The 113,728-nt window shown below is 40.7% G+C and overlaps 7 protein-coding genes and 1 long non-coding RNA gene across 37 annotated transcripts; 5 read left to right on the forward strand and 3 right to left on the reverse strand.

The window, feature by feature from the left end:
- Positions 1-590: 590 nt before the first annotated feature.
- On the reverse strand, positions 591-38,403 carry tfec (transcription factor EC). Of its 7 annotated transcripts, XM_078798963.1 has the most exons (9): positions 38,364-38,403; positions 30,714-30,922; positions 8,681-8,917; positions 8,382-8,483; positions 7,220-7,340; positions 5,012-5,068; positions 4,846-4,921; positions 3,085-3,232; positions 591-1,409 (listed from the first exon to the last, which is right to left on the reverse strand). In XM_078798963.1, the coding sequence occupies exons 2-9, from the start codon at positions 30,909-30,911 to the stop codon at positions 960-962; spliced, it is 1,389 nt and encodes a 462-aa protein (XP_078655089.1). In that variant the 5' UTR covers positions 30,912-30,922; positions 38,364-38,403; the 3' UTR covers positions 591-959. The 7 variants fall into 7 exon arrangements, with proteins under 7 accessions (XP_078655089.1, XP_078655084.1, XP_078655080.1 ...); XM_078798958.1 differs by lacking the exons at positions 30,714-30,922; positions 38,364-38,403 and adding an exon at positions 21,431-22,523 and having other exon boundaries at positions 7,295-7,340; XM_078798954.1 differs by lacking the exons at positions 30,714-30,922; positions 38,364-38,403 and adding an exon at positions 21,431-22,523.
- Positions 38,404-42,553: 4,150 nt separating this feature from the next.
- On the forward strand, positions 42,554-47,327 carry LOC131132078 (aldo-keto reductase family 1 member B1-like). 2 transcript variants are annotated; one of them, XM_058077319.2, is made up of 10 exons: positions 42,554-42,710; positions 43,602-43,769; positions 43,867-43,983; positions 44,058-44,135; positions 44,305-44,427; positions 44,738-44,844; positions 44,928-45,009; positions 45,070-45,153; positions 45,217-45,299; positions 46,648-47,310. In XM_058077319.2, the coding sequence occupies exons 1-10, from the start codon at positions 42,645-42,647 to the stop codon at positions 46,688-46,690; spliced, it is 951 nt and encodes a 316-aa protein (XP_057933302.2). In that variant the 5' UTR covers positions 42,554-42,644; the 3' UTR covers positions 46,691-47,310. The 2 variants fall into 2 exon arrangements, with proteins under 2 accessions (XP_057933302.2, XP_078655108.1); XM_078798982.1 differs by lacking the exon at positions 42,554-42,710 and adding an exon at positions 42,871-42,889 and having other exon boundaries at positions 46,648-47,327.
- Positions 47,172-51,658, reverse strand: LOC131132077 (aldo-keto reductase family 1 member B1-like). Its single transcript, XM_058077318.2, has 10 exons — positions 51,544-51,658; positions 50,935-51,102; positions 50,293-50,409; positions 50,140-50,217; positions 49,936-50,058; positions 49,756-49,862; positions 49,543-49,624; positions 48,091-48,174; positions 47,450-47,532; positions 47,172-47,351 (listed from the first exon to the last, which is right to left on the reverse strand). Exons 1-10 carry the CDS (start codon positions 51,616-51,618, stop codon positions 47,309-47,311), a joined length of 960 nt encoding a protein of 319 aa, XP_057933301.2. The 5' UTR covers positions 51,619-51,658; the 3' UTR covers positions 47,172-47,308.
- A 3,127-nt stretch (positions 51,659-54,785) lies between these two features.
- On the reverse strand, positions 54,786-56,390 carry LOC131132080 (dnaJ homolog subfamily B member 9-like). The gene is made up of 3 exons (XM_058077322.2): positions 56,306-56,390; positions 55,763-56,013; positions 54,786-55,628 (listed from the first exon to the last, which is right to left on the reverse strand). The coding sequence occupies exons 1-3, from the start codon at positions 56,386-56,388 to the stop codon at positions 55,198-55,200; spliced, it is 765 nt and encodes a 254-aa protein (XP_057933305.2). The 5' UTR covers positions 56,389-56,390; the 3' UTR covers positions 54,786-55,197.
- On the forward strand, positions 55,184-59,083 carry LOC144902092 (uncharacterized). The gene is made up of 3 exons (XR_013630348.1): positions 55,184-56,865; positions 57,016-57,166; positions 57,567-59,083. It is a non-coding gene; the product is annotated as an uncharacterized LOC144902092 (long non-coding RNA).
- Positions 59,084-59,085: 2 nt separating this feature from the next.
- pnpla8 (patatin-like phospholipase domain containing 8) lies at positions 59,086-65,651 on the forward strand. 2 transcript variants are annotated; one of them, XM_058077310.2, is made up of 10 exons: positions 59,086-59,173; positions 60,058-60,816; positions 60,887-61,036; positions 61,107-61,258; positions 61,486-61,580; positions 61,643-61,814; positions 61,886-61,943; positions 62,018-62,212; positions 63,160-63,355; positions 63,566-65,651. In XM_058077310.2, the coding sequence occupies exons 2-10, from the start codon at positions 60,073-60,075 to the stop codon at positions 63,838-63,840; spliced, it is 2,037 nt and encodes a 678-aa protein (XP_057933293.2). In that variant the 5' UTR covers positions 59,086-59,173; positions 60,058-60,072; the 3' UTR covers positions 63,841-65,651. The 2 variants fall into 2 exon arrangements, with proteins under 2 accessions (XP_057933293.2, XP_057933292.2); XM_058077309.2 differs by having other exon boundaries at positions 59,088-59,814.
- Positions 65,652-66,559: 908 nt separating this feature from the next.
- Positions 66,560-100,410, forward strand: nrcama (neuronal cell adhesion molecule a). 20 transcript variants are annotated; one of them, XM_058077267.2, is made up of 32 exons: positions 66,560-66,742; positions 81,375-81,473; positions 81,643-81,660; positions 81,916-82,021; positions 82,263-82,456; positions 82,694-82,816; positions 83,062-83,232; positions 83,342-83,395; positions 83,778-83,889; positions 83,951-84,135; positions 84,219-84,350; positions 84,902-85,045; positions 85,123-85,234; positions 85,322-85,488; positions 85,857-86,004; positions 86,074-86,198; positions 86,355-86,384; positions 87,162-87,263; positions 87,346-87,543; positions 87,617-87,687; positions 87,761-87,986; positions 88,064-88,179; positions 89,488-89,701; positions 89,765-89,884; positions 89,994-90,170; positions 90,319-90,351; positions 92,408-92,458; positions 92,728-92,850; positions 92,949-93,104; positions 93,289-93,420; positions 94,224-94,302; positions 96,535-100,410. In XM_058077267.2, exons 2-32 carry the CDS (start codon positions 81,392-81,394, stop codon positions 96,767-96,769), a joined length of 3,936 nt encoding a protein of 1,311 aa, XP_057933250.2. In that variant the 5' UTR covers positions 66,560-66,742; positions 81,375-81,391; the 3' UTR covers positions 96,770-100,410. The 20 variants fall into 20 exon arrangements, with proteins under 20 accessions (XP_057933250.2, XP_057933246.2, XP_057933252.2 ...); XM_058077263.2 differs by having other exon boundaries at positions 85,857-86,198; XM_058077269.2 differs by lacking the exon at positions 86,355-86,384.
- A 134-nt stretch (positions 100,411-100,544) lies between these two features.
- On the forward strand, positions 100,545-111,764 carry cntn1b (contactin 1b). Of its 3 annotated transcripts, none has more exons than XM_058077287.2 (24): positions 100,545-100,655; positions 101,298-101,362; positions 101,446-101,481; positions 102,040-102,166; positions 102,255-102,436; positions 102,513-102,608; positions 102,695-102,907; positions 102,970-103,069; positions 104,782-104,966; positions 105,800-105,924; positions 106,000-106,117; positions 106,180-106,330; positions 107,505-107,632; positions 107,708-107,880; positions 107,956-108,079; positions 108,154-108,321; positions 108,395-108,544; positions 108,932-109,002; positions 109,070-109,322; positions 109,394-109,515; positions 109,583-109,772; positions 109,846-109,967; positions 111,299-111,455; positions 111,533-111,764. In XM_058077287.2, the coding sequence occupies exons 2-24, from the start codon at positions 101,308-101,310 to the stop codon at positions 111,601-111,603; spliced, it is 3,117 nt and encodes a 1,038-aa protein (XP_057933270.2). In that variant the 5' UTR covers positions 100,545-100,655; positions 101,298-101,307; the 3' UTR covers positions 111,604-111,764. The 3 variants fall into 3 exon arrangements, with proteins under 3 accessions (XP_057933270.2, XP_057933268.2, XP_057933267.2); XM_058077285.2 differs by lacking the exon at positions 100,545-100,655 and adding an exon at positions 100,681-100,795; XM_058077284.2 differs by lacking the exon at positions 100,545-100,655 and adding an exon at positions 100,747-100,795 and having other exon boundaries at positions 101,277-101,362.
- The last annotated feature ends 1,964 nt before the right edge of the window (positions 111,765-113,728 follow it).

The following is a 113,728-nucleotide window of genomic DNA, read 5'->3' on the forward strand; positions in this document are numbered from 1 at the left end:
ATAATTATTAAATTATTAAATTATTAAATTATTAAATTATTAAATTATTAAATTATTAAATTATTAAATTATTAAATTATTAAATTATTAAATTATTAAATTATTAAATTATTAAATTAGTATAAATAAATAATTGTATCATTTTTAATATATTAAATATTTAAAATTTAAATTAATTTTATTTAGGTATAAAGTATATGTCATTTATTTAACATGTATTATTATTAATGGGAAAAAATAATAAAATAATACACTATTCTACTAGACTTTGCAATCAACCTTACGTCTTGTCCAGTAAACTTTTCCTTTCCTCAGCGCTCAAGCGTTCATTGTCTGGTCATTATGCACACTCAAGGGCTCATCAGCTCATAGTGGGCTCATCAGCATGACTACTCCTCCTCAATACTTGTCTCCATTGTCCACTTCCTTTTTCCTTTCTCTCACTCTCATCCCCAATCAGCCACCTTTGCTTTTGCTTCACGTTGCAGCCTTTTGTGCCTGAGATGTGTTGCATCATCATTATTATTATTGTGACATCCCATTAATACTGCATGACAAGAAGAGGGCATTCGTATAAAAAAGGGGTTTATTATAGTGTTCCCCACCCCTACAAGACATAAAAAGTAACATGTTAGATAATAATATATATATATTTATGATTACACTGATGTATAAATACAGAAACACAGCATGTTAGGCACTGCGGTGGAAGAGTAAGGCACAATGGATGCTTGCTAACGTCATTCAAAATAAAACTGTGGTTTTTTTTGGAGTAGTTTTCAGTGTACAGCGACTACAGTGTTACCAAAGGCCAGTAAATGTCTCCCTTTTTGGAATGAATGAAAGTCCTTTTATGGGAGGTCCATGATCTGATTCTGGATCAGTCAGAACTGTACAGTATATACAAGGCAGGTCTGTCAGTCTGATACCCTGTTTGACCTTTAACCTCCGTTTTTGCATTATAGCTCGTCGCCCTCCCCTGAGCTGAAGCTGCTCCGGCGGCTGCTGTCCTTGGACACCGCACCAGGCGACCTGGACGACAGGAGCGGATCAGTGGCAAAAGGCGACAGCGGGTCGTCCATGAGAAGCTCGTCCAGCCGGTGCTCCCCCTTGAGCGTGGCGCTGAAGATTTCCGTGAAGTGGGACAGCGGGTCGGAGAAGGTGTTGCAGCCGTCGGCGCCCGCCATGTGGTCCTGAGACGCGGTGGGACCTCCCCCCGGGATGGACGGGACGCCAGCAACCACGGCTATCCTCTGGAGGTAATCACTGTTTGGGTCTTCCTGATAGAGAGGCGGCTGCTGAGTTTGGGGAGACGATTGTTGTTTGAGGAGATGTGAGGGCAGCTCCGTCGTCCCCAAAGACGTCGCCATGTTTGGGAGGCCGTGTGCTCGAGCCTGGATCTCAAGTTCCTGGTCGAAACAAAAAAGGATGTAATTGATTGCAATTTTTTTAATCAACTTTATTGAAACATCCTTTCTAAGCTAAACAGTACCTTGGGAGGGATGAGAGCTATGTTTTGACTGAATGTATCAGCCCTCATAGTTTAAGAATAGTGTTTGGAAAAACTGTTTAGAAAGCCAAAAATGCACAGAAAATTATATTTTTAATGATGTTTAAACATACAGAAATTTATATTAAAAATGCATCTTTACAATAATTTTTAATAGATTTTTTTAAACAAAATGTATCATCTGAAGAAATATGCATTTGCCACAAGGCCGACTTTATAACCAGTCACAAATGAAAACATTTACGAAAACCTTGTTTTTTTTCCCCAAAAAGTCAGTATTATTAAAAACTGTTTGTTTTGTGAAAGAAAAGTCCAAAATACATTGGAAAAATTACTAATTATAATTATATTTTTTTATTATATATTATTATATATTTTATGATATATATTTTTTTTTTATTGATTTAATTTATTTATTCATTTTTATTAAATATTACCAAAAATATGTTTATTTGCGACAATTTATTTATTGATTTTTTTATCACTCCACAAAAAAGTAATAAGCTTTACTTAAGTGTTAATAAATGTTGCAAAGTAGTAGCATTCGCATTTTTTTTATATAATTTGTTGCTATTCATTTATAGTTATTTCAGGAAAATATCTTTGCAGACAGTCAAGTGTATGCCAAAGCAACAGGTGGTGCTACAAAAGAAAATTGTATGCGGAAAAGACACAAATACTGTAGAGTAAAATTTGTTAGTACTAATATCGGGAAATAACAACAATGACACGTCAGCAACTTTAAATTAGAAACAAATATTGTGTGTGAACAGGAGGTCACTCATTCGTTCATTCATTCATTTTCTACCGCTTTTTCCTCACGAGGGTCGCGGGGGTGCTGGAGCCTATCCCAGCTGCCTTCGGGCGAGAGGCGTGGTACACCCTGGACTGGTCGCCAGCCAATCACAGGGCACATATAGACAAACAACCATTCACACTCACATTCATACCTATGGACAATTTGGAGTGGCCAATTAACCTAGCATGTTTTTTGGAATGTGGGAGGAAACCGGAGTACCCGGAGAAAACCCACGCGTGCACGGGGAGAACATGCAAACTCCACACAGAGATGGCCGAGGGTGGGAATTGAACCCTGGTCTCCTAGCTGTGAGGTCTGCGCGCTAACCACTAGACACAGGAGGTCACGTGCAGTGAAAAATTACAGATAAATCATGTTTTTAAATTACGGGCGCCGACGGCTGCAACACCTTCTCCGACTTAGTATCATTTTTATATTATTTATTTGTGTTAATGCATTTTCTTCTGCATGAAAATGTATTTTCCGGCTGTCAAGTGCATGCCACAGCACCAGGGGGCGCTACAACTCCAGCCACTCAAAAAGCCATTTCCGGAAAAGACACAAGTGAAGGTATTGTGCCTTTATGAAGGACACAAAGACATCCAGAAGGTCTGTCTCCATGTGGTGAAAGAGGCCAAAATTATTATAAAATTATTCCTGTTATAAGAATTCCTTTCAGGTATAAGATGATGAGTCACACCCCTAAAGCGGCCATTGTTATTGTTAAAATCAACAGGAAGTACTGTCTATTTGTAAAAAGCCAGTACGTTATTACCTGAATCCGGAGCAGAAGCCTCCTGTTGGCCTGCTCCAGCTTCTTCTGCCGCCCCTCCAGCTCGCGAGCGTGCTGCTGCTCCTTCTGCAGCCACCTGATGTACTCCACCGAGGCCTTCAGGATGGTGCCTTTGTTCCAGCGCATGTCGCTGCACAGAACATGGTGGAGATAACCTCTTTTTAAAAAAAAAAAAGCAGGCGTGTTTTGCAGGTTTTTCCCCCCACCCGCTGTCTTTTTATGATGTGAATAAGAAATGACGACTTACACGGGGAATTATTCATCCTTAGACATTGCGTAGGGACTCTGAAAGGGGATTTTAATAGAATAATTAAGTAGCTATGTGAAAAGTCCATTCTTGTACTTCCTTGGTGTCTAAAATTAATCCTGGAGTACAAATAGGTGAAGGAAAATGAGCTAAGTTGGCTAAGGTGCGAGAGTGCAAGTCATTCTTCAGTGGAGATTACCGCCTTTTTTTTTATTTGATTATTTAAAAGGAAAGGAGGTGAAATTGTCCTTTTCCACAGGAGTGCTAGTTGGATCAGAGTTAATAATCTCCTTTATCCCGCGTTAATGGCACGGCGGTGACAAGACCCACCTTCCAATTTAAAATGTGTGGCAAAGTTCAATTGCAGGAGATGGCCACTGGATTTTAATTCAGCTCCGGCGCTCGCGTTTGCTCTTCAAACTTTGATTCATGCTCGCCCAGATGACACAAGTGAAAGTTCAAGTGCATTCGGATTCATTTAGCTTAGAATTTAATCCACTTCCTGCCTGCTCTTGCACGCCTTTGAGTGTCTAATGTGATCCGATGTGTTAAAAAGTGTCCAAAAGTACATCGAAATTCCCAATATTGAGGTATACAGTAACCACACATTATAATTGCAATGTTTATGTTAGAGTGTAATTGTTTCTTTGTAAGGCTAGAATTGTATGTATTTTAATATTTTTTTTATTACAGGAAATGAGATTTATATTTAAATTAGTAATCATTTTTAAGTTATATGTTTTTTAATCTTTGTGAAGTCAGCATTTAGTGTATTTTAGTGTATATCACAAAAATAATAAATTATGTGTTTTCAATTATCAGTAATTTTAAGTTATTATCAGTATGTTTAAAATGTTTGTAATGTAATGTTTTTTTCAATTAACAATGTTTAACTTATCATAATGTAAAAAAAAAGATTTTAATTATGAAAATTTAAGTACATTTTAAAGTAAATTTTAAGTAAAGAATTATTTTAAATTATTATTTTAAAGTTTTTATAACTACATTTTTAAGTCATAAATTATCTATATAATAATAATGATCAATATACATATCAATAATGTAATTATAGTATAATTAGTTATAAATATAGTACAATAATGATATAATATAATTATTATTAGATGTTTATCAAGGATTTAAAAATAATTTAAAAATAATTAAGAATAAGTAATTCTTTTAATAATTATTTTTAAATCCTTGATAAACATCTAATAATAATTATATTATATAAGATTATATTATATAATAATTGTACTATATTTAGGATTAAGGATTTTAAAATAATTATTAAAAGAATTACTTATTCTTAATTATTTTTAAATTATTTTTAAATCCATGTAAAGCCAGAAGTAATAATTTATTTGACTTATTATGATTAGAAATAACACTGTATGTAGTGTATAATATTATGATTATTCGCTCATTGTAAAGCCAATATATTGCTCGTACCTAACATTGTGGTCTGTAAACTCGAGTTTAAATGAGCAACTCACGGGTCGTTTGACTTGGGAATGAGCGTCCCCAGCTCCTTAATCCTGTAGTTGATGTTGTATCTTCGCCTTCTTTCGACTGAAAATCACCAAAATAAAGACGATTAGGTTTTTTTAAGCATTTTTTTAAAGCATTTTTTTAAGCGTGGAAAAGATGATAGACACTGACTTAAGTTATGGTTGTCTTTTTTCTGCCTCTCCTTGGCCATGACCCGGGTGTCGTGTTCTGTCAAGACATAAAAAAAGACAAAGATGAGTGATATCGCAGCTGTATAACCAATTGATTCACAACGCGGTCTGATTTAGACGGTCGAGAGAGAGAGAGCGAGAGAGAGACAGTGAGTTCAGAGCTGAGGTCAGCCAGAATGTGGCGTTTCCACGCATGAATTAGCTTGACCTCACGCACACACGCAGAGAATGAAAGAAAGCTCAGTGTGGCTCCTGCTGCATGTGGCAAAAAAAAAAAAGTGAGCACTTTTTTTAAACGACGTACTGCGTAATTAAGCGAATTTACTAAGCGGCCCTGAGAGGGGCTAAAAAATGCCACTGCATTTATATTTGTATTCACATTTTTCCAAATTACATCATTAGTGCGCTGAAATTGGATTTCCCAATTTGTCTCTGTTGATTCAATCAAGACAATTTGGAGTCTGTGTGGCAGCGCATTGTCCTCTCCCCACCACGCTGACAGTGAGAGGGGGAGTGGAGTGCTCTTCAGGCAATACTCTGGACTTCCGACATCATTTAAGGCCCCGTATTAATAAGACTGTGATGATTAGTTGTATATTTTCAACTAAAAAGTCTATGTAGAGTGGCTAAATTTGGAGAAATATCGCTAATATGTAGTACATATGCCTACTTATACACTGGCACCTTACATCCTATTCAAGTCCTGGCATTTTAAGGATAACAGCATATTGACCCAAATAGACTTTTTACATGTTTGGAACAATATTGTGTTGCGGCTGCATCTCTTCCGGTCGCTAGTTTGCACACTGCTAGTCAAGTCACGTTTGGACACACTACCTCATTCTGTTGGATGACAAAGTGTGTCCAAGCTTTTGATTAGTTATGTATGCGTGACAGGAAGAAGAGCTCGGATTTGCTAAAACGCAAAGAAGACCTCTCTCCTCTGTATTACTGCTACATTTCCCCAGGTCGCTGGTCTGTGTGAGTGACAGGAGGAAAAACTCAGAATCTCTATAAGCCTTGATTCGAGACCTCCAATATACGACGGCTCCTCTTTTTCAAGACGGAAAACTGTTGTGTTGTGAATGCATCTCAGTAGGTCGCTGGTGTGTGGGAGTGACAGGAGGAAAAGCTGTGACACACTCTCAGTCGTTATTCTTGACCTTGAATATAAGACAACCTCTTGATTTTTAAGACGGAAAAGTATTGTGTTGTGACTGCATTTCTCTAAGTTGCTGGTGTGTGCGTGAGTGACGGGAGGAAAAGCTGCGACACTCTCAGTGGTTATTCTTGACTTTGAATATAAGACAATTCCTTGTTTTTAATATAGAAAAGTATTGTGTTGGGACATCATTTCTTTAGATTGCTGTTGTGTGTAAGTGACAGGCAGAAATGCTCTGGTTCTTCTAGACCTCCAGTATAAGACAACCCTTCATTTTCAAGACAGAAAAATACTGTGTTGTATCTGTATCTATCTTGGTGGCAGGTGCGAGTGACAGAATAAAAAAATTCTGTGACTCTCCAAGTTGTTATTCTAGACCCCGGATATAAGACGACTCTTCTTTTCAAGAAAGATACATTTTGTGTTGCGGCTGTGTCTCTCGCCGTCGCTTGTGTATGTGAGTGAACGGAGGAAAAACTGACACGATTTACAAGATTATCCTAAACCCCAAATATAAGACGACCCTGCCTCTTTTGAGGCAGAAAGGTAATGTCTCAGGGCTGTATGTTGTGTAGGTTGCTGATGGGTGTGTGAGTGACAGGAGGAAAAGCTCTGACTCATTATAAGTGGTGACTCTACACTCCATATTTAAGACAAGCTGTATTTTTTTCAGGACAGAAAGCACTGTTGTGCATATGTATCTCTCTAGGTTGCTAGTGTACGTGAGTGACAAGAGGAAAAGCTCTGACTCAATATAAGTGGTGACTCTACACCCCATATTTAAGACAAGCTGTATTTTTTTCAGGACAGAAAGCACTGTTCTGCATATGCATCTCTCTAGGTTGCTAGTGTACGTGAGTGACAAGAGGAAAAGCTATGACTCAAGTGTTTTTTTCTAGAACCCAAATATAAGACGTCTCGTCTTTTTCAGCTGTTTTTGAGGGATAAAGCAGGTGTACCTAATGAATTGTCCATCTGCTGTGTAGCTGTTAACTTTCGCGCTATATGTACGGTATGAGTCCATACCTGTGTATTCCCTTTTTACTGTGAGCTTTGTGGGGTTAGATGTGGGACTCAGTCCACCATTACGGGGGTTCATACCTTGTTCACCCCCATACACGTCCAGCATGCTGCTACTGAGAGACACCTGAGGAGGAAAGAAGACACGTTTAAATAGCGGCTCATGGGAGCCTTGTAGGCATGGCGGACACCCAGACCCCCGCGCCCCCACCTTCCAGGAGGGGGTTAGTCATGCAAATTGCTTATCTTGCATCACAATGAGTAAAAACAACTGAAACGAGGCCAAACAGGCTCCCGTCTACCCATGACCTCTGCTCATGCCGCCATTGCACTCAACAGAGATATCCTCTGTTGAAAATAAAACTTTTTTTTTTTTTCAAAAAATTATGGAGCTGCTTGGAAACAGAGACCAAACTGTTTTCCTTGCTCCATCTCAACTATAATGATGCCTTTTCACAGGTCAGGGGTCAAGATGTAGCGTGCCGCCGCTCTTTAACCTCTCCATATTTGTTTCTTATTCCAATATACTTGCGTTACATTTACACTTGAACAATTGAACATGGCTGAAAAGGAGTAGGAAGAAGCAGAGTTTATTGATTCCTACCCCAGTTTCTGGTAGTCTGCTCACTTCCTGTGAACAGCATTGTTTTAATTCAGAGTATAGAAATGTGTATAATTGATTTTCAGTGATAAAAGAACGACCCCCCCCCTTTCACAACATGTAAGGACAGAGGAAACAAAACAGGAGCGCATTTTTCTGGTGCTATCTCACCAAAGAAGGAGTCGCTTATCAAAACCCCAACAATTCACAAGGACCCCTCCCATCTCAGATGCTAACGTGCCTGAACTGATACGTTCCGACATGGTATCATTCCAGAAAAATCCCATTAAAGTGTCTCACGTCACTGTCTTCTTTCGCTCCGTGTGCTTTAGTTTCTTTTTTCCGACACGCTTAACACGGGTACATTTAAGAACATTTGCACAATCCAACGTGTCCATAATGGCTAGTTCGTGTAAATAAAGCGTCTTGGGAACTGTCGCTAAGCCCTGCTGAACTTTGACTCATCTTGAGACTTAAGCTGACCTCAAAGATAGAACCAAACCAACCCCTCCACCACTCCTGAAAAGCCTTTGGAAAAAGCAAATAATGAAGACGATGCATACTTACATTGTTTTGCATGATGATGTTAGGCTCCATGCAATCCAGGCCTCCATCTTTGAAGCCCGATTCAAGACTGATAAGGTCATCGATAACTTCATCCATGGGGAACTACAAGAACACAGTCATGGAAGCCGTTACATCTTATTCAGATGTTATTGATGAGCACGTCAGAGATTCTTATATCATAATAAAAGAATGCGGGAGGGTTGAGACCAGTAACGGGAAGACGTGTCATCATTGTGAAAAAACACCCCCCACAAGACCGCGATGTGGTTTTCATCCCCCATACAATTTCACTTCCTTACCTCGCTGTCATGGCCGCCCATGCTCATGAGGGTGACGGGGCTGCCGGGGTTGCTGCCGGGGTCGTTGACGGACGCCATGTGTCCGTTCCTCATGATGGGGGCGTGGGGGTGCGGCGGCAGCGGCGGCTGGGGCACGGCCGAAGAGGCCAACTTGGAGCCCAGCGTCAGGTACTGCTTGACCTGCTGGTTCTGACTCTGGTGGAGGTGGAACTTGGAGGTCTCCAGTTGGTTCTGTACCTGCGGGGAGGGTGTGCACGGCTGCTGAGTGTTGCGAGAAATGCTCGTGAGTCACAGCCGTTTCTTCGAATTCTTTCTATTTCATATTTTATCTTTTTCCTTCGCTTCTGTTCATGTTTACAGCAGGATTACATAAGCTCTGCTTCTTCCTACTCCTATTCTGAAATTTGAATTGTGCAAATTGTGCACTTCATATAAATTTCTTAAAGAAATAAAGTAATCCATAACAATTTTGGACTGAGAAGTGACACAAAAACGTTCCCTGTCTTACATTTGAAGCTCTCGTGGCGTCCCGCATAGTGAAGTAGCTGCAGTCAGATAAGTGTGGCATTCTCAGCGAGGCGCAAAAAGTCTTCAAATTTGATTGTTTTTTGCTGTAATTTACAGATCCAGGTCCTCTGCTTGCTGTCTCCTCAGTGTGTCCCCTCGAAGTGTCCCTTATAAAGGGCCCTAAGTGAACTAATTAGGCCCAAAGCTGGGGGTAAGCCTTGATGTTGCATAGCATGACAATCACTTCAAACACACCACTGTCACATCACCCGGGGTTTGATCACTGCAGGACGTCTGCCTTTAGCGTCTATCACTAATTCACTGAGACCGCCCCTTTCTGACCCGCTGGCCAATCGGCGCTCTGCTCCCAAGGTCCTCTTTTGCCTGCTCCAGGGGTAACGGCAGCACAATTGACCCTTGTTCTCCAATAGGAGTTTTAAATAACTCCACTTATGCCATTTTTAACCAGGCGGCATTTAGAGCGATCGCTTTTGCAAAACAATAGCGTCAATAAAAGCTATTTTCAGGTCTTTGTATACAGCAGGCGTTATATTTCCCCTTAAAAATGACATCTTATGAACACTTGAAGCAGATCTAATAATAAACTGATGTCTTCATCCACCACAGGTAAAAGACAAAAGAAAAAAACACAATATGAACTTGCCTGAACTCGAAACAAATAGTCCTCCCTGACAAAGCCAAGCCAATCCATTCACAACGTGTGTCACTCAGTTTGCCACACAATGTCGCTTGACCTCATGTTTGACCGCTCAGAAGAATGACATTATTTTTGCTATCAGGATGTCTGCTTTTTGGATTAATATAAAAGCGCCTTTTGTTCCTAACATTACATAGTAAAGACGCCCAAACACTTCTTTGTCATCCTTTTAGTTGGAATTTGGACAAATAGTTTAGCACTATAAAAGGTTTGGGATGAACTTAATGGTATTTATACATGATGGCTAACCCGGGCTAGTTTTGGAAGCACATGCTGTATGAATGAATAGATAATATTATTAATTTAATATTAATTTAATATATTATTAATATATTATTAATTTAATATTAATATTATTAATTATTATTCTTAAATTATTATTATTATTACTGTAGTTGCTGTCATGATTATTATCAGTAGTAGTAGTTCTAGTGAATAAATATATGGTCAATAAAAATATGTAATAATTTAATTAATAAAAATAACAAACACAGTAATATTACATTATTATTGTTGCTTTTTTGTTGTCATTATTGTAATTTGTAGTGTAAATTAAAATTAATGGTAATTAATTGTAAACGAAAAATACAAAGTATATTAATTATTTATATAAAATATATTATTTATTAGTTAAAAACTAAAAAATGTAAAAAAAATTCAATTAAAAATATTGTTATATGTAGATAAGACAAATATTTTAGAAGAATGGTAGTAAATTAAAAATAAGCAATACATATTATAGTAAATTCAAATGAAAAACATAAACAAAAACATATCATGATTGTCATTATCATAATTATTAGAATAACTAATTAAAAAAAACTACGAGTGGTAAATAAAATCAAATATATAAATACAATATTATTTTATAGTATTAAATAAATTGTTAAACATTATACTATATATTTATACATAATGTAATTTATATACCTGTATATATTAAATTCATTATTATTTTTAACAATTATTATTATAATTATATATATATATATATAGTGCCTTTTGATATTCTAGCAATCAAAATATTGAAAATATTGATATTCTTGCATATAAAAATAAAAAACTTTTATTAATTCATTGGTAAGGTCATTATTAACAGTAGTATTTGTCATTAAATCAATATTAATATATAGAATATATATATAGTATTTTGGCATAAAAAAATATGTCTGCCATATTTGTGGAACATCATTGCGAGGGGTTAATGTTCATGTTGCTGGAAATAGTAACTTTTCCGAGTAAATTCTCACAAGAACACAAGAAATTGAAACCTTTCAGCCGATTTTTAAAGGCACACAATGCAGTATTTACTTCCTCAGCGTGCCCACAAGTAAGTTTCTGTTTCCAGAGCCCAAATAAAAGCGTCACTAGCACAAAAAAACAGCAAATTCCCCTCCACAACTGATTGGCCATGCAGGCATCCATCTAACTGAGAAGGACCTGTTCACAATACTCAACTTGTCAGTGCTGACTGAGAACTCCTATCTCCCCTCATTGGCTCCAAACAAGATGCCACTTGTGAGTCAATCCATATATATATTTTTTGCCAGGGACAGCGAAAGGGCACGGCATCACGGTCTTGTGTGTGTGATAGCACACTGTTCTGGTTTCACTTTGCCGTTTGCGCTACTGTAAATGCCGGAGATACGCTTGTTATCCACTTAAAGGAATCTGATTAGATTTGAGGGGTTATGGTGCTTCAGTCGCAGAAGCTCAGCTCCACAATGGTGTGTCTGTGCATGTGTGAAGAGGACATGCCGGAGCATTATCAATGCCCTACACACACACACGCAAACACGTAGCGACAGCAATGAGATAAGAATGCAATCAATCCAGGCCCCAAGTTTGGGATTTTTGTCTCAATAGTGTCGTTTGAGACACTTGAGTGTTTCTCTTTGGGGATGCTGAGCTGTGCAGACACCTGCTGCAACAACGAGGCAGTGTTCCACGCTGCTGAGGTCGCTGGTTCACGCCTATTTTTGCACACGTTTGCACTGTTTGCACTGACCTGCAGACAACAAACCTCCAAATGTACAACTCGGAAATAACAACAAAGAATGTCCATCCGCATATTGTCATAGTTCATGTCATATTTGTCAATTTGAAATACGTAAATATGTAAACAACTGCATGTTTGGTTGATTAAATCAAACTAAAAGTTAAAACAGGACAATTTTCCAGCAACATGTAAGTGGAAAAACAATTCCACAAAGATGGCGGAGAAGCTGATGAAAATTCAAATATGAGAAATGTACGGGAAACTGATTAAACAACAGAGTGAAACATAAAATAGGGTTACTCAAGGACAATAGGAGGGTTGATGATGCAATTTTACTTTATTTTAGTTTTATTATGTACTAGGTTTTTCAAGTAACTCCACAAGTATGATCAAATTCTCCCAATTTTGCTTCTATTTTGTATTTTTCATTCATTTTCTAGGGTCGTGGTGGTATGCTGGAGCCGATACCAGCTGAGAGAGGCTTGGTAGTAGTAGTAGTAGTATACATTTTATTATTATTATTAAATGATATATTTTTTTCAAGTAACTTCAAAATTTGTGCAAAATTCAAGTCTTTATGTATTAAATCTTTCTCATGAGTAATCAGAAGGTCTTTTTCCAGCTACAGCTACTACACATTTATACTACCACCCCCAGGTCAAAACTGAGGTGTGCTAGCAAGACGCTGACAAAGCATAAAAACATACCATATCCATTTGTCAGTAAATGTCCATACCATACCGTGCATTAGAAGTTGGCAATGTATTCCTCTTCTAATTTAAAAAAATATACATATTTTTTCAATCTTCAACATGCTGTATTGAAATATATTAAAGAAATACTACTTTCAACATCTTGAGTCCCATGGAAGTGCTTCTCTAAAGAGGACAACTCAATGGAGTCTCCTTAAAAGATTTTCAAAAGCTCTTGTGCAACAAAGTTTCAGTCTTACTCAAGTTCTCCTTTCACTTCAGAAAAGGCCAGCTGTTTATGAAACACGAGCTAACATGAACACATTGTGGACAAAACCCCGTAGGAGGGACGGATTTACTTTCTGTAAGATGATTTAGTTGAAAATGTCCACCTGTGATATTAAGCAAGGACACTAACCGCTACTTGCGCATGGACGACGTGTCACTGTCGGAATTTAGCATGTCAGTACTTCCGTGTCATCTTTGCCGCGGGGGTCTTCATTCATGAGATAATAAACAACATTTTGAAGAACATCATAAAAGTTTAGCTCTGAGCCTCCAAATCCACTCCCTTTGTGTTACACTTGTTCTCTTAAATTTAAATAAAATCTTATTTGATGTCATTTGGTTGCATTCTATGTATAAACTGTAGTCAATGGAGCGAGGTTCCCCCCAGCCGGCAAAATTTAGCTCTCTCATTGGAGCACATGTAGACTGATATCAGGCTACTTTTTTACAAGAACATTGCTCTGCACTACACTCCACTACTTTTCTGTTATACTTTTTCGTGATAACATTCCATTTCATTGCACAGTTTTTGCGAATTCTTTACACTATATTGAATGGAGTGAGGTTCCCACAGTGGTAACATTTAGCATGTCAGTACCTCTATCTTTGGTGCAGGTTTAGACGGTTGCTAGGCTACTTTTTACAAGAATCTGTTTTTCTTTTTTTTCATTATAAAAGTTTAGCTCTGAGCCACCGAATCCAATACTTTTCTATCAGTCACTCTGTCTCCTCTCCATTTTGTCAGTACCCAAGGCGTTATATGCACGGTGCAGACGCGTCCAAAAGCGGCCTACCTGCAGCAGCTGAATTTCTGTCAGAGTGAGCACTTTGACCAAGCAACATCGACTCATGGCGTCCGCGGCGTCTCCCATCACAGGAGAACCGCAAAATCTGTGCACCCCAAACCGCAAAATCGTCTCGCCGTTAGGAGAGAAAAGAAAGAAGCTTTGCAGAAATATCAGAGAGGAAAGGAAGGCATGACACATCAGCTTATTTGGGGACGTTTCCTGTGAGAAAGACCTGACTGAAGCAGAAATGCTCATGGCGGTTGGGGTGTGTGTGATGCTCAATAAGTCCACACTGCTTCTTCTGCATGCCACACTTTTTCCTTCCTGCAGGACATTCAGCACATTCTCCCAGGTTATCTCCATGAAAGCCACTTCCCTTGTGGGTCTTTGTTTTAGCCATCAGATGCCAACAAAAAGGTCCAGCAAGATCTTCAGTGACTTTCTCGATTTAACATACGTATAAAGTTTTTATATAAAGATTTTTATATAAAGTAGTGCTTAGTCCATATCCTGCGGTTGTTATACATTGTGCTATCCTGTTTATTCATACATATATATGTATGTATATTCAATATCTTTGAAGCAGATTTTTTAATCCATTCAGCTAACAAGAATCTACTGGCTTGTTCATCATAAAACATTAGCTCTGAGCCTCAGGATTCAGTACTTCTCTTTTAAGCGTTTCCTTTTAATGTAATTTCACATACTGTAGTAGTTAAGTTCATTCATTCATTTTCTACCGCTTTTCCTCACGAGGGTCTCGGGGGTTGCTGGAGCCTATCCCAGCTGTCTTCGGGCGAGAGGCGGGGTACACCCTGGACTGGTCGCCAGCCAATCACAGGGCACATATAGACAAACAACCATTCACACTCACATTCATACCTATCGACAATTTGGAGTCACCAATTAACCTAGCATGTTTTTGGAATGTGGGAGGAAACCGGAGTACCTGGAGAAAACCCACGCATACACAAGCACCTCTGTATACAGTTGTACTTCTCGTAGTACTTCTTGTAGTTCTTGTTAATTTGTTAAAAAAATGGCTGACAAAACCTGAAATGTTTGAAAACCGAGGCAATTTAATGCAGTTAATCCGGGTTACCGGTAAGCAAGTTCACCAAACTCCCGATCTCATTTGACATGTGGGTCATTTAGCAGTCACACCCCTTTAAAAAAAATGCATGGACACAAACGTGAGTCACAAGCATCGAAAACCAAGACAGTCATTGAAAAAAAACAAGTCATACGATTACACAGGAAAAAAGAAGTTTGACTGTAATTGATGTAATATTTTGTTTGTGTGTTTTGGTTCAAGTGTATTGAAGTTAGCTCTGAGCCTCTTCCACTACCTCTCTGTTACACCCTTCCAGTGCTTTTCTCTAACAAGACTAACTTTTTACGACAATCTACAAATTACAAACATGACTTTTTTCTTTCTTTTCTTCCTTAATCACTACATTAGTACCTTCTGTACTCTTTTCTCTCCCTGTTTGAAAATGCCAATGTCATTAAGTCCAGTCAGGACAATTGTTGGAGACGTTCCCCTTTAACACACAATAAGCTACGCTACGTCTTCATCATCAGTTGCTCCACACACGCGGATCATTTCATTAAGCTCAGCTTCATTCTAGCCGCCACGGCCAAAGAAATGTTCCTCCTTGTTCTGAGGCTCGTGTGCGTGCGCTTGTGTCTGATACCGTTGTAAATGAGTTTGACGATTATTGACGAGTCGTGTCGAAGGGATGGATGACTCATGGATTTTTACAATCAAAGTATTTCAATCCCAACTCTAATAGTTTTTCACAATAGTTGTTGTAAGGCTCAGTTTAGCTCTGACCCATAGCTCATGGAAAAATGATTAGACCACCTTGTTTTTTTTAGATTATTGTTTTGTTTTAATGCCTGGCACATCTAAAGATAAATAGACAAATAGAATGATGACAACAAAAATAGCTCAGACTGGTTCATTTTTTTGCCAGGACAATGCCATAGATATTCATGCAAGAACTTAAAGGTTACCTATTGTGCTCATTTTTCGACCCCTTGTATTGAGTTGTGGACTCCTATAGAGCAGCGACACACAATAGTAACTTGTCTACTCATTAGTTCCTCATTAGTATTAGTCACTACTCTAAATGTATGTGCCTTAGTGCTTCAGTAACTGCTCTACTTGTTAGTTCCTTAGTAACAACTTTAAATGTATGTGCCGTGGTCATTAGTTTGCCATTTCTTAATTAGTAACTACTCTAAATGTATGTTCATTGATCATTAGTTCCTTGTTAGTTTTTCATTAGTAACTATTCTAAATGTATGTTCATTGGTCATTAGTTCCTCGTTAGTTCTTCATTAGTAACTACTCTAATTGTATGTTCATTTGTCATTACTTCCTTGTTAGTTCTTCATCAGTAACTACTCAAAATGTATGTGCCTTAGTTCCTCAGTAACTACTTTACACTTCACAGTTCCCCATTAGTTTCTCTGTAAGTCCTCGAAATGTATGTGCCTTAGTCATTAGTTCATCATTAGTTATTTATTAGTAACTACTCTAAATGTATTTACTGTACCTTAGTTCCTGTGCAACTACTCTTCTCATTAGGTTTTCAGTAGCTACTCTAAATGTGTATAGCTTAGTTTCTAAGTAACAACTCTACTTATTAGTTCCTTGGCAACTACTCTAAAAGTATGTGTCTTAGTCATTATTTATTCGTTACTAAACCACTCAAAATACATGTGTTCCTCAGTAACTACTCATGAGTTCCTCATTAGTTTCCTTTAAGTACTCTAAATATATGCGCCTCAGTTCAGCGTTAGTTTTTTTATTAGTAACTACTCTAAACCTCTAAACTTCTACCTTAGTTCCTGTGTAACTACTCTACTCATTAGTTTCTCCGTAACTACTCTAAATGTCTTAGTCATTAGTTCCTCAGTAATTATTGATTAGTAACTACTCTAAATGTGTATAGCTTAGTTCCTAAGTAACAACTCTGCTTATTAATTCCCCAGCAACTACTCTAAATGTATGTGTCTTATTTGTTAGTAACCACTCAAAATGTATGTGCCATAGTTCCTCCTCAGTAACTTCTCTAAATGTATTTGCCTTTGTCATCAGTTCTTCATTAGTAAATACTCTAAATTGATGTGCCTTATTTCCTCAGTAACTACTCATTAGCTCCTCATTAGTAAGTACTCGGTAACTACTCACCCAGTGAGCCATTCCCCAGCTGGTATAATTTACGGTGTGAGTGCCCCTGTTGTTGGTAACTTTTTAATTTTCTAACCCTCGCCCTCTTGTGTATCGTGTGCCGCTCGTAAAACTCGTGCCGCGTGGAACCAAAATTCCTCAGCCCGAGCCACAAGTGCTCACCTTTGTTAGTGGCGCCGCGCCATGTTTTAAACATCAGGGACTTCCTGTAACAGCCGGCCCGGCTTCTGAGACCGCGCATCAAAGTGCGGCTCGCACATCTGAGGGCTGTTTTATCCTGCTAGAAAAGGAATGCATAATGGACATGGCACCACTGCACCTTTAATGACGATCATATGAATTAAAGATGGTGGCCATTTTAACCGTGTTCATGACGTAGTTGGTTTGGATTATGCTTACATTACAGCCCAAATACCTGTTTTGGTGTGCAGTTTCACTAATGAATTTAGTATGTACAAAAAATATTGCACAAATAATGATTTCTCAAGACAACCCATGAGTCATATTTGATAATGTACTGTAAAAATATTCATAATTATAATAATAATATTGTACTTAATGCATCTATGCTATGAAATCCCTGTCACTGCAAAAAAAAAGATAAATAATTCCATGCTAATGGTTGTATCTACATGATTATTAAGTAAAGCCTCATGGATTAAATACACTAATGGACAAAAAAAATATCTTCTCAAATTAGATTCCAACAAGGGATGGTGGAATATTATGGAATTTGCCAAAAGAACAATACCACTTTTGCACCAAGCAGTGCTCACGAGTGTGTAAGGGAACCTCAAACAAGTGGAAAGAAAGTATTTTCCACATGATTACACACTTTTGCACTTCCAACTTTTACAGATTCCAAAATAAAAGAGCGCGGGGAGAAAAAGGAGGTTTGAGTATGCGTGCTTATGTCAGATATCATTAGCCAAATAGAATAACAGGATTTTTGCAGCTAAATTGGTTAGATCGCTCACAAGAATTCTGTGTTTTAGAAGACTTGCACGTGCGTGAATATACGTACATCCTTGCTGTGCACGGGACATAATATTAGGCACATTACAGAGTCTCATCACTTCCATTACAAAAGCCATGACCAAGATCATCTTTTTTTAAGTAATCGGGTAGATGCAGGAGTACCTAATGCAGTGTCTGGTGAGTGAGTGGATGTTCTGTATGTTGCAGTTTATGCATATATGTTAATGGTGAAGGATGTATGGGAATGGAGTGAAGTTCCCCCAGTCTTTGTCTGACTGTAACATCTTGAGAACACATCATGGGATTGATTGGTTTTCATGGAATTGACGAATACCGGGCTACTTTTTACGAAAATCTACTGTCATGTTCATGTGAAAGAGGTTAGCTCTGAACCTCAGTATGCATTATTTGCATCACTGTAGTGAGTGAGGTTCCGTGCGAGTCCCTCTTCACAGTACATTTGGTGTCTTCGGATACATTCACATTTTTGTAAGAATCTATTGTCTTGCTCATAATATCATGAGGTTAACTCTGAGCCTCAGAATTTATTGGTCACTTGTGCCAATCCCAGTCCTGCCAAGCTTGAATAAATGTTATGTATGATGGAAGTAGGTGTTCGCCGTGGTGGGTTCATACGAGTAATATAAAATAGCAGTTGAAAAAAGTTATCCTCCCATTCCGTGTGGAAGTGGTAAGTTTTGGGCTTCTGAAGAATTTAGAAGAATTAAATTTTAGGGTAGCTTGTGAGCTCGCTGGCTAGCGGCCATCTCAAGTCTCTGCAGTGTAAACAATAATAGGAGTGTAAAGGTGACTATAGGGGTGTTATTTTATGTCTTTGGGGCTCTAATAATGTTAAAAGTGTATTTAGAAAGACATAATCAGGTTTTCTATACTCTAATTACAAAAATATGCTATTTTTAAAAACTTTTTTCTCCTTTGGCTGACAGTCAGAGATGTGTAGATCCTATCTGTAGATAATAGGACAGATTTGAACATAAAGCCAACTTGTATGTTGAATTGACACAGCAGAAGGGTTAATAAGAAGTGAGGGAGGAATACCACGTGGAAATGGCCTTTGACTCCATGTGCCAACAGGCAAAGAGACGCAAGACAGAATAAGTTTGGAAATGTTGGGAGGGCAGCGCCCTGAGGATGCTCGCGCTGTTTAACTCGGCCAAACTAGAGTGGAAATCACTATCAGAGCATTTCCAAAATCTCAACTTTGAAGCTTAATATGGCATCAAGAAGAGCATCCTAACCGCATTTGTGCAGCCAGCACTGTTCAAAAGCTTTTGGGGGGCATACAATATGTGAATTCCACCTCCTTCCCCTCCTTCTTCTTCTTCTCCTCCTCCTCCTCCTCCTCACTCCGCCTTTAACTCAATTGTGGCAAATGAAATAATGCAATAGCTCTTTAATGAGAACTAAGCAGAACATTAGATCAAGCGTTGACCTTACCCGAATAATATTGTACGGTTTGTACTGCAGACACAAAAGAGCACTTTGTGGTGTTTCTTTTTTTTTTTTTTTTTTTACTCTGCTCAGTTATCTCAGTACTGCTTGAACGGGAGCGGGAAGAATGCCAACACTGCTCTTCCCAGTCGTTGCCCAGAAGAGGAAGAAGCAGAGTGAGTGGGCGACATTGCACTTTAAAGCACGTAGCGACTGGAATCAACAAAGCACCTGCAAGGGTGCACAACCAGAACTGTTGTTTTGGCGCCAAAATATCGAAACTATTGTACATGTAAAGGCCATCTGTTCTAATACTGTTGCTAATATGAGAAAAACAACCGCAGACGTCCAAAATAGGTGCAAAAAGTATGGAAATATTGTAACAGCATAGTTGTTTACGACAGTGACACTGCTAACTAGTGGCCTGGCATGATTACTACAGCCTGACTAATTGATGCTAATGCTGGCATTGCTTCATAATACTATTATTTCAACATACAACTACATTATGTGGCAAGAAAAAACACTCTCAACTGGCCTCGAACTTTCTCACTCGTAACTTTATTATTAGTATATCTCCATTTACATATTTACACAAATTATTCTGTTTCCGTCTCATCTCCTCTGCCTTGATGTTTCTTTCGCTGTCTCGTTCTCTTCATCTATGGTTACCGTAATGATCTTATGTGTGTGTGTGTGTGTGTGTGTGTGCGGGCACCTGTGCGAGGCTAACGTGAGACGACATCGATCTTTTCATCACAATGGGGGAGCCCAAGAGACCAAAAGACTCACTTAAAAGGCGTATTTCAGGGTATTAATTGCTTGACATGGCTCACCCAGGTATGGGAAATGTTGCATGTGCGGCAATTATAGCTCGACTCGTTTGAGGAGGGGGGGGGGGGGTGGAAAAACATTGCAGCAGACGTCTGTGTCATAGTTTGGTGCAGCGAGTCACGTGCTGCATGCGGACAAAGTTACGCCAACACACCCCCTTGGCTTGGTTAAATTGAAGTTTCTGTAATATCGCACACCCTAAAATACACCAGCTTTTTTCAGTGTACTCAAGGGGAACGGCAATAAGCTCAAATAATAATAATAATAAGCTCTAATAATACACTTGATACCACAAAGTGACCAGAAAACAGAATGTATTTTTAATTTTTCTTTTGCTAAATTGTGCCAAAATATCTGTCAAAAACAATATTATGTTGGTTTATAATATCATATAATCTATGGTAATGATAATGGTAATGGTATAATTTAATTTGAACATGCATCAGATTACAATTGAATGCATCCCATAATCAGTTCACAGTTCCACATGTCCAAAAGCAGTAGGAAGAAGCAAAGCTTATTAAATCCTACCCCTCCATCTGGTACTTTTACAATTAGTAACTGTTACATTTGTTCACTTCCTGCTTTCCTAATATAGTTAAAGTTTTTTTATTTATTTATTTTGTTTTATTTTTATTTTTTTTCGTCATGTACCAAAGTACGAGGTGATATGACCATACAATGACATAATGGGTACCTAGTTTCAACAGATAATTATTAAGACATTAAATGAAATGATTGTTATTAATACTTTAGTTTTTTTGAAATACTAGTCGGAGTAGTAATATGTAAAATATTATTAAAAAATAATGATATAATAATGATCACAATTAATATTACTATCATGACTATTGATATGACTATTATTATTGGGTTTAGTAGGATTTGTAGTAATAATAGTATGATGAGTATTGCTAGTAAATTCAATCAATATATTGTTAGTAGTACATGTATTGTGTTTTACTCTGGCAGTTATCCCTTTTGTACTTCCTGATTGAATTATTGCAATATCATGTTTAGTCTGTAAATTCTTTGTTTGTAAACACAGCAACAATACACCATACAGCTGCTTTTCCTCTGTGGCGCGCAAGCAGCCACATGACACCCGTGTAAAGTTATTGTGATATGGAAATCCAGCAAGACATCTGACATTTCCTGTTATCATCTGCTGATGCTGTTTGTGTGTTATGTAGCATCCTGTCATCATCTGCCGTATTACTTAGCGTAGCCGCTCGCTTTCAGCAGCACTCGAGCTGACTTCATGTCAAAGTAGGTGTGTCACGGTTACGTACCTGTCCATACCAGTTATATTCCAGCATTGTGTCCAAATGAAGCCAAAACATGCACCCGGCTAGACTTGTTATCACTTGAAGGTGAAGGTACGCGCAAAAATAGAATAAAAGTTTTGTCCCGGGTGGAATTGTCAGGACTTTTTTTTTTTTTTGTAGGGTGGGGGGTTCGTACATGTACACATGCACTGGCGAGCTCTGATTGGCAAGACTCGTACCCGTAGAATGTGGGCACTCCCAGAGCTTCTGACCTGTTGATAATAAACCTGAACCCATTATTTTGAGTCAATGAATTGAAAGAAATAGGGCGAAGGAATGAAAGCCGCAGGGCCAATTAACGGCATTCTTGGATGTATTACACGCTAGCTGGCGTAGCTCAAGGCGGAGCACTTTTTTTTTCTTCCTTTTTTGCGCCTTTTGTCTTTATCCCCTCTGTTATTCATTAATTATTCAGAGCGGGGGTCATGGGTCACGTGCCTAATTGCGCAAAAATGACACTGACACTTTTGACTGTGCACCTTGGATGGTGACGTTTATGCAAATGACATCCTAGAAATGATAATGGTGATGGTTTTATTTCATTTGAACATGCATCAGATTACAATTGAATGCATCACATAATCAGTTCACAGTTCCACATGTCCAAAAGGAGTAGGAAGAAGCAAAGCTTATTAAATCCTACCCCTCCATCTGGTACTTTTACAATCAGTAACTGTTACATTTGTTCACTTCCTGCTTTCCTAATATGGTTAACTTTTTTTTTGTTGTTTTTTTTTTTGTCCCGTACCAAAGTACGAGGTGATATGACCATACAATTACATAATGGGTACCATAGTAAGTGTCAATATAGTGATATATATATATATATAGCACATCATGACTGGTTGAAGACTCTTCATCCTTGTATTTAGCAAACATCAACTGCTTGTATTGTTTCTTGAATTGGCTCATCGTTGTGCATTGTTTGAGGTCCTTACTCAATCCATTCCATAGTTTGATTCCACATACTGAAATGCTATGGCTTTTTAACGTAGTCCTAGCATAGAAGTGTTTCAAATGTACTTCTTCCCTGAGATCATATTTCTCCTCTCTTGTAGAGAAGTACTGGATGACATTTTTAGATCATTGGTTATTTATTATATTGGTTGTTGGTTAAATCTCTTATTGATGTTATATTTGGTTTACTATATTAACAGTCTAAGGAATAATACTATGTCACATTGTCTATCATTCAGTTTTAATGTCAATGCTTTAGTTTATGTAGAACTTGCTTACATCAAGTTGACACAATTCAGCATGTCCTGAACGAAGTTAATATGGCTCCATTGTGGGTTATGTTGTATTTTGTATATATGTGTAATCAAAAGAAAACCTGAGACAATTAATGAATTAAGTCATGGCAAAACATGAAGGTGGTGTCCATGTTGGTGAAACTATAAAAAACATGTTTTGTGTTCACGTTTTTGGCTTTCTGGAACAGATGTGGATGTGGATAATGATTACAAAAAATGATTTGGTTAGAGTACATTTTGTCAGAAGGTACAGTTTGTGGGATGGATTAATGATGATAACCAGGGTGGTAGCTGTCCAGTGGCCTGGTACCTCAAAGTTGTACACCTGGGAGAAGCCCTTAAAAGCACCCAAATTAACACATTTTCTGTCGATAGGCCATCGTTTCCACATCAACAGGTTCCCATAACTGCATTCAGGAGTTTGTGCCACTGGATTTTTCACAGTGTGAATCACTTTTAACGGGCCATTGGCAACGCATTGCTCACTTTAGGGTAAACGTGGATGACTGTGAGTCACATCAGCAGGAATAGAAGCGAGCCTAAGTGGCATTTTTTATCGTTGGCACTACTCTTTGACCTTTTTGCCGTGTTTCAAAAAAAAAAAAAAAAAACGGTCAAACGGGGACGAGCAGGAAACAAAGAAAATTCAATTTACCCAAGCGATAACAGAGATGTAATCGGATTAGGAAAAATATGATGGCAATTCCACTTTAATGTGATTACAAAGTAGACGACGTAGTGTGGTTCAATTCCGCTTAAGACTTTTTTGATTCTGTTCGTCTCGCCCATGAATGCGAGCGGTTGTGTCGGGGCGCATTTATGCTAGCTTTGATTTTGGGAATCGTCAAAGGAACTTCCTGCATTATATAACTGCAAAATATCAAACTTAGCAATCGTATCACATAAATAAAAATACCGGAATTGGTTTCAAATCGAATTAACTCTGCTCATTTAGATTTGGAATTCGGCGACAGGAAGTTAAAAGATGGAAACATTGCTAATGCTTGCGGTGCGGAATACTCATTTCTGGTGCCAACAACAAAACATAAGCATTCAAACTTATTGTTCGTGGCAATCGGAGGTAAACATCGCACATGTCATCCTCACATTTTTTTTTTAATTTTCTAGTTTAGTTTGATTTATTTTTTACATCTTTGCAAATTGTGGTTGCAGCACAATAATGTGTTTATTTTGTGATTTAGTTTTTTGGGGGGAGTATTTTCTTCTCCAACAAAAGTAGGTAAAACTCTATATTAGGATATTAGGTATTCGGATTAATTGGATTTACATTATTTTTTATGGGAAAATTTGCTTTGGTTTAAGTCCATTTTGGTTTGGACCTTCTGGAACGGATTAATGACGTTAACCAAGGCACCACTGTATTAATACAGAATGGTATTAATACAGAATTAATACAGAATGTACAACTTTTAGTGAGGTAACAGGCCACTGGACAGCCACCACCTTTCATAATACAGTGGAACCTTGGTTATCATCATTAATCCATCCCAAGAGCTCTGACAAAATGTACTCTAACCAAATAATTTTTTTTATCATAAAAAAACATGAATTTTCCCCATCCACATCTGTTCTAGAAAGCCAAAAATGTGAATGGCGTTCAAATGCTTTGGAATACATGCTAGCATACATGGAATATAGCTCAAAATACTCTAATCATTAGACAAATGGTCAATGACTTATGGACAATTGGTTTCTAAGTCCCGCCCTGCAAAGACGTTTTTGCTTGATTAACATTTTCACTTTCAACTAATCTCGCCGTTCCAGGAAGTTGTATACCAAATTTTGTGATGATTCAACGAAACGCCTCAGCACAAGTTATATAAAACACCCTCGACCAGTGGTTCTCCATTCTTTTTTCACACCCCTGGGTTGAAATACTCTTAAGAACTTGTAATATTGTTGTATATTGTCTGTACAAACCACTATGAGCTGCTGGCACCAGCATCGTTCAAGCATGAAGACACTAACCAAGCCAACCTGGAACTAATTTTATGAGTATTGGCCTCCAACACCTCACCACAACACCCAAAGGGGGTCCTGTCCCAGTATTTAAGCAACACTGCTTAGACTAAACGCCCTGTGTCCTCGTTTTATATTTGGGTCAATACAGGACGTTGTCCATTTAGTTATTAATATAGCTAGACTAAACTGGATGTAAACGCGTCTGCCAATGCTTCCGTCTCTTCCCAGAGGAAGGGCACATCAGGTCACAAGCTCATCCTATCCGTCCTCTTTTGTCCCTCCAATCCTTTTTGGATGTGTCCTTCTTCAAAGGAGGGATCCATTGTAGCACCTCTGGCCGTGGGCAACCCCGAAAAGGTTAGCTCCCAGGGCCACGTCTGCGTGTCCTTGCCGAACGAAACACCGTCCCACTCTGACCTCCCTTAATTGTGCGTGAAGCTTATCGCGGCCGCTCATCTTGTCTCCTTGGTGGACGCAGACGTGAAGATAGCATCACGGCGTGGTCACAAGGCCAAAAAACACCAATCTGTTTATGGTTGATTTCATTTTCATTATAAACACCACCTGTATATACTCGGACATTTCAACAGCTTGGTATTAATCATAAATCTGTCACTAGATTTTAACCAATTTTTAATCCACATTTGTATCACTTAAAATGCATCTATCCACATTTCCTGAATGTTTTGCAGAAATTTGATCCTGTCACACTCCGCTAAACTGCGACCTCAAACAGTACGTGATTGTATCCACACACGCAATATACAGCAATTGTTTTCAATCACACAGGGCTCATAAACACACACAAACACACTGGGGGGGGGCCTGAATGCCAATTATGTGAATCTTGTACCCCCCTGCTTTGAGCTTATCTAGCCTCCAGGGAGACCTCCGGCCCACTGCCCACCCTCCCACGTCAACACACAACTCTGAACCCAGCATGGAACAACACACCGTCCCTGATGGTCCACTTCACCGCCACCACCGCCGACACCATTTACGACTCCTGGCATTGTACCTTTTCACCCCCCCAACCCCCTTTTGAATCCTATTAGTCTGTGAGCATAGTTTAACTGAAAAAGACTGTCGACTTCAACTCAATTAGGCCTAATAGGATTAGGACGCTGGTATGGGCCGTGAGTTTTCCAATCGGAATGGAATTTTTTTTTTTTTTTTACCAACACCTGCACCATCTATGGAATTAATGTCACCAAAAGCTACGGAGGATGTAGAAGGCCTTGACCGTGCCCACCGTGGAGCTGGAATGCAGCCATTGTCATTGAACGCATCATCATTTTGATCATATATCCTGCCCGTATTTGTTACTCCTGTATTTATTTATGAATTCTTTATTACAAAAGAAGTTTACAAACTCTATTAATTTACAATTACACATTTATATCATTTTCTTCTTATTAGAGCATGGTAATCTGGGACAACCCATCAGTACATTCTGAAATTTGGAGAAGTTTTTTTTTGGACATGCTGATTTGTGCGAGTGTAAACATTGTAATGCAACTGTGGCAAAAAGTTGAGATGTTTATAGGAATAATGCAAATAATACTATATTTCCATCACCATTTTATAAGATAAAAAAACACTATTATAATAATAAATAATAACTCGAAAAATGGGTTTCAGTGGTTAGCACGCAGGCCTCACAGCCTGCAGACCCAAGTTCAATTCCACCCTCGGCCATCTCTGTGTGGAGTTTGCATGTTCTCCCCCGTGGTATGAATGTGAGTGTGAATGGTTGTTTGTCTATATGTGCCCTGTGATTGGCTGGCCACCAGTCCAGGGTGTACCCCGCCTTTCGCCCGAAGACAGCTGGGATAGGCTCCAGCACCCCCCGCGACCCTTGTGAGGATAAGCGGTAAAAATGAATGAATGAACTCGAAAATAACTAAGAGAGCACAATATACTCCACAGTACACAGTATACTCCACCAAGCACTATACATGCTAATGTTAGCATGCTAACACCTAACATGATAGGGCTAAGTGTTTATATAATAGTCTACTTATATACTAAATGACTAAAAATTATTCTATGATCATGTGAACATGCTAGCAATGCTAACATGTTAACATTAGCATGCTAACACCTGGCATTAATTACAGTGTTAAGTTTATATATCTGGCAACATAAGTGACTACCCTGGTAATAGTGTCAGGGCTGTATGAGTGCTGTCAGCACTGGGGGAGCTGTGGTTCAATGTCAGGAAATTCCAACATGCAAAGTGACGGTCTGAAGCAGAACTGGCCCAAAACACCTCCAAGGTGATGTGCCAGTAAAGGTGAAGATGATTGGGTGGAGCTTCCCCAGACCTGAAACCTGTTGGGCATCCTCAAGCAGAAGGGAGGAAGGTGGAGGAGCCCAAGGTGTCTTAACATCCACCGAATTCCATGCCCAAGAGCATTAAGGCAGTGCTAGATTACTATCGACACACGGTTAGGGCATATTAACTGTCAGGTGTACTCACTCACTTTGTTTTGACTCAATTTAACCTATACACTGACTACTTTAAAGTATATCTATCATGATGAAATGTCAGGTCTAATCACCAGGTTCAGGATAATGGCATCAAAAGCATCATTTAATATCTCATATATGTCTTTAGCTTCCATGCCTATGGGTGCTTCAGAATGTTATCGGTCCCCTTTAGCTACTAATCACCATTCTTCCCAGGGGTGTCATAGGGAGTCTCATACCAACACCTCACAACATCTTTCACTCCCGGAGGTCTCTCCGTGTGTCTGGACACTGTGAATAGCTATCTTGGTGGCCTTGAATCGCCCCCACAGACCACCCCACCACCATACCCATAAGGGATTATGATATGTTTTTATCCAGAAGCAGTTTTGTTTTGGTTTGAAGCGGCCACTTTAGGAAAAGTCAGGGGTCAGGAACAAAGACACATGTCCGAACCCTACTTATAGTAAATGGCATTTCATTTCAGGAGAAATTACATTATGTTGGTTTATCTACACTTTTCTTTTTATAGAAGTGAGTTAAAAGAACAGTAAGGTTGTTGTGGTCCCCCACCCCCACCCCCCCACCCCACCCCTCCAGCATACAGCGGACAAGACAGTTTACGCTTCATTTCATTAACTAATTTAATTTATAGTGAACTGCTCTGTCAAAGGGTCAAAAACCACTGAGGTGAAGTCGCTTTGTTGTGGTTTTTGCACAGTAAACATATAACATGTACCTGTTGATTATTGTTAGCATATGCATAATAATTATTATTATTATTATTTTGACTACTTTTATATTTCCTACACCACCTGAGTCACTGCACGGTGCGCCTCCATTTATTCATCCGTTCTGGTTCAGATATTCCAGTCAAGCCCAGGCACTCAGCCAGTCCAGATGGGTGGTCCGAACTAGTCCTGCATGTTGCGCAATCGTGCATTTGGGTCTGTAAAGTGCTAAAAAAAAAAACGTCCTGGCTGAACCCTCGTCCTCACATCATGTAGTTTACTTTGGTTTGTTGTTGTTGTTGGTACGGTACAGTGGTTGGAGTCGTTGGGACCCTGGTTGGTCCCACGGCACGCCTGCTTCCCACCATGACCTACAGGCTCCGCCATGCATGTTCGTGATACACAGGACCGGGTTCTCACAAGAACTTAGAAGTAGGATTACATGCAAAACGTGACACTTTGAAGGTAGTGGCAAGAAAACGGATTTATTTGAGTTGTTGTTTTGTTTTTGGAATGCATTTATGTCAGGATTGGGGAATCGTGTTGTCCCCTTTCAAGGTCCATCTTGGTTTTTCTAAAGTCCTCCAATGACCACGCTAACTCAAATGACTCAAAAGTTATTAGTATACAATACCAGTCCAAATTTTAGAGAGACTCATGTTATGTTATGTTATGCAAATGTTGATGGGAAATCAATGCAGACGTCAACTTCAAGCTAGCAAAAGTGGGAAAATAAACATTTTCATGGACATCTATATTTGTACATTTGGGGGACTTTTTGATAGCGTTAATATGAGGTTTTATTCAGTTTTTAAAATGCCTGATGGCCCATTTGAAACACTCTTATGTGCTATACATGGCCCATGGGCCGCAGGTTATCTATCAGTATACATGATCTTTGAATAGTGTTTTTGCAGTGTGTTTAAAAACAATACAGAGGATCTTTGACTTGCATTAGGTCCTTAAAAACAGTGTTTGTTGTAGATCCTCAAAAATAGCAGAGTTGTCCTTATTTTATAGAAGATCCTTGACTGGCATTTTTGTAGGTAGTCCCTAAAAACAGCTGTGCACACCAGTGACATAGATAATTATTTGTTTGCGATTTGCAATAAATCCTCAAAAACAGCAGAGTACTCCTACAATGTAGAGGATCTTTGACTAGTGTTTTTGCAGTATGGCTTTAAAATCAGCATAGCAGTCCCGCAATACAGAGGACCTTTGGCTGGCAGTACGTCCTTAAAAACAGTGTTTGTGGTAGATCCTCAAAAACAGCAGAGATCTCCTACAGTATACATGATCTTTGAATAGTGTTTTTGCAGTGTGTTTAAAAACAATACAGAGGATCTTTGACTTGCATTAGGTCCTTAAAAACAGTGTTTGTGGTCTATCCCTGCATTATTATTATTATACTATTTGCATCCCAGTTTGCACAAAATAGGCTTACATATATGTATGAGTTCCTACTGAATTATAAAAAGTTGTTATTTTAGGGGTTTTAGCAACATATTTAGACATTTGAATATAATTTCTATGCTGCCTACAGCCACGAGGGGGCATCTTCGTATGCTATCTGCAGCCGTTCTTCTGCAGCCAACGTTTCTCTCCAAGTGACATCTATAAAATATCAGATTAACATCCAAGAGGCTCAATTTCCAAGCACATTCTCAGCAAACCTCTCATCCTTTTGAAAGGGCCAGCTTGTACCTCCAGGCTGATAGCCTCTCTCACACTCAAACGCACACACACACACACACATTGACCTGAGCAACTTTAACACATGAAAGACCTCCTACAAAAGCCAAACGCATCGCGCAACAATGCTTTGAAGTCTATCAGTCACCCATCTAACGTCGGGGATGTTTTCTCTTCCTTCTCCTTGATTCATATCGGCCTTGTGGATTTCGATTTATTCCCTTCTCACTGTTGTCAATCTGGGGAGTCGTTTGGTGTTGCCAAATTCAGACTCCTACACTTTGTAAAGAACGTGAGAAAAACGATTGAATTCATTCATTTACTACTGCTTATCCTCACGAGGGTTGCGGGGGGTGCTGGAGCCCAACTGTCTGGTACATCCTGGACTGGTGGCCAGCCAATCACAGGGCACATATAGGCAAACAACCATTCACACTCACATTCATACCTATGGACAATTTGGAGTTGCCAATTAACCTAGCATGTTTTTGGAATGTGGGAGGAAACCCTAGGGTGGAATCGAACTCGGGTCTCCTAGCTGTGAGGCCTGCATGCCCCACTATTTAATTAATTTTCTCTCATTTTCCAGAACATGTCTTGTGTTTCCAAATGCTGACAAGCATGGCTAAAAATGGTACGAGTTATGTTAAATGTCCATCTGTGTCATTTCATTGGTTATTTACAGTCGTCGCTCGTTTATTATGGTTAATTGGTAACATACTGTTTACTGGAGCTAACAAGTTACCTCCAATTTATTTGTATTGTATTGTAACGAAAGGGTGTCAAACAGAGTGGAGAAGAAGGACTAAGTAAGAAGCCAAAAACATACCACTTCCACACGGAATGGGAGGAGAACTTATTTTCACTGTGGCTGACATAACATGCAGTGTTAAGATAATGTAATGGAAGGTAATGTATCATTATATAACATTACTGACATCTTGCGACCATATGACTTTTATTATTTTTGACGAATAATAAGCCATAATTTGAGAGCCATGTGAGTGACAGAGCAAACTGCGAAGATGACTCCATAAAATGTGTTGTTATTATGTACTGTAGCCTGGCCGTTTGCTAATTATATACCAGTATACGGACGTGCAGTGGCACACCTACCTTCCATGTGTTTTGGGAACGGTACAAAGCATGAGCTTGTACTCCGCCACCATAAGGATAAGGATACTGAGGCCGGAAGCGATGCCGTGTGTTACAGAACTGAATCCAGCTACGTGGCTGCAGTCCAGATTCCCATAAATCCTGTTTGGCATCTCTCTGATGCATCATCCATCGCTCATCTGTGCCGAACGGGAACATCTCTTCAAAATCTGTGAATTAAATGCAATACTTTATTAATACATCCTGAATCAGGACTTGGAGTGTCTTATCTGCTTTACCTTCAATCAACTCAGGGACAGTATCAGCGTGGGAGATCAAAAGGGAAAAAAAAACCCGTCACAGTTTGATTTGTGGGGGTTTTAAGTCCAATAATTCAATTTGCATCCCAGAGTGTGCGGCTGCACCGATTGGATTATACTAACAGGACAGAAATAACAAGAAACACGCAACAGGACGGGATTTAACACGGATCACTTGACCAGTTTGAATGGCGGAGTCGGGTTTTAGACTCGTTCAGGACTTGAACCATCTTTATGTGTCTTTCCGTTGCTAATCCCACCATAAATATTGTTTACGTGTGGAAGGCCTTTCTTCCGCCTGTCACCAGCATCGCAAGAATACCTCCACCAGGGAATGTCTGTCTTAAAATAATGGCGTCACTTTCAGAAATTGTCCATCTTGTCGCATTCCAGTCGGAATGTTTACGTAGGGACAACAACACTTGTGCTTTGTCTTTGTGTGTAAGCGCCTCCACACACCAAGAATATCTCCCATTCCTCCTTGGCCATGCTACCCAGAAGAAAGCTTTCTAACCCGGACAGCATCAGAGCAAGAGCCCTGAGGTGTTCCTGCCTCCAGCGTAATTGGCTATCATTAGCTGGCGTGCTCCATTTCCAATTGGCGGCAGAATGGTTTTACAACGCCGACACATTGTCCTTTGCTTGAGATGCCACGCTTTTATTATCTCATATGTTGTTTTATCCAGCTGTGATACTCAAGGCTTCCTGTTGCTCTGTAGATGACGTGGACAGATAACTGAAGGCCTCCAGGCTCAGGTGGAAGGTGCAAGACCTCTCACGGTGCTTCCGTAGCATCCTGAGGGCATCGCTTCTCTTTGACGAGCAGTAGCTCCTTAAAAACAGCACTTCTGTCTAAAAGAGGTTTTCTGACTTTTTGTGCAGTAGGTCCTCAAAAACATCAGATCATTATTCGTTTGTGTTTTTGTTAAGTCCTCAAAAACAGCAGAATGCTCCTACAATGTAGAGGATCTTTGACTAGTGTTTTTGAAGTATGGCTTTAAAATCAGCATAGCAGTCCCGCAGTACAGAGGATCTTTGGCTGGCAGTACGTCCTTAAAAACAATGTTAGAACAGTGGTGGATCCTCAAAAACAGCATAGTTCTCCTTCAGTATACATGATCTTTGAATAGTGTTTTTGTAGTGTGTTTACAAACAATACAGAGGATCTTTGACTGGCAGTACGTCCTTAAAAACAGTGTTTGTGGTAGATCCTCAAAAACAGCAGAGTTCTCCTACAGTATACATAACCTTTGAATAGTGTTTTTGCAGTGTGTTTAAAAACATTACAGAGGATCTTTGACTTGCATTAGGTCCTTAAAAACAGTGTTTGCCGTAGATCCTCAAAAACAGCAGAGTTCTCCTACAGTGTACAGGATCTTTGAATAGTGTTTTTGTAGTGTGTTTACAAACAATACAGAGGATCTTTGACTGGCATTACGTCCTTAAAAACAGTGTTTGTGGTAGATCCTCAAAAACAGCAGAGATCTCCTACGGTATACAGTACATGATCTTTGAATAGTGTTTTTGCAGTGTGTTTAAAAACAATACAGAGGATCTTTGACTTGCAATAGGTCCTTAAAAACAGTGTTTGTCATAGATCCTCAAAAACAGCAGAGTTCTCCTACTGTATACAGGATATTTGAATAGTGTTTTTGTAGTGTGTTTACAAACAATACAGAGGATCTTTGACTTGCATTAGGTTCTTAAAAACAGTGTTTGTTGTAGATCCTCTGAAATAGTTGTCCTTATTTTATAGAAGATCCTTGACTGGCATTTTTGTAGAAGGTCCTTTAAAACAGATGTGCACACCAGTGATACAGATAATTATTCATTTACGATTTGCAGTAAATTCTCAAAAACAGCAGCATGCTCCTACAATGGAGAGGATCTTTGACTAGTGTTTTTGCAGTATGGCTTTAAAATCAGCATAGCAGTCCCGCAATACAGAGCATCTTGCTGGCAGGAGGTCTTTAAAAACAGTGTTTGTGGTAGATCCTCAAAAACAGCAGAGTGCTTCTTATTTTATCGAAGATCTTTGACTGCCATTTTTGTAGGAGGTCTGTGCAACAGTGATATACATAATTATTCATTTGCGATTTGCAGTAAGTCCTCAAAAACAGCAGAATGCTCCGACAGTACAGAGGATCTTTGAACAGTGTTTTTGCAATGTGTTTTTAAAAACAATACAGAGGATCTTTGCCTGGCAGTAGGTCCTTAAAACAGTGTTTGTGATAGATCCTCAAAAACAGCAGAGTTGCCCTTATTTTATAGATGATCTTTGACTGACATTTTTGTAGGAGGGCCTTAAAAACAGCCGTATGCAACAGTGATATAGATGATTATTCATTTGCGATTTGCAGTTAAGTCCTCAAAAACAGCAGAAAGCTCCTACAGCAGAGGTAGGTAACCTATGGCTCGGGAGCCAGGTAGGGCTCTTTTGATGACTATCTGGCTTTCAAACATTTCTTACCACAATAAAAATGTATTTTTGCTAACATTTTAAAGTAAACCATCACAGAAATGACTGTTAAAAATAATGTTAAAAATCAACAACTTCCTTATGCATTTTAATTTGTCCATCTATTTTCTACTGCAATACGGCCAACCATATCTATCTTTCCTGATGATATTTTCCAGGTCAAACACCAAAACTCGATTATTACTGGGTAATGCGGTAGTCTACCTCGGTCATTGAGATGTCAACATGTAAATATAAACTTTTCTCCTTTAGTCAAATAGCTAAAGCTGCAGAACCAAGCCTTCTGACGAAGATGGCCAAAAGAATGAAATATACTGAGTATGTTGCAAAACTATGCAGCAGCAGAAGTTGCATTAATGGCAGCAAGTATTTGATTTATTGTTTGACACTGCGCTGCTCACGAAAGTGTGCTGGCCACACCCCATCGGCGTGGGGTAGTGTGCCTGGTCTACATAATTTGAGCCCATTATATCTAAAACTGTTGGTCTTACATAAAAATGCACACATTTTATTGCATTCAATGTTTAAAAAAATGTATATGGTTCTCACAGATACACATTTTAAAATATCTGGCGTTCATGGCTCTCTTCGCCAAAAAGGTTCCCGACCCCTGTCCTACAGTATAGAGGATCTTTGAATAGTGTTTTTACAGTGTGTTTAAAAACAATACAGAAGATCTTTGACTTGCATTAGGTCCTTAAAAACAGTGTTTGTCATAGATCCTCAAAAACAGCAGAGTTGTCCTTATTTTATAGATGATCTTTGACTGACATTTTTGTAGGAGGTTCTTAAAAACAGCTGTCCACACCAGTGATATAGATAATTATTCATTTGCGATTTGCAGTAAGTCCTCAAAAACAGCAGAATGCTCATACAGTATTAAGGATATTTGAATAGTGTTTTTGCAGTGTGTTTTTAAAAACAATACAGAGGATCTTTGGCTGGCAGTAGGTCCTGGCATTTTTGTAGGAGGTCCTTAAAAACATTTCATTTGGTCCTGAAGAGCAGCAGAGCACACAAAGCTGAGTTAATAACTTTATTCCTTCTACTAGTTATGTCGTCCTCAAATGCTCTCCCACCCAAGTGGAGACAGGAAGTGAAGAGTATCATCATGTCACAGATGACAACACACACACACACACACACACACACACACACAGCGTCTGCCTCATTAAAAGCTCTCCCCAAAGAACTTTTTTTTTTTTTACATCTCTCCACTCATCATCACCTCCACTCCATCGTCCTCTCATCAAGGCTTCCGTAGCCCACTCGCTCTCGTCCACACTCATCTCGCTTTTGTTGTGGCGTACTCAAGCAGCTATTTACTTGCTTTCTTTTACCGCTAATTCCCTCTCTTTCGCTTAACGCAAGGCTTTTTATTCACTCCGACGTGAGTCAGTAAGCCAACATAATGGTGAGGGGGCACCGGCAGCCTCTATGGCCGTCGTTATGCTCATTATTATTGTATCCGTTTGGTGTGAAGAGCTTAGGTCACCCCTCTGGTCTTGTGTTTTTAAAGCGTTTTTGTCCGTGTCCTTGTTCTGATTCCATTCGCCTCCAAAGAAGATGATGTGGCCTATTAAAGTTGCCGCTTAAGTGCTTTATATTCATGTTATGTCATCTGGTTGGCTTCCTTACGCATAATGAGCACATGGCTGCTGAAAAGGCGTAGGAGGCAGTAGGAAAGCCTTGCTGGGAGATTTCTATTTCATACAAAGCAGCCATTGTTGTTGTATTTTGTTTGTTTCTTTGGTTTCCGCGGCACGGCGGTCGAGTGGTTAGCGCGCAGACCTCACAGCTTGGAGACCAGGGTTCAATTCCACCCTCGGCCATCTCTGTGTGGAGTTTGCATGTAGTTTTGCGGGTACTCTGGTTTCCTCCCACATTCCAAAAACATGCTAGGTTAATTGGCGACTCCAAATTGTCCATAGGTATGAATGTGAGTGTGAATGGTTGTTTGTCTATATGTGCCCTGTGATTGGCTGGCCACCAGTCCAGGGTGTACCCCGCCTCTCGCCCGAAGACAGCTTGGATAGGCTCCACACCCCCCGCAACCCTTGTGAGGAAAAGCGGTAGAAAATGAATGAATGAATGAATGTTTGGTTTCCATTGGCTAATGGGGCAGCTATGTGCCAGCCCTATGAATTCCCAGCAACACGTGTGTCACGTGACCAGGAAAAGTAATATAACTGCTATATAATATTTCAGCAAATTTTATCATAAAAACAAATATTCTGTATTCTTACATTATAATAAACGATGCAAAATATATAGAAATAATTTAATATCAAATAAAGAAACAAAATTACTACAGCTTTTATCTCTTTTTTACTTTATTCATGTGAAATTATGTATTTTTTGGTTTTCTTGTTAAATTATATATTTAGAATGTGCTGCAGGTCCATGAAAAAACAGTTGTGGGCCACAAGTGACCCTCAGGCTGCACTTTGGATACCCCTTCAGTGTTCAGGCGTCATTTTTTGTCTTCCGCAAAACGTTTTGCTCAGTCGGTAACCTTCATCCTCTTTCCTCCCCGTGGAAAACAACAAAAAGGATTGTTTTCCTGTGGACTTTTTTTGCACCAGTCAATCAGATCCATTTTGCGACTTCAAAGAGGCGTCCCAGGAAAAGGCTGCAGACCATGGATGAGCATTCACTTTCACTTTTTGTCGGTTCAAGAGTGCGCGCCACCGCTGTGAGGAGGTTAGTGCATTTGGCCTTTGAAGTGGTGCCTCCGAGCAGACAATGTTTACATTCTTCCTGCACGTCACCCCAACAATACACGCCTCTCTCTCTCTCTCTCTCTAAGGATGATGCCAACCACAGCAGCTTGGCTGCTGATGACATTATCCAAACTACACCAAGAACAATACATTGTTGTTGGATTGTGTAGTGCTGGCTTATGTTATATAATATTATAATAAATGTTTTTATTTTATTGCTATGGTTATTATGGTGAGAAGGTTTAGTTTAGTAGGAACAGTTAAATATGCACAATTTAACTAGAGCTTATTTAATCTTATTATTTTGTTTTATTTGTTGTTTAATTAACTTTTTTTATTGACTGCTTTACATTTTTGACTTTCTTTGTCATTTTATTGTATTTTTTGTCATTTTTTGTCAACATTTTTGTATGGAAGTGGTCAGTTCCCCACGCATTCATTTATTTAATTTTAGCAACCTTTTCAAAAATACACAAAAATTAGTGATATTTATATTACCCAACCCATAAATGTATTTATTTGTTATTTATTTATTTTATGTAAGTTGTAATCATGAGGAATAAATATACAATTTATTTATAATTTTTGAATTATTTTTGGTGCATACGTGCTTTATTACCGGCTGCCTCGTAGCTTGAATTATTCCATTATTATTTTTATTTATTTAAGTTATATATTTTTTTGTTGTTGTTGCAGCACGTTGGCGAGCAGACGTCATCTTCGAACCAACCACAAGATGGTGCTAAATCCCCTCCATGACTTGTCTTTGCGTGTCGTTTGGAATGTGGTTTCCTTCCCTTCCTGTTTGATGGTGTGACATAAATTCCTCGTGTGTGTATGACTTGGCAAATCAGGCATGACTCAGACATGGGTGATGGCCCCAGATTGCAAAACAAATACTGTGTGCCCAGTGCAAAAAACAAAACAAAACAAAAAACCATAAAATAAAAATCTGTGCTGCTGGACCAGTGATGTACGGTCAGGGGAAGCATCACAATGAAAATTGGTTTTAAAAAAAAACACAAGATAAATTTTCATATTTATCCATTTAACTATCATAAATGTATTTTTCTGTATGATTCTAATTGTTTGTAATAGTTTCTTCACATTTCCTGATGAAATCCACAGGGGGGGTTGAACCTACCATCTGAGTGCACTTCATTGAGTGCACTCATATCAGCATTTGCAGAAACTTTCAACACTATGACTTCCTCCAGCCTATGTAATGTATTTAATGGAAATGTGACATCATCATCATTATATATATATAGAGCTAGATTAATATATATTATATATATATTATATATATAATATATATATAATATATATATTATATATATATTATATTATTATATATTATATTATATTATATTATTATTATATTATATTATATTATATTATATTATATTATATTATATTATATTATATTATATTATATTGTATTGTATTGTATTGTATTGTATTATATTATATTACACAGAGAGCAACAAATCAATGCATGAATTTGACAAGATGGAGGCTTACATGTGTATCCAAGCTCAACAGAGGGCGATCTGACTTGTACAACAAAGTATCAGAAACACTCTTCTTTAAGAATCTCTTATCCAAGCAGTGTGACCACATTGCCTGCCAGCCTGCACGATTGGAGAAGCAAACTTCAACGTATTGTAAATAAAATCAGGTGACTTAACATGAGGAAGTATAAGACGCATGGGGAACTTTGAGGAGGAAGATTTTCCTGCTGTGTCATTCTGACCTTGCACGGCAAAAATAAATATAAACCCTAGATATTCCCCTCACCTTGAACCAGTACTGCATGCTGATATTAATTATCCTACTGGGGAGAATACTGTATGTATATACCATTTGCCACATGATTGAATGGGATTAAACCCTCCAATAATAATAATGACACTATTGCCAATTACAATTTTTCCAATATTTATGCTATTTTTCATTATATTTGTTGAAGATAATACAGTAGTGAATATAATATACAGTATAATATACAATACAGTATTTTTCCACTATGCATTATTATAGGCAAGGTAATCTAAGCTTGAAAAGGTGGGTGTTACATAATAACAAGGCAGTTCATCTAATACACTTAATAAGCAGCATTGATGTATTAAAAAATGATATTCATTACCTGTAGTTTTTGCAGGCTGGCTGACGGGTTTCTTCTGGACTTGAACCTAGTGTTTACGTTTTGTGACAAGGATGGGCAAGTGAAAGGGCCCAAGATTTAAACCCATGTGAGTTTCCTCTTTTCGGGCACCTTGGAGCTGGGTGCAAAGGGAAGTGACCCGTATTCTTGACCCAAATAGTGATGAGGATGATGACTCCGGCAAGTCATGGTGCCAGTTTGTTGTTTCCTTTGCACGAATCACATGTTTTAGTCGCGTTTTGTATGTTTGGGGCATCTCGTGATGGCACGACATGGTCCTCCAATCAATTCTGAGTCTCCTGTGGTCGCCGGGTTGACAAAAGCAAACGAGAAAAGCACTCGGAGAACGCAGACCTCCGCCATGGTTCTCCCATATTGTGATTTATATTTAGACCCTTGATGAGGAAAACGGGCTGCATGGCGGTCGAGTGGTTAGCGCGCAGACCTTACAGCTCGGAGACCCGAGATCAATTCCACCCTTGGTTTGCATGTTCTCCCCGTGCATGCGTGGGTTTTCTCCGGGTACTCCGGTTTCCCCCCACATTCCAAAAGAGTCTCAACATAAACGCCAAGTTAATTTGCGGCTGTACGGTGGAAGCGTGGTTAGCGTTCATGTCTCACAGCTAGAAGACCCAAGTTCGATTCCACCCTCGGGTTTCCTCCCACATTCTAAAAACATGCTAGGTTAATTGGCGACTCCAAATTGTCCATAGGTAAGAATGTGAGTGTGAATGGTTGACATGAAGACAGCTGGGATAGGCTCCAGCACGTCCCACAGTAGAAAATGAATGAATGAATGAATGAGGAAAACCATTACCAATTGGATTCATCATGATATCAACATTAGTTCAGTTCAGTTCAGTTCAAATTTTCCGTAATAATGGATATATACTAGATCTAGCTTCATAGTTTTCGAAAATACAAGTACCCACTCCAGATTCCACAGTGTTTGGTATTTTGTCGAACCTGTAATTTTTCATGCACAAATACCAAAAATGGTCCTATCTCGCAATAATAAAGAATCCTTTCAAAAAAACCCCGAATCCAGACGGTGATCCAAAATGTAATCAGTTCTTCCATCCTCAACCATATGCTGGAGCCTACCCCAGCTGATTTCAGATGTGAAGGGCGGGGTCCAATTAAGCTAACATGCATGTTTTTGGAATGTGGAAGGAAACCCAACTACAAACTACACACACAGAAATACCTAAACGAAGATTCGAACCCTAACGTCCCCCAATCTCCTGACTGTGTTGCCAACATGATAACCAATCAATAACCATGTGGTCATAGAGAGCTGTTTTCCGATGCGAACTTCATTCATTCATTTTCTACCACTTATCCTCACAAGGGTCGCGGGCATGCTGGAGCCTATCCTAGCTGTCTTCGGGTGAGAGGCGGGGTACACCCTGGACTGGTGGCCAGCCAATCACAGGGCACATATAGACAAACAACCATTCACACTCACATTCATACCTATGGACAATTTGGAGTTGCCAATTAACCTAGCATGTTTTTGGAATGTGGGAGGAAACCGGAGTACCCGGGGAAAACCCACGCATGCACGGGGAGAACATGCAAACTCCACACAGAGATGGCTGAGGGTGGAATTGAACTCGGGTCTCCTAGTTGTGAGGCCTGTGTGCTAACCACTTTTCACCGTGCAGCCTGGGTTAATACATTCATTTATTCATTCATTTTCTACCGCTTATCCTCATGAGGGTCACGGGGGTGCTGGAGCCTATCCCAGGTGTTTTCGGGCGAGAGGCGGGGTACACCCTGGACTGGGGGCCAGCCAATCACAGGGCACATATAGACAAACAACCATTCACACTCACATTCATACCTATGGACAATTTGGAGTCGCCAATTAACCTAGCATGTTTTTGGAATGTGGGAGGAAACCCGGGGGTGGAATCGAACTCGGGTCTTCTAGCTGTGAGGCATGAACGCTAACCACTCGTCCACCGTACAGCCGCAAATGAACTTGCCGTTTATATTGAGACGACATGCAGTTGCATGTTGTTGTCAGCACTAAAAAATAAAGGCTTGACTTTCAAATTTTGACAGCAATGTGACTTTGGCGGTCCTACCGTCTTCTGCATAATGATGGCCATGAGCACGTCGTCATCCTCCACTGGTGTTGATTGTGTTTGTTCGGCTGATGAAGGAGCAATATGGAGGAGGCTGGATGGGCACTCGTCCATCGCCTGTAAAAATAGCATACTCTCTCTCTCTCGATGAGGAACAAACAGCCGAGTGTGTGTGTGTGTGTGTGCATATTGAAAGGCACTTCATTAGTCGCTTTTCTTCCGGCAGTCTCGCCTCTGAGAGAAGTGTTCAATCAAGCCCAAAAAGTGATCAGAGGAGATGCCCCTTCTTCTCACGCGCACTTCACAAAATGTGTTATTTTAGAGCGGAAGCACTTGAAAAATACACCCATGCACAGCTTAGTGATACAGTGGAACCTTGGTTAGCGTCCGCCCTGGTTAGCATGTTTTTTTGGTTTATGTCAAAAATGTACGCCGCAATTTTTCCTCGGTTTTTGTGCATTCTCCATTTAGTTTAATTTGCATACGTCTTGTTTTCATTCATTCATTCATTCATTTTCTACCGCTTATCTTCACGAGGGTCGCGGAGATGCTGGAGCCTATCCCAGCTGTCTTCAGGCGAGAGGCGGGCTACACCCTGGACTGGTGGCCAGCCAATCACAGGGCACATATAGACAAACAACCATTCACACTCACATTCATACCTATGGACAAATTGCTAATTAACCTAGCATGTTTTTGGAATGTGGGAGGAAACCGGAGTACCCGGAGAAAACCCACGCATGCACGGGGAGAACATGCAAACTCCACACAGAGGTGGCAGAGGGTGGAATTGAACCTTTGTCTCCTCGCTGTGAGGGCAGCATGCTAATCACTTGTCCGCCGTGCAGCCCCTGTCTTGTTTTCATTTATTGTTAAATAGATTTTTTTTAGATTTGATAGATTTGTTTTCTGCATGTAAAATATAATTGTAGAACTGTAAAAACATGTTTTGGGCTAATATTTTTGGCTTTTTGTAACGTTTTAATTGGATTTACATGATTTCTTATGGGAAAAATGTAAACCAATTTTATTTTTTGGTTCTATTTGGCAAAATAAGATGTTTTTTTTACTGTTTTGTCGACCCCTTGTGGCCATTAAATAGCACATGTCGTGATTTATTTGTTGAGAGGGGGATCATCGTCTTCAAATGCAAGGTCACATGACCTTTTCCTCTTCTTCTAATAGATACCTTTGCCTGCAACAAACTCTAGAGAGCTCTGGAATCAAAAACACGGTCTTGTGGCTGTGTCTTCGTCTTCCTGTTCGTCTTGGTTTACCTGCGGCTCTTTGATGGCGACAGTGTTTGATTCTGGAAGCCACTTTGACAGTTTGCAGGCCCGTCTGAAGTCAGATCAGAGGAAGCGAGGAAAAGGCCTGAGAAACAGACGTCCAGCAGGGGAGAAGATCAGAGGAGTTGGGAGGGGAGGGCTTTCAGCAAGAACCATTGTGAGGTACACAGCACACCATCTCCTAGAACTTCTGCCTTTGCATGTTTAAAAATTATATATATATATTTCACTTTTCTCATCAAGTCTTATCTTGTCCTCAGAGCTGTGAGGTTTTATCTGATTTGAGCCAAAGTGTAGTCTTGATTTAGAAAAGGAAGAAAAAGAAAAGAAGCAGTGATACATTGTACTTTAATGTGGCGTAAAAAGAAGTGCAATCAGGTCAAATGATCACATGACGATTAAACCATGTAACTTTTACTAATTATTTAGTAATATAGCACTTTTAATTCATTTAGTTTTTAGTGTGTATATTGTTTATTTTAGTAATATTTTGTTTTTTTGATTAGATTGATATAGTATTGTTACAATCTTATTATTTATAATCACGAGCCTCCTGTTACCATGCATTATTTGAGGTAATGTCTCCCTCTAGTGGTGATATTTGGAAGTACATATGTTAGATGTATAGTAAACTGAACAGGCGTGATAAATCGCATAATCATTTATAGTATTTCAATTTATGTTTAATTTATGTTCTTTTAATTAATCCGGGTGGCGTTTACGGTTGCTTTTGTGTGTTTATTTAAGTGGACTCTCCGCTTGTCACTGATTTCATGCCTCGGGCTACCTGCGAGACATGACCAATCGATCGATGATGCCAGCCTTTTAATACTACACCCGTAGCGGAGGAAGTCACTCGTCTTGAAGAAGAAGAAGCAGCAATGGCCACGTCCGTGAAGTTGAGTACTGGTGCACAAATGCCCATTGTTGGTTTGGGGACCTGGAAAGTGAGTGCTCTCCTTCTAAAATCGTTCGGTTGAGTGGGAAAACATACTTCCGTTTTCTGATTACGCAACACAAGATGTACATATGTCACGCGTGTCGATCTTTCTGTGAAAGTACACTTTAGTATATACTGTATTTCATAAGGATGTATTTTTAGGAATAAAACCACTCTGTGCACGTTGTAAGTGTATAAGTGTTGGTGCTGTGTGTGTTTGTGGCTGTGTGTGATTGTATTTTGACGTGTTTGTAGCTATAGCTAACAGACCTTAGCTAATTCGACAACATTAGCCTCCATGATTTATTGTCGTGGCTGGCGCGTGCTACAATAATAGCGAATTAGTTCTGCCTTTAAAGGCCTTGAAATGTTAAGATGGACAATTGTACTGTACAGTGGACAGTAAATACTGCTCTAGTGGTGGTATTTGCGATGTACTTAGTTTGATGTGGAAGTGACAGTGTTGCTAGGTAGAAAACGACAATATTTTGGGCATAATTACCAAAGACATAGACATAGATAGACGCCGCATCGATTGCTGTACGTCAACGTCGCTGCTACTTTGGATGCTAACTGACTGAGCTGTGATTTTTTTTTTTGTAAAAATGTGATTGTGGCTGTTTCCCAAGAATATTAGCGTGTGTGTCATTGTTCAGTCATTTTAGATTAAAGCTAAATGAACTATCTTGACGTTTCCACAATGGCACTAAAAACTTTGTTGACATTCCCTTCCAATAACAAAACAAACTCCAGGCTCACATCAATAGCATTAGATGTTCTCTCCTAATTTGTCTGTGTAAACATCTTGGGAGTGTCATACCTTCGGGCAATACAGTAATGTTGCATTCACTGTGGCATCATTGGTTAACAACTATATTTTGTTTTCTCTCTTTACTAGTCTCCTCCTGGAAAAGTGTCAGAGGCAGTGAAGGCAGCCATCTCTGCAGGATACAGACACATCGATGGGGCATATGTTTACCAGAACGAGGTTGAAGTCGGCGAAGGGATAGCGGCGGCAATCAAGGATGGAGTGGTCAAGCGGGAGGATCTTTTCATTGTTAGCAAGGTGAGACTTTTTATTGTTTTGTATACATAAAGCTAATTTCTGTGCTGATTCAGCATGTGGACTGTATGTTGTGATGTCCTGTTTTTTTGCTTTTTAGCTTTGGTGCACTTTCCATGACAAATCCATTGTGAGACAAGGTTGTGAGAAAACCCTGAGTGACCTAAAACTGGACTATCTGGACTTGTATCTGATGCACTGGCCGATGGGATTAAAGGTAAGCACTGCAAACTGTTTGTTTTTTTAATCCTTCAGTAATGTCACAGTTCAGTTTTGTTTATTTCGACACAGGCTGGCAGTGACCTTTTCCCGACGGACAGCGCCGGTGACTCGATTTCTGATAATTCAGACTTCCTGGATACATGGGAGGTAACTTCATGAAATAATACAGTACACAAAACACCGTTTAGAATACTTATGAGCTATTAATCGAACTGGGCAGCTCTAGTACGGAGCCCTGTGAAGCACCTTAGTTGTTTTCAGTGGATCGCAACACGGGCGACTTCACCTCTACTATGCAGATTTTTGTTGTTTTTAGGGAATGGAGGAGCTGGTGGATGCCGGGTTGGTCAAAGCGATTGGGATCTCCAATTTCAACCAGGATCAGATCGAACGGATCCTGAACAAACCGGGACTTAAATACAAGCCTGCTACCAACCAGGTATATCTTCTTAAAACATACAGTTTCTATTTCCATAAGTACAACTCAGTCCTTTGGTCTCTGAGGAAAGAGAGGCCCTAATTCCATTATCCTGTCTACAAGAAGGGAAATCAGTGATTTGCCATTGCAATTGTCTGTTGCTGTTTACACTGAAGGAAGGCTAATTAGCTTAGCCCTTTGTTTACCATCAATCTCTTGTCAAGTATTAGATTGAAGCCTTCTGGCCTTCGGTTGTTGTACAAATCATTGCAAAGCATGTGATCCATTATACGATGCCCAATAACGTATACGCTAATACGTGTACCCGAAGGTGGAGTGCCACCCATTCCTGACCCAAGATAAGCTGATCAGCTACTGTCACTCCAAGGGAATCTCTGTGACTGCGTACAGCCCCCTCGGCTCCCCTGATAGACCCTGGTAGGTTTGCCTAGTGCGTCTCTTTAATGCAGCATCACAATATGGCAATCCCGAGGCATTGATGACGTTCTGATACATGACAGGGCTAAGCCAGATGACCCATCCCTTTTGGAACATCCCAGCATCAAGGCGATTGCTGATAAGTACAAGAAGACACCTGCTCAGGTAAGGCGTCAATATATATTTTAATGTGGTGGGCGTTGATGTGTGAAGTCCACTTTCTAGGTCCTGATCCGCTTCCACATCGAGCGGAGTGTAATTGTGATTCCCAAGTCGATCACCCCTCACCGTATCCAGGAGAATTTTCAGGTAACGACAAAAAACGTTTTTTTTTTTGTCATGCATTTTTGTTAAAAAAAATCATATTTACAGGTGTTTGACTTCCAACTAAACGAAGATGACATGAAGACCATCTTAGGATTCAATCGCAACTGGAGAGTCTGCCCCTTTCTCATGTGAGTTTGTCTATAAAAATAAGTAGCACATTCACTAATTTATGTCATTAATTACGTTGATATTTATGTGTAATTAATGCATGCCAAGCCATCCTTCTCTGTAATGACAGAGATGATGCTCTTCTATAACTTTATTCTCACCTCAACACATCAACAGCAGTTCAACTCCCAACACCAAATGTCTACCTCTAAATCACAAACACATCTCTAGTCCTCCTCGGAGCGACACTTCCTTATTGTCACATGACGACAGCGAGGACTCTGAACATAACAAAGTCTTTATTATGAGTTGAGTATTCTTTATAAGGTGACATCATCAGTCAGTTAGATTGAGTACTGACCATCTGCGATTTCCAATGAGTTGACAAGGCTCATGATTGGCTCCTGTCAAGTAAAGCGCTACCTGGGCCTCACAAACTTGTGTATAATAATAATAATAATAATAATAATACATTTTATTTGTATAGCGCTTTTCAAAATACTCAAAGACACTTTACAGAAGAACGGAGTTGAATAAAAGCAAGTAAACAGAGTAAAAGATACATTAAAATACAACATTCATTTGTTAATACACAGTTAAAACATGAGTCGGGGCGGGGCACAGCAGTCCCGAATAAAAAGTTTAGACATTAAAAGCAGATTTAAAGAGGTGGGTTTTTAGTTGTTTTTTGAAAGTGGGAAGGTCAGGTCAAGCACGGAGTGAAGAGTTCCCAAGGGTGGGGGCAGCGATGGAGAAGGCTCTGTCACCATATGCCATAATATGCCATGTAATGAATGATATGGACACATATGGCTTAAACACCGGAAACTACGCTAGATAGATAAGTGTCTATTTGTTTATTAAATACAGTAAAAGGCCATGTTTCACTCATCGCTGCAAATGGTGATTAATTGAGATTATTTAATTTGATAGGAGATTAATTTGTAATCATTTGACAGCCGGCTGCACGGCGGTCTAGTGGTTAGCGCGCAAACCTCACAGCTAGGAGACCAGGGTTCAATTCCACCCTCGGCAATCTCTGTGTGGAGTTTGTTCTCCCCGTGCATGCGTGGGTTTTCTCCGGTACTCCGGTTTCCTCCCACATTCCAAAAACATGCTAGGTTAATTAGCGACTCCAAATTGTCCATAGGTATGAATGTGAGTGTGAATGGTTGTTTGTCTATATGTGCCCTGTGATTGGCTGGCCGCCAGTCCAGGGTGTACCCCGCCTCTCGCCCGAAGACAGCTGGGATAGGCTCCAGCACCCCCCACGACCCTCGTTAGGATGAATGAATTTGACAGCTCTTCTAAAAATGACTTGTTTCATTTGGTTTTTGTACAACACTGTTTTGTTTTTTTTGCTTCCAGCAACAAGAAGCACAAGGACTACCCTTTCCAAGGTGAATTCTGACCCGGAGAATTCCCCAAGCGGTTGCTGGAATGTCCTATTCAAGGCGAGCCGCTTTATTGTAGCACAAACACATTACTGTTACACGTGGCCTTAAAAAAGCTGCCTTCCATCACCTATTTTCAACCCCAAAGATTCACAAAAGCCATTAATTCTAGTTTGAGTCTTTTTTGTTGAAAATAAATAAATAGAAGCACTCCTATTTTGTAATCCGTTTTTGATGATCGGTTTTATCTCGGACTAACAAAATGCTAGCACTTGCCATTGGTATGAAATCACTTTTTTTTTTGCCTCTCTCATGTGCCAAAGTTGCCCAATTTATGATTTTAATAACCAAGAACAATCAACTAAATGTAAATAGAAAAGCTAATTCGGAAAATCGCTCTTAATTGTGAGCATGCTACAATAAAATCAGTATAAGAAAGATGCAAAATGTGTGTAATCATTTTTGGGGAAGAATGTGTTTATTGAAGGATGCATCACAACACCAGGAATTGATATATTCATTTCACATATAGACGTAGTATATTTAATACTGACCCACATTGTGCAGCAAAACGGCTATGATACAATTAAATAAACTTTATGAATCTATAAAAGTGGATGACCCAGTGGCTAGCGTTAGTATTCAGCATTCAGTGGATAATCTTTGTGTTTTGAGGCCCTGTTGAGAAAAGGAAAATAAGGCAAGTTAAGACATCATTGCTGACTGAGGTTCCTCTGTATCTGATTTGTGGCCATTTTGACCTGATATCTGCTCACCATAACATTGGGAAACCTCTCCAATTCTTGTTTAAACTCAGCAGGCTCTTCATGTCCTCCTCATTCAGCTCAAAGTCAAACACCTAAATAAGAGAAGATTAAGTTTAAAAAGCAGGAAATGTGACTCCTTCCTTTTTAAATGTAGTTCAAATCTGTCCTAAATGTCCTTACATCATCTCCATGTAGTCATTGATCGCACCGATGGGAGTGTAATCAATGTTCTGCACCCCGAGCCACAAATTCATTTCAGCACCACAAATGTCCTTCGGGGCTGCATGTTCTCATAGTCCTTGTACTGTGACCAAACTATTTACACACTGCGTTGTTTAGTAGGTGACAGCGTAGTAATTGAATTAATGTGGAAAGTGTTGATTTTAGAATACAAAACATTTAGAATGCATAGCAACAAACAAGTAAGTTTGAAAGAGTGTTTAGATATTGAAGATTTTATTCATATCGATGTTCCAATCCATTTGACTTTTACGCCATTCTGACAGACAGGCGCCATCTGATACCACATCAGAAGGTGGAAAATGAATTGCCAGGTCGATGATGTTCCTCACATTCTGCATACAGTTCATACAGAGCAGCAGAAGGTGGGGAAAAAAAGGTAGGATTTTACAGTTTGATGTTGGGAATACCTGAAGGTTCTCCTTGATTCGATGGGGCTTCACAGACTTGGCGATGACGGTCACGTTACGTTGAATATGGAACCTTATTAGAACCTGGAGGGCGTAAGTTTAGTGGTTCTCAATTTGCACTTCACAGAGATGAATGTTTTTGGTCCATTGGGAACGTTAACTAAGTATGATCATTCCGAACTGAAACGTATTTGGGTTCTCTTGGGAAATCGATGTAGGATAAACTAACATCTGTTTGAATTTAGCCTGTATTGCACTATATTCAGGCTTTGCTGCCAGGGTGTCCAAAGTGCGGCTTGGGGGCCGTTTGTATGAAATTGGCCTGCAGCACATTCTAAAAATATAACAAAAACATTTTTAAACTTAAAACTTAAAAAAACTTTAAAAAAAAACAGCTTTATTTCTTTTAATAAAGTCAAATATTCTATCATCTATCAAGAAAATGACCTAATTTTATAAGAATAATATAATAATGTCATTTTCATTGCATAAAGTTGAAATATTAGAGATAGATTATTATTTTTAAAGTACTAATATGATGAGAAACAATCAAAACAACTGATAAAAATGCTTGGAAAAAAGTTTTTTTTATGTTAAAAAGCAAATAATGTCATAGTTACAAGAAGAAAAAAGAAAGCTGAAGTCGTTGGGGGAAAAAAAAACAGAAAAAATTGCCGTAATTTTACGAGACTAAAGTCACAATATATGAAATTAGCCTTCAGCACATTCTAAAAAATAACAAAAACATTTTCAAACTTAAAAAAACAGCTTTGTTTTTTAAATAGTCAAATATTCTATCATCTATCGAGAAAATGAACAAATTTTATAAGAATAATATAATGTCTTTTTCATAGCATAAAGTTGAAATATTAGAGATAGATTATTATTTTTAAAGTACTAATATGATGAGAAACAATCAAAACAACTGATAAAAATACTTGGAAAAGGGTTTTTTAATGTTAAAAAGAAAATAATGTCATAGTTACAAGAAAAAAAAACAAAGCTGAAGTCATTGGGAAAAAAAATTGTCGTAATATTATGAGAATAAAGTCACAATATTGAGACAAAAGTGTACATTTTGCTAGAATAATAATATTATAATAATATATTATAATAATAATATCTTTTTATAATTATTTTATTGTATTTTATTTTTAAATTTATTTATTATATTTTATTTATTATTATAATATATATTTATATATATATATTATTTTATTGTATATAATTTTAATAATATGATGAGGAAAAATGTCATTTTGGTAGCATAGAGTTGAAATATAAAGGAAAAAAATGGTTAAAGTTGTATATGACAAACAAAAGTTATAATATTATGGGATTAAAGTCCCAAAGTGGGCCTTGCATGCTTTAATTTTCCTATATGTGACCTTCCGTGCAATCATTTTGGAATGCCCTGCCTTACCGCATTGATGTTGTATGTGTGATTCTTACCTGTGCTGCAGTCTTCTTGTACTTTTGAGCAATTTCCTTGACTGTAACATCCTCCAGGAGCGAAGGTTCATCTGCAAATGCCCTTGGAGTGAGAAAAATAGTATGAGTTGACGTTGAAAATATTACTAGGTTTGATTTCAGACATTCATACTCTTCAAAGCAAAGTCTTTTTTTTTTATGTAAAATCTCATAAAAGGGAATCTGGTGTCCTACCATGGTCTGTCCGGGGACCCTAGAGGACTGTAAGCTGTGACGGAGATGTTCTTTGAGTGGCAATAATTGATCAGTTTCTCCTGGTTCAGGAATGGATGACACTCGATCTGCGAGCATATACACGTTAAATTCGTCGTAATTGTGCACATATTTCATGACTTCCTTGTCTCGGTTTGTAACCTGGTTTAAGACCGGCTTGTACTTGAGGCCCGGCTTGTTGAGTAAATCCTCGATTTGTTGCTTGTTAAAGTTTGACACGCCGATAGCCTTGACTAAACCGGCGTCCACTAGCTCCTCCATAGCCTGTTCAACACATATCAGTTGTCACATCACATTTGTTTATTTATTTAACGCTCGTGTTGTGCGATGAGACGCTCCAGTTACCTCCCACGTGTCCAGGAAGCTGCTCCCGTCGGGAATGACCTGCTCGTGTTCATCCAGAGGGAAAAGCTCATCCCCGGCCTGTACGTTTTTATAATAATAATCTTAAAATTAGAATGTTTATTATGTAGATTCTTTATTTTGGTGAATTCAAACCTTGACGCCCATAGGGAAGTGCATGAGATACAGGTCCAGGTAGTCCAGTTTTAAGTTGCTGAGAGTCTTCTCACAGACCCTTCTTACCAGCGATGGAAGATGGAAGGTGCACCACAACTGTAGAAAAACCACATCAGCACAGCTTAGATGAAAACGTGATGATGCATGAATAATCAGGTGATTATTAGGTGTGTTTGTTATGATATGCTGTGATGTATCCGCCATTTTTTTCATTCATTCATTCATTTTTTACCGCTTTTTCCTCACGAGGGTTGCGGGGCTGCTGGAGCCTATCCCAGCTGTCTTTGGGCGAGAGGCGGGGTACACCCTGGACTGGTGGCCAGCCAATCACAGGGCACATATAGACAAACAACCATTCACACTCACATTCATACCTATGGACAATTTGGAGTCGCCAATTAACCTAGCATGTTTTTGGAATGTGGGAGGAAACCGGAGTACCCGGAGAAAACCCACACATGCACGGGGAGAACATGCAAACTCCACACAGAGATGGCCAAGGGTGGAATTGAACCCTGGTCTCCTAGCTGTGAGGTTTGCGCGCTAACCACTAGTCCGCCGTGCCACCGCCCTTTTTTTTTTTTGTCATTATTATTGTTGGTTAATTTTGTGATCACTTACCTTACTAACGATGAATAGCTTTTCCCTCGTCACATTTCCTTGCTCAGTCATAGCTTGAATCCCAGCACCGACTTCGTCCTCGTTTTGGTACACATACGCAGCATCGATGTGCCGGTAACCCGCGTTTATGGACTCTTTTACCGCCTCAATGACGTGGCCTGCCTCGGCCTACGGAATACACAAGAACGCAAATTCTTAAACCATGAAAGCATTCATTCATTTTCTACCGTTTTCTACCTAAGAGGCGGTGTACACCCTGGACTGGTGGCTAGCCAGCCAATCACAGGGCACATATAGACAAACAACCATTCACACTCACATTCATACCTATGGACAATTTGGAGTCGGAAATTAAGCTAGCATGTTTTTGGAATGTGGGAGGAAAACCCACGCATGCACGGGGAACATGCAAACTCTACACAGAGGTGGCCGAGGGTGGAATCAAACTCAGGTCTCCTAGCTGTGAGACCTGCTTGCTAACCACTTTTTCCACCATGCAGCTAACCATGAAAGCCTTTTTTTTAAATTTCTCGAGACATACATTTTAAAAAATCAGCCTTTTTATCAAATGCAGTTAATATAATAATATTATTAAAATGTGAGGCTTACCCTCCACGTCCCCAGACCCACAAAGGGCATCTCTGCGCCATTGTTGAGGGTAATGGCAGGAATCACATTGGACATGGTCTTCAGCCTCACAGCTGCAGGAATTGAGGAGGTGATAGCGGTGCATCCACAATACACTCATGGGAGTGGCGGTGCTATTTATTCAGACAAAGGGAGGGCTGACCGGGAGGCGGAGATAAAGATGAGCTATTAACAAGACATCATGAAAAAACAACACTTAAGACAGTTAAGTTTGTGTAATTAATAGGCCATGTTTTGTTGTTATGATTCTATTCCAATGATAAAATTGATGCATGTTTGTGAACCCAATCTCATGTACCTTTAACTTTATTCATAGTTACTCATTTTGTCTCATGGATGTGTAGCTGGAAAGGAAAAAACTGTTAAATTGGGTTATTCTCCGTGTATGTAAATGTTATTGTAGTGTCCATTGATGTCATGAGGGGACGTTATTGGGTGTTGCGAAAGCAGCCATTTATATCATATATAATAATATGATATATTTTATTACCTCAGGAGACGGTAACTTCATGTCTTTGGCATTTTGGTTGACCTTTCTTTTTTTGTGACATGGAATCCCGTGGAGAAGCAGCTGAAAGGCCCAAAGGCAAACCAATCCCAAACATCCTGGGTCATGTGAGCACCTATGCTCATTTGCAATGTTTCATTCTTTTGTTTTGTTGCATTTACCCTCTCCAATTGCTATGAAAATCGCTACAGTGGCCATAGCATCAATGCGGTGGGTTTTGTTTGCATTGCACAGTGATTGGTAATGCTAGGCAGGGCTAATTTAGCGTGTTGTTGTCAAAATGCTGCATGCTCTTACCAACACCATACCAGTCACAAGTTTGGACGCACTTCCTCATGTTGCTGAATGCGAAAGTGTATCCAAACTTTTGAAGGGTAGTTTAAAATGCAGTGTGTGGTGTCATAAAAACACATGAAAAATGCCTTGAAATCATTTGAAAACGAATAAAAATTATGTGGCAATTACACAAAAAACAAAAATCTCATAAGAATTCAGATAAAAAAGCCCAGGTAGTACAGGTATATGGCAGACTGTTGAGGTAGTCAGACTGTTGAGGTTGCTATGATGTGTAATCATTAATTACCGTATTTTCTGGACGATAAGTCGCTCCGGAGTATAAGTCGCACAATGCCAAAAATGCATAATTAGGTAGAAAAAAATATATATAAGTCGCACTGGAGTATAAGTCGCATTTTTTGCGGATAATTTATTTTACAAACTTGACCAAAACAGACATTACATCCTCTTGGAAGGCAAGTTCTAACAATAAAAGAACACATAAGACGCAAAAACGCATAAGAAATGCCTTTAAATCTTTTGAAAACAAATAGAAATTATGTGGCAATTACACAAAAAACGAAATTCTCATAAGAATTCAGATCAAAAAGCCCAGGTCAGAACAACGTTATAATAGAGGCGTAGCCTGCCATGATGTGTATTTGTTAATTTCTGTATTTTCTGGACTATAAGTCGCCCCGGAGTATAAGTCGCACAAGGCCAAAAATGCATAATTAGGTAGAAAAAAACATATATAAGTCACTCTGGAGTATAAGTCGCATTTTTTGCGGTTAATATATTTTACAAACTTGACCAAAACAGACATTACATCCTCTTGGAAGGCAAATTCTAACACTAAAAAATAGAGAACAGGCTGAAAGTGTAAGATGTCCTAACACAAAAATTCATTTATAATTCATTTATAAGTCTCTCTGGAGTATAAGTCGCAGGAACAGCCAACCTATGAAAAAAAGTGTGTCTTACGGACCGGAAAATAGGGTACATCCAAAAAAGTGTACGTAATTGGTAAACTACTTTTCACAGCCCTAATTTGTATTGGTTACTTTCTCCGATGTGCTAAGAATTCAAAATAATACACAATAAAGAATACAAAATAGCCTAAAAACTTCAACTCAAGAACAGTAAACTGACCAGGACAGTACAATTCAAGTTGTCTAAAGTTTTATTACACGGTAGTTAGCTTCTCTTGTCTTTTTTTTTTTTTGTAATTCTCATGGCATTGAATCAATCGCAAATGGGACAGCGCCGAGAACTCGGTGCAAGATCCTGTGTATTTATCCTCTAAAAGAGGAGGCATGCCCATACAGAGACATGAGTTTTGCTCTTTTGTGATGTCAAATAACAATTGTTGGGATGTAATGGAGTGGGGCCTCTGCCCGCCAACAGTACCCGTCTGGGTGGTATCACCTTTCTCAGCGTTCCAATCAGATATAATGATTATCATGGACCCACCAGAAACCCAAAGGACAGCATTGTTCATTCTGTTCAGTGAATGGCTTTTTTTTTACTTATCTGGGTCAGCCTATGTCGCTTTCCTGTGATTATGTCGCTACTACTATACAACATGAAAAAATTATTTTTCTTATGCTTCACAAAAAAAGTCAATTTGATCGACTTGATACACAAAAGATGTTTGTTTTGTTTGTTTATGTTTATGTTTTGTTTTCGTATCCTAGCATATCGTGAGAAACCTGGATATTCCCAGCCATAATCATAATACAAAATACATCTAATTCATGGTTGAATTGCTGAGACAAATACCCGTTTAAACATGACAAAATTGAGGCAAGGAGGACACGCGATTTCATTGCAATCATTCCTGAGCTGTTACAGGACAATGCAGGTACGTCACAAAAGTTTGCGTTTACATTATCGCCTCATCAATGGGTCATTTCTTATCAGGTAGTGGGAGAGTTTCTGCAGATAATCGACTTAGATGGTGGTGACATCAACACGTCTTCTGTGGCTCCAAAATCGTCAGAGAGAGTCATGTGCTGCCTCTGCCATCATGGTCTTTAAACTCTCAATACTGTCCACAAAGATCAGGACTCAATCGCACAGTGGGCCAAAACCCAAAACCTACTTTAGGTTTTTGTTATTGTTTCCATTTTGTGTTTTATACTGTTGTTTAAGTTGCTTAATTACACAAGCGCTCAATGCTATTTTCCAAACAGTCACTGAGATGCCGCTAGATACATTTCACAAATAAACTATTGCAAATAAAATATGCAATAGTGACTTGGTTGTTTATTTAGCGCGAGGTGCATGTGCTTGGCGGAAATAATTTATCTCCGGATTGCTAGTTGGCAAGCTGCATTGTGCAGCACGTTACCACGTGTGCTGCTCATTTTTATGCCAATGTCAGCTGATATCAGACACCTCGAGACTCCTTTGCTATTACAACCTTTTATTCCATCTTCAAGCATCATCTCACACACACACACACACACACACACATTCACATACAAAGTGCAGATGTTAGACAATGATATTCAGTCTATGAACGACAGGCGACATGAAGGTGCTGAGTATTGCACATAATAGGTCAGCTTCACTAATGAGCTTGAGGTTTTTTTTGTATTTTTAAACATCAACATTGAAAAAAAAAAACAGCAAAAATACAATACAAGTGCTTGTTATGCAAATGTTTTTCACACTGTGTGGAGAGAATGCAAACAAGCTTATGCCAATTCCTGAGATTTGAAAGCCTGCCCGCTTTTTGTTTGTTTGTTCCTGGAATATGAATTCCATACACTCAATATATAAATTAGCATTCAATTTCAAAAAGCATAATGTCTTTTATTTTATTCTCAGGAGCAGTCAGTGAAGGTGGTCACCATGTTGCCCTTACGTTGCGTCACCGTCCTGCAGTGCTGCTTGGCCGACGAGCCCTGGAACCTGTTTTCAGTCCTGTGCGCATTAAAGGAGAACATTTTCTCCAAGTCTTCAAACATGTCGTCAAACAGTCCGCCTCTGAAAGGCCTCCTCTGCTGCTGTTCGTTCCCAGGGGCATCTCGGAAGAACCTCTTCTGGTGTGCTTGATGGTGGTGGGAGTGGACGTGTTGATGATGCTGCTGCTGCTGACCAAAAAGGTCAAAGTCTTTGAAGATGTCGTCAAAGTTGAACGACTGGTAGTGTTGTCGGAAGTTGTAGCTGCCGCCGCCACTGCCGTGTCCTGTCGGGCCGTGGCCAAACTGGTCGTACTCTTGCCGCCTCTTGTCATCCGATAACGTCTCGTATGCTGTCAAGGAAAGACGTCAGAGTATAATTACATGCACACACTGGTGGTGGTATTGTATATCTGTAGACACAGCTGGGGTAGAACCACTTTGACACACAACAGGGAGGAACGACCAGGAATGACCAAACACTCACCCTCCGCTATTTCTCTGAACCTGGCCTCCGCGTCCGGCCCCTTGTTCCGGTCAGGGTGGTACTTTAAAGCAAGCTTATGGAACGCCTTCTTGATTTGGCGCTCCGATGCGTCCTTGGGCACCCCCAGGATGTCATAGTAGTCTCTCTTAGCCAGGATGAACTCCGAGATGAGAAGAATGTGAAGAGCAAGTAGTAACACACACTGTACTGTGGCCATGGCTGCCTTGTTGGGGGGGCTTCTTTTATGGTGGCTGTTGGACGTTGAAAGATTTGTTAGTAATACGTCACATTCAACCAATATAGGGCGTACCCCGACTCTCATTCCCCCGCGACAATGATGAAGATTAGCGGCATAGAAAATACAATAAATCTCTCCTACAAAATTACAAAAACAAGTATAGCTAACTTAATGACGTGTACAAGCGCAAGACAAGTTAAGCTAAAAAGTGAGAACATTTACCCACGCTACAATCTACACTGCTTCCTAACTATTTGTTTGCAATAACCTGTGATATAAATGATGGAAAGTTGCCATTACATTACCTCGCAAAAGGAGCGATGGTGGTGCGGCTGACAGATCCAGCTGATGCGAAACCACAAGCTAACCTTTTGTTGACGAAATGCATTCCTGAGCGGAGAACCACGACTCGCAATGCCATTGGTCGGCAGTGACTCACTGCCCTGTGATTGGTTGAAACAGACCACGTGGACGCTGAGAAACCTAGACAAATGCTTCGCCTCTCACTCGATGTAAACCTCTATTGTACAAGTACATGCGTAGATTCTACGCTTTTTTACGCTTTTTCGCTTAGTAGTATTGTGATTTTTTCATGATTTTAACTATAATATGTTTAAATAACCCTCACAGTATGTACGTGTGACGTGTACGTTTAGCTCTGGTGTCGTTTGTAAACGTAACCAGTGACATCATATCCGTCTTACTTCCAAGCCGGAAGTTAGGACTTTCGTCACCCAGTCGTCAGTACTGTCAACGTTTTTATGGCGTATCACTCCTGTTATGCCGAGTTACTGCGCCGATAAAGTGTGCAAGAACCGCAAGGGAGCTACATCCAGGCAAGACAACAAGAAAATCAGCTTCTCCCGTAAGCACACAGTCGTCGTGTTTATGATGTAGCATAAACGGATGCTCAAAGACGAACTTCCTGTTTTCATTGGGTGTAAAACGGATGTGTGCGTGAATAATAAAATGCATACATTTATGCATGTTCCCTTCTTCTACTGTCTATTTTAAGTTTCAGAAATGAGTGGCCAAGATAAGGATTGAGGACTGGACTGTCGACATCAGTAGTGAATATTTCATTTCACCACCAGTTGCTTCGAAATTCGATGGGGCATCGCTACCTTAAGAACACAGCCATCCCCACCATTTTCCTTGAGGGAAATGTATGTACAGTATATGTGAGTTTGTTTATGGGAAACACGTATTATATAACTATTTCCTGTGCATTCTACCGATATAAAAACAGCCCAAAAGAGGTATGTAATTAATACACTTAATGAGGCCCACCTCCATAAGGCAGCTAGCCGGTGTGGTGTCACTACGCCAGTCACAAAGTTCTTTGGCGTAACAATGTTAATGTCGCTGTAGCGTGATGTAATTGGAACATTGTTGGCACTTTTTTTTCAGAACACTTTATAGGTGCATCCCGTTACATGCATTCTTAGCTGCCTCTTTTTAATCTGTTTTTATATTGCACAGAAAAGAGAAAGCTGTGTGTTCATGTCTCAATTTAAAAAGTGTAGTTTTCCCTATGTTAAATCCACCTGTCCTCTTTTACTTAAGGGTAGCATCAAAAGAAGACCAGAGACATTTTGAGGACACTGGATCAGACAGGAGGTGGCCGCTTATTCTGCACAGAATGATCAAAAAAAGCACATCCGGCTTCACAAATCATGCACAGAAGACTGAGCCAATGCAGGAACTGGATCTGATCTCCAACATCCATCTTGGGGTGTTTCTCACACCATCTCTAAATGATGAGCTGCTGCGTATCATTTATTGGGGAGAACCCCTTGCAGCAAACCACGTAATTCCCATGTACGAACACTCTTACTGCAGACTGGACATGGCTAGGGATGAGCTGTGGAGTAAAATCCCGACCCTGCGTGCAAAGATCTTGGAGTTGGATGACAGGGTGGAGAACTCTGTGGCAAGAATCCACTCTTTGGAGACAGAGGTGGTGGTACTAAAGAGGGATGGAGGTGTTTTTAAAGAGCGAGAGAAAGTGTTGGAAGAATATTTATCATCCATGTTGCTCACATTGTAATGATTTGGACAATATTAATGGTGCTTGTGCCAACATGATTGTATTGTTTACATTTTTTTTAATTAGGCAGAACATCAATGCTTACGTACACAAGTAAAGTAACACAAATCAGATGGACAGCGGGCCTATAGTGTATTTGGACTTGGACTGTACAATGAAGCACGTGGTTAACACAGGTTGGCTTGGTTTCTTGTACATGCTATATATACACTTATATATACACTCGTGGCCACATCATTCACATATGCATTGCTTGTCTTAGCTCATTCTTAGTCTCAATAATGTCCCACAGCCATTTTTCTGCAAAGTGTGCCCTTCGAGCTGTGTGCACAAGCCTTTTGGACTCCACAAGAAAGTACACCTCCACAGGCTCAGTTTGTGGTGCAACTTTGGATACCTCCACCACAAATTGCACGCCAGCAGCAGTCGAAATGGGCTTCTGCTGTGATATGGTGCTGAAGTTTGCATGGTAGTGGTAGGATATCTGATCGTCCTCTTCGGTCCAGTAGAGTAAATCCAAACTATAAATCCAGCAGGGCTTCAGCTGCCATGTTTGGATGTACGCAGCAATCTGTTCTTTGCCCACTTCCACTGTAAAATCTTTTGCAGCGACCCACATGTTCAATTCAATCCTCAAATGATTAATTGCAGTATGCAAAAATGAGAAAAGTTTAAAAATTATGCTATACGCCATTAATTACGTAATCATTAGGTAATGTTTAAAAGCAAGCCATGAGAGCAGAGACAAGAGTCACCACGTGACGAGTCATGCGAAATGTTATCTTGATACTGTCATCGTTTAGGTAAACCAAACTCTTTTTTGCGCATCGTACTTTCGACTTGTTAAAACACATGTATGTGTGCAACACTAGCACTAACCAGTCACGTTACAACTGATCAACATCTTGTAAAAGTTGACTACGTTAATATACCCATGAATCATTTTTTTATATCTTTAGTACATGTTTAATTTCCAACAATGTTTTGTTGAAATATGGTGGTACAAATAAAGCTTCATTCTCGCTAAATTGACGTCACTTCCTGTTATTTTCCTGTTTCCCAACTAGCGCTAATGCTAGCCCAGCTTCTGAATGAATATCTTTATTTTTTCCTGTTCTAGCGGGTAAGAACATAGTTTGTTGTATTTTTTGACTTTGTGTATCGTCCGAAGACTTAGTGTCTCCTCAATATTAATCTGCTAACATTTGGTTCGCATGAACTAGTGCGTTTGTTGCAATTGGGAATCCTTTCAGTACGACGCAGATGATACCTGTAATGTCCATCTTGCGCCCAAATACAATGGGTCCAAAACATGTCAGAATTGAAATGCTTCTCTGAGAGCAAGCTTGTTCTCAATAATATCCAACAGCCACTTGTCTGTGAAGCGGATCCTCCCCGGCGTGTGTACAAACCTATTGGATTCCACTACAAAGTGTACTTCGACTGGCTCACTTGGCGAGGCATCTTTAAATACATCCAAAACAAAATAGACACTAGCTGTCCCCTGGATGGGCTTCTCCGGGGAAGGGGTACTAAATCGAGCTCTGTAGTGGTAGAAGAGTCGATCCTCCTCTTCGGTCGAACACAGGAAGTCCAAACTATAAATCCAGCGTGGTTCCAGCTCCCATGATTGGATATACTCTGCAAGTTGCTCTTTACCGACTTCCACAGTGAAGTCCTGGGCAGCTACCCACTTGATGTGATCATCGGGGGGCTCCAGCTCTCTCCCACGCAGGATTTTGATAACTTCCCACGACTCTGCAGGTAAATTCCAAAGCAATGGCGGTTGATTGTGTTCCATATTTAAGGTTAAGTCTGCTATTTCATTTGTTTGGTCTGTTTCCATATTGTCAGAGGTTAAGTAAGTTCTTTTGTTTGGTTTGTTTCTATGGCTACCCAGAAGGTTGTATGTGCAACAGAGCCCCCTAATGGATTTTATAAAAAATGCAACGTAGTCAAGTTAGAATACTGTACTGTATTAACAATGCAACAATGTGTTGTTCCCAGTGAGTCAGCAGACACATGTCGCGGATCAGGAGCACCATAGACAATGTCACTAAAGCAGTAGGAAGCACGGACCTCATCTCCAAGTTCTCTCGCCTCAAGCCAGGCACTCCCGCGGTCAACGGCAACCGTGCGGAAAAACTTGTGTCCAAAATCGAAACATCTAAGGACCCAAATGTTTCACCACCTCTTGAAACCACCATAGACGAAGAACACACGGCAGAAGACAAGGTTACAGAGAAGCCTTTTGTTGCTGCCAACACACCCAACTCTGCCCCTGAAGCGTCAAAGCAAGCAATGCAGCTGTTCCATCCTGCGGGCCTTTCAACCAACATGGATGAGACCTACAAGACATTGGCACAGCACATTAATAGTTACTTCGGCATGGGGGAAGAAGGTGAAAGCAGGCTCCAGCAGAAGAGTGAGACCAATACTCAGAAACCTCCAGACCACATTCCAGTTTTATCTCCAGTTGCAGCATCCAAAAGCACCGAATCACCTCCTCCAACGGAAAGCACAACTCCAGCTGTCCCGAGTTCCACAAAAAAAGGCTTCACCCACTATCTCTCCTACCCTCGTCCGAGTGTTCAGGCTTTTGTGGGCAACTACATCGCCCCACTGGTGCCCAAATTCAGAGGTGATTCCAAAAGCATTGAGAAAGTGAAGCCACCAGCATCCAGTGTAGAAGAAGTGAAGATGGAAAGTGAAGACGAAAAGGCAGATAAAGCCAAGCAACAGCAGCTTTTGGCTCAAAGAGAGAAGGTATAGCAGCTCCACTGAAGACCAAGTGTACTTTTCTATTCTGGATATGCACATTAGATTGTCTCTGCAGATAATAGCCCGGGTCAGTGTGGACAACAGAACCAGAGCCCTTATGAAAGGCCTGCAGAGAGTCGCCGACATCCGGCTCCTCACCAGTCGAGTGGAGGAGCTAAGTTTTCACCTCCTGGAGTTCCCCGAGACGCGAGGCGTGGCCATCAAGGTAAGAAAGGATGTCCAGAGTTGTTGTTTTTTTTATTTCCTCTGATCTGTTTTGTTGCTTCTTCATGCAGGAGAAAGCACTACCATGCCTGCTGCGCTTGCGCCAGGCCACAGACCACCGCCTCCAGGCTGCTGTGAGAGAAGCACTCGCTCTGATTGGCTACACAGATCCAGTCAAAGGCAGAGGAATCCGGGTGCTGGCCATAGATGGAGGCGGGACAAGGTAAAGTTACTGGCTTATTTTGTGCAAGGTAGTGTCTGTCATCATTAATTACATGCGAGATGAGTGAATTAATTGAATTATTGGTGTTTATTATGCCCACAAACATACTGCTTATTTAGTTGTTTATTTTTTATTTTTTTACATTTTTGAGTCTGCTTCCTGTTTTGACACTCAGGCTATAATATCACATTATTTCATCTTTTTGTAAACAATGTCCCCGGTGTCAGAGGACTGCTGGCCCTGCAGACCCTCCTCAAACTGCAGAACCTGACTGGAAAACGAGTCCACCAGCTCTTTGACTACATCTGCGGCGTAAGCACAGGTAGGATGATGTCATCCCGACGTGCAAAAAATAGCATGACCAGGTCTCTTTCTTGGCCTTAGGTGCCATCCTGGCCTTCATGCTGGGGATTTTTCAGATCCCTCTCGAAGAGTGCGAGGAGATGTACAGGAAGTTGGGCTCGGATGTCTTCAAGCAGAACGTTATTGTCGGGGCTGTCAAGATGGGCTGGAGCCATGCTTTTTATGACAGTGAAATATGGGAACACCTCCTCAAGTTAGCTCTTATTTTTATAACTCTACAAAAATTCCAAAAAGCCCTGTCCTTAGTTTGACATTTTTCCTCAGGGAACGCATGGGCGAGGGGCGTATGATAGAAAGTGCCAGAGATCCAAACTGTCCAAAAGTAGGTTAGACAACAACACTCCATGTTTTTTGTTCTTTGTAGCGTCGCCTCTCAGCATGATATTTGTCCACCAGGTGTCAGCAGTGAGCACCGTGGTGAACCGGGGTCTGCCTCTGAAGGCCTTTGTGTTCAGGAACTACAGGCTCATGCCAGGAGTGAGGTCACACTACCCTGGAGACTGCAAATACAAAATGTGGCAGGCGATCAGGGCTTCGTCGGCGGCGCCGGGCTACTTCCAGGAATTTGTGCTGGGAAAAGACCTCCATCAGGTATGACATGAAGACAGTCACCATGCACATTATTATTGCATGTCTGGAAGGAGCGAGAAGGGGTGCCTGCACCTGGTTGGGGCATCGACACATCAAACACCTTGTCTCATGAATCATTCCGGGGGGAATATCCTTCAGGGGCCATTGCTACCTTAATAATGAGGCCAAATTAAATAGTTTTAATGAGCAACAATTAGGCTCAAGGCTTAGATTCATTTTCACAACCTACTTACACAAAATTAGCCTTGCCCTTATTGTCTCTCTCTCTTCTCCGTTTTTCAACACTGTTGCCTTCCTGCATTTTCTAGTGGCAATGGCTTTGCATGTTGCGTGCCACATTCCACGTAGAGCCGTTTCGTTGACAATTTCAGGCAGCGCAACTGCTCTCACACTTCTGCTTGAGTTTTCCGCACAAAGGGCAGAAATCTGCAATAATGGGACATACAATACAAATATACACAATACACAGTTCTGTTTGACTTCAATATTAAGGTGTGAAATCTTGAATCCTGTGGCAATGAAACCTATGACATTTTGTTTTTGTTTGTTTTTGTTATGGTAATGGTTTAATTTCAAAAAGGAGTAGCAAGAAGCAAAGCTTATTAAATCCTACCCCTCCATCTGGTACTTTTACAATCAGTAACTGTTATATTTGTTCACTTCCTGTATTGTTTCTTGAATTGGCTCATCGATGTGCATTGTTTGAGGTCCTTACTCAATCCATTCCATAGTTTGATTCCACATACTGAAATGCTATGGCTTTTTAACGTAGTCCTAGCATAGAAGTTAGCCAGAAAGGAGGAAGGGGTTCAGCAATATAGAACTGACCTTTAACCTTGCTTGGCACACTCATGTCTTTTTGTATCCAAGGAACAACAAAACAGAGTCTGAGAAAGAGCAGAAGAAGCCACACATCCATTTTGCACAATGTTTTGCTCCTCCACTAGGATGGCGGCCTCCTGATAAACAACCCCACAGCATTGGCCATCCACGAGTGCAAGAGCCTCTGGCCGAACACGCCGCTCCAGTGCGTGCTCTCCCTCGGCACTGGACGCCACGAGACTGTGGGCAAGAACGGAACCGCCTACACCAGCCTTAAAACCAAGCTCACCAACGTCATCAGCAGTGCTACAGATACTGAAGGTAGATTCACCTAATAGTTTTTTTTTATCTCAAATAGCTAAAGCATTTGCATCCAAAGTGTGCATCGGGGGCCGTTTTGGGGCTGCAGCTTGTTTTCTATTGGCTGTCGCCATATTCATATGCTTTTTCAACTATAACACGACGCAAATAATTCTCTTGTATTGGATTGTTTTAAACATACTGAATGTACATAATGTTTTTCTATGACAGAGGTGCACACCATGCTGGACGCCCTCCTGCCGCCCGACACTTACTTCCGCTTCAACCCTCACCTGAGCGAGGACGTGCCTCTGAACGAGAGCCGAGTGGACAAGCTGAACTTCCTCATGGGCGAGGGGGAACGCTACCTGGAGCGCAACGAGGCCAAGCTGCAGAAGGCGGCCAGCATGCTCTCTCAGGAAAAGGGCTGCATACAGAAACTGGCTGAGTGGGCCAAGCTCAAGGCCGACATGTACGAGGGCCGCCCCTTTTCTTCTAAACTGTAGTTAACCTGGTAAGGTAAGATAACCTGGGGCCACGTTTAACCGTTAAAAGTATGTCGGAATCACATGCCTGATGTTTACATGCACATCAACTTGAAAGAACTTTTAAGAACTCGTAGTAGGATTTTAACCACAAGCATGCAGTGACTGCTGATGTCAATATGATTATGAGGAGGCGAGGGGGATGTAAAGACTGTAAATATCAATTTACATTATTACACAGAAAAAACGTCTACACAATTGCCTGTTTTAAAATATTAAATATTGCACAGGAAAAAAAAGACCTCATGCACTTTGAAAGAGTTTAATTCTTAACCTTTTTAGTAGAAAATGTAAATATGATTTGATTTGTTATTTAATTCAAAGTACTAACCCTTTTACCTTTGCAGTATGTATAAGGCCCACCTACACAGTATAGCCCCACCCACAAAGCACACCCCACAAAGGACTCTTCACCTTTATAACCTTATTGACCCGCATATAAGACAACCCTGTAAAGAAGTTTGCCCTTTTTGGTAGGGGCTCCACGGTGACCTGACGGTTAGCGTGTTGGCCTCGCAGTCAAGGGATTTAGGACTTGAATCTCCCTTTGGAACACATCTGTGTTATATAAGTATAGTTTTTTTTTCCTGAAATGTCTTTGAGATGCTTTTTTTTGTCAAGTGGGTCAATGTGTGTGTAAGTGACCAGAAGAAAAGCTCTTGACTCGCTAGGTGGAAAAGTCGTTTGGTGCCAACAGCTGGATTCGTTCTATATTCGGGTCAATACGATATTATCAGCTTTCAGAAAACCACAGCGCTACCCGTCAGCAGCAATGAACCGATTAACGTAAAGCTAATTGATACAGTAGATAGTGCTAGATATTAGCATAATAGAACTCTCCAATCCTAGCGAATGTTAACACGGATGTCGCTACTTTCTATCACTGTGTTCTCTCTGTCCTCTGTGTCTGCCCCCCCCCACCCCTTAATCCATGCACTATCCAGTGTCTTTACAATAAATTACAATTCAAATAAAGGAGGACTCACAATCTCTTATGACCAAATTGACATTTAGTCCACAATTACACTGGCAACAAAACAACATCGCCTAGTTTTAATCTCACACCGAAGTAGATACATCGTTTAAAGTCCACAAAAGATGTCAGTTATACTTTGTACAGCTCTTATTTATTATTTAGCGGTCCTGCTCAAGGCTGAATCACTAATTTTTACACAATTTGGCAACTCACGCTCCCTTAAAGCCCACCATCATCATTGTGAAATCATGAAATAATAAAGCCTCAATTCTGGCTAAAATGTTTGTCATGTCAAATGTTTGTTATTGTTTTTGATCCTGGACCGAAATTCCTTTGCATTCATACCAGTGTCAGTGACAACAAAATAATATAGTGCCGTATTTTCCTTCACTGGTGCACCAAAGCGTCACCCTGACTGACTTGAGTATGGAAGGAGGAAGAAGTACACCTGTCAAGGTAATGATGCGACAATGGACATTTCAAATTGACATATTACTCAAAGCTCCATGTTGTTTTGCAGATTAAAGTCCCAAACATGAAGCCATGACAGACAAATGAGGTGAAGGTAAAGTAGTGCCGGTCTGTGTTTACATGACGAGGTGTGACAAAGTTGCACGTATAAGCTATTCCACGCATTCCTTCTCATTCGTAGCTGTGTGTGGAAGGGGCAGGAGCTGTCTGTCTCCCTCCCACGCCATGCTGGGGGGGCGGGGGGAAGCAGGGCAGGATTGTCTCATGGTGTTCCCTAGCAACTGCAATTTTACCAAAGCATGTATGCTCCCATTTGTATGGAACATTCAATTTATTTAGTTGCCAAAAAGTGACAATAAATAAGATTGTGTTGTTTGCTGCTGCAGTGATACATGCAAATCAAATAAATAAGTCCCGGGGGGGATGCATTCATCCCATCTGTCATTAAAAAAAACATGGCTGGAATACAAGCACTTTGTATCTACCTTTTCATAGGCCAGCTATAGATATGCAGTCATAAGTTTATTCTCATCGTTTACATTGTAAACAATAGCAATTTGGCAGCAGGTGGCTGGTCATTGTCAAAGCTAACACAGTATAATACATCCTGGCTTGCACAGACTGGTTCTTATGTACACAGTACTGATCTTCAGAGTCCGGAAAAGTTAAATGTCAAAAGTGTTTAGTTTGCCATCTTGTAAATGATATGCGCTGAAACAATAACAGAAGGTTGTGTTGAAAAGGGAGAATTTAAAGTGGTGCATGTTTTCTCTACATATTTCTACTAGTCACTTCTTGCAGGGACACACACACACACACACACACAACAACAACAACAACAACCTTCAGCTTTATCCCAATAGCCTTGCATCAATGTCAACTGTCTGCAGCCACATGTGTGTGCAAATCTACACTAAGGTGTTGAATAGGTCTCACACCCATAGCCACTCAAAACATGCACATATTTGGAGTCATATAAATCACATTTTCAGAAGCATTACTTGCTAATAAAAGCAAATATTTACATTTTCCTGCTCCTGAATGACATGATTTGTGCTTTATAAAGCAGGTGTATTATTTCTCACATTAGATTTAATGAAATAAAAAGAAGCACTTCGAGGTTTTTGGGTAGTTGCAGTACCTTTTGCTGCCGCACACTTCTATGGGGTCGCTGCAGTTGCATGTTTTTTTCCTTTTTTTTTTTTTGCATGTTGGCTGGGGAGGGGAGACGAGAGCATCCGTGGAGGTGAGGAGGAGGAGGAGTACCACAGTTTGCTGCTGCATAGGCCGAGAGGGACGGACACACTGGCCGGCCGGACACGCTCCCTCTTAGGCGTCATCAGCAGCACAATCACCGGCTTTAGAGCAGCAATCTGGGGCAGAGGGAGGACAAGGACAGTCGCTTTGCAGCAAACAGTGAGTAATAAGATGCTTCTTGTATTTATGATGAGACGGGGGCTGCGCTTGAGAATAATGGTGCAGTGCATAACACATTGATTTGGCTCCCTGCTGCAATATGGACGGTTTTATTTAAATTATTTAATCAGCCTGCATTCTGTTGAGCATCCAGTGTTGCAGCTATCCATCTAGGGATGAAAAGCATCGCATGGCTTCTTATCCCCGCAGGGGGTTGCGGTACTATAGTAGCAGCAGCAGCAGCATTGGCTTTCCTTTATTGTTGCTGCCGGCCGGTGCATCCATCCTCCAGGCCCCGCCGGCTGGAGCTCCGTTTCTCCGTGTCATTAGACACGCAGAAGGGGCAGATATTAGACACATGGGTCTTTATCTCCATATGTGAACAGTTTGAGGCTGTCTGGTGTCTTTGTTGTTGAGATGATTAAATATTGACGTTAATATCAACAAACATTGTTATACCAAAAAAATAATTTATAATATAAAAATGAGTATACTTCTTCTGTATGTGTACATTCTTCAAAGAAAAAGGTTATTAGATTTTTTTTTATTGTGCCCAGGGTGCAAATATCTCATCACAACCAACAAACTGCTTTTGTGCCCTTGACACTTGACTTTTTCCAATTTGGTAATGGACAAAAATACAGACTGTAGGAGCCTTTACTATTTCCACTCTCGGATGCATTAGTGCAGTGATTTTCAACAACTGTGCCGTGAGAAATCGTCAGGTGTGCCGTGAGGAATTATTCAATATCACTTTTTTAATTAACATGTATTAATAATTTTCTGCAAATATTATGTCATTGTTGCGTGTCATTGGTGTAAAGACTGGCAGAGCAATGTAATATTCGTCTGTATGGCAACACATAGCTGATTGCCTCGTTCCTCTAATAGACTTAGTGATGCACGTGAGAGGTAGTGGTGACATTTTGTAACACATGTTGGTTAAATTAGTATGCAGATCTAAAAGATCTGCTGTGGCGAGTCCGTAATCAGGAAAAAGCTGAAAGAAGCAAATAATGTTGGTTATTTGTGTGCCGCAAAATTTTTCCAACATCAAAAAAGGTTGAAAAACACTGCATTAGTGTACCTTGAGGGACATAAATGTACTCTTACTGCATCCTAAAGACATTTAAATTAAGTTCAACTAATCACCAATGGGACTCCAAATTGTCCATAGGTATGAATGTGAGTGTGAATGCTTGTTTGTCTATATGTGCCCTGTGATTGGCTGGCCACCAGTCCAGGGTGTACCCCGCCTCTCGCCCGAAGACAGCTGGGATAGGCTCCAGCACCCCCTGCGACCCTTGTGAGGAAAAGCAGTAGAAAATGAATGAATGAATTAACCACCAATGGTGTGGTCCAACATGTACAAATGACAGTTTACATGCAAACAAATGAGGTAAAGGTAAAGTTGTGCAGCAAATGATACTTTGCTTCATATTCTGATGATGGAGTGTTCATGTGCATGTTCTGCAAAAGGACACTTGAACTGATCATGTGGTCCAACTGTGAATCAGCCACCACTTAATGTCATACAAGCGTGGTTCAACTATGAGCCAAATGTGTGTACTTTTACCCTCAGTAGCCTTGCATGCACTCGATTGTGCAATTTAGCTGTGCTGCTTTCTATTTTGAATCCCGCCCCATTTCACTGGAACGCACGAGCACCATCCCATGTGGACACAGTGGCCTGGCCGAATTGAACACAATTAGCATCCCAGATGATTCTGTATACTTTTGTGGCTTAATAGCATCAGCACCCTGCAGCGGTGATGGCGGGCTCCAGCGAGATGGCTAGGAAGGGAGGGAGTATGAACGCCTACTAAAATCCCCCGCTCGTGGTAATAACGTACACCCTTGGCTCACAGCTGGACCGTGTTTGGGTGGCTGTTTTCATTAGAGGAGCGGGACGTGTTAAATTAACATGACTGGCTGGGTATTGATGAAGTGGAAAAGCTTATATGCAGGGGCTGTGTTGGGAGGGCGCCGGAGGGGATGTGGATGTGGATGCTGTTGAGGCCGCATGACATTTATTTGTTTCTGCAATTTTGAAGCTTTGACGTGGTTTCAGTGGGCATTTTTAGAATTGTCGACTCAAATGTATTTGCAGGCTGTACATGGGCCCTGGGTCTTAGGTTGTAGCGCTACTCTTTATGATAGTTGTAGAATTGCACTATGAATAGGATGCAACCCCAATGGCAAGCCATTGTAACCCAAAATATGCTGTTGGGGTACAAAAGTAGTAAATCTTAACGGCACTTCCCTAATGACATACCATTTGTAAATCAAATATGCTGTTGGGGTACAAAAGTAGTACATTTTAAGCATACTTCCCCAATAACAAGGCATTATAATACAAAATATGCAGTTGGGGTAGAAAAGCAGTACATTTTAAGGATACTTCCCAAATAACAAGCCTTAGAAGCTCCAAAAAATGCTGTTCAGATCCAAAAGTAGTACATTTTAAGCATACTTCCCCAATAACAAGATATTGTAATGCAAAATATGCAGTTGGGGTAGAAAAGCAGTACATTTTAAATATACTTCCCAAATAAGCCCTTGAAGCTCCAAAAAATGATGTTCGGATCCAAAAGTAGCTCATTTTAAGGGTACTTTTTCAGTTACAAGCAACAGTAACCCAGTAGAGTAGTAGTACATTTTAATGATAATTCTTCAGTAACAAGCCTCTGTAGCCCAAAATATGCTTATGGGATATAAAAATAGTATATTTTAATGGTTTTACCTAATGATAGATATTGAATCCCTACAATTAAACTATGAGGTCTTATGGGAACAAAGAAAAGTACCCAAAAAAACTGCTGAGGAATAAAATAATAACAATAGTGGACATGCTGCTGGGATAACCAGCTGTGTGACTAGACGGGTCTGAAGTGTGCGACAGGAGGCTGGAGATTAATCGGAGGAGACACGTCGCGGCTCCCCTGTACTCGAATGCACCGCTTGCTTGTTCAGCAAGTGCCGCTCTCTGTGGCATGTTTAGGCTTGAGTGGGCTTCGGGTTTGGGATGACTCAGGTTTTCTGAGGATCGGGTGGGCAACAGATGGTCGAGTGGGTGAACGTCGTGGAGCTGGGAGACATCAATGTCACCTGCGGAGAATAAAAGCAATATAGGACTTATACAAATCCACTGTTTTGTATAAGTATTTATATCACATCTACACTGCTATACAAGCTGTACACAGACTACTCTAAAGTATATTCACTTCTATAGTGTTGTCACTTGAGAAGATGGTGATAAAGATGCTGAAATTGACTACTTTTCCATATCAATGCTTGGGGAAATTAATAGTACAGTAGGCCTAAAATAGCATTTCATGATTAGTGAGGATTTAGGTCAAAGAAGCCATTCAAAGAGCGCCTTCTCATCAAGGCGCCTGCATCACATGACAGGGGTGAACCAATTGGATTTAGCAATCATTAACTGAATGTACAGGCCAATATGTTTGTTTGGCCACCTAATTAGAGAGAATATACTCTATGGCCTAAGATTAGCTTAATTTGATAGCTATTTTGTTTTTCCTCTTGGGCAGTTTTGCTTTAAATGGTGCATCTGTTAATAGTTTGACACCTTTTTTGCTGTGTGGCCTATTTTATATCATGGAAATAGAGCAACAGTCTAGTGAGAAGATGAAGTCCGATAATCGCGAATCATTTGCGCCGTGAAGCAGGAAGTCTTTTGTAGCACAGAGACGCTCCAGTCCATCCAGACAGACGCGTGTTGACACTTGTCAGGGGGTTATGTAAACATCAAATATGTTGTGTGTATGAAAATAGGGCGGCCTGTGACTTTGTATAACACATAAATCCTACAGTAATGCAAACAGGCTTCATTGCGACGTATGCAGGAATTTTTCTGAAAGTGATTTAACTGCACAGAAAGGAAAGTTTGTGATTTTTTTTTTGGTACTCTTTGCTTTGGAAGGGAATTTGCTTATTATTTGCTCCTCGAGTTTGCATGTGTGTCACGTCAGCACACTGGATGCAAACCGACTATGCAGGGAAGTCATCTTTTATTTGTTCCTCAGTCCCTCATTAAAGTCGGTATAGCTATCCTCTCCGTCTCTTTCACCTTCAAATATGCAGTTCCCATCAATACAGAAGACATGCATGTTCACTTTTTTAGTTACCAAACACATTTCTTTCCCAGACGCTTCCATTTTGGTGTCCGTGTGGCTGAAAATAGAAACATCTTTGATAGTAAATGACTCCCCTCGCTTTGTAAATGTGGTTTATTCCCTGCACTCTTGATATTCTCAAGCACAGCTGCTTCTTAACATCTACATTTTTTCGAGCTAACAAGATCATAATTAACTTTTTTTAATGGCTTGTGATGCCAGTGATGTTTCAGCAGGACAGATGTTGTAAAAACTCTATCGCTTTTTTGTATGGCCAGCAGCATGTACAAATATTTTAATTTAGATAAAGAACGGTTATATGCTGTATATTTTAGAAGCTTTTTATGAAATCTAAGTTTGCCAAATATAACAGATTATAACCATAACATGGAATATTTGAGTAAAGTCACATATATGCATATGACTATGTTGTTTACTGCACAGCCTTTGGTCCCATGACAAACATGCCAGGTTGAATGCTACACATTAGGGGTGCACCATAGTTCAGATAATTATCGGACCGATATGAGGGAATTATGACATCATGCCGATAATGCTGATAAAAATGCTCCAATGAGGCGAGAGTATCTGTACTGTGCAGGTGAGCTAATCAAGCTCTCCTTTTTTCGCCTGCCTGTGACTTTAACAGCGTGCCGTAACTTAGCATGAGCTCACTTGTAAATAAACAAAGATATTTAGCTTACTAGTTGTACCAAATGCTCCCCAATGAGGGGGGGGGGCATGAAGCACACAAAAAACCTTATCAGCCACCCAGAATGCCAGCACCATGGTATTCTTACCTCCGGGTGTGCACAAACTACAATTAATCATATTTTTAAAGAGTAGAAAAAGGATTATTGGTATCAGAATTGGTTTGAAAACTTCTGCATCTCTGAGCAGAATATAAAAATAATATGTATTTGACCTCCAGACAGCATTTTGGTTTGGAACATTTGAGTCACATATACATATGTTGTTTATTCTGCAGCCTTTTGTCCCAAGGTGAAAATACTAATGTGAATACTACACATCTGGAAATCAACTGCACTGAACACCTCCTACCTCCCTATCTCCTACCTCCTACCTCCAGACCTTACCTTTTTAATATAATTTGGGGTTTAGTTGCAAAACGTGTGCAAAAATAGGTCACTTTTCCACTTGCATGGAAGTATTACTACAGTGAGGGATGAATTATGCATTGCTTGGCTTCTCGTCACATGCACTCCCATTTTTTAGTGTTGCATTTGGGGTCCTTTTCTTCACAATCCACACACAAAGCATTCAGAGTGTTTCACTCTGACAGCAAAATGATGGATCTGGATCAGGTATCCCCGATCCATTAGTGTCATCATGTGAGGTTGTAATATTGACATTGCTGACTATTGATCCAGTGATTAGAGTCGTGGGGGAGCCCGAAGGCATCAGTGAAGGTGAAAGCAAGACTCCCCTTCTTGTTTTGAAACAACAGGGTGATTCTTTGTGGACTCATTGACACACATCAGGTGAGGTTTAAGGGTGTTAGTCAATTCATCTCCATTAGCTGACATCCTGGATTTAGAGGGGTTGTACCACATGCACATGCTATGTATGTGTGTGTGTTTGTGTGTGTGTGTGTATGTATATATATGTGTGTATGTATGTATGTATGTACGAATGTATGTATGTATATGTGTGTGTACGTATGTATATATATATGTGTGTATGTATGTATGTATGTATGTACAAATGTATGTATGCATGTATATATGTGTGTATGTATGAATGTATGTGTGTATATATAGTATGTTTGTGTATGTATGAATGTATGTGTGTGTATATATGTATGTACGTATGTATATGTATGTGTATGCATGTATATATATATATACTATATATATGTGTGTGTGTGTGTGTATGTAAGAATGTATGTGTGTATATATGTGTGTGTATGTATGTGTGTATATATGTATGTACGTATGTATGTGTGTATATATATATGTATGTACGTATGTGTATATATAAATATGTGTGTATGTATGTATACGTATATAATATACATGTATGTATACGTATATAATATATATGTATGTATACGTATATAATATGCATGTATGTATGTATGTATATACGTATATATGTGTGTGTGTGTGTATATATATACACACACACACTGGACAGAGAAAGTTTGTTTTATGCTGAGTATATACAACACCAATAATAATAGAATAGTATATTTTTACTTATATAACATTCTAATATAATGAGAACATATTTGCATAGTAATGTATTGAAATAACAATAATTGTCTCCTGATTCTATTACTACTACGTGTAAGGTTCCAGTAAAGTGTGCCAGTTATCCCCGTAAATGAGTTTCTAAACATATTGTTGTGCTAAATGGATATTCAGTGATTGCTACAGCAGAAGGTTGTCATGTTAATTGCACTTAAAGAGTCGCAACCCTTTTTATAGACCAGCAAATGAAACCGAGTGGTGTCCTATCCTGGGATAAACATGTCTTGGCTTGGGGCTACGCTCATTAGCACAGACAGCATGTTTTACTGAGTGGCAAAATGCTGACTGGGGGGCTTTTTTTGTTTGGGGATAGCTGCTGCCTGGCCGCCTGCTGCTTGTGTGGCGTGCCACGGGCTCAGCACCGCTAATCGTCACGGCGTGCAGAGCTGTGCAGGATGCAACCGTGCACATGTCGGCAACTTTGAGGGTCGCAGTGATGCTGGAATCATTTCCGACTCGAGTCTGAGAAGACAAATATTAGGTTGTGACACACAGTTTGCGTATAGACCGTCAATATTAGTCGTCTCCCAGGCATCCTATAGCCGTCCCCTGTTTGCCTACCCTCACCCACTCTCATTTCCCACTTTCTCATGCCTCTGCATCATTCTTCTCCTCAGCCAAGGGATGTTTCTTTGTCATGACAATCTTGATTGGAGACATTTTATTGCAAAAACTCTCTACTACTTTTAAGATAGTCGCCATCTCTGTGTGACATTTATGATGACTACGTTGTGTGCTGCTGATGCTGCTTTTGAGGGATGTCAAGGGTGGGAACTGCAGAAATGGCACATTTGTCCTTTTAACCTCTTGGGGAAAGGAGGGACGGGGTGGGGTTGGGGGTAAACTTCCAAGAGGTTGTAAATCTCAGTGATTAAACTCAGCTCTTTGCCTGCTGCTTTTATTGCAGAGTGCACGGTCTGTCTGCCTGTCGCTGTGTGTGTGCACGTGTGTGTGTGTGAGAGTGTGTGAGAGAGAGAGAGCGAGAGAGAGAGAGAGAAACATCACATCTGAAGGACATTCTCAGACTGTTAAAATGAGAAAAAGGCACTTGTAGCTTGGTTACTACTGTCCTTTCTTTCATTCACATAATTTAAAAAAATTCCATTCATGCATTACTCTACTACAATTAATTTAGTTTTCATTAAATGTACTCGTGGGGGCGGCACGGCGCAGTGCTCGAGTGGTTAGCGCACAGACCTCACAGCTAGGACACCAGGGTTTCAACTCCACCCTCGGCCATCTCTGTGTGGAGTTTGCATGTTCTCCCCGTGCATGCGTGGGTTTTCTCCGGGTACTCCGGTTTCCTCCCACATTCCAAAAACATGCTAGGTTAATTGGCGACTCCAAATTGTCCATAGGTATGAATGTGAGTGTGAATGGTTGTTTGTCTATATGTGCCCTGTGATTGGCTGGCCACCAGTCCAGGGTGTACCCCGCCTCTCGCTCGAAGACATCTGGGATAGGCTCCAGCACCCCCTACGACCCTCGTGAGGATAAGCAGTAGAAAATGAATGAATCTCTGATGTAGTTACTCTCTAAAATAACAACAAAGTTGCTAGCTCGGAATCACAGGTCTTAAAACCAAGTGCCGATTCTATCTGTAACAGTAAAAATTTATCTGTGGCAGGCCAAATATATAAACATGTGCAAGAAACACCAGCATGGTCATATTTATACTATTTTGACATGAAAACAGGCCTCACAGCTAGGAGACCCGAGTTCAATTCCACCCTTGGCCATCTCTGTGTGGAGTTTGCATGTTCTCCCCGTGCATGTGTGGGTTTTCTCCGGGTACTCCGGTTTCCTCCCACATTCCAAAAACATGCTAGGTTAATTGGCAACTCCAAATTGTCCATAGGTATGAATGTGAGTGTGAATGGTTGTTTGTCTATATGTGCCCTGTGATTGGCTGGCCACCAGTCCAGGGTGTACCGCGCCTCTCACCCGAAGACAGCTGGCATAGGCTCCAGCACCCCCTGCGACACTCTTGAGGAAAAGCGGTAGAAAATGAATGAATGAATAAATGTACCAGTACACAAGTACATTTAAAAGTGTTTTTGTATTGTTTGCATATGCTAGCATACTGCATTGTTAAAATGCACAAGTCCCTTTGTGTGTTTCTTAACTGCGGTCGTTTGGTGTGTGTTGGTTAAATGCACGAGTGCACTTTGTATTGTTCAAATGCACGAGAGCGCTTGTATGATGGTTCAGTGCAATAGTTATATTATTTTCTTAGAATTTGTCAAATGTTTTTTAGTATTGTGTGCGTTTTAATATGTCGACAATGAGGACGATTGTTTTCCAGCAATATGGCACGTCTTAATTAGGTCATTTGTCTTTCTTTTTTATGACAACTGGAAACCGTGAGACAGATGTTCGCCGAACAGCTCCAGGCTTTTGCTAAAATCTCATCGCACGCGCACAGATGGTTCGTCTGACGGCCTGCAGGTGCCACACGTCTCTGATTGTGCCATTTAAATGGCCGCCGTAGCGTCTTTAAGAGGCCGGTCATGCCAGTGAGACGCAGCCGGGGAGGACACAGTCACTAAGTTAGACCGATCAATAAAAGCCTTCAGCTGAGGGCACTAACATATTGCTATTCATGCTTGGGGTCTAAAATATTCCATTGCATGTCGCGTCCCAACGGGTCCATAAAGACGGCTAATTTATTCACACGTAATAAATCCAAGTGCACCACGCCGCTTCTCGCGTGATTAGACAAACAGCCAAGATGATGCTGTGGTTCTTGTCTTGTCATCTCTTGGGAATATTTCAATGTTCAGTGCAGTGGCAGTGATGCCATGTAATCTATTTTTACCCAATGCTGGGCTATGCTTTCATCGGGCTGCTCCCTGGTACGTGATGTAGATGTTTTTTTAAATGATGACTATTTTGATGAGTAAAAATGAAGAATAATTAAAAATACCATCATCTCTCTCCACTTCTATTAAGGTTTCTTAAAATTAAATAAATAAATCACGCTGTTTTGTGGTTGAAAATGTTCTGTTATTACTCAAAACATATAGCCATTTAATGGTTGTTGAGATACACAAGCACCAGACTTGCTCACCGATGGCAGGCATTTTTTGCAAGTTTGAATTATCCCAGAACAGGTGCAATAACCCCTAATTAAAAACATAAAAGCTCCTTTAATGAGCTGGAACTCAACTCTGAACCCTGGACATCACTTCCTGTCCGCCTAGGGCAGGGGTCGGCAACCTTTACTGTCAAAAGAGCCTTTTACTTTTAATAGACGAGAGCCACAAAATATAATTTAAAAACAATCATCCAATCAATAGTCATAACTCAGCCAGGATACATTCAGGGCCTCACAGAAAGTCAGATTTTTAAAAAACGAATTACAAAGATGCGTATTTTTCCCATTCGGGTGTTAAAAAATACTTGAGCATTGCGAAGGGAGCCACAACAAAGAAGCTGAAGAGCCACATGAGGGTCTGGAGCCGTGGGTTGCTGACCCCTGGCCTAGGGAACACATTTATACCAACACAGTAGTATCTTAAATTGCTTATGTCTATGATAATATGAGTGTAAAGGTGACTATAGGGGTGTTATTTCATGTTCAAAGCTCTCTAGTAATGTTAAACATATTGAGAAGGTCATTAACGTGCTCTAAGAAAGTATTTGTGTAATGTAGTGACTAAATTCAGGCAATTTTTTGTGAAATATTCTTGTTCTAGTGTCTTCTGCATCGCCATAGCAATGTGCAGGAGCTTGGGTTTTTGACTTTTCCTCTGCCCCTTCCCTCCCTCTCCTTTCTTTATGTGTCTCTCCACCCCCTCAATTCCTCCTTAGATGAAATGCTTTCAGATTAGTCAGTTAATTATACATGTTTCACTTGCCTCCTCACTTGTTCATGTCTACACAATCACACCAGCCCCATCATTTTTGGCTTCTCCTTTTCCTGGCTTTGCCTGTCTGCCTTCTTTGCTTTGCCGACAATGTATCCCTCCGTTTCCATGGCAACATGTCACCGCTTGGGGCCTTGCTTGCCACTCTCCTTCCAATCTGTCACTCCACGCCCGGCGGCAGCAGCTACTCAGCCGTGTCACGATACGAGGTTCAATGGCAAGACCCCTCTCCGGTCGCCCCCACCTCATCCAATCAGTTGAAACAACTCGAGTCGGGCCTATTAATGGCGACTCGTGCTCCCCGGGCCGAGCTAACGGCACTTTTAATAGCTCCGTGTCCATACGGGGCTTTCTTTGTCACATTTGTAGCGCTAATGTGAGATGAATGGAGCTTCTCTCTGGAGATTATCATAATGCATTCACAGTCACGGAGGGACGCCCGAGGGGAGTGTGTGGCGCCCCTGATGTTGGTAGAAGTAATAAAAATGGCTGGAGACATCGTGGTTATTGATTGAATCCCCAGTGACTATATTTAATTGCTTTCTTGAGAATAATACCTAATTTATCACAATATAGCACCAGATTCTACACATTGTTGGACCTCCACCTCCTTTGTAGATCTGAATATTTTATTCATTTGTTTATTTACCATCTACCAGCTTTCAAAAATGCTATTTTTGCTTCCGTATCTTGAAGTCACGCATGTATAGCACAACACAGCACCTACTATTTACTATTCTCACTACCTGCATTGTGTCACTGTGATTGTAGCGCCGAGTCATGGTTCAAGCCGTTTTATTTATGATGCAAAGAGGTTAAAATCCCCTCGGCCCTTCTCCACGCTAATCCCAATGAACAGATGGATGGATGAGAGAGAGAGAGGAGAGAAAAAAGTCAGCTTGTTGCGCCACCACGGCAGCTCTCTCGTCACGGCCTTCCCTTCTCTTGTTTATGTTGCAGAATGGATCCACGTTTACACCCTCTGCTTTAATGCTGTGTAATGATAAACCATATACAGTATAGTACAATAATCACAGGAATGGAAGAGAAGAGACATTAATGTTGTCTTGTCATTACCATGACAACCCTACATAGTCTATTTACACCCCTCATCATCAGTTCATGTACAATATATGTCAATATTATGGCAAGACTTTAATAAGGAGGAACCCTGCTTTAAAGCAACAGTCTGTAAAAATTGCTGACTGTACATTGGCTTTCAACATGGAGTAGACCAGCTCTATCTGAGTGTTGTTATTGATTTATACTTTTGGTGGACCAGCCTGGATGCCTCCTGTGTTGCATAACAGTGATTAGTGTACTGTATAATATTGACACCTCGTTCTGTATCAGTAGTTTATGTACAATACGTATATGTTAATATTGTAGTAAGACTATGTGTTTTTTGATACATTTGGATTCTGAGGAGGAACCTAATTCAGGGAAGCCTAATTTAAAGCAACAGTCATTGTGCTAGCCTAATGCTAACAGGTTTTGTTTAGATTTGTGTGTCTTAGTCACATGATCCCAAGGTCGCAAACATTTCCATGGTTAGCTTTATGTCTCTTGAGGATCTTGAGAATATCTATTGACTTAGGAAGTTCATTGAACCACAGCTCCCCAGTGCCGGCAGCACTCGTGCAGCCCCAGACCATGACACATATAATTATCTTGATGCCCGCTTGTGTTGCTAGCTATTTTAACAATAATGGTTGCGTGTTGGGTTGCACATCAGTCGAGTGGTTAGCATGCAGGCGTCACAGCGAGGAGACACGAGTTCAATTCCACACTCGGCCATCTCTGTGTGGAGTTTGCATATTCTCCCCGTGCATGCGTGGGTTTTCTCCGGGTACTCCGGTTTCCTCCCACATTCCAAAAACATGCTAGGTTAATTGGCGACTCCAAATTGTCCATAGGTATGAATGTGAGTGTGAATGGTTGTTTGTCTATATGTGCTCTGTGATTGGCTGGCCACCAGTCCAGGGTGTAGCTGGAGTAGGCTGTATTGCTGGTTTTCAAAAATATATTCATTATATGAATGCAGGCTCTTCTTAGTAAAAACATATGCACATTTAATGCAAGTTGTACTTATTCTTGGCCTAATTTTCAAGTGTAAAAATGGTTAAATGAACTAACTAAATGAGCTAAAATACAAATTAAGGACTAAGCACCATAATTGTGAATCCAGTACTGTGGTCTATTGGCCACTAAACTTGTCACTTAGTCTCTAAAGTCATTTTAATCACCTCATGCCCTATAGTAGCCCTTGCCATTTCAGCGCTATCCCATGGGTAAACAGCACAGGGGGGGGGACAATAGAATGCAGCGGATGTAAGAGAGACACGTCCGCGGCATGCTGACCATCAGCACTTTCCAAAGCCTGCTCAAAAACAGCAGGCAGGGATTGTGTGGACGATGCGAGAACCAAAAGAAGAGGCTCCAACAGTGATTACATATGATGGAGTCCGCAATTAAATCATCAGGGTTTAGTTCCTTGAAATGGTTACTCTGGAAACCTGTAGTATTTGCATAACGCTTTGCATAGCTTCACCGAATGCCGGCACACAATGTCAACACAAGGGAAGTGCAACATTCATCAGGTATTGTCTGCGCTCTGGTAGCAGCCTGCAAAGACCAATCAATCCCACAGCCGGGCTACTTTCTGGTCTAAAAAAGTGGTAGAGAGATGTGAAACAGACTGGAGGCTCGCCTTTTCTTTGGGTGTTTACACAGAGCAGCGGTCTGCACATGCCTAGTTGGTGCTTCGACAGCTGTATGATGTCATCTCCTACTACAAAGCGAGAGTCTCCTTTGCAATGTCACTGGGGTCGTTAGAAGTAGCTTTACTTCGATAGCACGCTAAAGGGAAAATACACCACAGTGTATCTCCCAAATGAAAGAATACACTAGAGTACTGTACAAAGTGGACTCTACTGTTATTGCATGCGTGATGACTTATGCCTCTCTGACTAAAGGTTGTGCAGTGACCAACTTGGCATGTTGCTTTAGGGACACGTGTCAAAGAGATTCATGTCATCTTTCATAGATTTTTGCCTAAATTGTTGTTCATTTACCGATTTTTCAGTCAAAAAAATCTTCTATTACCAATCTTCGCTCGCTAAATGTACTGCAAAAAAGGTCAGTAAGGATAATTCATAATGCCGCCTACAGAGAACATACTGACTCCTTATTTCTAAAATCACAAATACTTCAACTTGCTGATATAGTTCATCTTCAAACAGCTAAAATAATGCATAAGGATAAAAAATAACCAATTAGCTAAAAATGTCATCCAATACTTCTCTACAAGAGAGGAGAAATATGATCTCAGGGAACTAAATTTGAAACACTTCTATGCTAGGACTACGTTAAAAAGTCATAGCATTTCAGTATGTGGAATCAAACTATGGAATGGATTGATTAAGGACCTCAAACAATGCACAACGATGAGCCAATTCAAGAAACAATACAAGCAGTTGATGTTTGCTAAATACAAGGATGAAGAGTCTTCAACCAGTCATGATGTGCTATATATATACATCACTATATTGACACTTACTATGGTACCCATTATGTCATTGGATGGTCATATCACCTTGTACTTTGGTACGGAACAAAAAAAAACCTTAGGAAAGCAGGAAGTGAACAAATGTAACAGTTACTGATTTGTAAAAGTACCAGATGGAGGGGTAGGATTTAATAAGCTTTGCTTCTTCCTACTCCTTTTGGACATGTGGAACTGTGAACTGATTGTGTGATGCATTCAGTTGTAATTTGATGCATGTTCAAATGAAATTAAACCATTACCATTACCAAAATCCCCATTGTGAGTATCACTCCAAGAGACGCATTATATCACCAGCACATGTTGTCAGGTAGGATAGCATGGTTCATTATTATAACCAAGCCCAAAGCATTATAACTTTGTGTCTGACCAATGAGACCAATTAGCGTTGTATCCAGTGTGAGCGTGATGAGCCTTAGCCTGAGGTCCCATTAGCTCACACGTTTTACATGGATGCATAGCATAGACATATGAGGAGTAGAATGTAAAGCTACCCACCATCATTTCAGATGTGTTGGACTGCAGCTGAAGCTCCAACACTGGCACAGTTCCCTGCTCTCTATTGCCAAAGCCTGTTAATGTCAACATGTTTGTGGCTTTCTTTACAAGAGGCCGTAGAGGCCCGCGGGTCCTTGTTGCTCATGCTCGTTGTTCTGCTTGGGTGCACTCGCGTGGCACATGTTTACAGGCCAACACGTGGCATAATTGACGGTCGTTGTGTCTCATTCGTGTTTGGGGCACCACAAGAGCTGATGTTGCAAAATTGCCCCTTTTTCAATCTTTTTGCAGGGTTGAAACAAAACAACATGGACTTCCGCTTGAGCTTTGGAGTTCTTCTTATGGTGTTCCTGTGTCACATGACGTCAGCGCTGGAAGTGCCTCTTGACCGTAAGTATCACGGACATAATCCAATACACTATAGGCAGACTTTTCCATACAGTCCTAGTATAGTCTAATAATTCACTAGAAACTGTGATATTCTTACCCACTGCACAAACTAACCCCACTGCGGTTTATTCTACCACTGTGGTTCTGTTTTCATGGTGGACAATAAAAGCAAAAGTTCTGGAAGGATGTAAGTGCGCCCCAACTTTTTGTGCACTAATAGTTTTTTTTGCCGTGCCTTCACAAAACGCATGCATCTCTCCTAATACTTGTTTGGAGTGTCATTGGACTACATGACAAAAGTATTGGACCACTTTTGCACACATATCTGCTTTCACGTGTCCCAATACTTTTGTCCCTGCTATGCTGTGTCCTCGTTGCATGCAGCCAATGTGTTTTAACACAGTTGCATGTTTATTTATTGTAACAATTCCTGCTCCTGCAGTGCCCCAGCCCCCAACTATAACGCTACAGTCCCCCAAGGACTATATTTTCGACCCACGGGAGAACATCGTTATCCACTGTGAAGCCAAAGGGAAGCCTCATCCCAGGTAAGGAAATATAAAAAAATACCATATAGTCAGAAATGGACTTGTGTTATGATTGATCTGCTCTGGGGCGGGGAGGGGGGCAAATTTAGCCTTTGCAAGGGTTGTCATGGAAACCAATCGACCAAGAAACACACCTGTCAGACTGAATTAGCAACACTTTATATAGCATGCCTCCTGCAACACAATTAATGATTCATACCCCCGTTCTCTTTCGCTCTTAAAATAAAATGTTATTCGCTAGCTTTTCCTGGACACGAAACGGAACCCATTTTGATGTGGAGAAAGACCCCAAAGTTCTAATGAAGCCCGGTTCGGGCACTCTGGTCATCGACATCAGCGGCGAAAAGGCAGAGGCTTATGAAGGGACGTACCAGTGCACAGCCCATAATGACCACGGCACAGCTGTATCCAACAACATTGTCATCAGACAGTCCAGTAAGGATGTATTTAATTAGCTGTTCATTATTTATTTATCATTTTCAGTCATTTATGAGACAAGGAGAGACTGTTATTCTCCCTGCTCCTTTTCGAACATGTTAAGTCATGCAAATTCAAACATGTGATGTTCTATAGTGTAACTTGTTAAGCATATTATATGATACAAGCCATTACCATAATTACAATTCTATGCAGTGTTGTTAATGCATTTTATGCAACAATGGTGACTCCCAGGGTCCCCCTTGTGGTCCAAGGAAAGAATTGAGGCCATCACGGTGCAGATGGGGGTCTCCCTGGTGCTGCAGTGCCGACCCCCAGCAGGGCTGCCGCCTCCTGTCATATTTTGGATGGATAATAGTAAGCCTTTATTTGATATTGACAACATAAGATATGTTGTTTACAGGTGGAAATTACAACTATTCATTTGTCCTGTAAAGTTAACTGCACAAATCCAAGGAAATAGAACCGGAATAGGTGCAGATTATGGAAGATCTAGACATTTTTCCATGCAGGTTATTGTGTGTAGCTGCTCTATAGGAGTCCGCAATTAAATACAAAAGGTCGAAAAATGAACATTCTTAAACGGGGTCTGTCCGCATCAGATTTCCAGAGGCTGCCACTCGACAGACGCGTATCCCAGGCCCTGAACGGCGACTTGTACTTCTCCAACGTCCTGTCTGAGGACACCAGGAATGACTACATCTGCTACGCCCGCTTCCCGCATACACAGACCATTCAGCAGAAGCAGCCCATCTCTGTCACAGTCCTCGAGAGTAAGTATTTTTTATTATTCTTTTGTGTGATTTATGTCATTTATGTCATGTTTTGTTGTGTTGGTCTATCTGCCTGTTTTGCATGCTTATGGTTTTCTTGTTGTTCCAGTGGATACAATGAATGAGACTGTGGCTTCTTTGTACAATATCACTAAATTTAGTGGTGAGTGCGACATTTTTAGTGTAAATCCTCACCCTGATTTCACTCCTACTGGCCCGCCCCTCCAACACAGTCCCACACAGACAATCCCTCGTTTATCGCAATTAAGTGCTTCCAGACCCAACTGCCATCAGTCAATTTCAACTAAGTAGGATTCAATATTAATAAATGGAATATTTTCATAGTTAGAGCATCGAAAAACCTTTCTAAATAAGATTTGCACCATTATTAGAACTAATTATTAGTGAATTAATTTTTGAGGCTTAATAGATATAAAAGACATTTTGTGTTGTGTTTTCCAACCCCCCTCTGTCATTGTGTCACACCGCCACAATGAAACACCTATAAGGGGATCTGATCAGGTTTTGTGTCCTGTTCCGTTTAGCCAACCCAGCAGGGGAGTACCGCCCAGGCTTCATGACGCCTTTGGGTGACACCAGCACCGAGATGGTTCTACGAGGAGAGACTCTGGAGCTGGAATGCATCGCAGAGGGCTTGTAAGTATGCTTTGTCATCTCTAATAGCAGCAGAATAAGTCAATAAGTGTTCCTATGTCAGGCCCACTCCGGAGATGTCATGGCAGAAAGATGGCGGAGAGCTGCCCACCAGCAGGGTGTCCTTCCTCAACTACAAGAAAACTGTCAAGATTTCAGATGTCAGTGAAGCCGACGCAGGCGACTACACCTGCACGGCCACCAACCGCCTGGGGACAGTGGACCATGTCATCAAGGTCACTGTCAAAGGTACCAAAATCACATTTTATCCCATTTCCTTTCTCTTTGTACTGTTCTGTCAGGTTTCTCACTTCCTTTTTTTTATTCACCAGCTGCTCCTTTCTGGATCAGCGCTCCCAGGAACCTGATCCTTGCCCCAAATGAAACCGGCATTCTGACTTGCAGGGTCAATGGAGACCCCAAGCCGGAAATAAGATGGTTCATCAATGGCGTCCCGTTAGAGAGTGAGTACAAATTGGGCAAGCTGTGAAAGCTCAATATATACAGTATAGCAAGTTTAATTATATTAATGATTTGGAATGCATGAGAAAGTGAAAATGAATATGCAGCAACAGAACCAATGTTGTATTAAAAGCAACATTTTAAAGAGCTTACAGAGATAGATAAAGCTGCTGGATGCTAATCACTAATGGTACTTACAATGTAAACATTTGGAGGTTGCCTACAGCAAGTTTAATTATATTAATGATTTGGAATGCATGAGAAAGTGAAAATGAATATGCAGCAACAGAACCAATGTTGTATTAAAAGCAACATTTTAAAGAGCTTACAGAGATAGATAAAGCTGCTGGATGCTAATTACTCATGGTACTTACAATGTAAACATCTGGAGGTTGCTTACAGCCACAGCCAATCGCGACCTTGCGTTAATTAGACTCCCCAGTTGTGATTTGCTTTTGGAGACCACACATTCAGGGACTATAGGAGGATTAGAGGGGTTAACTGGAACATTTACGGTATACATGTTTTCCTTAAATACGGTCTATTCTGCTAGATGCCCCAGAGGACCACACCCGCAAGGTGGACGACGACACAGTGATTCTTAGCAACGTGCAGTCCGGGTCCAGTGCCGTTTATCAGTGTAACGCATCCAACGAATTTGGCTACCTGATTGCCAATGCATTTGTTAGTGTTCTTGGTAAGTGCAAAACGTCAGTATTGTATTTGGTTACTTTGTTTTGCTTTACAAGCCCCGCCCTGTCCTTCTTCTTGTAGCTGAGCCCCCAAGGGTCCTCACTCCCCCCAACCAAGTGTACCAAGTCATCACCAACAGCCCTGCTTTGCTACACTGTGCCACCTTTGGCTCACCGATACCAACCATCACATGGTAAGAACCACACTTGAACAAAATGGTTAAAAGTGAACTCAATAATTAAGCAAAAAAACAAACAATGATGCTGTTTTTTCTACGCAGGTTCAAAGACAGCAAGATCAGCATCAAGAGCGGAGACTCCTATGTGATCCACGAGAACGGGACTTTGGAGATCAACGTGGCCCAGTCGCAGAACAGCGGGAAATACACGTGCATCGCCACCAACAACCTTGGCATCAAAGAGAACCACGTCTTCCTGGAGGTTAAAGGTCCGACACCAACCCTAAATATTATACAGGTTATCACGTAGCATGGTAGTGAACACCTAAAATAATTATGGATGTAATAAGAACAATAAATGACTTCATATCACCTCGTACTTCGGTACGAGGTACATTATTAAAAAAAAAAAACCTTAAACTGTATTATGGAAAGCAGGAAGTGAACAAATGTAACAGTTACTGATTGTAAAAGTACCAGATGGAGGGGTAGGATTTAATAAGCTTTGCTTCTTCCTACTCCTTTTGGACACGTGGAACTGTGAACTGATTATGTGATGCATTCAATTGTAATCTAATGCATGTTCAAATGAAATTCAACCATTACCATTACCATACAAACCTCTTCGGTTTTCCAGAGCCCACGCGCATCCTTAAGCAGCCTGAATACAAGGTGGTGCAGAGAGGCATGAGCGCCATATTTGAGTGTAAAGTCAAACACGACCCCTCTCTCATCCCCACCATGACCTGGCTCAAAAACAACGGCAAGCTGCCCGACGACGAGAGGTGCAGTACATTGACCGTGTGGCCTAAAAGGAAATACGAGTTGAAATCGTCCTGTTTGCCGTTTGCTAGGTTTGAGGTGGATGCAGACAGTCTGACCATCAAGGATGTGACTGACGAAGACGAGGGCACGTACACCTGCATCATGAGCACAACCCTGGACCGCGACTCCGCCAGCGCCATGCTGACCGTTGTCGGTACGCTTCCTCTTCATTTACCGCTTTCTGCGTCAGCGTAGAAATGAAAACAGGAGCTTCTGTTTTTATATTTTTCCTGCTTTTCTTCTGCCAGTTGAAATATCTGTCACTTGTACTAACGTTTTGTACTCTACTCTTTGATTCTTGCTGTCTCAGAGGCTACTCCTACTCCAGCTATTGTCTACGGTAAACAAACTGTCCACAGTGTAGTCATGTGACCCCCCACATTTCATCTAACATTCATTTCTGTTGATTGTTGTCTGCATTGCACTGAGGTGTTTCTAATATCTCCTACATGACGACCACAGTGCTATTAATATACTGATATTTATACAAAGAATTATTAATCGTAGCTAGTATTATATTGTGTACTCTGAGTGTAGTATTGGATATTTTACCACATATGTTTTGTCAACAGCAGCAATTTCCGGGTTATAGTTTAAAATCATTTTGTCTAATTTATAGTTTTTATTGTTGCACATTTTTAATAATATTTCACTTTTCTTTTTAGTAATTTTATCATATTCATTTGTTTAAAATTCTAATATTTTTGAATATATTTATGCATTTTAATAATATATTTATATTTTAGAATTATATATGTATATATAAATATAAATATATACACAATTTAAATTAGATATCATTTTTGATAATACATATTTTATAGGTATTTTAAGTGAATATTAATTAATTTTTATGATTTTAATAATTATTTTTAGAATTTAATTATAATGAAAAATAATTCATTTTCATATTTTTTTTTAAATAAGAATTATTATTATATATAATAGTATATATAATAATGTAATAAATAAATATGTAAAATATATTTAAAATTATTTTAAACCAAATAAAAATGCCTTGATTAAAAATAACAGGTGCCATCACTAGGAAGTACAGAAAACCCAGTTGACAGTGTTTCTAAAGAGTATCTTTTGGTTTTTGTTTTTTTTTTTGCAGAGAAACCCGACCCGCCCACTGACCTGGAACTCACGGACCAGACTGAAAGGAGTGTTCGGCTCACTTGGATCCCAGGAGATGAACACAACAGTCCCACACAGAGTATAAAAAGAGCATGTGACCACCAACGTGATCTGTAAACGTAACAGGAGATAAACGTTTGGTTGCTTTTCTTTTTCTGAAGAGTTCCTGATCCAATTCGAGGATTTGCTACACCAGCCAAATGTCTGGGTCAACTTTACGGAGGTCCCGGGTATGAGCACGACGGCACACCTGGACCTCTCTCCGTATGTGTACTACTCCTTCCGGGTACTTGCGAAGAACCAGGTGGGGTACAGCCAGCCTAGCCAGGCGTCACGCCAATACCGAACCAACCCTGCAGGTACCGCCTCAAAAATGTGAAAAAACTGAGATACTTCAAAGCAAAATAGTCAAAGGTTTTTGTCGTCTTGCAGCCCCTGATGATAATCCGTCACACGTTCAGGGAGAAGGAACAGAACCAGGGAACCTGGTCATCTCCTGGAGAGTAAGTAAAGGACCCTCCCATCCTCATAGCTGCTTATTTTTAGCACCACATTGACAATAAAACGTTTCCTTAGTCACTAACAGGACTGCAGTCCAACGGCCCTGGTCTGGAGTACAAAGTCCAATGGAGACAGAAGGACGTGGATCAAGAGTGGTCTTCCAGGACAGTAGCCAACGCCTCACAGCTGGTCGTGTCCGGAACCCCTGTCTTTGCCCCCTACGAGATCAAGGTCCAGTCTCTGAACGACTATGGCAACGGGCCAGAAGCTGAAGTCATCATCGGGTACTCCGGGGAAGATCGTGAGTGAAATCTCTCTTGTCGGTTAAGACCTAGTGACTCTATGCTAGCTGGTTCTGGTTTTGGTTTCCCACTGCAGTGCCTTTATCTGCGCCGGATGGTGTTCTGGTCATGGTTCACAACAGCACCGTAGCAGAAGTGCACTGGGAGCCGGTGTCGTCTCACTCAATCAGGGGGAAACTGAAGGGATACAAGGTAACAAAATGGAGGAGTCCTTGTGTGACTGAAGGTTGTGTACCCGTGCTATCATTCTGTTTGCTATGGCATGACATCTGAAGGATAATTTACCAATGACTGTCGCACGCAACCCTGACACTTGAGCATACATTGCTAATAGAGACAGCAAAGGTGGTTACACAATGATGACACAAGTGTCAGGGCCACAGTAACCAAATAGATAATAAAGTCAGCCCATTAGGTTTGTAAGTACTGGAATATTAGTCGTAGCAGCTTGTAAATATATTATTTTTTGAAAGGGGATCTATTACCTATTATTATTTTGGCTCTTTGTATTGATTTCTGGACTCCTATAGAGCAGCTTCAGCACAGAAAGCTTTCAAGTTCTTCCAGAATCTGCACCTATTCAGCTGTATTTTGTGAAATTTTGGTATCATTTAACACAGGAATGCAACATTCTAACTACATTTATAGGTCAGAAAAATGCATTAAAAAAAGATTATATTCATTCATTCATTTTATACCGCTTATCTTCACAAGGGCCGCGGGGGTGCCGGAGCCTATCCCAGACAAATATATCATCCATCTAGAGTACTTTCTATGCCGTTTATCCTCACTAGGATGACCTTGTATGCTATATTCTAACTGCCAACTATTTAATGAACTTCTGATGGTTTCATGAATGCTATGCTAGGTAACTACAGTTAGCAGGGGTCTGCAACCTTTACTATCAAAAGAGCCATTTTACCCCCTCGCTCACTGAAGATAAATAGAATGGAGCCGTGAAACATAATTTAACAGCAGAATATAGGGGCTGCATAGCGGTCGAGTGGGTAGCGCGCAGACCTCACAGCAAGGACACCCGAGTTCAATCCCACCCTCGGCTATCTCTGTGTGGAGTTTGCATGTTCTCCCCATGCACGCCTTAAGAAATGTGTAGCAACATGCTCACATCCAGAGCAATTTGCTAGTCTCCCAAGATTTTGATTGAGGGAATTTTGGGATATCACAGTAGAGAAAAAGTGGAGTTGATCAAGTACTCTTGCTAGTATACGGCCTCACAGAAAGTCGGATTTTTTTCAAAAGATGCATATTTTCCTCATTTGGGTGTTAAAACAAATATTTGAGCATTGCAAAGGGAGCCACAACAAAGAGGCTGAAGAGCCACATGCGGCTCTGGAGCCGTAGGTTGCTGACCCCTGAGTTAAAGGAACCTGGAATGGTTCTCTGAAGCTACTCTCCCAAATAACCTTGAAGGAACCACCAAATGTTTCCCTGAGGTTCTACATAAGTAACCTCTAACGGTCCCCGCATGGTGTCTGGCAGGTATATTACCGCCGTGAGCGAGGCTTGCATGAGGCAGAGGAGGAAGCGGATCAAGAATCTCAAGACCAGGTTCTGACCTTCAACGGGAATCTGACTGAGGGCCATCTTCCGGGCCTCCAACCCTACAGCTTGTACAACCTCTTCATCAGGGTCCTGAACAGCAAAGGGGAAGGCCCTCCTAGTCCAGATAAGCAGTTTGAGACACCTGAAGGAGGTGTGTACACCCAAAATTGAACATGGTTTTATGTACCTGGTTTAAGTTCTTGTTCTGTTTCAGTTCCAGGCCCTCCTTCGTTTCTACAAGTGAACCCTGGTTTGGATTCTTTGACTCTGGAATGGGGTCCACCGCTGAACAACAACGGACGCCTTATTGGATACACTCTCAGATACCAACCAGGTACCAACCGCATCTTCACGGCGTCCATATTTGTAGTTTTTGTGAAAAAAAAACATTTAAAGCTGTACAAATGTGTCTTTTGTGGTTCATGTTTCTCTCATTCACCTAGCCAACGCCACCATAGAAACAGGGCTCGTCAAGATCATGGATTTTCCCGTCAACGAGACAACCGTGACTCTGGACAGCTTGAACTCCAGCGTGCAGTACAAGTTTGACTTAAACGCAAAAACCATAAAAGGAGCCGGACCCAGCATCACGAAAGAGGCCTCCACCTTCATGGAAACAAGTGAGTTAACTGTGATGAAGAGTTTGTGTGTGTGTGTGTGTCGTGGTGGGGGGGTGGAGAGGGGGGGTGGCGTGAAATTGCATGCAGTGCTACCACACTCAACTTCCTGTGTCGCCACTCTCCGTCTCTTTTTGCTTTCTCTCTGAAGCTCCCACTGCTCCGACTGCAGAGGTGGGCAAAGGTAACCACTGGAAGTCCCTGCAGTTTATTGTTTTAATACCACTGCATGTTTTTTTTATTATGGGATAGACCTGATTCTGTATGCTCTATAATTTAGTAGGATTCTGCAGCTGTAACTGTAACCACTTTAACCACAAAATGTATTCATGTGGCTGCATTCCCATAGCATGTCGGCCATCTTTGTTGCAGTTGCATGCTTTAAAATACTCCAATTAACTTTCTTATTGGAATACACCGCAGACGTCCACGGCAATATCAATGCAGTGTAGCTCGTAGTCATTTCTGTTTTTAATGCATGAATGTGCATTAATGAACATGTAGTGATATGCATGATGCTTATTGTTAAGTTTCAGAGAGACGACGATACAGTGCATCCGAAAGTATTCACAGCGCTTCACTTTTTCCACATTTTGTCATGTTACAGCCTCATTCCAAATTGTATTAATTTAATCTCTTACCTCAAAATTCTACACAAAATACTCCATTATGACAATGTGAAAAAGTTTTTTTTTTTGACTTTTTTTGAATTTATTAAAAATAGAAAACAAAACAATCACATTTACATAAGTATTCACAGCCTTTGCCATGAAGCTCAAAATTGAGCTCAGGTGCATCTTTTTTCCACTGATCATCCTTGAGATCTTTCTACAGCTTAATTGGAGTCCACCTGCAGTAAATTCAGTTGATTGGACATGATTTGGAAATATAATAACTGTCTATATAAGGTCCCACAGTTGACTGTGCATGTCAGAGCACAAACACCAAGCATGAAGTCAAAAGAACTGTCTGTAGACCTGCGAGACAGGATTGTCTTGAGGCACAAATCTGGGGAAGGATACAGAAAAATTTCTGCTGCTTTGAAGGTCCCAATGAGCACAGTGGTCTCCATTATTCGTAAATGGAAGACGTTTGGAACCACCAGGACTCTTCCTAGAGCTGGCCGGCCTTCTAAACTGAGCGATCGGGGAAGAAGGGCCTTAGTCATGGAGGTGACCAAGGCCCCGATGGTCACTCTGTCAGAGCTCCAGGGTTCCTCTGTCGAGAGAGGAGAGCCTTCCAGAAGGACAACCATCTCTGCAGCTAGTGGCCAGACGAAAGCCACTCCTTAGTAAAAGGAACATGGCAGCCCGTCTGGAATTTGCCAAAAAGCGCCTGAATGACTCTCAGACCATGAGAAACAAAATTCTCTGGTCTGATGAGACAAAGATTGAACTCTTTGGTGTGAATGCCAGGCGCCATGTTTGGAGGAAACCAGGCACTGCTCATCACCAGGCCAATACCATCCCTACAGTGAAGCATGGTGGTGGCAGCATCATGCTGTGGGGATGTTTTTCAGCAGCAGGAACTGGCAGACTAGTCAGGATAGAAGGAAAATGAATGCAGCAATATATAGAGATATCCTGGATGAAAACCTGCTCCAGAGCGCTATTGACCTCAGTAGACTTGTCATGTACCTTGACCATATAGACAGTAGACATTAGCACACAGCCAAGATCTCAAAAGATTGGCTTCAGAACCACTCCGTGAATGTCCTGGAGTGGCCCAGCCAGAGTCCAGACTTGAATCCGATCGAACATCTCTGGAGAGATCTGAAAATGGCTGTGCACAGACGTCTCCCATCCAACCTGATGGAGACTTATTGCAAAGAAGAATGGGCAAAACTGCCTAAAGATAGGTGTGCTAAACTTGTGGGATCATATTCAAAAAGACTTGAGGCTGTAATTGCTGCCAAAGGTGGATCAACAAAGTATTAAGCAAAGGCTGTGAATACTTATGTAAATGTGATTTTTTTGTTTTCTATTTTTAATAAATTCAAAACATGTGAAAAAAACCTTTTTTCACATTGTCATAATGGAGTATTTTGTGTAGAATTTTGAGGTAAGAGATTAATTTAATTCAGTTTGGAATGAGGCTGTAACATGACAAAATGTAGAAAAAGTGAAGCGCTGTGAATACTTTCCGGATGCACTGTACATGCATGACTTTGTTGTGAATCAAATGCCGTGAAACAGGCGCTGAGCATGTCGGCGGTTTAACTTTCTCTCTCACTCTTTCAGGCCCCACAGACCCAACTACCCCCATCACTCAGTCTCCCCCGCTTCACAAGGGTACATCATTCCCTATTTCACACCTCTGACTTTAATTCTGCTGCAAAAAAAGCGCAGCTTCTAATGGACATGTGTGGAAAAAGCAGGTTTAGAGGTGTCACTTCTTCATTACATAGAAAGGAAATACAATATCACATGTTTTTTTTGTATTTCTGTTATTGCTATAGAGATATATTACTATTTGTTTGTAACTCCGCTACAATACTCAATAGTTATATGACACTTTTGCTAACTATTTTGGAATAAATGCTATATTTTTTTGTACTTAGCACCCTCTGTAGGCCCCGTCTTTGGCACGGTTAACACATCAGTGTCCGAGGAGGGTGCAGTGATCAGTTGGGAATACTTTGGACACCATAAGAACATTTATGTGGAGTACACGGTAGAAAACAGTAAGGCTTTTGCTTAGTATTTGCAGCATATAATAAATAATACAATATGTATGGATGGTAAATATTTCTTCCCCTCTTCCTCCATTCGGAACTTTCAGGCAAAGAGGGCTGGAAAAAGGAGTCGGTAAACAGCTCGCACTCTCATGTATTAAAAGGCTTAAAGCCAGGGACGTCCTATAGGGTGCGTGTCGTAGCTCGAGACCCGGCCGGGCCGATGCTCCACAGCACCAATGAGGAGGTGGTTACGGTGCCAGGTGAGGCGGCATGCCTCAGCGTAGTTATTCCATTCAAACATGTCATCACGATCATCACTCGTAGAACTTTCTTTTATTTTCCTTCCACCTTCTTTCCGGTACCGCCATCATTGCATTAACCCATTTTCGAACGCATCGCTCTTTGACTGTTTTTAACGCCGTCCACCTTTTTGTGTGTTTGTAGCCGTGCCCAGTCGCCACGTGGACATCGCCACCCAGGGCTGGTTCATCGGACTGATGTGCGCCATCGCTCTCCTCATCCTGGTGCTTCTCATTGTGTGCTTCATCAAAAGAAACAAGGGCGGCAAATATCCAGGTACGCCTTAAGGAGTTTCAAGAACCAAAATTTAAGGTAGCATGGGGTCAATGTCATCAAAGTCGTCTTTCAAACCCCAAGGTTGATGGATTCAAAGACGCTGTATATGTTTGTATTCTAGTCTGGCCGGTAGGGATCAGTAATGTTACTTTCATGTTCGGTGAGACACACAAGCACCAGACTTACTTGCTCACAACAATCTCTCTGGAAAAACAAAAATAAATCCCTAAAAACAACACAGGCCTCAACCCACGCCAGGCTAAAACTCAACTCTGAACCTCTGACATCACTTCCTGTCCGTGCGCCACTCTGCTCTCCTAGCCCCGAAATACATTTGTAGCAACACACCCGAGTTTGAGTCTTAAATTTGTCTTAAATGTCTTATTTTCTCTTTTTATGTTGACTATATTGGGTAATACGAGTGTAAAGGTGACCATAGGGGTGTTAGTTCATGTCTACAGGGCTCTAATAGTGTTCAAAAATTAATTTAGAATGTTTTAAACAAGTTTTCTATGCTTTAATTACGGAAATATTTCATTTATAAATAAGGAATCCTACTTAGCAGAGAATCATTTATCACAGTTAGGACTGGAAATGAAATAAATAATTATAATAATAAATAATAATCTTGATAAATGAGGAATTATTGTATATCTATGATAATTTCATCATATCTATTTGTGGCAGTTTTCATTTATTATTGGCGGGCCACTTCTCTTTGCACACATTGAATTGCGTAACCATGCTGCTATGTCTGCTTGCACGCACGTTGGAAATAAACTAAACCTTTATCATTCCCGTAGTGAAAGAGAAAGAAGAAGCCCACCAAGACCCAGAGATCCAGCCCATGAAGGAGGATGATGGCACATTCGGAGAATACAGGTGAGAGACACAAAGTCATTAGCATTAGTAAATATGCTTTTGTTGTTTCTTTTGTCTTATTTTATACTCTTTCTGACTTGATGACATCATAGAGCATTGTGTGACGCAGCAGAGACACCCAAAACCCTCCACAGAGGCAAGGCCACAATCATAAACAAAGCCTAAAATAGTAGCAATAATAATAATAACCATTTCATGTTGTTTATTAGTGCTAGGACTGTCACGATAATACATTTTGTCAACGATAGATTGCAGATAAATGATGTTATTGTCAACATTGTCTTCTTTCATGGAATGATAATATATGGCATAATAATCCAAAAGCAATAAACATTAGTTTCTCGGGAAATGCTCTGATGTTGACATTGTGTGTCAATGCAGACGTCGGCTAATTTGCATAAACACATCCTTGCTTCACTTACAGCAACACTGTGGGATTTAATATACGGTTTATATTTCATGAGGTGTAACGTTTTGGTGCACGATGACGTGTTACAGAGTGAGCGCTCTTGTCATCCAGCCTGTTGGATGACCGGCTCCTCCAGAGAGGAAGAAAACAAACCCGTATGCACATGTCAATATATGGAGGCCGGCAAAATGATGGCGTTTATTCCTATTTATTGTACAGTTATTGTATTGATTATCGTGACAGGCCTAATTATTGCCATTTAGTATTAGCGAACACGTAGAACTACCTAGGTAGCTGTCTTTCATGTTCTAATGGCAGTATTAAGTTTCTACTGATGCTTCTTCAGCCTCAGCCAATCAGCTCCCAGCACCTACCGTCCTGTTTTAGTATGGTATGTCCACAGAATATGGGTATTTTTTTTTTAGATAAATACATTTCGAAGTGTTTGATTGGCTTTTTGTTTGGTACTTTTGGATTTTTCAGTTCACCATCGGTTTCCTCCCACATTCCAAAAACATGCTAGGTTAATTGGCGACTCCAAATTGTCCATAGGTATGAATGTGAGTGTGAATGGTTGTTTGTCTATGTGTGCCCTGTGATTGGCTTGTCCAGGGTGTACCCCGCCTCTCGCCCAAAGACAGCTGGGATAGACTCCAGCACCCCCTGTGACCCTCGTGAGGAAAAGCCGTCGAAAATGAATGAATGAATGAAGTTCACCATCAACTGTTTGGGCTGTTTGTAGCTGGGTGGGTCACCATTTTGTTTAGTTTTTTTGGTTGTTTAAAGGGGACCTATTGTGCTTTTTCCACTTTTCTAACCCATAAATATAGTTAGAATTTTGTATTCTGGTGTTAAACCATACCCAAGTTTCAGAGTGAACCCTGAAGGAAATTTGGAATGGCGCTAAAAGCGAGCTACTTCCTTATATGGGCATATTCATGTCCACGCTTGGGAGTGTGACCAATCACAGCAGAGTGGGTGAGCCCGGAGGCGGGCCGTGGGTGGAATAAATTAAAACGGATTGCTTCGGAAATCCAAGCTGGAATGGGTGCAGATTCTGGAAGATCTTGAAAATTTTCTTTGCGGGTTATTGTGCATAGCTGCTCTATAGGAGTCCACAATACTAAGGGCTAAAATAAGCATAACAGGTCCCCTTGAATCAGTTAGCTTCATTGTAATAATGCTGGCCAAAGGCTATATTGTTAGCGCTGGTTTCCTTGTGCTTTTTTTTGAGAGTTTGTATAAAATACCCATACATGTGGATATATCCTTAGCGATTTAGCATATTTAGCTTCCACACCCTTTTTAGAATGAAAAGAAATGCATCCTCCCGAAGTGTTTTTCACCTTCCATTGTGATCTGTTTTTTGGGGTGGTGTGGGTTTAGGTCTATGGAGAGGTAAGAGGAGATGCAGATGTTTCACTAGCATGCTAGTATTCATGCAACCCCTACTTCCTGTCTGGCAGTGGCAAAAAGCAAGATCATAACCACACAATTTGGATTGATTTGGGGTTGTTCTTAGTAGGAAATGCATTGACATACTGGGAGCATACTGACAAGAAAAACTGCATTTTGGAATCATGCATGTCGACTGTAAAGACTTGGAGACAAAAGAACGACTTAGACTTAGCAGCACGCTTTTGATAAATCTGCACTGGTCGCTCTAACCCTGCATGTCTGCAGGACGCAGGCCTCAGATTGTCCGAGCGAAGGCGATGAAGCAGCAGAGAAAGCAGCCTGTGTCCTGCGTGAGCTTTCAGGGTTAAAGAGCTCAGTCTCGTGATCCACTTCGTTCCCGTGAATAACTGAGTTTTGTTTTACAGCGACACCGAGGACCACAAGCCGCTGAAGGGCAGCCGCACGCCGTCCAACGGCACGGTGCGGCGCGACGAGAGCGACGACAGCCTGGTGGACTACGGCGAGGGCGGTGACGGACAGTTCAACGAGGACGGCTCCTTCATCGGCCAGTACAGTGGCAAAAAGGAGAAGGACACGCACGAAGGCAACGAGAGCTCTGAGGCGCCGTCGCCTGTCAACGCCATGAACTCCTTTGTCTAAATCGCACCGGAGGGGGTTGCCGTGGCGCACCGGAACTTTGGGCCGTGGCGGTTGTCACCGTGGCGACCGAGGATGGCCACCGTCATCCCCTTGCACCCGCCGCCAGCTCCTGTCCTCCCGCTAGCAAAGACGGACACCACAATCCAAGACGGTGGCGACTGAAGGAGCGACTCTTGAGAGGAAGCAATATGGAAAAGGAATGTATCAGGAGTGTCAGCCCTCTCTCTGTGTGTGTGTGTGTGTGTGTGTGTGCGTGCGCACGTGAGTGAGTGACATTTGATATCCTTTACTTACATTTTCTACACAACACATGTGTTGGTCACACCCTGCAGAATCATATTTTATAGTATTCAGCCATCAATTGTGTTCAAATGTTTCAAATACCGTAAATGCTCTAATTATAGCCGCCGCCTTTATTTACCTCGACCGCTAATCGGAAGCAGGCGATAATTGGAGAGAGGCTGCTACAAGTCAGTTCTTGTACTAAGCTGTATATTGCACAAGACGGCAGAAACAGAACCAATGTTGTAATCGCGGCAAGGAGAAAAACTGCTCAGCAAGCATTGACAAAACTGTTCACTGTTTACTGTAAACTATAACAGTACAGCAAGTGTAACACGCCCGAGTTCCACACCAAAGCAGCTAAGGAGCAACATTTTAAAGCGCATGAAGAGGTACGTAGATGAAACTGCTGGATGCTGGCCACTCATGAGTCTATTTTTCGTGATAATTTTGGAGTGAAGAAAGTAGAAGGCTCCTTTTGATCACATGGTCATTAACAATACAGCGAAATAAAGCAGAAACAGAACCAATGTTGTAACCGCGGTAAAGAGACAGCAGTAATACGACTGGTGAGTTCATTGTAAACAACAATACGGCTGAGTACGACGGAGTTTCACACTGAGGCAGCTGACGAGTGACATGATAAACATGAGCAATTATGTTGCAGACGCACCAGAACCAATGTTGTAACCGCGGTAAAGAGACAGCAGTAACACCACAGGTTAGTTAAAGAACAGTACGGCTGAGTACGACAGAGTTTCACACCAAGGTAGCTGACGACCGACATGATAAACACGAGCAATTATGTTGCAGAAGCACCAGAACCAATGTTGTAACCGCGGTAAAGAGACAGCAGTAATACCACAGGTTAGTTCAAGAACAGTACGGCTGAGTATGACAGAGTTTCACACCAAGGTAGCTGACGAGCAACATGATAAACATGAGTAATTATGTTGCAGAAGCACCAGAACCAATGTTGTAACCATGGTAAAGAGACAGCAGTAATACCACCGGTGAGTTCATTGTAAACAACAGTACGGTTGAGTACGACAGAGTTTCACACCGAGGCAGCTGACGAGCGACATGATAAACATGAGCAATTATGTTGCAGAAGCACCAGAACCAATGTTGTAACCTCTGTGAAGAGACAGCAGTAATACCACTGGTGAGTTTATTGTAAACAACATTACGGCTGAGACGACAGAGTTACACACCGAGGTAGCTGACGAGCGACATGATAAACATGAGCAATTATGTTGCAGAAGCACCAGAACCAATGTTGTAACCATGGTAAAGAGACAGCAGTAATACCACCGGTGAGTTCATTGTAAACAACAGTACGGTTGAGTACGACAGAGTTTCACACCGAGGCAGCTGACGAGCGACATGATAAACATGAGCAATTATGTTGCAGAAGCACCAGAACCAATGTTGTAACCTCTGTGAAGAGACAGCAGTAATAAGACCGGTGAGTTCATTGTCAGCAGTAAGGAGCAAACTGCTCAGCCAGCATTTAATACGACGGATGATTTCATTGTAAACAACAACAACAGCCGGTGTAGCATGTGTGAGTTTCACGCCATTTTAGAACGCATGAAGAGGTAGATAAAGCTGCTGGATTTTGGGAAAATGTGACAGTCCACCATGCATAACTTAAATAGCTATTAACCAATGTTGTAGCAGCAGTAAGCAGCAAACGGCAAGTGAAACGCGCTGACTAGCAACATTTTAAAGCGCATGCAGAGGTAGTGTATGCTGACTATGATTGATGCTAAAAAATGCAGCTGTCTTGAGGTCATGTAAACTGGTCACAATGGCGGTTTTTGACCATATTAGAGACCCCGGGGGGCGTTAATTGGACCAGTTACGGTATCCTTCCTGTGGCTGCAGCTGTACCTAATGTAACGAGCGGCGAGTCGGTCACTTCGAGATTACTTTCAAGGTGAAAGACGTGGAATGTTGAAGGTCAAACCTTTACTTGTAGCACTTGAGGGATTTGGGAAGAGGCTCCTAATGATGCTGAATGTGGAGGAAGGGAAGATGGTTGCCCTGTTGCATTGTCCTCGGATGAACGTGTTGTACTGTTTACAGGATGCGTGGCTGCATGAGCGTGCACATGCATGTGTTCAAACGTGCGTCGTTACCTTCCAGGATTACCGTCTGTTCTCCTCACACGTTTTGAAGAATCTTTTTTTTCTTTTCCTTCATTTATCATAACTTGCATCAAGTTTCTAGGTCAGCTTCTCCGTGTGTTTTATTTTGTAAATAACAAGTTTGACATGAGCGGGCTGCATTATACACTTTGCTGTGGGGTTTCTTTGTGTGTCAGGTGAACTTGCAAAAGGAGTTTTTTTTTTTTTTTGCTTGTGGCTGAGCTCTTGTGACACACCTTGTCTTGTTCATGCACCTTTTATTGTTTATTTAAATATATTTGATGCACACACACACACACACACACACACTCACAAGTTGTATCATTTGGAAGCAGGAAGCTCCATGGAGTAGAACTTGCAGGCATGGACAGAAATGCAGTGTGACACCATTATCCCGTACATGATGATGATATTATTGACTATTCTGGTTCATGTTGAAGCTATTACGTGAGAGCATGAGAGACTGTTGAATGGTTTAATCCTCGATATAATATGACAAAAAAAGAATATTTTGTATTTTAAATGAGAACAGAATCATAATAAATGTTGGAGTTCAAATTAGAACCATCCTTTCCTCCGTGCACTGGTATCTCAGGAGACAAAAATGCTAAATGCTAGTCAAATATCGGCTTGTTTTTGCAGTTAGCCCTCAAAGACGGGATGATTTTGTCACATTAAGGATCTTTGATAGATTTTCCTGCTATAAAATATCTATAAGGACGATCTTTGACTGGCATTTCTGTATTAAGTACTTAACGGGATGATGATGTCATATAAAGGAAGAACATACTGTAACGTGTGAAACAGTACCACCTGCTGGCTCAAGTTTAGAAGTACAAAAGTCGCCTCTGAATCGCCAAGTCAGGTCAAATGTCGGATTTATTTCGTCAAAGTACTGGGTCATTCTGTTATATTAACGATCTCTAAAGCTAATTTGTATAACAAACAGAAGATAATTTATTTATGTAAAGGATATCTGACAAAATCACACGAGCGCTGTACTTCTACACGTTGACCACTAGATGGTGCTGTCGGACCGGTTACAGTATGCTAACACGTTAAAGCGAGGCGAAGATCCCTTTTATGACAAAATCATCCCCCGTTTGTACGGTACGACTGAAAAATAAGCAGTCAAATATTAATTATATTACAAAATTATGCCCCGTTTTGAAGTTTTACGACTCCACATGTTTGTATCAGAGGGCTAGCGACGCCCTTCCATCAATTGTGGACGTGAACTCCTCTCTGTGATGCTCCCAAACTTGACACGCGCAGGGCTCCCATCCCTGCTCTCTGATTGGCCAGCTGCGGCCACGTGCCTCCCTTTCCACTGTCCTCCAATGAGGGGAAAAGTTGCCTCGTGCTCTTGTGTGTTTGGGACGATGCGATCCAGGTGTGTGACACAGCACAAAGACTAATACTCTGCGTAGTCTACGTTTTTTTAATAAAAGGTAAGATTTATTTTTTGTTTGTATTGCACGCTGTGTGATTGTGTGACCTTTAGTGTGGGAGAGGACAAAGTGAAAGAGAAAGTGGACCGGGTGGCACCAGACTACCGCAATGCAGAGCAGCTGCTGCTGTCGTCACTGGGGTGCGCAGTTTCTAAGTACTTTTTTGCTACATACTTAGCAATATTTTTGTATTATATGAGGTTGTTTTTACTGGTCATGTGATGCAGGAAATGTAGTTAAATGCACGTGGAGCTGCAGAAAAAAGGGATTGTTTATCCTATGGAGCTTTATTTTGGATGCAAAGGGCAACAAACAGCTCTTTAATACATGTGCTGACCTAAATTTGGTCCATCCAAAGAGGATCTGTGCTGGGATTACAGGACATGATGATGAATTGAGCTTGCTAGGCTACAATCTAATCCTAGTTCTAGTATTCTGTTTGATTTCAGAATAGCTTTCAGTATGTATTTGTGTAGTAACGCCTGGTGGCAATGCCAATGCAGCAGCAAATTATTTTTGTCGAGTCATCACTTGCAAGGGCGCCGGCTAGGAAGCATCCTTGGCTAGTCCAGCCTTTCCTGTCGAGCATGGAATTCGAACACTTTATTGGGATTGATTTAGGATGACTTCCTTTCTGTGCAGCCGTGTGAGGATGACTTCTGCTATTTACTTGCTTCTGGTCCTCGTTTCTTCGGCCTCCGTCACAGGTATGTTGATGCTATGATGTATTTCATATTATTATTATTTAAAGGATGTCCTATAATAAGGTGTTTTTGATCCCTGTTTACAGTGGCTATCCTGTTTGGGGAGCCCAGGATATTCGGAGGTAATTTTTGTTTATTTATTGTGATGACTCTGTGATGTATTTAATTTATTTATTAAATTTATTAAAATTATAATTTTTTTATTATAATGGTTCATCATGGTTCTCGCAGATATTTATGTGTTTTTTTCATTTTTTTATATACTTAATGATTTTAAAAGACCCATTCCAGCTCATAATGCTTTTGGCAGAGTTTTAAGATACTATATATTTAGCTGTATGATACATATTTTATTCATGTATTATAGTGATAATAGTGATAATAATAACAACAATAATAATAATTATTATTATTTTAATTATAATAATTATATAATAATTATAATAATTATATTATTATAATAATTATTTTAGTTATTTTAATAATAATAACAACAACAATAATTATTATTATTAACACAGTGATCCGCAATTAATTATTTTTATTTTTATTTTTATTTTTATTTTTATTTTTATTTTTATTTTTATTTTTATTTTTATTTTTATTTTTATTTTTATTTTTATTTTTATTTTTATTTTTATTTTTATTTAATATTTTTCAATGTCTTGTTCCCATGTTAGAGGAAGCTACAGGCTACGGACCCATCTTTGAGGAGGAGCCGGTGGATGTGGTCTACACCGAGGACTCCCCTGATGGAAGGATCTCCATGAACTGCCGTGCCCGAGCCAACCCGCCGGCGACCTACAGGTGACAAAGCATATCCACCAAATGAGGTGCGCCGGTCCAAACATGGACGCTATAGAAAGAAAGATCTCGCTGTGCCATCCTACTCTAGGTGGCGCCGTGACAACTGGGAGATCAAACTGATGGAGCAGCCGGATGAGCATTACAGTCTGGTGGGGGGAAACCTGGTCATCAGCAACCCCAGACAGAAGAAGCACGCCGGCACGTATATTTGCGTGGCCAGGAACATCTACGGCACCGTCATCAGCAAAGAAGCCCGAGTCAAGTTTGGATGTGAGCACCAAAGAACGAAAGAACTTTGTTTTGTCGCCAGGGGGAATTAAATGTCTTCTTATTCCATATCCTGAAGTTCTGAAGGAGTTTCCTCAAGAGGAGAGAGATCCTGTTTATGTAAAGGAAGGACAAGGCGCCGTTCTGCTGTGTGTCCCCCCAAAAGCTTGGCCAGGTGTGGATCGCCACCATCATCTCACGCCACATTCCACCCATCTCACTCGCACAAGCAAACCAGTCCAATATGTCTTCTGCCTTCAGAGGAGGTGAGCTACCGCTGGATCTTCAACGAGTTCCCCGTGTTCCTCAACATGGACCGCCGCCGCTTCGTCTCCCAGCAAACAGGCAACCTGTACATCTCCAAGGTGGAAGCTCAGGACGCGGGGAACTATTCCTGCTTCGTCTCCAGTCCCATCATCGGGAAGAGCGTCTTCTCCAAGTTCATCCCGCTCATCCCTTTGCCGCCTGATGATGGTTGGTCGTCATGGAGTAGTGAAGTCAATATTGAACATTTTAATGATGTTTTTGTGTCTCAGGTGAGGAAAGAAAATACCCGGCAGGTATCAGGGTGAAGTTCCCAGACACGACCGCCTTGCTAGCCTCCAACATCACGCTGGAGTGCTTTGCTCTTGGCAAGTAAGAACACTTCCTGGTCTTTCTATGCAAGAAAATTCATAAAAGATGAGCCCTCTTTAATATCTGAAACTGGCTTGGGCGAGACTTATTTTTTGAGTTGTTTCTGAGAGTGACAGGAAGAAAACCTCTGACTTTTGCAGGAAGAAGTTGTTTGGTGCCACCCGTTTGTTCACTTATATAAATCTGTAGAATATAAGATGACCCAAGGCTTATTTTACAAGCAGGTGTTCATCTTTCTGGAGTGTGAGAGTGACTGAAAGAAAACCTCAGACTTCCTCAGGAAGAAATTTTTTGGTGCCACTCATTTGTCTGTTTGTATAAATCTGTAGAATATAAGATGACCCAATGTTTATTTTACGAGCAGGTCTTCATCTTTCTGGAGTGTGAAAGTGACAGGAAGAAAACCTCCCACTTCCTCAGGAAGAAGTTGTTTGGTGCCACCCGCTTGTCTGCTTGTATAAATCTGTAGAATATAACATGACCCAATGCTTATTTTATGAGCAGGCCTTCATCTTTCCTGGTCACTGGAGTGTGAGAGTGACAGGAAGAAAACCTCCCACTTCCTCAGGAAGAAGTTGTTTGGTGCCACCCGTTTGTCTGCTTGTATAAATCTGTAGAATATAACATGACCCAATGCTTATTTTACGAGCAGGTGTTCATCTTTCTGGAGTGTGAGAGTGACTGTAAGAAAACGTCTGACCTCCTCAGGAAGAAGTTTTTTAGTGCCACCCGTTTGTCTGCTCATATAAATCTGTAGAATATAAGATGACCCAATGCTTATTTTATGAGCAGGCCTTCATCTTTCCTAGACACTGGAGTGTGAGAGTGACTGGAAGAAAACCTCTGACTTTCTCAGGGAGAAGTTCTTTGGTGCCACCCGTTTGTCTGCTTGTATAAATCTGTAGAATATAAGATGAGCCAATGCTTATTTTACGAGCAGGTCTTAATCTTTCTGGAGTGTGAGAGTGATTGGAAAAAAAACTCTGACTTCCTCAGGGAGAAGTTGTTTGGTGCCACCCGTTTGTCTACTTGTATAAATCTGTAGAATATAAGATGACCCAATGCTTATTTTACGAGCAGGGTCTTCATCTTTCTGGAGTGTGAGAGTGACCGGAAGAAAACCTCCAACTTCCTCAGGAAGGAGCTTTCAAAGTTTTTGTGCCACCTTCCGCTTGGCATGTAAAAGTCTCTATAATATAAGACAACCTAACACTGTTTTTCAAGCGTATCCATGCATCCATCACAGCGGATCACTGTAAGAAAAGCTCTGACTCACTTGGGGAGAAGTTGTTTGTCATGTCTAAATCATGTCTAAATCTCCATAATATAAGACATCCCCTCTTTTACAGGCGGGTCTCTTCATCTATTCTGGTCACTGATGTGTGTGTGTGAATGACAGGAAGAAAAACTGATTTTGTCACTGCCATCTGTTGATTTGCATGTATACATCTCTATAATATAAGACAACCTATCTTCAAAATCCAACAATTTTTTTTTCGAGCGGCCCCTGTATACTTCCAGGTCACTGGAAGAAAAGCTCTGACACACTAAGGAAGAAGGTCTGTTAATTTGCATGTGTAAATCTTCATAATATAAGACAACCCCTTTTTAACGCATATGTCTTTGCATCGCTTCTGCTTCCTGGTGTTTGTGAGACACAGGAAGAAAAGCTCTGACAAATTTGCATATCTTGTTGTTTTTTTTTGTCCTAGTCCCATTCCTGACATCGTGTGGAGAAAAGTGGACCACACCGATCTTCCAGCCAATCATGAGATCAGCGAATCAGGCGCTGTCCTGCACCTCTACAATGTCCAATATGAAGACGCGGGGAGTTACGAGTGCGAGGCCATCAACACCAAAGGGAAAGACTGGCACAAGGCGTGGCTTTACGTGGAATGTAAGACAACGCAGACAACGATATGTTGAGCTTGATCATATTTACTGTTGTTCAGCTGGAAAAGATACCGTCCTATATTTGGGTTAATATATCATTTGTTGCCTTCCAGTTCGTCTTTTTCAGGAAAAATGACCGTCTTATATTTGGGTTGATAGAGCATGTTCAACCACCTACTTTGTTGATGTCAGGCTTGTCTTTATGTTGAACCTGATCATATTTATTATCATCTAGCTGGTGTTTTTCCAAACTTTTTCCATGAAAAATGACTGTCTTATATTTGGATTCATACAAAATCATATTTATTATTGTGCAGCTGGTGTTTTTCAGACTTTTTTCTGTGAAAAATGACCGTCTTATATTTGGATTAATGCGTAATGTTGAACCTGATCATATTTATTATTGTGCAGCTTGTGTTTTTCAGACTTTTTTCCGTGAAAAAAGACCGTCTTACATTTGGATTCATACGAAATGTTGAACCTGATCATATTTATTATAATAATAATAATAATAATACATTTTATTTATCGGTGCCTTTCAGGATACTCAAGGTCACCGTACAGAGTTTATTTATTAGTTCATTTATTATCCTACAGCTCGTGTTTTTCAGACTTTTTTCCTTGAAAAATGACCCTCTTATATTTGCCATGTTACACTTTGATCTTATCAATTCTTGTCCAGTTCACCATTTTCAGGAAAAATGAAGGTCTTATCTTCAGGTCAATGCAATATGTTGACCTTGATCATATTTATTGTTGTCTTTTTCAGGACAAATTCCCGTCTTATATTTGTACTACGACAGTATGTTGAACCTGGTGATGTTTATTGTGTTCCAGCTGCTCCAGAGTGGGCCGAGACCATCAACAACACCCAAATGGACATCGGATCAGAGCACACCATGCGCTGTGTTGCATCAGGGAAGCCCTTCCCGTTCATCCGCTGGTACAAAGATGGCTACATGGTGATTATCCAGCTACTGTTATGACTCCGGCATCCATGTTGGCAGCCTTGAAGAGTCAAATGTGTGTTTTCTCAGTCCGGCAAAGGCGAGTTAAAGTTTTCCAGCTTGACATTTGATGACTCCGGCATGTACCAATGTGTAGCGGAGAACTACTGGGGCATCAAATACGCCAACGCGGAGCTGCGAGTGATAGGTGAGTCCACACGTTTCCCCGACTTCTCAATCTTTCCTACTGAACTTGCTGTTCCATTTAAGCGTGCGCTCCGACGTTCGAGTTCAACCCACTGAAGAAGCAACTCCTGGGCGCTAAAGATAGCCGCGTGTTGATAGAGTGCAAACCCAGAGCGGCGCCCAGGCCTCGTTTCACGTGGACCAAGGGCAAAGAGCTGCTCTTCAACAATTCACGGTACGGTACAACCCGTTTTTTATACGACTTTCTTTTTCCCCTGACCTCTTCTACGCTCTTTAAAAAAATATATATATATTTGGGCAAATATATGAAACATTACAGTGCATTTTTTACATCAATCAAAATATAACTTTGCATTATTTACATTTGTATTCAACTATCTGATCACAAGACTGAAGGCTTGTGAAAAATGACCGTCTTATATTCGGATTCATACGATATGTTGAACTTGATCATGTTTATTATCGTCCAGCTGGTGTTTTTCAGACTTTTTTCTGTGAAAAATGACCGTCTTATATTTGGATTTGTGCGTAATGTTGAACCTGATCATATTCATTATCGTCCAGCTCGTGTTTTTCCAGACTTTTTCCATGAGAAATGACTGTCTTATATTTGGATTCATACGATATGTTGAACCTGATCATATTTATTATCATCCAGATGGTGTTTTTCAGATTTTTTTCTGTGAAAAATTACCGTTTTATATTTGGATTCATGCGTAATGTTGAACCTGATCATATTCATTATCGTCCAGCTCGTGTTTTTCAGAGTTTTTCCTTGAGAAATGACCGTCTTATATATGGATTCATACGATATGTTGAACCTGATCATATTTATTATCATCCAGATCATGGTTTTTAGACTTTTTTTCCGTGAAAAATGTCCGTCTTATATTTGGATTTATATGAAATGTTGAACCAGATCATATTTATTATCGTGCAGCTCGTGGTTTTCAGACTTTTTCCGTGAAAAATTACGTCTTATATTTGGATTCATACGATATGTTGAACCTGATCATATTCATTATCATCCAGATGGTGTTTTTCAGACTTTTTTTCCCTGAAAAATGACCGTCTTATATTTGGATTCATAGGAAATGTTGAACCTGATCATATTTATTATTGTGCAGCTTGTGGTTTTTAGACTTTTTCCGTGAAAAATTATGCCTTATATTTGGATTCATACGCTATGTTGTACCTGATCATATTTATTATCGTCCAGCTTGTGTTTTTTAGACTTTTTTTGTGAAAAATGACCGTCTTATATTTGGGTTCATACGAAATGTTGAACCTGATCATATTTAGCCCCAGTCTTCACTTGCTGTGCCTAATCTGGGTTGTTTGTTTGCATTGTATTTTATTGTATTGTATTGTAATGGTTGGTTTGGCAGCATCTCCATCATGTTTGATGGCAGCCTGGAGATCCTCAACGCCACCGTAAATGATGAAGGCGTCTACACGTGCTTTGCGGAGAACGACAGAGGGAAGGCCAACAGCTCTGGTTACCTCACCATCACAGGTCAGTGTATGTTTTTTGTGTATTAGTAGTACAGTTGTATGATGTTTACGTTGGAATATCATAAATGTCGTCCAGAGGCGACCAGCATTAAGGTGGCTCCAGAAGACACTGAGGTGAAAGTCGGGGACCAGGTGGTTCTGTCCTGCTCGGCCTCCTACGACCCCATGCTGGACATCACCTTCATCTGGGCCGTGGACTTAAGAGTCATCGACTTCCACGCCGAGTGGCAACACTTTGAACGCATCATGGTAGCGACTTGTGGCTTCAATCTGTAGTCGTGTTTATTTCCATTATTTAAGTCTTTTCCGTTTTTACCGTTGAAGAGCGAAGACGGCAGCGGGAACCTGAGGATCAAGAACGTGCAGATCTGGCACGAAGGTCGCTACACGTGCACGGCTCAGACCGTAGTGGACAGCGACACGGCGTACGCCGACCTCAAGGTCGTAGGTGAGCGCCGCTCTCTTGGATGTCATTCAAGTGTAAAAAGAAGTCAAAGTACATGTAATCCGTCCTGGGTTCAGGTGTTCCGGGGCCTCCTGGTGTGATCCGCGTGGAGGACATCGGGGACACGTGGGTCAAGCTGCTGTGGTCTAAAGGATCGGATCATAACAGCCCCATTTTGCACTACACCGTTCAAACCCGACACTATTGGGCTCTGCATGAGGACGACTGGAGGAACGCCACCACCTGTGAGGAGCACCCCTCACCACTAGGGGGCGTCCTCTATCCACACATGTGATCATGCACCATTCTATCTCTTAGCTCCAACCTTCCTTGACGGCACTGTGGAAAGGGCAGATGTCACAGACCTGTACCCCTGGATGGAGTATCAGTTCCGCATCATCGCCACCAACGAGTACGGTTCTGGAGAGGCCAGCATCCCCTCCTTGAAGGTCAAAACATGGGACGCTCGTAAGGACCATACTATATATTCTTATCATTATTATACTTATTATACTATTATACTTATACTACTTTATTCATGTTTGTTATTGTGGATTTTAGCATTAGTTTTTGTTTTTTATTATTTTTATTTTTTATATTTTTATTATTAATAATTATAATAATAATTTGTATTCCTTTCTTAAATATGTACTTAATAATTCAATATATTATGGAATTGTTATTTTATTACAATTTTATTTCCTTATTATTAATGCAACGTCATTCACCTATACCCGCTCACAGTCACAAGAGGGCGCTATGATGTATTTTTGTATCAGAGCTGCAATTTAGATTTGATCATCATGTTCAATGAAATTATTACAATTAAAACTTAACTCTCCCCCCCACCCCCAGCACCAGTGGTCTCGCCCACAGATGTGGAGGGGTACGGCGGTAGAAATGGCGAGATAGTCATCACATGGACGGTAAATAAGTAGTAAATGTGACCTTACTCTCCACGGTGCATTCATGCAAATCATGTTCCTCTCGCAGCCCGTGGAGCCGTGGTACTTCTACGGCAAGAAGTTCGGTTACATCGTGGCCTTCAAGCCTCACGACGCGTACGACTGGTGGTACGAGACCATCTCCGACCCGGAGACGAGGCGCTACGTTCACAAGGACTCCTTCTTCATCCCCACCGAGGAAGACTTCCAGGTTCGGGAGTTCCAGGTGAAGATAAAGTCGTTTAACGTGAAGGGAGACGGTCCTTACAGCCTCACCAAGGTCATCTACTACCCAAGAGATGGTGAGGATCTTCTCGGTGTCACTCAAGCTAATAAACACTAAGCAGTTCTGATGAGTGTTTGTGTCCTAAAGTCCCCATAGAGCCTCCGACGGACGTCTACGCCAGGCCGGTGTCCTCCACGGAAGCTCTGGTGTGGTGGCTCCCGGTGGTGGACACGGGAACCGGCCTGCAGCAGTACATTGAAGGCTACCAGGTGGAAGCTTCACCAGCACCTCCTTCTTCTTATCACCTCACACTGACTTCTCCTCCCCGTTTTGTAGGTGAAATACTGGAGAAAGTATGATGACACGGAGCCGGGAGCCAATCGCATTTTTGTCTCGGCAACGGTGAACCAAACCAGGCTGGAGAACATGCTGCCCGACTCCCACTACCTCATCGAGGTGCGAGCCTTTAACGGAGCCGGACTCGGCCCGCCTGGGGAACACTGCGAGATGTTCACCAAAAGATCACGTAAGTCAGATCCACGCCACTCACTAGAAATGTGACGATGATTACAGTATGTGTTCTTTGGGTGTCGTTCCAGCACCGCCAGATCCTCCCAGGATGTGGCGCTTCATCTCCTGGACGGGAATGTGGTTGTACGTGTGGTGGGAGCACGTCCAGTACGACTGGTTTGGGAACGTGTCCTTCCCTCTCTACTACAAGGTAGATAATGCTAGAATAATAATAATCCTGTAGCGTTTACTGTGGGAATGGAACTGGAGGAGCCTGCTGGTTCTTTATTCATTCATTCATTCATTTTCTACCGCTTATCCTCACGAGGGTCGCGGGCATGCTGGAGCCTATCCCAGCTGTCTTCAGACGAAAGGCATGGTACACCCTGGACTGGTGGCCAGCCAATCACAGGGCACATATAGACAAACAACCATTCACACTCACATTCATACCTATGGACAATTTGGAGTCACCAATTAACCTAGCATGTTTTTGGAATGTGGGAGGAAACCGGAGTACCCGGAGAAAACTCACGCAAATTCCGCACAGAGATGGCCGAGGGTGGAATTGAACTCGGGTCTCCTTGCTGTGAGACCTGTTTTCATGTCAAAATAGTACAAATAGGACCATGCTGATGTTTTTTATTGCACATGTTTATACATTTGGCTCGCCACAGATACATTTTGACTGCTACAGATAGATTCGGCACTTGGTCTTAAGACCTGTGTTTCCGAGCTAGCGACTTTGTTGCTATTTTAGAGAGTAACTAGACCAGATATTCATTCATTCATTTTCTACCGCTTATTCTCATGAAGGTCGTGGGGGTGCTGGAGCCTATCCCAGCTGACTTCGGACGAAAGGCATGGTACACCCTGGACTGGTGGCCAGCCAATCACAGGGCACATATAGACAAACAACCATTCACACTCACATTCATACCTTTGGACAATTTGGAGTCGCCAATTAACCTAGCATGTTTTTGGAATGTGGGAGGAAACTGGAGTACCTGGAAAAACCCACGCATGCACAGGGAGAACATGCAAACGCCACACAGAGATGGAATTGAGCTCGGGTCTCTTTGCTGTGAGGCCTGTTTTCATGTCAAAATAGTATAAATATGACCATGCTGGTGTTTCCTGCACAGGTTTATACATTCGGCCTGCCACAGATACATTTTGACTGCTACAGATAGATTCGGCACTTGGTCTTAAAACCTGTGTTGCCAAGCTAGCGACGTGTTGCTATTTTAGAGAGTAACTAGACCAGATATTCATTCATTCATTTTCTAGCGCTTACCCTCACAAGGGTGCGCTAACCACTCATCCATCGTGCAGCCCTCCTGCTGGTACTTGTAGACTAATAATATATATTAGTGTTGATGATGATTTTTTTATAATTATTCCATAGATGGTATTATTATGACATTTGTTGCTATAAGCATGACTAAATACCCTGATGTTATGATGGTTCACAGCCACTAGGGGGCAGTATAGTATGTTTACTTTCTTCTTGAACCGTCTCTGACTGTTTCTGACTTAAAGGTCATGTTTCGAAAGACGGGTTACATCTACGGGAAGGTGTACGTCACCGGGTGGCACTTCATGGACTTCCCCATGCCTCAGTTTGGAGACTACGAGCTCATGGTGCGAGGACGCTACGAAGGAGGCGACGGCCCCGTCAGGACCATTCGACTTCTGGGTACGACTCCCTTTTTAAATTAATATTTTTTTTTTGTGTGTGGAACGTCTTACCTCATGTGGTCTCTGCTTCTTCAGGTAAGGCCTCCGTGACCACGCCCACTCTGGGCCTCACCTGTGCCACGTTGGTGGCGCTGTGGCAACTTTAAACCTTCAACTTCACACAAGTAGTTCAAACACCCTCGCTGGAATATTTTTTTAAATGGCGTGATGATATTATTTATAAGATTGTATGTAAATAACTGTTATTGTGCTAGCTTTTATGATTAGCATGCTAGTCTGTTATTTATTAAATCACTATAACCACTAATGTCAATGTGATTTTTTTTTTATTATAAAAATTCCGTAATCCCTCACAATATCACGGTTCCATTATCACTCCCTCATTATAGCACGTTTTTATGAATAAATTAATGAATTATAACTATTTCATGGTTGAATACTGCTTATTATTATCACAAATATGCATTTTAAAGCACATTTGATGTAATTTTGGCCTAAATAAAACATGCATAAAAATTGCTAAATGTCGGAAAATACAATAACTGGATACACGTACTATACAATGCTGTTTTTTTTGCAGTCTTGTTTGTATTTTCTATTACAATACAGTACAGTTATATGTTTACAGGAGTGTAAAGGTGATTATTTAATGTATTACGGGCTCTAATAATAATTTAAAAAATGCATTTAGAATGTTTTAAACAGGTCTAAATATGAAAATATTCAATTTATGACCATTGATTCAAGTTCATTTATCAGGGTCAGGTATAGAACCAATTAATGGTGATAAACGAGGGACTACTGTCAATTTAAAACAAATGCATATGCTTTTATTGTCCACTGTGAGTGTCCACTTAGTGTTTTTATCACCTAAATTGATGCAAATGCATTTTTAATGACAGGGGAAGTGAAAAATGCAAATGCAACAAAAAAAAAAAACACTAAGTTTGCACTTTTTTAATGTCCTCTCCCTGTGGTAAAAGTCTTTGTTGTAGTCCTGCGAAGCTGACTGAGCAGAAACGATGCAGACGAGGCTGTGATGATGTCACCACAGATAATTAGAGGTTAGTTTGGTGGAATTAGCTTCATTGATGTCTTCACCAACCGTTCATATTAAGGGATTCATATTTGGTTCAAGGACGCTTTATTTTGGATTTAGATTCTCGGTCAAACGTCCTTGGAATGTCCTTTTTTGGGTTAGAGGCACACTCCTTTTCTTGGCAGCGTCTTGTGAAGGTTAGCAAAAAAACACTTTGGACACAGAAGACAAAGTAAATGGAGCAAAGTAAGCCTTGAACAGCTAATGTTTTCTTTTGGGGACAAACATCACACACACTAATCTGACCGAGTATTAGCAAAACGTTGAAAGAAATCAGGCCATTTCGAGAATAAATCAGGCCAGCTTTTATTTATTACGTAGCAGCAAAACAGAGCTAGCCCCTCCTGAACCCGCCCACTCCACGTACCAAAGTTCAGAGAAAAAAAATAGTCGTTTATCGTAAATTTACGATTTTATTACTTTTATTAATGGTACTACTTCATTCTTGTAGTATTGTGACTTCGCATGAATTTATAACTTTTTCTCTCCTAATATTGACTTTATAATAGAAAATTTACAACTTTATTCTTGGAATGCTACAAAAATACTATTTCACGTAAATTGATGACTTAATTCTTGCGACTTTATTATTGTAAATTCCCAACGTTATTCTCCTATTATTATGATGTTTTAAAGTCGTAAGTTTGCAAGAATAAAGTCGTAAATTCAGAAGCAAAATTTGTTAATTTTATGTTACGGGCGTTAACTGTACCATACAACTTTTTTTTGGTAAATTTACGACTTTATTAAGTACCAAAGTTCAGAGGAAAGAGGAAGTTTTTTTTACTTTATTATTTATTAATTTTATGACTTTTATTAGCAGTACTACTTCATTCTCATAATATTATGACTTTGCATAAATGTATAACTTTTTCTCTCTTAATCTTGACTTTATTATAGAAAATGTACAACTTTATTCTCGGAATGCTAAAAATTTTTTCACATAAATTGTTGACTTTATTCTTGTGAACTTACGACTTTATTATCATAAATTTCCAACATTATTCTCCTATTATTATGACTTTTTTAAATTGTAAGTTTACAAGAATTAATTCATAAATTTTGTTATGGACAATGACTGTACCATACAACTTTTTTTTGTAAATTTATGACTTTATTCTCTTAATATTTGTTTTTTTTTCTTGTAAATTTACAAGAATAACATCTTATTT

Source organism: Doryrhamphus excisus, linkage group LG2 (genome assembly GCF_037039965.1).
Source record: "Doryrhamphus excisus strain RoL-2023G ecotype Guam linkage group LG2, RoL_Dexc_Guam_v1.1, whole genome shotgun sequence".
Taxonomy (NCBI): domain Eukaryota; kingdom Metazoa; phylum Chordata; class Actinopteri; order Syngnathiformes; family Syngnathidae; genus Doryrhamphus; species Doryrhamphus excisus.

Bases quoted from the DNA above. Each gene is read 5' to 3' on its own strand.
- tfec (XM_078798954.1), bottom strand. From the start codon at position 21,703: ATGGGTTCAGGTTTATTATCAACAGGTCAGAAGCTCTGGGAGTGCCCA. The intron at 8,918-21,430 runs GTACGTAACCGT...CCCTCCCCGCAG, and splicing joins AATATAACTGGTATGGACAG to GTACAGAACCAACTGGAGAC. The intron at 7,341-8,381 runs GTAAGTATGCAT...TTTCCTCCTCAG, and splicing joins ACATCATCATGCAAAACAAT to GTGTCTCTCAGTAGCAGCAT.
- LOC131132078 (XM_058077319.2), top strand. From the start codon at position 42,645: ATGGCCACGTCCGTGAAGTTGAGTACTGGTGCACAAATGCCCATTGTT. The intron at 45,154-45,216 runs GTAACGACAAAA...TCATATTTACAG, and splicing joins GTATCCAGGAGAATTTTCAG to GTGTTTGACTTCCAACTAAA. The intron at 45,300-46,647 runs GTGAGTTTGTCT...TTTTGCTTCCAG, and splicing joins AGAGTCTGCCCCTTTCTCAT to CAACAAGAAGCACAAGGACT.
- LOC131132077 (XM_058077318.2), bottom strand. From the start codon at position 51,618: ATGTCCAATGTGATTCCTGCCATTACCCTCAACAATGGCGCAGAGATG. The intron at 51,103-51,543 runs GTAAGCCTCACA...TGTATTCCGTAG, and splicing joins TGGGTCTGGGGACGTGGAGG to GCCGAGGCAGGCCACGTCAT. The intron at 49,625-49,755 runs GTAGGACACCAG...TCTCACTCCAAG, and splicing joins GGGTCCCCGGACAGACCATG to GGCATTTGCAGATGAACCTT.
- LOC131132080 (XM_058077322.2), bottom strand. From the start codon at position 56,388: ATGCATTTCGTCAACAAAAGGTTAGCTTGTGGTTTCGCATCAGCTGGA. The intron at 56,014-56,305 runs GTAATGTAATGG...AACGTCCAACAG, and splicing joins ACCATCGCTCCTTTTGCGAG to CCACCATAAAAGAAGCCCCC. The intron at 55,629-55,762 runs GTGAGTGTTTGG...TTTCCTTGACAG, and splicing joins GTTCAGAGAAATAGCGGAGG to CATACGAGACGTTATCGGAT.
- pnpla8 (XM_058077310.2), top strand. From the start codon at position 60,073: ATGTCGCGGATCAGGAGCACCATAGACAATGTCACTAAAGCAGTAGGA. The intron at 60,817-60,886 runs GTATAGCAGCTC...TTGTCTCTGCAG, and splicing joins TTTTGGCTCAAAGAGAGAAG to ATAATAGCCCGGGTCAGTGT. The intron at 61,037-61,106 runs GTAAGAAAGGAT...TTCTTCATGCAG, and splicing joins CGCGAGGCGTGGCCATCAAG to GAGAAAGCACTACCATGCCT.
- nrcama (XM_058077263.2), top strand. From the start codon at position 81,392: ATGGACTTCCGCTTGAGCTTTGGAGTTCTTCTTATGGTGTTCCTGTGT. The intron at 82,022-82,262 runs GTAAGGAAATAT...GTTATTCGCTAG, and splicing joins AAAGGGAAGCCTCATCCCAG to CTTTTCCTGGACACGAAACG. The intron at 83,890-83,950 runs GTAAGTATGCTT...TTCCTATGTCAG, and splicing joins GAATGCATCGCAGAGGGCTT to GCCCACTCCGGAGATGTCAT.
- cntn1b (XM_058077284.2), top strand. From the start codon at position 101,278: ATGACTTCCTTTCTGTGCAGCCGTGTGAGGATGACTTCTGCTATTTAC. The intron at 105,925-105,999 runs GTGATTATCCAG...GTGTTTTCTCAG, and splicing joins GGTACAAAGATGGCTACATG to TCCGGCAAAGGCGAGTTAAA. The intron at 109,516-109,582 runs GTGGAAGCTTCA...CCCGTTTTGTAG, and splicing joins AGTACATTGAAGGCTACCAG to GTGAAATACTGGAGAAAGTA.